The 144,179-nt window shown below is 44.3% G+C and overlaps 3 protein-coding genes across 4 annotated transcripts in view; 1 reads left to right on the top strand and 2 right to left on the bottom strand.

The window, feature by feature from the left end:
* The window catches only part of tmem39b (transmembrane protein 39B), a 73,477-nt gene extending 22,164 nt beyond the window's left edge, over positions 1-51,313 (bottom strand). Inside the window, exons 1-6 of the mRNA XM_072246585.1 lie at positions 51,178-51,313; positions 36,836-37,021; positions 32,815-33,034; positions 20,198-20,281; positions 15,892-16,046; positions 13,367-13,700 (exon numbers count right to left, since the gene is read on the bottom strand). Coding sequence (XP_072102686.1) covers positions 13,367-13,700; positions 15,892-16,046; positions 20,198-20,281; positions 32,815-33,034; positions 36,836-36,963 — 921 coding nt within the window. The 5' untranslated portion in view covers positions 36,964-37,021; positions 51,178-51,313. The remainder of the gene's footprint in view (positions 1-13,366; positions 13,701-15,891; positions 16,047-20,197; positions 20,282-32,814; positions 33,035-36,835; positions 37,022-51,177) is intronic.
* Positions 51,314-62,780: 11,467 nt separating this feature from the next.
* On the bottom strand, positions 62,781-120,512 carry LOC140190124 (uncharacterized). Its single transcript, XM_072246623.1, is given in 3 exon segments — positions 62,781-66,555; positions 76,461-77,489; positions 119,599-120,512. Coding segments are annotated over 3 exon segments (2,991 nt in total). The 5' UTR covers positions 120,078-120,512; the 3' UTR covers positions 62,781-65,072.
* On the top strand, positions 70,197-104,912 carry LOC140190123 (uncharacterized). 2 transcript variants are annotated; one of them, XM_072246621.1, is made up of 3 exons: positions 70,197-70,244; positions 92,349-92,636; positions 102,362-104,912. In XM_072246621.1, exon 3 carries the CDS (start codon positions 103,179-103,181, stop codon positions 103,899-103,901), a length of 723 nt encoding a protein of 240 aa, XP_072102722.1. In that variant the 5' UTR covers positions 70,197-70,244; positions 92,349-92,636; positions 102,362-103,178; the 3' UTR covers positions 103,902-104,912. The 2 variants fall into 2 exon arrangements, with proteins under 2 accessions (XP_072102722.1, XP_072102723.1); XM_072246622.1 differs by lacking the exon at positions 70,197-70,244 and adding an exon at positions 84,920-85,386 and having other exon boundaries at positions 92,352-92,636.
* Positions 120,513-144,179: the final 23,667 nt, after the last annotated feature.

Here is a 144,179-nt window from a genome sequence, read left to right as displayed (position 1 = left end):
AGGGCAGGAATGGATTCTCAATATTCCTGGATTTCAGTGCTTTGAAAGGGATAGAGAGGGCAGAAAAAGGGGAGGAGGGGTGGTATTACTGGTCAGGGATACTATTACGGCTACAGAAAGGGTGGGTAATGTAGCAGGATCCTCTTTTGAGTCACTATGGGTGGAAGTCAGGAACAGGAAGGGAGCAGTTACTCTATTGGGGGTATCCTATAGGACCCCTGGTAGCAGCAGAGATACAGAGGAGCAGATTTTGGAAAGGTGCAAAAATAACAGAGTTGTTATCATGGGTGACTTTAACTTCCCTAATATTGATTGGCACCTGATTAGTTCCAAGGGTTTAGATGGAGCAGAGTTTGTTAAGTGTGTCCAGGACGGATTCCTGTCACAGTATATGGACAGGCCGACCAGGGGGAATGCCAAACTAGATCTAGTACTAGGTAATGAACCGGGTCAGGTCACAGATCTCTCAGTGGGTGAGCGTCTGGGGGACAGTGACCACCGCTCCCTGGCCTTTAGCATTATCATGGAAAAGGATAGAACCAGAGAGGACAGGAAAATTTTTAATTGGAGAAGGGCAAATTATGAGACTATAAGGCTAGAACTTGCGGGTGTGAATTGGGATGATGTTTTTGCAGGGAAATGTACTATGGACATGTGCTTGATGTTTAGAGATCTCTTGCGGGATGTTAGGGATAAATTTGTCCCAGTGGGGAAGATAAAGAATGGTAGGGTGAAGGAACCATGGGTGACATGTGAGGTGGAAAATCTAGTCAGGTGGAAGAAGGCAGCATAATTGAGGTTTAGGAAGCAAGGATCAGATGGGTCTATTGAGGAATATAGGGAAGCATTAAAGGAGCTTAAGAAGGGGCTGAGAAGAGCAAGAAGGGGGCATGAGAAGGCCTTGGCGACTAGGGTAAAGGAAAACCCCAAGGCATTCTTCAATTATGTGAAGAACAAAAGGATGACAGGAGTGAAGGTAGGACCGATTAGAGATAAAGGTAGGAAGATGTGCCTGGAGGCTGTGGAAGTGAGCGAGGTCCTCAATGAATACTTCTCTTCGGTATTCACCAATGAGAGAGAACTTGATGATGGTGAGGACAATATGAGTGAGGTTGATGTTCTGGAGCATGTTGATATTAAGGGAGAGGGGGTGTTGGAGTTGTTAAAATACATTAGGACAGATAAGTCCCCGGGGCCTGACAGAATATTCCCCAGGCTGCTCCACAAGGCAAGAGAAAAGATTGCTGAGCTTCTGGCTAGGATCTTTATGTCCTCGTTGTCCACGGGAATGGTACCGGAGGATTGGAGGGAGGCGAATGTTGTCCCCTTGTTCAAAAAAGGTAGTAGGGATAGTCCGGGTAATTATAGACCAGTGAGCCTTACGCCTGTGGTGGGAAAGCTGTTGGAAAAGATTCTTAGAGATAGGATCTATGGACATTTAGAGAATTATGGTCTGATCAGGGACAGTTAGCATGGCTTTGTGAAGGGCAGATCGTGTCTAACAAGCCTGATAGAGTTCTTTGAGGAGGTGACCGGGCATATAGATGAGGGCAGTGCAGTGGATGTGATCTATATGGATTTTAGTAAGGCATTTGACAAGGTTCCACACGGTAGGCTTATTCAGAAAGTTAGAAGGCATGGGATCCAGGGAAGTTTGGCCAGGTGGATTCAGAATTCAGAATTGGCTTGCCTGCAGAAGGCAGAGGGTGGTGGTGGAGGGAGTACATTCAGATTGGAGGATTGTGACTAGTGGTGTCCCACAAGGATCTGTTCTGGGACTTCTACTTTTCGTGATTTTTATTAACAACCTGGATGTGGGGGTAGAAGGGTGGGTTGGCAAGTTTGCAGATGACACAAAGGTTGGTGGTGCTGTAGATAGTGTAGAGGATTGTCAAAGATTGCAGAGAGACATTGATAGGATACAGAAGTGGGCTGAGAAGTGGCAGATGGAGTTCAACCCGGAGAAGTGTGAGGTGGTACACTTTGGAAGGACAAACTCCAAGGTAGAGTACAAAGTAAATGGCAGGATACTTGGTAGTGTGGAGGAGCAGAGGGATCTGGGGGTACATGTACACAGATCCCTGAAAGTTGCCTCACAGGTGGATTGGGTAGTTAAGGAAGCTTATGGGGTGTTAGCTTTCATAAATCGAGGGATAGAGTTTAAGAGTCGCAATGTAATGATGCAGCTCTATAAAACTCTGGTTAGGCCACACTTGAAGTACCGTGTCCAGTTCTGGTCACCTCACTATAGGATGGATGTGGAAGCATTGGAAAGGGTACAAAGGAGATTTATCAGGATGCTGCATGGTTTAGAAAGTATGCATTATGATCAGAGATTAAGGGAGCTAGGGCCTTACTCTTTGGAAAGAAGGAGGATGAGAGGAGACATGATAGAGGTGTACAAGATAATAAGAGGAATAGATAGAGTGGATAGCCAGCGCCTCTTCCCCAGGGCACCACTGCTCAATACAAGAGGACATGGCTTTAAGGTAAGGGGTGGGAAGTTCAAGGGGGATATTAGAGGAAGGTTTTTTACTCAGAGAGTGGTTGGTGCGTGGAATGCACTGCCTGAGTCAGTGGTGGAGGCAGATACAGTAGTGAAGTTTAAGAGACTATTAGACAGGTATATGGAGGAATTTAAGGTGGGGGCTTATATGGGAGGCAGGGTTTGAGGGTCGGCACAACGTTGTGGGCTGAAGGGCCTGTACTGTGCTGTACTATTCTATGTTCTATGATTTGGCCTCCCAGTCATCTGTGGCAATGAATTCCAGAGATTCACCATCTTCTGGTTAAGTAAATTCCTACCCAGCTCTTTTCTAAAGGGACATCCTTGAAGCTGTGCTCTCTGGTCCTAGACCCTTCCACTACTGGAAACATCCCATTCCCATCCACTATCTAACCTTTCAATATTTGCTGTTTCGATGAGATTTCTCCCCCCACCCCATTCTTCTGAACTCCAGTGAGTACAGATCCAGATCAATCAAACATTCCTCATTTTTTAACCCTTCATTTCTAGGATCATTCTCGTAAACCTCCTCTGGACCATCCCCTCTCCAATGGCAGCATATCCTTTCTTGGATATGGGGTTCAAAACTGTTCACAATACCTCAAATATAGTCTGACCAATGCCAAAGAAAACTTCAGCATTACATCCTTGCTTTTATACTCTAGTCCTGTTGAAATGAATGCTAACATTGCATTTGCCTTCCTTATCACTGACTCAACTTGCAAATTAACCTTTAGGTAAATCCTGACGAGGACTCTATAGTTCCATTGGCACCTCTTATTTCTTAACTTGCTCCCTATTTAGAAAATAGTCTACACCTTTCTTTCTTCTAACAATGTGTTTGACCATACACTTCCCTACACTGTGTACCATTTGCCACTTTGCTCATTCTCCTAAATTGTCCATGTCCATCTACAGATTCCCTGCTTCCACAATACAGCCTCCCCTTCCACTTATAAATTTGTCTCGTCCACAAATTTCGGCACAAAGTTACCAATTGCATCATCCAGATACAACGTGAAAAGCAGAAGACCCAACAAAGTCTCCTGTGACACACCACCAGTCACTGACAGCCAACCAAAAAAGGCTTCCTTTATTTTCACTTGTCTCCTGCCAGACAGCCAATCTTCTGTCCACACTACTCTTTCCTGTGATACCATAGTTCTTATCTTCTTTCAAAGGTCACCATTTCCTACCCTGAGATTCATTTCAGAAACATAGAAAACCTACAGCACAATACAGGCCCTTCGGCCCACAAAGTTGTGCCGAGCATGTCCCTACCTTAGAAATTACTGGGTTTACCCTATAGCCCTCTATTTTTCTAAGCTCCATGTACCTATCCAACAGTCTCTTAAAAGACCCTATTGTATCCACCTCCATCACTGTTGCCAGCAGCCCATTCCATGCACTCAGCACTCTCTGAGTAAAAGATTTACCCCTGACGTCTCTGTTTCTACTTCCCAGTGTCCTCTTGTGGCAACCATTTCAGCCCTGGGAAAAAGCCTCTGACTATCCACACTATCAATGCCTCTCATCATTTTATACACCTCTATCAGGTCACCTCTCATCCTCCGTCGCTCCAAGGAGAAAAGGCAGAGTTCACTCAACCTATTCTCATAAGGCATGCTCCCCAATCCAGGCAACATCCTTGTAAATCTCCTCTGCACCCTTTCTATGGCTTCCGCATCCTTCCTGTAGTGAGGTGACCAGAACTGAGCACAGTACTCCAAGTGGGGTCTGACCGGGGTCCTATATAGTTGCAACATTACCTCTCGGCTCCTACATTCAATTCCATGATTGATAGCCAATACACCATACGCCTTCTTAACCACAGAGTCAACCTGCGCAGCTGTTTCGAGCGTCCTATGGACTTGGACCCCAAGATCCCTCTGATTCACCACACTGCCAAGAGTCTTACCATTAATACTATATTCTGTCATCATATTTGACCTACCAAAATGAACCACTTCACACTTATCTGGGTTGAACTCCACCTGCCACTTCTCAGCCCAGTTTTGCACCCTATCGATGTCCTGCTGTAACACTGACAGCCCTCCGCACGATCCACAACACCTCCAACCTTTGTGTCATCAGCAAATTTACTAACCCATCCCTCCACTTCCTCATCCAGGTCACTTATAAAAATCACGAAGAGTGAGGGTCCCAGAACAGAACCCTGAGGCACACCACTGGTCACTGACCTCCATGCAGAATATGACACGTCTACAACCACTCTTTGCCTTCTGTGGGCAAGTCAGTTCTGGATCCACAAAGTAATGTCCCCTTGGATCCCATGCCTCCTTACTTTCTCAATAAGCCTTGCATGGGGTACCTTATCAAATGCCTTGCTGAAATCCATATACACTACATCTACTGCTCTTCCTTCATCAATGTGCTAAGTCACATCATCAAAAAATTCAATCAGGCTCATAAGGCACAACCTGCCCTTGACAAAGCCGTGCTCACTATTCCTAATATTATTATAACTCTCCAAATGATGTGAGGGTCATGTTTTTTGACTTCTCCAGTGCATTCAACACCATCCGCCCTGCTCTGCTGGGGGAGAAGCTGACAGCGATGCAGGTGGATGCTTCCCTGGTGTCATGGATTCTTGATTACCTGACTGGCAGACCACAGTACGTGTGCTTGCAACACTCTGTGTCCGACAGAGTGATCAGCAGCACTGGGGCTCCACAGGGGACTGTCTTGTCTCTCTTTCTCTTCACCATTTACACCTCGGACTTCAACTACTGCACAGAGTCTTGTCATCTTCAGCAGATTTCGGATGACTCTGCCATAGTTGGATGCATCAGCAAGGGAGATGAGGTGGAGTACAGGGCTATGGTAGGAAACTTTGTCACATGGTGTGAGCAGAATTATCTGCAGCTTAATGTGAAAAAGACTAAGGAGCTGGTGGTAGACCTGAGAAGAGCTAAGGTACCGGTGACCCCTGTTTCCATCCGGGGGGTCAGTGTGGACATGGTGGAGGATTATAAATACCTGGGGATACAAATTGACAATAAACTGGATTGGTCAAAGAACACTGAGGCTGTCTACAAGAAGGGTTAGAGCCGTCTCTATTTCCTGAGCAGACTGAGGTCCTTTAACATCTGCCGGACGATGTTGAGGATGTTCTACCAGTCTGTGGTGGCCAGTGCTATCATGTTTGCTGTTGTGTGCTGGGGCAGCAGGCTGAGGGTGGCAGACACCAACAGAATCAACAAACTTATTCGTAAGGCCAGTGATGTTGTGGGGATGGAACTGGACTCGCTCACGGTGGTGTCTGAAAAGAGGATGCTGTTTAAGTTGCATGCCATCTTGGTCAATGTCTCCCATCCACTACATAATGTACTGGGTGGGCACAGGAGTACATTCAGCCAGAGACTCATTCCACCGAGGTGCAGCACTGAGCGTCATAGGAAGTCATTCCTGCCTGTGGCCATCAAACTTTACAACTCCTCCCTTGGAGGGTCAGACATCCTGAGCCAATAGGCTGGTCCTGGACTTATTTCATAATTTACTGGCATAATTTACATATTACTATTTAACTATTTATGGTTCTATTACTATTATTTATGGAGCAACTGTAACGAAAACCAATTTCCCCCAGGATTAATAAAGTATGACTATGACTAAATCCTGCCTCTCAGGATATTGTCCATCAACTTACCAACCACTGAGGTAAGACTCTCTGGTCTATAACTTCCTGGGCTATCTCTACTCCCTTTTTTGAATAAAGGAACAACATCTGCAACCCTCCAATCCTCCGGAACCTCTCCCGTCCCCCAATGATGATGCAAAGATCATCACCAGAGGCTCAGCAATCTCCTCCCTCGCCTCCCACAGTGGCCTGGGGTACATCTTATCCGGTCCCGATGACTTATCCAACTTGATGCTTTCCAAAATCTCCAGCACATCCTCTTTCTTAATATCTACATGCTCAAGTTTTGCAGTCTGCTGCAAATCATCACTACAATCACCAAGATCCTTTTCCATAGTGAATACTGAAGTAAAGTATTCATTAAGTACCTCTGCTATTTCCTCCGGTTCCATACATACTTTCTCACTGTCATACTTGATAAGTCCGATTCTTTCATGTCTTACCTTCTTGCTCTTCACATACTTGCAGAATGCCTTGGGGTTTTCCTTAATCCTGCCTGCCAAGGCCTTCTCATGACCCCTTCTGGCTCTCCTAATTTCCTTCTTGAGCTCCTTCCTATTAGCCTTATAATCTTCTAGATCTCTAACATTACCTAGCTCTCTGAACCTTTTGTAAGCTTTTCTTTTCTTCTTGACTAGATTTATTACAGCCTTTGTATACCACGGTTCCTGTACTCTACCATGACTTCCCTGTCTCATTGGAAAGGTACTTTGGATCTGTCTTCACTAGGGAAGACACAAACAATCTCCCAGATGTAATAGTGGCCAAAGGACCTAGGGTAATGGAGGAATTGAAGGAAATTTATATTAGGCAGGAAATGGTGTTGGATAGGCTGTTGGGTCTGAAGGCTGGTAAGTCCCCGGGACCTGATGGTCTGCATCCCAGGGTACTTAAGGAGGTGGCTTTAGAAATTGTGGACGCATTGGTAATCATTTTCCAATGTTCTATAGATTCAGGATCAGTTCCTGTGGATTGGAGGGTGGCTAATGTTGTCCCTCTATTCAAGAAGGGAGGAAGAGAGAAAACAGGGAATTATAGACCGGTTAGTCCGAGCTCGGTGGTGGGAAAGATGCTGGAGTCAATTATAAAAGATGAAATTACGACACATCTGGATAGTAGTAACAGGATTGGTCCAAGTCAGCATGGATTTACGAAGGGGAAATCGTGCTTGACTAACCTTCTGAAATTTTTTGAGGATGTAACTATGAAAATGGACAAGGGAGAGCCCATGGATGTAGTGTACCTGGACTTTCAGAAAGCCTTTGATAAAGTCCCACATAGGAGATTAGTGGGCAAAGTTAGGGCACATGGTATTGGGGGCAGAGTACTGACATGGATTGAAAATTGGCTGGCTGACAGAAAACAAACAGTAGCGATTAACGGGTTCCTTTCGGAATGGCAGGCGGTGACCAGTGGGGTACCACAGGGTTCAGTGCTGGGACCGCAGCTGTTTACAATATACATTAATGATTTAGATGAGGGAATTAAAAGTAACATTAGCAAATTTGCCGATGACACAAAGCTGGGTGGCAGTGTGAAATGTGAGGAGGATGTTATGAGAATGCAGGGTGACTTGGACAGGCTGGGTGAGTGGGCAGATGCAGTTTAGTGTGGATAAATGTGAGGTTATCCACTTTGGTGGTAAGAACGGGAAGGCAGGTTATTATCTAAATGGAGTCAAGTTAGGAAAAGGGGAAGCACAACGAGACCTAGGTGTTCTTGTACATCAGTCACTGAAAACAAGCATGCAAGTACAGCAGGCAGTGAAGAAAGCTAATGGCATGCTGGCCTTCATAACAAGGGGAATTGAGTATAAGAGCAAAGTCCTTCTGCAGTTGTACAGGGCCCTGGTGAGATCACACCTGGAGTACTGTGTGCAGTTTTGGTCTCCAAATTTGAGGAAGGACATTCTTGCTATTGAGGGAGTGCAGCGTAGGTTCACAAGGTTAATTCCCGGGATGGCGGGACTGTCATATGTCGAAAGATTGGAGCGACTGGGCTTGTATACTCTGGAATTTAGAAGGCTGAGTGGGGATCTTATTGAAACATATAAGATTATTAAGGGATTGGACATGCTGCAGGCAGGATGCATGTTCCCGCTGATGGGCGAGTCCAGAGCCAGAGGCTAGTTTAAGAATTAGGTGTAGGCCATTTAGAATGGAGTTGAGGAAAAACTTTTTCACCCAGAGAGTGGGGGATATATGGAATGTTCTGCCCCAGAAGGCTGTAGAGGCCAAGTCTCTGGATGCTTTCAAAAAAGAGATGGATAGAGCTCTTAAAGACAGTGGAATCAAAGGTTATGGGGATAAGGCAGGAACTGGATACTGATAGTGGATGATCAGCCATGATCACAGTGAATGGCGGTGCTGGCTCGAAGGGCCAAATGGCCTAGTCCTGCACCTATTGTCTATTGAAAGTACTTATGCAGAACTCCACACAAATATCCCCTGAACATTTGCCACATTCCTTCCGTACTTTTCCCTGAGAACATCTGTTTCCAATTTAAGCTTCCAGTTTCCTGCCTGACAGCCTCACAATTCCCCTTACTCCAATTAACCGCTTTTCTAACTTGTCTGTTCCTATCTCTCTCCAATGCTATTGTAAAGGAGATGGAATTATGATTACTATCTCCAAAATGCTTTCCCACTGAGAGATCTGACACCTGATCAGGTTCATTTCCCAATACCAAATCATGTACAGCCTCTCCTCTTGTGGGCTTATCTACATATTATGTCAAGAAACCTTCCTGAACGCACCTAACAAACTCCACTCCATCTAAACCCCTTGCTCTAGGGAGATGCCACATGATATTTGGGAAATTAAAATCTCCCATCACGACAACTCTATTATTATTACACCTTTCCAGGATCTGTTTCCCTATCTGCTCCTCGATATCCCTGTTACTATTGGGCGGCCTATACAAGACACACAGTAACGTTATTGTCGCCTTCCTGTTCCTAACCTCCACTCACAGAGACTCCGTAGACAATCCCACCATGGCGTCCACCTTTTCTGCAGCCATGACACTACCTCTGGTCAACAGTGCCACAGCCCCACCTCTTTTGCCTCCCTCCCTGTCCCTTCTGAAACATCTAAAACCCAGCACTTGAAGTAACCATTCCTGTCCCTGAGCCATCCAAGTCTCTGTAATGGCCACAACATCATATCTCCAAGTATTGATCCACGCTCTAAGCTCATCCGCTTTGTTTACAACACTCCTTACGTTAAAATAGACACAACTCAAACCTTCGGTCTGAGCACGTCCCTTCTCTATCACCTGCCTATCCTCTCTCTTGCACTGTCTACAAGCTTTCTCTATTTGTGAGCCAACCTCCTCTTCCCCAGTCTCTTCAGTTTGGTTCCCATCCCCCAACAATTCTAGTTTAAACTCTCCCCAGTAGCCTTAGCAAACCTCCTCGCCAGGATATTGGACCCCTGGGATTCAAGTGCAACCCATCCTTTTTGTACAGGTCACACCTGCCCCAAAAGTGGTCCCAATGATCCAGAAATCTGAATCCCTGCCCCCGCTCCAATCTCTCAGCCACGCATTTATCCTCCACCTCATTCTATTCCTATTCTCACTGTCGCGTGGCACAGGCAGTAATTCCGAGATTACTACCTTTGCGGTCCTGTTTCTCAACATCCTTCCTAACTCCCTGTATACTTTTTTCAGGACCTCTTCCCTTTTCCTACCTATATCATTGGTAGCAATATGTACCACGACCTCTGGCTATTCTCCCTCCCATTGCAGGATATCTTGGACGTGATCTGAAACATCCTAGACCCTGGCACCTGGGAGGCAAACCACCATCCACGTTTCTTTCCTGCTTCCACAGAATCGCCCGTCTGACCCCCTACTGCCTTCTTCTTCCTTTCCCTACCCTTCTGAGCGACAGGGCCAGACTCTGTGCCAGAGGCATGGCCACTGTCGCTTCCCCCAGGCAGGCCGTCCCCCCAACAATACTCAAACAGGAGTACTTACTTTCAAGGGGTACAGCCACAGGAGTACTCTCTAGTACCTGACTCTTCCCCTTCCCCATCCTGACTGTGACCCACTTGTCCATCTCCCATGGCCCCGGTGTGACCACCTGCCTATAACTCCTTTCTATCACCTCCTTGCACTCCCTGAACAGGCGAAGGTCTTCGAGCTGCATCACCAGTTTCCTAACTTGGTCCCTTAGGAGCTGCAGCTCAACACATCTGGTGCAGATATGACTGTCTGGGAGGCTAGGAGACTCCAGACCTCCCACATCTGACACCGAGCACAGAAACACTCACAACACGCTGGAGGAACTCAGCAGGTCGGGCAGCATCCGTGGTAACGATGAGTCAATGTTTCGGGTCGGAACCCTTCGCCAGGACTGCAGAGGGAAGGGGCAGAGGCCCTATAAAGAAGGTGGGCTCCCCGAGCACAGAAAACTGGCCTCACACACATACTTCCTCTTTTCCGCAAGTAACACCGGTAAACCTACCTTGCCTCGCCTTGTCCCATTACCGCCTAAGCCCATTGAGCCAAAGCCCTATCACTCTGCTGCCTCTCACTCCACTGCCTGCTCCGAACGCTGCCCACTGGATATGGTGGTCTTCTTTTTAAACCTTTCGCACTCTACTGGCTGACATCACGCGCCTGCACAGTATTGCCTCTCTTTTACCCCGAGTGGTAAAAACTGCCTTCGCACCAAAAAATCAGCCGTTCACTTGCAGCCTTCTTGCTCCAAATCTGCAGTCATTCTTGCAGTCATTCACAGTAAATACAAAGAAACAATAAGATCAATGGGAAAAGAAATGCACACGAATAAAGACGGGCAGACAATCAAAGTGCAAAAATTGCAAATACAAAAATGAAAATAATAATAATAATAAGTAAGTAAGTAATAAATACTGAGAACATAAGCAGCAGAGTCCTTAAAAATGAATCCATAGGTTGTGGAATCAGTTCATTACTGGGGTGAGTAAAGTTCAGGAACCTGATGGTTCAGGGGTAATAATTGTTCCTGAACCCAGTGGTGTGTGACCTATGATTCCTGTACTTCCTGATGGCAACAGCAAGAGGAGAGCATGGTTATTTAGTAGCCTCATGTGCAGCATCCTGTCTAAAGCCTTCTGAAAATCCAAGTAATCAACATACACTGATTCTCCTTTGTCCATCCTGACTGTTATTCCCACTTTAAGGAAACCATGCTGACTACAGCCTGTTTTATTGTATGCCCTCAAGTACTCCAAGGCCTCATCCTTAATAATTGATTCTAACATCTTGCCAACCAATGAAGTTAGGCCTATAATATCCCGTCTTTTGCCCCCCTCCTTCTTAAACAGTGGTATGATATTTGCAATTTTCCAGTCCTCTGGAATGATTCCAGAATTCTTGAAATATCACTACTAACCCTCCACAATTGCTTCAACTCCCTCTTTCAGAACCCTAGGGTGTAAACCATCTGGTCCAGATACTATCTACCATCAGATCTTTCAGCTTCCCAAGCACTTTCCCCTCAGTAATAGTGACTACACTCACTCCTGCCCCTGACAATCTCAATTTCTGGCATTCTCCTGGCTTTTTCCACAATGACGTTAGATACTTATCCAGTTCATTGCTATCTCTCCAGTATCATTTTCCAACTGTCTGATGGCCCCCCCTTGCTTTTACTCTTCATATAACTTACCTTCACATTTCATCTTTCCTATCCATATTGCTATTTTAATTGCCTTCTGTAAGTTTTTAAGCTTCCCAGTCCTCTAGTTTCCCACTAATTTTTGCTATATTGTACATCCTCTTTTGCTTTTATGCTGTCTTTGACATACCTTGTCAGCTACGGTTGCCTCATCCTCCCTTTAGAATTCTTCTTTCTCTGGGATGAACTATTTCTGCGTCTTACAAATTATCCCCAGAAACTCCAGCCACTGCTGCCCTACCATCATCCATACTAGTGTCCAATTCCAATCATCTTTGGCCAGCACATCTCTCGTGACTCCATAGTTCCCTTTACTGCATAGTAATATCAATACATCCAATTTTAGCTTCTCCCTCTCAAAATTCAAGGTGGTTTCTATCATATTATGATCACTGCCTCTTAAGAGTTCCTTTACCTTGAATTCCCTAATCAAATCTGGTTCATTACAAATCCAGTCCAGAAATGCCTTTCCCCTAATGGAATCAATCACAAGCTGTCCTAAAAAGCCATCTTATAGACATTCTACAAATTCCCTCCCTTGGGATCGAGCACCGGCCTAATTTTCCCAATCAACCTGCATATGGAAACCCCCTATGTTCATTGTAACAGTGATCTTATTACATGTCTTTCTATTTCCGGTTGAAACTTATATCCCACATGCTGGCTACTGTTCGGTGGTCAGTATATACTTCCCATTAGTCTTTTTACCCCAGCAGTTCGACATGTACTGATTCTATACCACTTCTTTCTAAGGATTTGGTTTCATTTTTTAAAAAAAACTAACCCAGCCCAGCTGCCTGTCCTTTCAATACAATGTACTCTAGAATGTTAAGCACCTAGCTGTGATTATCTTTCAGCCACCACTCAGTGATGTCTGCAACGTCACATAAGCCAATTTGTAATTCGCTACAAGATCATCTATCAAATATAACGCCTTAAGTCCTGTATTCACCACCCTTATTAATTTTGTCTTCACATTACCGTAAGTTAAAATTGGGATCCCTTTCCAAACTTTTTGATGGAGTCTCTGTTCCGGAGACTTTCACGACTTCTCCTGCATTCTCCTTCCCTTTTACTTCTCCAAGCTGTTGAACTCACTCCTACAGCTCTCTAAGGAACAAAATCCTGGCCTGTCTAACCTCTTCTTATAACTCAATACCTCAGCAATGGAAAATAGAACTTTAATGCAGAAAAGTAGGAGGCGATATATTAAGGAAGTTCAGGAAGAACATCACCACTCCCAGCTGACTGCCAATAGTCATTGCCTGTGCTCATAGCAAGAAAAATCACTTTTAGTTTCACTCCCTTACTGTCAAGCTATTTGGACTTGTGCATCACAATGCAGTTTAACTTGTTAACAAAAATTTAAGCCATTTGTAATTTGATCCGAAAGTTTGGTATTCATCAACTTTAAATTTGTTTTGCTCTTAGGAAGACTTGCACACCATTCCTCACATCTGCTGTGAGCAAAGGTGTATTGGTTAGCTTAGCAAACATTTTAGACGATGCATTTGACATTGCATTACTTACTTTTATAAACCAAACAGGCACAAAGGCTATGTAATAGGCACTCAACATTGCATTAACCAGAACTTCCTTCATACGCCAGTTGAAGTCCATTTTGAGGTGTTCCACTTCATTTCTTATCAAGTCTGGAGACAAGCAGCATGCATGCGTTGGCATAGAGTTTAAACTCTGCATCTGATTTGTATGATTTTTCAAGGTCTCCTTTAAAACTGTTAAATAGTCTTTACTTCTTTCAACTGCTGTTATTGTTTCATTGGGGCCTATGTTGGCCACAGATGAGAGGTGGGACTTCTTGGTATCATATTTTAACCGAAAAAAAGGGATGTACATTCCAAACCTGTAAAACCAATAAAAACAAAAAGCAAATATCATAATTCCTTGCTGCATTCTTACTGGCAAATATTCACTAAGTTTTACAAGTCAGTAGATCACTCAATACATACTCAGGGTAAGAAAACAGGCAAGGAAAACAAGAGTCTGCTAGGAAACTACAGAGCATATGTAGTTGGGGAACTCTGAAAGTAAAGGAAATTCCACTGCAAATCTCCATAATTAAAAAGGACATACTGGATGCTCTAGCAAGCTTCAAAGGCGAATAAAACCCCAGGGCAAGATGAAATTTATCTTGGGCTGTCATGACATGCAAAGGAAGAGATTACTTTGGCTTTCACCCCAAGACATAAGTGCAGAATTAGGCCATTCAGCCCAAAGAGTCTACTTCTCCATTCAATCATGGCTGATTTATGATCCCTTTCAACTCCATTCTCTTATCTTCTCCCCATAACCTTTGAAGCCCTTAGTAATCAAGAACCTATCCAACTCGGCTTTAAATATACCCAATGACTTGGCCTCCACAGACGTCAGTGGCAATAAATTCTACAGATTCACCAGCCTCTGGCTAAAGAAATCCTCATTTTGTTTCTGAATGCAGACAAGTGTGAGGTATTGCACTTTGGTACGACAAACCAGGGCAGGATTTAAAGAGTGAATGGTAGGGCATTGAGGTGTGCTGTAGAACAAAAAGATCTGACGATGCAGATCCATAATTACTTGAAAGTTTTATCAGAAGTAGATAGGGTTGTAAAGAGAGCTTTAAGCACAATGGCCTTTATAAATTAAAGTACTGAGTACAGGAGTTGAGATGGTATGTTGAAGTTGTACAAGGCATAGGTGAGGCCTAATTTGGAGTATTGTCTGCAAATCTGGTCACCAACCTAAAACAATCAATAAGCTTGAAAGAGTACAAGGAAAATGTATAATGATGTCACCAGGACTTGGGGAGCTGAGTTTTAGGGAAAGGTTGAATAGGTTAGGACTTTACCCCCCAGTACATTGGACAATAAGGAGATTTCATATACTGAAGAGGAACACAAATTATAAGGGGTATAGATAAGGTAAATACATGCAGGCTTTTTTCCCCTCAGGTTTAGTGAGAATAGAACTGGAGTTCATAGGTTTTGGCTGAGATCTTTAAATCTTCGGGGCCACAACTAAGGTACCACATGACCGTGACAGGGACAGGAATATTGATCACTTTGAAATGCAGGGACTGATCTCAGAAATGCAGCATGCCTTTGTCAAGGCTAGATCAACAACTTACAGCTTGTTCTTGCAGCCCTTCTTAGATAAAAGTAGGTACTTAGCTACCCTTTAGTCCTTGGGTACCTTACCCTTGGTTAAATCTGATGTAATTTTTTCATTACTAAAGATAGAATTATTTTCATAGTATGTATATTTGCTCTAGTACAAATTATAACTTGATAGGTATTCCTCATTTCTAGAGGAATTAATACAAACACAAGTTTTAACCAGTTAAACCTGACTTTTGAAACAGAGGAATAAAATTCCAGAACAGAATTGAACATTGACAGGATTTTGATACATTTATAAATCACCATTTTTAATGTGGTTACTGTTATGCGGCTTCTCCCACAGAATTCCAACAATCCACATGTTGGAGGCACCAATGCCTTTTAATTGGATTGGATCAGTCACACACAACTATGGCTGCAAAAACAAGTTGGAATCTGGTATTCTGCTATCAAACATTTCCCTCCTAATTCCTCAAATTATTTGCAGAATCTTCGAGAAGCAACTCAAAAATGCAAGGAAATGTTTTCCTGGATAAATGCAGCCTTAACTCAAAGGTTTGACACAGCAGCTGAGAACTACTCAGGACATCAGCAACGGACTAACTATGGCATTGTACAGCTGTAACATAATCCTTATATCCTTACACTTCAGTTCTTGTGTCAAAGGATTGCATTCCATTTGTCTTTTGTTCATTTCTATCCAGTAGCCATCAATCAAAAGAAACCTTGGGACAACTAGTCTTTTCCACCCCACTTCAGTTTGATACAACTTCAGTGTCTGCTCTTGACCTACACTATTACCTTGCTGTCCCCACTTTCTAATTGGTTTTATACAATAACATCTTCAAACACAAGAAATTCAACAAGAATTCAAATTACACCAAATAAAGTCACTTTTCAGAAATAATAGCAAGTCTTTGAAAGTCAGGAACTTACGGATAACATAAGAACAATAAATTCAAAAAAGAATATGTTCGAAAGAGGTAAATGAGCGATCGGCACAGGCTCCATCCTGTTCCAGTCAAGACAGCGAATCGAGTGGTCACAAAAATGACTGACTGAGGTACTGAGATTTTACCTCCATAAGAGGCCTGAAAAATAACAAAAAGAAATAAGACATTGCAACCAATACATAACAGGAAAGTAACACATTGAAAACTAGTCTAATATAAAACAAACACATTGTTCTTCCTCATTGTTAAAATGCTATCAATCTTAACTTAATCTATTTTCAGAATATCCACATTTTACATTCTCATAGCCAAATGAAGATTCCATCTTAGAACAGACAGTTCCAACTGCATTCTGTAGTTCTAGGTAGTTACTAGGCATTATGGAAACACGCCTCATTCATTATATGGACCTGAAAGAATTTCCTTTGAATTGTACCTATTGAACCACATTGCATGGTGATGGTGACTCAGAACAGTTAAGGTATCAAAGATGGCAGTCAGTAAGGTCCATACTTCATGCAAGAGCCAATCAGCGAGTTCTCTTGCCATTTCCCACAGCCTTGCAACTTGAAACGTGGCACGGAGACAGATTCAAACATGGCATTTAAAAGGAAGCAGATAAACTGTCATGAGCTTGTTCTGCTCCCTTTTAAGTGCTACATTTGTATTTCTCTCCACCACTACTCCTGAAATACAATATAGAGATCAATCATCACACAAAACTTTCAGACACTTTTCATTCACTCTACTCTTCTGCCACAGGGAATAGTTTCTTTCTTTCAACTCTGTGTAGTTTTAAAAATTATTTTAGATCTTTCTATCAATCCCACTTAAAATTTTTTTAAATCCAGGAACAACATGATCCTTCATTTGTTCTGTTGATCATATTTTAAAAAGTTGTATATTTTGCAGTATAAAGTGTACTTGATAATGTATAAAACATCTCGCTGGTACAACTGCAGAATTTCTGTGTGCTACACCCATGCAACAAAAATCTCATGTCCTTGATCCCTTCCAGAAAATCTCTTCTACACATCTTCTAAGTTCTTCACATCTTCCCTAAAATTCAATCTATGGAAATGGACAATTTCACAGTTGTATCAACCTATCTTTAAATAGACAGTTGCAAGAAAAAAAAATGTGAACCCTGCAATTACCTAGGTTTCTGCATTAATTACTCATAAAATGTGGTCTGATCTTCATCCAAGTCACAATATTCAGGGATTCACCTTCAGATCTGAATGAATATGCCAGTTGTCACTAACTTTATCAAGACGTGAGTGGATGAGTGCATGCCTTCGAAAACATACCAGTCATATCCAAACCAAAATCCATGGATGAACCAGAAGATTCATAGTCGGCTAAGGGCTAGCTCCATGCAATCAAGACCAGTGATCCAGAACTTCACAAGAAGTCCAGGTATGACCTACAGAGGTTACTTTAAGTGCAAATAAAACTATTCTGATTGAAGAGACAGAAATGGGTGCATATCAGCTCTGGCAAGGTTTGTAGGCTATTACTTTCTACAAAGCAAAAGCTAACATCATGAATGGCAGTGATGCTTCACTCCCAGATTAGCTCAAGGCCTATTATGCTCGTTTCAAAAGGGAGAATAAAGTGACAGCTGTATGAATCCCTGCAGCATCTGGTGACCCTGTGATCTCCGTCTTGGAGGCCGATGTCAAAACATCTTTCTTGAGAGTGAACTCTCCCAAAACATCAGGCCCTGAAAAGCTGTGTCAACCAATAGGCAGGAGTGTTCATGGATATCTTCACTACTGCAGTAAGAAGTTTGCAACTGCTTCAAAAGGGCGACAATCATACTAGTGCCCAAGAAGAGCAGGGTGACCTGCCTCAAAGACAATCACCCAGATGCACTCACATCTGCTGTGATGAAGTGATTTGAGAGGTTGGTCAGAATCATCTCCTGCCTAAGCAAGGATCTGGTGCCTGTCGCCACAATAGGTCTATCAGTGATGCAGTCTCCCTGGTTCTTCAGTCGGCCGTGAATCACCTAGACAATTGCAATACGTGCATCACGCTGCTGTTTATTGATTATAGTTCAGCATTCAACATCATCATACCCTCACTACTAATCAACAAGCTTCAAAACCTGGGCTCTGTATCTCCCTCTGCTAATGGATCCTTGATTGTGGGACGCCACAGTCAGAGCAGATCAGAAATAACATCTCGCTGACAATCAACACTGATGTACCTCAATGATGTGTGCTTAGCCCACTGTTCTACTCTCTCTACACCCACAACTGTGTGGATAAGCACAGCTCAAACGTCATCTACAAATTTGCCAAAGATATAACTATTGCCGGCAGAATTTCAGATGGTGACGAGGAGGCTTACAGGAGTGAGATAGATCAGCTGAGTGGTATTGAAATAACAACCTTGCATTCAACATCATAAGAGTAAGGAATTGACTGTGGAGTTTAGGAAGAGGAAGTCGAGGAAACATACTCCAGTCCTTATCGAGGGATCAACAGTGGAAAGGTGAGCAGTTTCAAGTTTCTGATGCAATTACAAGGAAGGTTCAACAGCTATATTTCATTCAGGATTCAAGGAGACTTGGTACGTCACCAAAACCTCTCACCAATTTCTACAGATATACCATGGCGAGCATTCCAACTGGTTGCATCACCGTCTGGTATGGAAGAGCCACTGCACAGGATTGGAAAAAGCTGCAGAAAGTTGGAAGCTCAGCCAGTGCTATGGGCACCAGCCTTCCCACCATTGAGGACATCTTCAAAAGGCAATGTCTCACAAAGGCAGCATTTGTCATTAGGACCCCAATCACCCAGGACATGCGCTCTTCGCATTCTTACCATTGAGGTGGTGGTACAAGATCCTCAAGAGGCACATTCAACAGTTTCTTCCCCTCTGCCATCAGATTTCTGAACAGACATTGAACCCATATACACTATTTCATTATTTTTTCTTTCTTTGCTCTGTTTTTGCATTACTTATTTAATTTTAACATCTATTTTACTGTAATTTAGTTTTTTTTATGTATTGCACCGTACTATTGGTGAAAAACAATATCACATGACATACAGTATTCGTGATATTAAATCTGATTCTGATCCTAACAGTCATATTTCATTGCCTCTCTTTGTGCCATCTTAATTCATTTCAGCAACTCCTCATACTTTCTCTTCACACATAATAGCTGCTCCCAAACCATTTTCAAATGCAGACTTGCAATTTGAAAGTTGGCTTTTCCGCATTTCAAGCACTTAATTTCTGGCCAACTATAAATTTTGACAACTACTTTGAAACTTACTGAGTTATGGTCACCATTCTCAAAATTTCACTCTCTAACACTTCATCCACCTTCTGGGCTTCATTTCTGAATAGGTCTAGCATAGTAGCACTATCTACGTATTGGCATAACAAGCTCTCACAAACACTTAAAAAATTCCACCCCATTTAAACCTTTCATTCTCGGGTAATCCTAATTAATATTTTGAAAATTGATATCCATTCTTACTATAACCCTGTTCCACTTACAGCTTTATGTGATTTGCCTACATAGTAATATTCCGTCTCCTTCTAACTATGTCATTGCCCCTTTATTATTCTGAAATTCAACTCACATGACCTGATTTGAAGAACCTGCAGTGATTATCCCTTTGACCAACAATAAATCTTTTTCATTACCCTACTCTGGCTAAAACTTATATACCTGCGCATGTTCTAAAATCTCACCACCCACTTCTCTGAATTTTCTAATTAGTGTCTTGTTAAGGAATGCAAATATAAAGTATTCATTTAAAATATCATCAGCACACACAGATTGCTCATTTGGTTTCTAATCAGCCCCATTCTTTCCCTGCTTACCTTCTTGCCCTTAATATATTTATAAAATGCTTAGAATTTTTGTTAATCTTGCCCACAGTGGTTTTTGCCCTGCCTTTTTCAAGTACCCTCTCCTATACTTTGTGTTTCACTTCCCAACCTGCCATGCGCTCTTTATTTCTTCTTCATCCAAACCTAAATCTTGCTTGACATCTAGTGTGCCTAGAACTTGCTATTCTGACCTTCCTCCATTTTGAGATCAAGTTCACCCCAGAATCTATTTCACTTTTCAATAATTTTATTTTTGCCATATTCATATGCTGAAATGGGGTTTCTCCAAAATTTCTGGACTATCTCATCTCTTCCTGTAACTATCTTGAAACTTTCAGAGTTATGATCAGGATAAAATGCTCTCCCATTGATATTCCCACATGGCCTCATTCCCAGTCCTGCCCGTCAATTAAGCACTGCATGCAATTTACCTCTTTGACAACTGCAATAATAAGACGACGGGCCAACACAATAGTAATGAGGATTAGTAAGTTGTAATCAATCAGATGGAAGTTCTGTAACAGAAAGAAAAAAAGTTCAATCAAGGCTAAAATACTGATGCAGTAACATGATAATTCAGATCATTAAATTAACCAAACAGAATTATAATCAAATCTTAAATACCACTTCATTTGATTGTCTTCTAATTACTTACACCATTAGCAAAATGTCTAAGAAGGCAATAATGTTTTAACAACCAAAGAATTACACACACTTTACAGTGATAAGCTTTCCTACTAAAAGATCATATAAACTTTTTCTTAAAAACCTTTTTCAGTTAAATATTTTGGACAATATTCTTAAGTAATCAACAATCTACTGCCCAAACATCTATAGAAACTTAAAACTATTGATATTGTTCTTTTCATGATCCTTAACCTTATTTTTTCTTCATTCTACTACAGAAACAAATACAAATCCTATTATAATCCTGTAATATCTCATTCAGCTATGACTAAACAGACAGACATTACTAGATCTTAACTAAAAGTTCAACATCAAAAATTATTAATAAATACAGTACTGTGCAAAAGCCTTAGGCACGTGTAAAACAATGCTGTAAAGCGAAGATGCTTCCAAGAATAATGAAACAAAGTGTTTCTAAATATCAAAAAATTTAAATAAAGAGCAGTAAACAGTAAAAAAACTAAATCACATCAATATCTCATGTAATGCACACACCAGTCCTGATGAAGGGTCTAGGCCTGAAACATTGACTGTTTACTCCTTTCCATAGATACTACCTGGCCTGCTCAGTTCCTCCAGTATTTTGTGTGTATTACTTTGAATTCAGGCATTTGCAGATCTTCTCTGGTTTGTGATTCAGTATTTAATGTGACCGCCCTTGCCTTTAAAACTGCATCAGTTCTCTTAGGTATACTATTTTGCAGTGTTGTGAGAAAATCTCTGGTAGGTTCTCCATGCATCTTGCCACTGTTCTACTGAAGACTTTGGCTGTCTCGCTTGCTTCTGTCTCTCTCAGTAATCCTAGCCAACTTCTATGATGTTGAGACCAGGGCTCTGGGAGGCCATACCATCTGAAACCACATAAGAAATCTAGGGTGCCTAAGACTTTTGCACAGTATTGTAGTTCTATTGAGGAAACATTTGAGAGCCTTTACCTGGAAGTAACTGGTCTCTAAGCAAGATGGCGCCAGTGAACCACAGACAATACTTCTAAATATACCCCTTTCAAATTATTCTCACTGCAGTCTGCAGCAAATAATTTCCATTTAAGTAACGCAAACACGAGGAAATCTGCATTTGCTGGAAATTCAAGCAACACACACACACAAAGTGCTGGTGGAACGCAGCAGGACAGGCAGCATCTATAGGAGGAAGCACAGTTGGCATTTCAGGCCAAGATGCATAGGCCTGAAATGTCGACTGTGCTTCTTCCTAAGGATGCTGCCTGGCCTGCTGTGTTCCACCAGCATTTTGTGTGTGTTGCTTCCATTTAAGTAATATACTTTTAAATCAACATAAAGATCTCCAGATTTCATGATCTTCTGAAAGGTATGGCACCTTTAAGCAGAAGGTTCATCGCCGGATGCTAGAGAGGTCTCTAAGCCAAACAATGAGGGAGTTGGGAGAGAGAGTACAAAAGGAACAGATTCAGGTAAGGCCAGTCTTTTTGGGCTGCACAGGTGTGGAAAGTGTTGACATCAGAGGCCTACTGAAGTTTGGAGTATGAATATAAACTAACGGGGAAATCCGGACTTTTTTTTCGGTGGCTCAGATGCGGGTAGCATGAGTGTCAGTATCAGAGCCCTATGGAAATTGGGAGAGGAGCATAAAAGGATCAGATCTGGGCAAGGCTGTTTTTTTTCGAGCTGTGCAGGTGCAATAAGTGTTGGCATCAGAGGCCTAAATTCAGCTGCAAATGAAAGGAAGGTAGGGTCGAGTGGACCAGCCAAAGTCGGAGTGTGCAGGCTTCAGCGTGGAGACACAGTTAAGAAGCAGCAAACCTCTTTTTGGGCACAGAGTAGTCAGAATGGAATGCTCCTCCTGTCAGATGCGGGAATTCAGAATATCTGAAGCTTTCTCTGATGACTACATCTGTAGGAAGTGCACCCAACTTCAGTGCCTGACTGACATGGTCAAGGAGTTGGAGTTGGATGTACCCAGGATCATTCAGGATGCTGAAGGTATTATAGGTGAAGAGGTGGTCGCACCCAGAGTACAGTACATGGGTGATCACTAGGGGAAGTAGGGGGTTAAGAAGTCAGAGCAGGGTTCCCATGTGGCCATTCCCCTCAGAAACAAGTACACTTCTTTGGACACTGTTGGGGAGGGGGGAGGGGGAAGGGGGAGAAGGGGGGAAGGGGGGAAGGGGGAGAAGGGGGGAAGGGGGGAAGGGGGGAAGGGGGGGGGGAGGGGGGAAGGGGGGGGAGGGGGGAAGGGGGGGGAAGGGGGGAAGGGGGGAAGGGGGGAGGGGGGAAGGGGGAAGGGGGAGGGGGGAGGGGGGAAGAGGGGAATGACTCTGATCAGAGCACAGCAGCAGCAACCAGGCTGGTGGCGCTCTGGCTGGCTCTGAGGCTCGCCAGTAAAGTTAAAGTCAGGCAGTGCGGTAGTTATAGGGTACTCCATAGTTAGGGAGACAGAAGGCAAATTCTGTGGTGCAAAAGAAACACCAGGATGGTGTGTTGCCTCCCAGTGCTAGGGTCCATGATGTATTGGAGCAGCTGCAGGATATTCTCAAGGGGGAGGAGGCACAGCCAAAGGTTGTGGTACATATTCATACCAATAACATGTGCATTGGTATGAGGGGAGGAGAAGATGGCGATGTGACGCAGTGCGTGCGGCTGCTCCAAAATGATATCGTATCTGTAAGTAGGGGCCGTGTACAATCCTGATTTGGTGGAGACAGCCGTGAGAAGCACGGAGGAACATCTGGAGAAACTTCTGAAATGCCTGCTTCGCTGTCGTTGCTACTGTGCGATCGAGAATCTCCGGATGGGAAGGCCCCAAATCCTCGGCTTTGCCTATTGCCTGTTGCCGGGGCCAGGGTCGAAGCGCTCGGCAGAGATGGTGCTTGGTGTCAGAGGGCTGGTCGGAGGCTCGAAGTTTTTGGATGGACTCAAGAGCCAGCTGTGGTCAGGTGTTTCCAGGGTGCTGCATCAGCAAGTTTGTGGCGCTGGAAGTTCATGGCAGGAAGAGAGTTTCTCTTTCTTCTGTCGTCTGTGTGAGATGATGCTACTTTCGAGAGACTTGGAGACTTTTTTTTACCGTGCCCATGGTCTGTTCTTTATCAAATTAAGGTATTGCTTTGCACTGTTGTAACTATATGTTATAATTATGTGGTTTTTGTCAGTCTTTTTTGGTCTTGGTTTGTCTTGTGTTTCTGTGATATCATTCCGGAGGAACATTGTATCATTTCTTAATGCATGCATTACTAAATGACAATAAAAGAGGACTGCGTGTCCTCATAATCTAAATCTAAATCTAAAAGGAGGACAGGTCCTAAGCAGTGAGTATATAGAGTTAGGAAAGAGGCTGAAGAGAAGGACCTCCAAGGTAGTAATTTCCCAATTACTCCCGGTGCCATGGACTATTGCAGGTAGGAATGGGAGGATAGCACAGAAGAATGAGTGGCTGAGGAGACGGCATAGGGGACGGGGTTTCAAGTTCTTGGATCATTGAAACCATTTCTGGGGTGACCTGTACAAGAGGTACGGGTGGCACTTGAACTGGAGGGGAACCAATATCCTGGCTGGGAGGTTGCTGATGCAATTAGGAAAGCTTGAACTAGTTTTGCAGCGGCCTGGGAACCGGAATGCCAGGTCAGTAAGGGAAGGATTGTACCAGAAGGTAGATGTCAGGGAAAGTATTGAAAGGCAAAGTTGAACTGACAGGTACAATGGGTTGGATAGTTTGAAGTGTTTATATTTTAATGCTAGGAGTTTATAGGTAAGGGTGATGAACTTAGAGTATGGATCAGTACATGGAAATACAATGTTGTAGCCATTACTGAAACTTGGTTGAGGAAGAGGACAGGAATGGGTGATTAATGTACCAGGTTTTCAAAGTTTTAGAAAAGATAGGGGATGAGGTGCAGGGATGGGAGTTGCACTACTAATCAGGAACAATATCAGAACTGCACTCACTCAGCAGAGACATAATGGAGGGGTCAGACACTGAGTCTATTTGGGTAGAACTCAGGAATAGGAAGGATGAAAACACTGATGGGATTGTACTACAGACCCCCTAATAGCCACCGGGACATGGAGGAACAGATATATAATCAGATTAAAGAAATGTGTAAGAATAATAGGATTGTTGTCATGGGGGGATTTCAACTTCCCTAATCTAGGACCTTCTTAATGCAAGGAGCTTAAATGGGGAATAATTTGTTAAATGTATCCAGGAGGGTTTCTTGTGGATGGTCTAATGAGAGGAGGGGCCGTACTTGTCCTGATGCTGGGTAATGAGCCTGGCCAGGTGACTGATCTCTCAGTGGGTGAGCAGTTAGGGAAGTGACCACAACTCCTCAACTTTCAGTATAGCTATAGATAAGGACAGGTATGGTCCTTGCAGGAGAGTTTAGAATTGGAGTAAGGCAAATTACGAGGGCATTAGACAGGAACTAAGAAGAGTTAATTAGGAACACTTCTTTTCTGGCAAGTCCACATCAGACACATGGAGGGTGCTTAAAGATCAATTGCGCAGAGTACAGGAAAGGCATGTTCCTGTTAGTATGAAGGACAGGAATGGAAAGTTAAGAGAACCTTGGATGTCCAGAGAGGTGATGAATATAGTCAAGAAGGAAAAAGGAAAAGTATGTAAGTTTTGGAAGACAGGATCTAACAGAGCACGTGAGTAGTACAAAGAAGCCAGAGAAGAACTAAAGAAGGGAATTTAGGAAAGCCAGGAGTGACCATGGGAAGTCCTTGGCAAGTAGGATTAAGGTGAATCCCAGGACATTCTCTGTATACATCAAATCAAGAAGATAATTAGGGAGAGGGTGGGACCACTCAAGCATAAAGGGGACATTTGTTTCGATGCAGAGAATGTGAGGTACTTAATGAGTACTCTGCTTCAGTATTTACCAAGGAAAAGGACATGGAGGACCCGGACATCAGTGCTGTGTATAAATATGTTAGGGAGTTTAGAGTTCAAGGAAGAAGAAGTGTTGGGCCTCCCAAGGTGTATTAAGGTGAATAAGTCTCCAGGGCCTGATGGGATTTACCCAATGTTCCCTCTAAAGGCTGATTTATACTTCTGCGTAGTAGCCTACGCTGTTGTGAGCATTTATACATGTGCGTTGGTGTGTCTGCCTTGCTCTGCAATTCACCACCAAAACGCTAGTTGGCGGTGGGGTTTCTGTGCCACTGTATTGAGTTTCTTCGTATTGAAACTCAACACGAAGAAACTCAAACTTCAAACAATGGCCACTGAAACTGAAGGAGGGTGAATTTTCTGTGCTTGTCCGGCCACTGAGAGACATGGAGGAGGAAACGCATTTCAAATATTCTCGGATGTCGGCAGGTAGATTTTACAATTTGGTTCATCGTCTCCAACCATTTATTTCGCATCAGTGTTCGCACAGTATACTCAGAGACTGGCAATCACCATTCGAGTTTTAGCTTCAGGTGGAAGTCAGCAGGCTGTAGCAGCTAGCTACAAACTGGCGTCAAGCACAGGGTCCTCCATAATTTCGGAGGTCTGTAAAGCTTTATGGAAAGTATTGCAGCCAAAGTTCCTTCCCCGCCCTTCAGTCGCCCAATGGGAAGCTATTGCAGCGTAGGAGGAAATGCGGTGCTACCAAGCGGACCAATCACAGTTGTTGTGGTCTGCGTCACTGTGACACGTAGTTACATTTTTGGGGAGGTGCGCATCAGGCTATGGCGTAGGGTATGTGGCTACACCACACCTACGGCGTAGATTTGACGCAGAAGTAAAAACTGACCTTAAGGTGTGCGTGCACACATTTTTTGCTGCTAGTGCACAAAGGAATTTAAATCCTCCACCTCGTTGGCATGTTAAGTATATTTCACAATCGTATACAACCACATTTCCTTTTCCAGTTTTTGATGTGGACAGTGTTGACAACGTGCAGTTTGCAATGATTTTCTGCAGATTTTAGAACTGGCTTATTTATACTGTTTTAATTGAAGAAATTATTCAGAGTGCACATTGTTACTGGGCAAAAAATTGCACCAAGATTTCTGCGCACACTGGTCATTACAAATCGGAGGGAACACTGGATTTACCCAGGTTATTGAAGGAGGCAAGAGACAAGATTGCTGGGCCCTTGACCAGTATCTTCATGTCCTCTCTAGCCACAGGTATAGTCTCGGAGGACAGGAAGTGGTTAATGCTGTACCTCTATTTAAGGAACAAATAAAAGTCCTGCGAACTTTTGACAGGCAAGTCTCAAGTCAGTTGTAGGGAAATTGCTGCAGAAAGTTCTTAGGGACAGGACATGAGAGCTTTTGGAAACCCATTAGCTTAATTAGGAAGAGTCAGTATAGCTTTTTCAGGGCAGGTCGTATCTTATCAACTCGAATGAATTTTTGGCAAGGTAACAAGAGAGATTGATGAGGGTAGGGCAGTGGATGTTGTCCGCAAGGATTTTAGTAAGGCAATTGTCAAAGTCCCTTATGGGAGGCTAATCCAGAAGATTAAGATGCATGGGGTCAGCGGCGAATTGGCTGTTTGGATTTAGAACTGGCTTGCGCAAAGAAGACAGAGGGTAGTGGTTGAAGAGACTTACTCGTGCTGGAGGTCTGTAATTAGTGGTGTCTGCAGGGATCTGTGCAGGGACCTCTGCTGTTTGTAATGTATATAAATGACCTGGATGAAAATGTAGATGGGTAGCTTAGTAAATTTGCAGATGATACCAAGATTGGTAGAGTTGTATATAGTGTGGAAGACTGGCAAAGAATACAGCATGATACAGATCAGTTGCAGATATGGGCAGAGAAATTACAGATGGCATTTAACACAGGGAAATGTGAGGTGTTGCATCTTGTGGGCAAATGCCAGGAGGCTGTACACTGTTAAGGACCCTTAACAATGTGGCTGAGTAGAAGGATCTTGAGATCCAAGTTCATAGCTCCTTGAAAGTAGCTACACAGGTCAATAAGATGGTTAAGGCAGCTCATGGAATGCTCGCTTTTATTAGTTGAGGCACTGAATTCAAAAGTCAACAGGTTATGTTGCAACTTTATAGAACTCTGGTTAGGCCACACCTGGAGTACTGCATACAATTCTGGGGTTGCCCCACTACAGGAAGGATGTTGAGGTTTTGGAGAGGGTGCAGAAGAGGTTTACCAGAATGCTGCCTGATTTTAAGGGCATATGCTACCACGAGAGAGCGGACAAACTTGGGTTGTTTTCTCTGCGGTGGCGAAGACTGAGGGAATATCTGATAGAGGTTTACAAGAGTATGAGAGGCATAGATTGGGTGGACAGAGTATCTGTTTCCCAGGGCTGAAACATCTAATAGAATGAAGGTGAGAGGGGGTAGATTCAAAGGGGATGTGAGAGGCAAGTTTTTTTACTCAGAGAGTTGTGGATGCCTGGAACGCGCTGCCTGGTATGGTGGGAGAGACAAATACATTAGAGTCTTTTTACAGACACTTAGATAAGCACATGGATGGAGGGAGGACAGAGGGATATGGACATGGTGTAGGTAGGAGGGATTAGTGCTTGGGTGTTGGTGATTTGCTTTTAGCTGATTTGGCACAATATTGTGGGCTGAATAGCCTGCTCCTGAGTTGTACTGTTCTAAGTTCTATGTTAAATTCAAAAGGACAAGGCCCCCTCTAACCAGCATCTTGTTAGCAAATCTGCAGTCGCTGAAGAACCAAATTGAGGTCCTGAGGGCAAAATTGCTATATTTTGGAGGGAAATGAGAGATTGTTGCATTCTATGCCTGAGCAAGGCATGGCTTTCTCTGTGCATGCCAGATACAGTAATAAAACCAGGAGGCTTTTGGATTTACCATATGGACCGAACTGCTGATTCAGAGAAAGCAAAATGTGGAGGTATGTGTTTCATGACAAACCCTGAGTGTCACTCCAATGTGGCAGTTCTGTCGAACTCATGTGCCCCCGACATTGAACAGCTGATGATCAAATGCTGTCCATTCTATTTACCATGAGAGTTCTCCTCCACAATCCTGACCATAGTTTACATTCCACCAGTGGCAGACTATAATCAAGTGCTTGAGATACTACATAATGCCGCTCCAAACAAGAAACAGTTCATTCCGACACATTTCAAATCATAGTCAGGGACTACAACCAGGCTTGTTTGATGAAAATCCTGCCCACTTACCAACCATACATAATATGTTGCCCCAGAGGTCCCAACACATTAGACCACTGTAATACGAAGATAAGGAATGCCTACTGTTCTATGCCCAGTCCACATTTCAGTAAATTGGAACATTTGGCTGTCCTTCTCCTACCTGTATACAGGCAGAGACAGAGATTAGGACAACAAAGAGGTAGTCACGTGATGCAAAGGAGCGGCTACAGAATTGCTTCAAGTCAGAGGACTGAGACATGTTCAAGGACTCATCTGTGGATCTGAATGAATACACCATGGCTGTCACAGACTTTTTAAAAACAGTTGTAGTCAAGAGTGCCCCCACAAAATCATTCAGTGTCTTCCCCAATCAAGAGCCCTGGATGAAGCATGAAATCCGCAATCTACTGAGGGCCACATCAGAGGCATTCAAGTCTGGTGACTAAGAAAGTTACAAGAGGTCCAGGTATGAACTCTGGGATGACACCTCATGGGCAAAGTGGCAATTCTGGACTAAACTTGAATTAACATAGGACGCTCGACAGTTATGCACAGCTTGAATACTATCACCTCTTACAAAGTTAAATCAAGCAACATATGCGATGAAAAGGCTTCACTTCCAGAGGAGCTCAATGCCTTCTATGCTCGCTTTAACCATCTAAGCATGGAGGAACCATCACGAACTCCCACAGCCCACGATGATCCTGTGATTTCAGTCGCTGAGGCTGATGTGAGAGCAGTGTTCAGGAGGGGGAATCCACAGGAAGCATCGGGTCCAGATGGGATACTTGGCCAAGTACTAGAGACCTGCCCTGATCAACTGGCTAGGGTGTTCACTGAGATCTTTAACCTCTAGCTTCAGCAGTATGAGGTACCCAGTTACTTCAAGCAGGCTTCAACTATACCGGTGCCTAAGAAGAATGTGGTAACCTGCCTCAAAGAGTATCATACAGTAGAACTTACATCCACTATAAAGAGCTTTGAGAGGTTTATGATGAAACATGTCAACTCCTGCCTGATAAACGACTTGTGTCCACTCTAATTTGCCTGTATCAGCACAACAGGTCCACAGCAGATGCTATCTCATTGGTTGTTCACTCAATCCTGGAAGATCTAGACAGCAAAGGTGCATACATCAGCATACTCTTTATTGACTACAGAGCAGTATTCAAAGCCATCATCACCTCAGAACTAATTAATAAGCTTCAAGATCTTGGCCTCAATATCTCCGTGTGCAATTGTACCCTCTATTTCTTCACTTGCAGATCTGTCAGTTCAGATTGGCAACAACATCTCCTCCACAATTTCAATCAGCACAGTGCACCACAAGGTTGCGTGCTTAGTGTCCTGCTCTACTCACTTTACACTTATGACTATGAGCACAGCTCCAATGCCACATTCAAGTTTGTTGACAACACCACTGCCGTAAGCCGAATCAAAAGGGGGTGATGAGTAAGCATACAGGAGGGAGATAGAAAATCTGCCTGTGGTGCCATAACAACAAACTCTTACTCAATGTCAACAAGACCAGGGAGCCGATTAATGACTTTAGGAGAAGAAAACCAGAGGTCCATGAGCCAGTCTGCAATGGAGAATCAAAGGTGGAGAGGGTCAGCAACTTTAAATTCCTCGCTGTTATTGGTTCATATGACCTGTCCTGGGACCAGCATGTAGGGCAATTACAAATAAACATGGCAGCACAATTACTTCCTTAGGAGTTTGCAAAGATTCAGCACGACATCTAAAACTTTGGCAAACTTCTATAGATGTGTAGTGGAGAGCATATTGACTGGCTGCATCACAGCCTGATATGGAAACATGGAACATCCTACAAAAAGTAGTGGATATTGCCCAATCCATCATGGGTAAAACACTCTCCACCATTAAGCACATCTACATGAAATGCTGTTGCAGGGAAAGCAGCATCCATCATCAGGAACTTCCACCAGCCAGGATTTGCTCTCTTCACTGCCATTAGAAAGAAAGTACAGGAGCCTTAGGACTCACACCACCAGATTCAGGAACAGTTATTACCCCTTAACCATCAGGCTCTTGAACCAGAGGGATACCTTCACTCTACTTCACTTGTCCCATCACTGAATTGTTCCCACAACCTATGGACTCACTTTTAAGGACACTTCACCTCATATTCTCGATATTTATTGTTAATTTATTTATTTTTGTATTTGCACACTGATTGAACACACACATTGGTGTGGTCTTTCATTGATTCTGTTATGGTTATTTATTCTATGATGTATTAACTGAGTATGCCCACAAGAAAATTAATCGCAGGGTTGTATACGGGACATACATATACTCTGATGATAAATTTACTAAATTTACTTTGAATTTTGAATTGTTCCTATGGTCACCATGTTACCCAAGCCCTTCACAAATCAAATGCCAAAATGTTGTCTCACCATGAAACACAAAAACTAACATCAACTGACTGCAAATGAATGATAAGCAGTAGCAATGGACTTCCCAGTTACAACAGAGGGAAAGAGAAACGTATCTAAATCAAATTTACTAATAATGTTGAATAAAATTACTGAATTCACCCCTTAATTACCCAAACCCAACATGGGATGACCATGTACGCCAAAGACCACTGGATTTAGTAAGATTTCAAAATTTGTAGTCAAAGCACACCCATTAAGTCAGTAGATTTTTTTTTTTAGATTATGAGGACACACAGTACTCTTTTATTGTCATTTAGTAATGCATGCATTAAGAAATGATACAATGTTCCTCCAGTATGGTATCACAGAAACACGAGACAAACCAAGACTAAAAAACTGATAAAAACCACATAATTATAACATATAGTTACAACAGTGCAAATCAATACCGTAATTTGATAAAGAACAGACCATGGGCACGGTAAAAAAAAAAGTCTCCAAGTCTCTCGAAAGTCCCATCACCTCATGCAGACGGTAGAAGGAAGAAAAACTCTCCCTGTCATGAACCTCCAGCACCGCAAACTTGCCAATGCAGCACCCTGGAAGCACCCGACCACAGCCGACTCTTGAGTTCGTCCGAAAACTTCGCATCTCCGATCAACCCTCCGACACCGAGCACCATCTCTGTCGAGCGCTTCCACCCCGGCCCCGGCAACAGGCAATAGGCAAAGCCGAGGATTTGAGAATCCCCTCCGGAGATTCTCAATCGCACAGTAGCAGTGGCAGCTAAACAGGCATTTCAGAAGTTTCTTCATACGTTCCTCCGTGCTTCTCACGTCTGTCTCCATCAAATCAGGATTGTGCACGGTACCTACTTAACAAATACCGATATCATTTCGGAGCAGTTGCATGTGCTGCATCGCGCCACCATCTTCTCCTCCAGTAACAATAAAAGATTAAAACAGAAGGACGAGTAGAGCACCTGACCCCTCACACCTAATCTGCCCTAGAGTCAACTCCTCGTGTCAATTCCCTTATCACTCGATTCCCTGATCTTTCAGTACCTACTTTAAATGCCTAACCCTCCACAACCCTCCAGAATGCACCACAGTTTTAAATGACCCCCCCCACGAATCTCTATGTCTCATTTGAGAATTTTCCACTTGTGTAAACATCTCAACATCTACTCCTTCATGCCCTCTGAAGATCTTATATTTTCCAATGAGATCACCACTCATTCTTCTAAATTCAAAAGAAGACAGATTCAGCATTGAATGCTGGAAAACATTACTGTCTACCATCCTCCAGTATGAAAAAACAATGTTTACTATTACTGTCCACTTTCTACCTTTAAACCAATTTCCAATCAATATGGCTAGCAGCCTTTAATTCTAAGACCATCAATGACTAACCACTTTTTGTGGGATTTTTATCAAATACCTTCTAATAGTACATTCAAAATTTACTACATTGCCTTCAGTAATCTCTTGATCCTACAGCAAATAACTTAATTCCATTAATACAAAAGGATTTGCCTTCAAAAAATCCATTGTGTCTCCTCCTTCTCAATTCAAGTTCCTTCAAAAGCTACTAACATTTTCCCTCATGTCCTTTTCACTAGGCTCAGCGTTGCGGCCAACAGAAAATAACAGGAGCAGTCGAGATTATGGCAACACTGTGGTATTCTAGATACAGGGAAAACTGTACAATTAAAGATCTGACCAATACAATGCTATAAATGTCAGTGTTAAATACAATTAACAGAATTACATTCCCTTTACTCAGAGCTAAAACTTGAATGCACCAATGCCTTCAGGATTCATCAAAACATTTGACATAAAGAACTTGTACATAAATCATCACAGAACAAAAAAACTGATACCCACCAGTGACGTAAATGAGGGTGGATGAGCAGGAGGATACCACCATACTGTTTTATAGATGTTGATATAATGAACAAACAAAGCTATGAGGTGGCAGAAGAGAAGATGAAGTTCAAACAGAACACTTTTCTCAAGAGGTAATTCAGGAATCTTTCTGTGTTTTAAAGGAATCACAGTCTGGGTTGCAAGGGGAGGACTTGTCAAGCCAGTTCCTGACCCACTCCTAAAATAAAAAAAATTAAAATCGGTTGATAACATTATGATAATGCTGTTATCAGTGACATTATCTGTTTACAAGAAATGAAAGGAATCACACAATTACTGATCAAAGCATGATACTTTTTAATCAATGATTAGATTTCATGTATTTTCTCTCCTCTCCCAAGCGCAAAAAAAAACAATAGCTGGAAAAACTCAGCAATTCAGTCAGCACCTGTAGAGGGAGAGGAATGTTCAACTTTTACAATTGTGACCGCACATAAAATCTCACCACAGGAAATCACTAAAACACAATATAGGTACAGGCCTCCTTCAGTCAGGGAAGAGTAGACCGTAGAAGTTGGGTGGTACTTTGCAGTTATACAAGACATTGATAAGACTGCATTTGGATATCGTGATCAGTTTTGGTCACACTACTATAGAAAAGATGCTATTAAGCTGGAAATAGTGAAGGGAAGATTTGCAAGGATGTTACCAGTCTCCAGTCACTGAGTTATGTAGAGAAGTTGAACTGGTTTGAGAACAGTAGTAGACTGAGGGGTGATCTTATAAAATCATGAGAGATATAGATAGGGTGAAAATGCACAGTCTTTTTCCCCAGCAACACAGACAAAATGCTGGAGGAACTCAGCAGGCCAGGCAACATCTATGAAAAAGAATACAGTCGATGTTTTGGGCCAAAATGTCAACCGTACTCTTTTCCATAGATGCAGCTTGGCCTGCTGAGTTCCTCCAGCATTTTGTGTGTGGTACTTGGATTTTCAGCATCTGCAGATTTTCTCTTGTTTGAGAGTCTTTCTTCCAAGGTTGGGGAATCAAGAACTGGAGGGCATAGGTTTAAAGTGAGAGGGGTGAGTTTTAATAGGAACCCAAGGGTCTGTTCTTGTGCTGTTCTTTGTTCTATTTAAATACTTAAAATTTTTGCAGGTGTTGAGATTGCAAATTCAGGGATACAAGTCTCAAATTAAGGGGCTGTCCATTCAGGGAAAATGATGCAGGGGCAGTAAATCTTTGGTATTGTCTACACAAGGGTTGCAAATATTGATAGGTTAAATACTTGGGAATTAGTGGGATGAAAACATTGCAAGAAGTGGCAGTCAAGTAAAAGAATCAAAGGTAAGAGTGCTACCAATTGAAAACATTCTCCAATGAAAACAGCCGTGAAGAAATTTTAGTCGAGTTCAATTTCCTATATTCAATGATAATTTTGGAAATTAAATTGTAAATGCACTAAGACATAGAAGTTTTGATGACCAAGGTTTAGCAGATGGTCCTGCTATAGGAAGGATGTCATTAAACTAGGCAGAGGGCACAGCATCAGAACAGAGGGACATCGATCCCTTTTGAACAAAGATGAGGAGGAATTTCTTTAGCCAGAGGGTAGTGGATCTGTGGAATTCATTGCCACAGATGGCTGTGGAAGTCAAGTCAGTGGGTATATTTAAAGCAGAGGTTGAGATTTCTTCATTACTAAGGGTGTCAAAGGTTACATGGAGAAGAGTGTAGAATAGGGTTGAGGAGGATAATAAATCATCTATAATGGAATGGTGGAGCTTACTTTGGCCAAATTGCCTAAATATTCCCCTACGTCATGGTCTAAGACCATAATTTGAGAGGATGCAATGCCCTTAAATGGAAAACCCTATAAAAAGTAGTGGATACAGTCCAGTTCATCACGAGTAAAGTCTTCCCCACCGTCGAGAACATAGACACGGAGCATTCTCGCAGGAAAACAGCATCTATCAGTGGGGACTCCCACTTGCCCAGTCATGCTCTTTCCTCACGGCTGCCATCAGGAAGGTGGTACAGGAACCTCAGGAATCACACTCTCAGGGTCAGGAACAGTTACTGCCCCTCAACCATCAGGCTCTTGAACCAGAGGGGATAATTTCACTCAACTTTACTTTCTCCAACACTGAATTGTTCCCTCAACTTATAAACTCACTTTCAAGGACTCTTCACTTCATATTCGAGATATTTATTGTTTATTTATTATTATATTTTTCTTTTGTATTTGCAGTTTGTCGTCTTTTGTGTGCCAGCTGTCTGCCCTGTTGGGTGCAGTCTTTCATTGATTCTATTATGGTTATTGGATTTACTGAGTATGCCCACAAGAAAATAAATCTCAGGATTGTACGTGACATTTACGTATGTACTTTGATAATAAATTTCCTTTGAACTTTCTCCTCTCCCCATCAGCTGGAAGATACAAAAGTTGAAAGCACTTATCAGAAGACTTTTTTTTTTACCTTTTCCATTTTTTTATATGTATAAAACTATAATTATTTATACATTCCTAAGTACACATTGAGATGACATACAAGGAAATTAGACACTTAAATAGATAATTATGTACAGTGGTAATTCTAATCTATTAGGCTAAGTAATGGTATTAGTTGTTAAGAAAAATAGTAATAATAGTTTCCATGTATCTCTTCTGAACCATTTCTTTCTGGTCCAAAATGTTGTATGTAAGCCTATGTAGCAACCATTGTAGGTGTTTATATCCTAACTTGTTCATGCTTGCTCCTGCCCCCAGACACAATTATCCAATCTCTATGTTCTTATTTACTTAATTTTATCATTTTTTATCCCTTTCCTAAATCTTTTCCTTTACTTGTATTAATTCTCTATTTTCCAAAAGTAAACAAAAACAGTAAACATTTAGATTAAGGGTGCTTACGTTAGCAATATTACTGTGTTGTTGAGAAGAGCAGTATAAATCATTAGGAGAGTCATCTAAAGTCTGCTCGCATTGGGGTTGTATATTCAATCCATTTATTCCAGATTTGATAAAATTTTTCTTTTTGAATTCTCCGGGAGTAAGTCAACTTTTCCATTTTAAATATTTCCAAGATAATTTCGTGCCAATCTTCTAATGTAGGTGGTATTGGATTTAGCCACTTTCTAGTGATTGATTTCTTACTTGCAGCTAAGAGGGCCTGCAGCAACTTTATATCTTCCTTCTGTTCAAGAAACAATACATGACCCAAATAGAGCGTCTCAAAGTTCAGAGGTATCTGGGACCTAAGTACCTTAACTAATGTTCTATGAATACCTTCCCAATATATACTTAATTTAGGGCAAGAAAATATGAAAATGTTTTGCCTCCTTGGAGCCGCACCTTCTCCAACATGTCACGTTTGTATCTTTATATTTTTCCTGATATGGGGTCTTGAAGTATCTTATAATATTTTTCCAACAATATTCTCTCCAAGTCAAATAATTAGTTGAGGACCACTGAAAGCTGCATATTTTCCTCCAAGCCTCCTCTGAAAGTACCAACCCCGCTTATCAGAAGACTCAATGATAGATTACATTGCGTTGTTACAAGCTACTGAACAGCCCCCAGTACAATGAATTGGGCTCTTGACCTCACAATCTATCTTGTTATGGCACTGTTTACTTACACTGCATTTTCTCTGTAACTAGAACAATTTATTCTGCTTTCTGTTATTGTTTTTCCTTGTACTATCTCAACGCACTGTTGTAATGAAATGACCTGTATGGACAGCATGCAAAACAGTTTTTCACTGCACCTTGGTACATGTGACAATAATAAAATCATTCACTCATTACATAGATAGGCAAGGTTCAGAGGAATAGGGACCAATAAAGACAAATTTAGCTCAGTTAGACAACTTGATCAGCCTGTTTTCATGTTGTATGACTAATACTCTACAAGTCAAGCACATGCATGGTACTTCCAAAATTTTAATATCCAAATATAAAAAATTTGACATGTCAATTATGTTAGACAGAAAGACACAGGAGTGATTTTCATCTGCACAAGGAGTTCCTTTACCTGGTTCTTGAACGTACTCCCGTAATAGGTGAGCTGGTAGAATAACCAGAACCTCCTAATGATCCAGATTCATTGAGTGGTGTCCTGCAATAGGATGTCCTACTTGGCCCTCTTCTGCCCCCTGCCATGCCAAAGTGTGGCACGTTACTTTTCACTCTTGATGACTTATATTTAGTCAAGAGCTTGCTGTAATAGAATAGAACAAAATGCATTTCACATCACCAATATTTCTGCAAAGATTTCAGAGAATGGCTTTTCAATTTGACGAGAAAATTCTAAGACAACTGCAGGTTCAGCAGCCCTTATCCGAAATGCTTGGGGTTGCAAGTGTTTCATATTCAGGATTTTTTTGTATTTTAGAATATTTCCATTTATGGGGATGGAACCCAAATCTAAACATGAAATCCATTTACATTACATATACAGCTAGTGCAAAGTACACAGAATTTTCCATCTGTGATGTCAACGCTCAAAAAAATCTCAGATTTCGGAGGTTTTTGGACTTTGGAATTTCGGATTAGGGGTCTTCAACCTGTATCATCTGTACCGTGAAGTGACAGATCTCTCAGTGGGTGAGCATTTTGGAGACAGTGACAACTCCCTGATCTTTAGCAGAGATAGACAATATGGGGAAGTATTTAACTAGGTATAAGGCTGAATGATGATGCCATTAGGCAGGAACTTGTGAATGTAAATTGGGAACAGATGTACACTGAGAAATGCAAAACAGAAATTGGGAGGTTTATAAGGGAGCATTTGCATGGGATTCTGGATGGCTTTCTCCCGTTTAAACAGGGAAATGATGGTAGGGTGAAGGAACCATGGTTGACCAGGGATATGGCACATTTAGTCAAAAGGAAGTGCACTTAAAAGTTTAGGGAGCAAAGATAAAACAAGACACCTAAGAGTTACAAGGTAGCGAGGAAGGAGCTTACGAAGGGACTAAGGAGAGCTAGAAGGGGACACGAGAAGACCTTGGTGAGTAGGATTAATGAAAACTTCAAGACATTCTACATGAATGTGAAGAATAAGAGGATGACTATGAAGGTAGGATGCTTCAGGGATAAAAGAGGAAGCATGTGCCTGGAGTCGGAAGATGTAGGGAGGCCTTTAATGAATACTTTGCTTCAGTATTCACCAGTGAGAAAGAACTTGATAAATACAAAATCAATGTAGAACTGGCTAATTTGCTGGAACATGTCACAGTCAAGAAAGAGGAATAGTTGAAGGAACATTTGAAAAAACATTCGAATAAATAACAAACACACGAGATTCTGCAGATGCTGAAAATCCAGAGGAACACACACAAAATACTGGAGGAACTTCAGGACCTGAAGTAGGGACTCAGCCTGAAAGTTGACTGTTTATTCATTTCCGTAGATGCTGCCTGACCTGCTGAGTTCCTCTAGCATTTTGTGATTAGGATAAATAAGGTGTTTGATAAGGTTTCTCATGGTAGGCTCATTCAGAAAGTTGGGTAACATGGGATCCAGGGCAACTTGGCTGCATGGATTCAGAACTGGTTTTCTGACAGACACAGAAGGTGATTGCAAATGGATCCCATTGTATCTAGAGGTGCATACTAGTGGTATTCCATAGGAATCTGTTCTGGGACCCCTTCTCTTTGTGATTTTTATAAATGATTTAGATGAAGAAGTGGAAGGGTGGGTTGTAAATGACATGAAGGTTGGTGGTGTTGTGAATAGTGTATAAGGTTGTTTTAGGTTACAAAGGGACATTGATAGGATGCAGAGTTGGGTTAAGAAGTGGCAGATGGAGTTCAGTCTGGAGAAGTGTGATGTGACACACATCGGAAGGTTGAAATTGAAGGCAAGTATCAGAATCAGCTTTATTATCACGAGCATGTGTCGTAAAATTTGTTAACAGCAGCAGCTGTACAATGCAATACATGATAATATAGGAAAAAGCACATCAGTAAGTCAATTATCATAAATAGATATGCATATTAAACAATTAAAATAGCACAAAACTGAAATAATACATTAAAAAAAAGTGAGGTAGTGTTCATGGGTTCAATGTCCGTTTAGAAATCGTATGATAGAGGGGAAGAAGCTATTCCTGAATCTCTGAGTGTGTGCCTTCAGGCTTCTGTACCTCCTTTCTGAGGCACTGCTCCTTGAAGATGTCTTTGACACTATGGAGGCATGCTGAAGCTGACTAATTTTACAATTTTCTGTAGATTCTGTGCAGTACTCCCCATACCAGACAGTGATGCTGCCCGTTAGAATGTTCTCCACGGTACATCGGTAGAAGTTTTTGAGTGTTTTACGTGACAAACCAAATCTCCTCATACTCCTAATAAAATATTGCTGCTGCCTTGCCTTCTTTATAGCTGCATCAATATGTTGGGACCAGGTTAGACCCTCAGAGATCTTGACACCCAGGAACTTGAAATGGCTCACTCTCTCCCCTTCCAATCCCTCTATGAGGATTGGTTCGTGTTACCTCATCTTAGCCTTTCTGCAGCCCACAATCAGGTCTTTCATCTTCCTGACATTGAGTGCAAGGTAGTTACTGCGACATCACTCAACTAGCTGGTATAGCTCGCTCCAGTACGCCCTCTCATCTCCATCTGAGATTCTGCCAACAATGGCTGTATCATCAGCAAATTTATAGATGACATTTAAGTTATACCTAGCCACACCATCATGGGTATAGAGTGAGTACAGCACTCGCCCAAGCTTATCGATCAGGACTGTGGGAATGATGGTATTAAACGCTGAGCTATAGAGAACAAACAGCATGCTGACATACCGTAGGTGTTTGTATTAGGTTACAAGGTTAATGTTAGGATTCACAGCTTTACGGAGGAACAGAGTGATCTTGGGGTACATGTCCATGGCTCCCTCAAAGTTGCTGCACAAGTTGAAAGGTTGGTTAAGAAAGTGTATGGTGCTTTTGCCTTCATTAATCGGGGGATTGAGTTAAGAGCCGCAAGGTAAGGTTGCAGCTCTATAAAACCCTGGTTAGACCACACTTGGGAGTGTTGTTTTCAGCCTCATCATAGGAAGGATGTGGAAGCTTTAGAGAGTTCGCAGAGGAGAGTTACCAGGAAGCTGCCTGGATTAGACAGCATGCCTTAAGAGGAAAGATTGAGCAAGCTAGGGCACTTTCTCTTTGGAGTGAAGGAGGCTGTCAAGTGACTTGATAGAGGTGTATATGATAAGAGGCATAGATAGAGTGGACAGCCAGCACATTTTCCCCAGAGTAACAATGGTTAATATGAGTTTTTCTTTTTAAAAACACAGAGAGTGGTAAGTGCACGGAACACATTGCCAGAGTGGTGGTAAAGACAGATATATTACGGACATTTAAAAGATATATTAACGATGTTTGAAAAATAGTTAAAGATAGTCACAAGTATGAAAGAAAGGTGGAAGGCTATGTGGGACGACTTAGATTTATCTTGGAGTAGATTAGAAGGTCAGCACAGCATCATGGGCCAAACGGCCTGTACTGCTCTATATTCTACAGATATTGATGCATCTCCTAATCTTAAAATTACTATCATTTCTGCCCTTAGCTTCCACCTCTCTGAAGAAATAAACCCAAGTGTACCAACTTTATCAATGCTCTGGTAAAACTTTTTTGTACCCTCTCCAAACCCGATACATTCATGCTAACCAGTATTGGACACAATACACCAACCATAGCCTAACCAAACTTCCAGACACCTACAACTATATTGATAATTTTTTATACTTGATGGCCCGACTGATGAAGGCAAGCATATGCCCTCTTCACCAACCAATCTACTTCTGTTGCCACTTTCAGCGAGCTAGAGGCTTGCAATCCAAGATTCCTAAGGATCCCACCATCCACTGCTTACTTTTCTCTGGCAGTTGACCTCTCAAAGTGCATGACCTTATCCCTGTCTGGATTAAACTCCATCTGCCAGTTTTCTATCCACATCTGCAACAGATCTATATAATGCTGTATCCTTTGACATTTTCCCGATTATCCAAAATTCCACTAATATTTTTGAGTCATCTGCAAACTTACGGATTTGACCTTTTACATCCAAATCATTTAAATCTATTACAAACAGAGGTCCCAGCTTTGAGACTCACAGGAATGGGCAATTTCCTCTGTTCTTACTGTGGAGAAAGATGCAAAGACTTCAGACCTTGAGATAATTAATGCAGTGACCTTAGGGATAGTCTGCCTGACAGCAGAGGAGGTAGTGGATGTTTTTAAATATACAAAGAGAAATAAATCCCCAAGACCTGATCAGTTATGTCAAAGAACACTGAGAAGCTAGAGAAGAAACTGCAGGAACCCTGGCTGATATATATACATCATTAGAACTGCAGCACAGTACACTCACAATGTTGTGCAACTTTTTAAACCTACTCCATGATAAATCCAACCCTTCCCTCCTACATAGCCCTCTATTTTTCTATCATCCAGGTTCCAATCTAAGAATTTCTTAAATATTCCTAATGACAAGTTCAAGTTTATTGTCATTCAACCATATACATGCATACAGCTAAACAAAACATCGTGCTTCTATATCAAGGTGCAAAACACAATACATATAGTTATGATTCAGTATATAAAGACAATAATATTAGCACAAGTTACTAAGTGGCATGGCCTGAAGACTGACAGGCTGACATGAACTGCGAGGTGCATGTTTATATAAGACAGTATAATGTGACTGACACTATTATAAAGGGTGGAAGATGAAAAGTGACCAGTACAGAATGAGAGTGCACCTGTGAGTTGGGGAGTTGGGGATGGGTGGGGTGGGGGGGGGGAGGGCGTACAGAAAAGGTGTACATGTGAGCTGGGTGGCAGAAGGGTATTTAGAAGTCTAAGAGCCTAAGGGAAGAAGCTGTTACCTAGCCTGATTGCTCTGGTTCTTATACTGTGCTCAGAAAGATGGAAGGGGTCTTTGATAACATGGAGGCACTGCATATGCAGCACCTCTGACATACACTCAGTGGCCATTTTTTTAGATACACCTACCCGTTAATGCAAATATCTAGTCAGCCAATCATGTATCAGAAACTCCATGCATAAAAGCATGCAGACATGGTCAAGAGGTTTAGTTGTTGTTCAGACCAAACATCAGAATGGGGAAAGAGATGTGATCTAGAACATAATTCAAGATTCAAGAGTTTAAAAACTTTATTGTCATTCTAACTGTACATCAGCTCTGCAGGGCAGAATGAGACAGCGTTTCCCAGGAGCAGTGCAATCATAACATAACAAACGCAACACTAAATAATAAACATAACAATAAATAGTAAAACACAACAGCCACATGTCAGTTAAAATCAGATATAAGTGTCCAGTGCAAATTAAAAGTGTCCAAAGCAGAGTCAGGTGGAGCAGCTATTTAGCAGTCTAACTGCCTGTGGGAGGAAGCTGTTTAGTAGCCTTGTGGTTTTAGTTTTGATGCTCCTGTAACGTTTGCCTGATGGCAGAAGAACAAACAGTTCATGGAGAGGGTGTGAGGGGTCTTTAATGATGTACCGTGTCTTCTGGAGGCATTGACTCTTAAAGAGGTCTTGGACAGAAGGTAGGGAGACCCCAATAACCTTCTCTGCTCCCCTAACCACCCTCTGCAAGGCTTTTTTGTCGACAGCACTGCAGCTGGAGTACCAGGTTGTGATGCAAAAGGTCAGCACACTCTCAACCAGGCCTCTGTAGAATGTAGTTAAGATGTTAGTGGGGAGTGATGCTCGTTTAAGCTTCCTCAGAAAGTGCAATCTCTGCTGGGCCCATTTCACAATCCCACTGGTGTTCCTGGACCAGGTGAGATTGTCCGAGATCTGCACCCAAAGGAACTTGATGTTTTCCACTCTCCACTGTGGAGCCACTGATGCTGAGGGGTGTGTGCTCAGGCTGAGATCGTCTGAAATCGACGATCATCTCCTTGGATTTGGTGACATTAAGCATCAAGCTGTTATCACTGCACCAGCTCTATATAAGATATAGGAGCAGAATTAGGCTATTGGGCCCATCAGGTCTGCTCCATCATTTCATCATGGCTGATCTATTTCCCACTCAGCTCCAATCTCCTGCCTTCTCTCTGTAACCTTCATGCCTTGACTAATCAAGAATCAATCAACCTCTGTTTCAAAGATATCCAATGACTTGGCCTCCACAGCCGCCTGTGGCAACAAATTCCACAGGTTCACCGCTCTCTGGCTAAAGAAATTCCACTTCATCTCCATTGCAAATGAAGCTCCTTTATTCTGAGCCATGTCCTCTGGTCTTAAGATTCCCCCACCTTGGGAAAAATCCTCTCCATTGAGGCCTTTCAACATTTGATAGGTTTCATGAGAACACCTCTCATTCTTCCGAATTCCAGTGAATACAGGCCCAAAGCTATCAACGTCCATCATATGATAAAATTTTGATCCCAGAATTATTCTCATGAACCTCCTTTGAACCCTCTCCAATGTCAGCACATTCTTTCTTAGATGAGGGGCCCAAAATTGCTCAGAATACTCCAAGTTAGGCCTCACCAGTACCCTATAAAGCCTCAAAATTGCATTCTTGCTTTTATATTGTAGTCCTCTCAAAGTGAATGCCGATATCGCATTTGCCTTCCTCACCATCAGCTCAACCTGTAAGCTAACTTTAGGGAACTCTGCACGAGGACTTCCAAGTCCCTTTGCACGTCCAATTTTTGAACTTTCTCTCCATTTAGCAACTATTTTTATGTTTTTATTTCTTCTAACGAAGTGCATGACCATACACTTCTGGACACTGTATTCTCTCACTTCTTGGCCCAATCTTCTAATCTAAGTCCTTCTACAGCCTCCCTGCCTCTCCACCTATTTTCAAACGGTCTGCTAACTTGGCCACAAAGCCATCAGCTCCATCATCCAAATCACTGGGATAACATAAAAAGCAGTCCCAACAGACCCCTGTGGAACACAACTAGTCACCAGCTGCAAACCAGAAAAGGCTCCCTTTATTTCCACTTTTAGCCTCCTGTCAATCAGCCAATGCTCTACTCATACTAGTGTCTTTCCCGTAATATCATATCATGCAGAGTTCCCTAAAGTTAGTTATTAAGCAGCCTTACGTGTGGCACCTTGTCAAAGCCCTTCTGAAAATCCAAGTTCAAAACATTCACTGATTCTCCTTTGTATATCCTGCTTGTTATTTCTTCAAAGAATGCCAACAGATTTGTCAGGTAAGACTTTCTCTCAAGGAAACCATGTTGACTTTGGTCTATTTTATGGTGTACCTCTAAGTACCCTGAAACTACATCCTAATCAATAGACCCCAACATATTCCCAACCACTGAGGTCAGACTAATTGTCGGAAGAGGAACTTCTTCACTCAGAGGGTGAAATGAGATGCAAGTTAAAGCTGTAGACGTGGGTTCAATTATAACATCTTTGAGAAGTTTGGATAGGTACATGGATGAGGGATATGGAGGGCTACTATCTGGATGCAGTTAAATGGGACTAGACAGAAGACCAGGTTGGCACAAACTAGATAGGCCAAATGGCCTGTTTTTGTGCTGTAGTGTTTTATGACTCCAAGATCATAGAAATTATGGAACTGATCCAAGTGCGCTGTGATGTGCTAGGCCATTTAAAGATTACCACAGAGCAGGGCACCACACATAAAATGCTGGAGGAACTCAGCAAGTCTAGCAGCATCTACACGCTAGCTTCGGCCCTTGTGTAAGCTAGGAAAGAAAATGATGCAGATTTTGCAGAGATATTGCATCTCTGCAAGTATCAAGATGTCTTGTGGGATATTGGGCGATATCTGACTGGTTTTTAGTTAAATTAAGGGGGTAACCCTTTTAACATTAGCATAATCCAAGCCTATGCGCCAACAAATGATGCAGATGAAGAGGATATCAACAAGTTTTATGGAGATCTCAACAGTGCTTATGTGCAATGTAAATCTCAGGATATAAAACTAGTCATGGGAGATTTTAACTCCAAAGTTGGACAGGAAAGGGTTGGTAACATCATAGGACATTTTGGATTAGGGGAGAAAAATGAAATGGAGAAAGGTTTACTGATTGGTGTGTCAGAAACAACCAAGTGATCACCAATATTTGGTATAAAAACCATCCACGTAGATTGTGTACTTGGATTAGATCTGGAGATAGAAAAAGGAATCAAATAGATTTCATTACCATCAATGAACGCTTTAGAAATAATATCACAAATTCTAAAGCCTACCTAGGAGCAGACTGTGGTTCAGATCACCATCCAGTAATAGCTACCATCAAAACAAAATTAAAGAAACTGAAACGTGGAAAAAAGAGAAAAAAGTATTTGTTGGGAGAACTTAAAAATGATAGCATACTTAAACAACAATTCAAAACAGCTGTAGAAGAACACCAACGAAAATGAAACAATGCCTATTTGGGATAGATTTAAATATCAGCAATCAGCAGAGGAGATAATCCCAGTACAAGAAATCCAAAACACCAAGCGGAGGATAACCCAAGAAATTCTAGATCTGATGGAACAAAGAAAGTTATTGAATAATAATGAAGTGCAATACAGAGAGCTAGACAGACAGACCAATTGTGCAATATTGCAAAGGAAGAATGGCAATGAAGTAGGAGGCCATATTAACGACAGCAAAGAAATGCACAAGAAAATTAAGGAAATTACTAGAATTAAGAAAACCTCCTCTACAGGACGCATAAAATCAGCAGACAGATCCATACTAACAGATCCAGATAAAGTATGTGAGAGGTGGATTCAGTATTTAGAGCAGCTTTTTTGAAGATAATAGAGGGGAACCCCCAGATATTAAACACCCTAATTCTGGCCCACCTATTACTAAAGAAGAAATAACTAAAGCAATGAAAAGCATGAAACATGGTAAAGCCACTGGACCTGATGAAATTTCAGTGGAAATGATACAGGCCCTAGAAGATCTGGGCACAGATATTCTTTCTGAACTGTTTAATGGCATATATGAGTCTGGTGTACTGCCTGACGATCTCTTGAAATCAGTACTTATAACCCTGCCAAAAATTCCTGGAACTATTGACTGTGAAAATTATAGAACAATCAGTCTTATGAGTCACATAATAAAGATTTTGTTGAGAATTGTTCTGAGTCGAAATAAAAACAAGACCAGAAACTTCTAAACTGCAATAAGGGTTTATTGAGGATAGAGGAACTAGGAACGCAATTTTCATACTTTATACTTTATTGTCACCAAACAATTGGTACTAGAACGTACAATCATCACAGCGATATTTGATTCTGCGCTTCCCACTCCCTGGATTACAAATATTAAATATTAAAAATAGTAAAAATTAATAAATATTAAAATTTTAAATTATAAATCATAAATAGAAAATAGAAAAATGGAAAGTAAGGTAGTGCAAAAAAAAACCCAGAGGCAGGTCCGGATATTTGGATGGTACGGCCCAGATCCAGGTCAGGATCTGTTCAGCAGTCCTATTACAGTTGGAAAGAAGCTGTTCCCAAATCTGGCCGTACGAGTCTTCAGGCTCCTGAGCCTTCTCCCGGAGGGAAGAGGGACGGAAAGTGTGTTGGCTGGGTGGGTCATGTCCATACTACGAATACTTTCAGAAAGGGTAATTGAATATCAAAATGATGTCTTTTTATATTTTATTGATTTCACTACAGCATTTGACAAAGTGCACCATGAAAAATTATTTCAAATTCGCGCTAAACATTGACGGGAGGGACCAACAACTGCTTCAAAATTTATATTGGAATCAAACGGCGGCGGTAAAAATTGATGATAATATAAGCAGTTGGACTAAAATTCAAAGGGGAGTTAGGGATGTGTTGCCTCACCGTAATTATTTAATATCTATAGCGAAATGATTCTCGGAGAAATAGAAGAACTAGATGGGATAAAAATTGGAGGCATTAACATCAACGATATATGGCATGCAGACGATACCACCCTAGTAGCAAGCGCTGCAGAAGACCTACAAATCCTCCTAGACAAAGTGGTACAAACAAGTGCAGATTTTGGTCTAACCATCAACTGTAAAAAAAACCAAATGTATGGTAATATCAAAATAGCAGGATACTCCTAACTGCCAACTGTACATCGGTAACCAAGAGATTGAACAAAAGACCAGCTTTAATTACCTTGGTAGCTTTATATCACAAGATGCTAAAGTAAAGTAGAAATAAAAAGAAGAATTGCCATTGCCAAAACCAACTTCCAAAAAATGAAACCCATTTTTACCAAGACACATTTCTATGACAACAAGGCTTAGGCTACTAAAATGTTACATCTGGTCAATTTTGCTGTATGCTTCCGAAACATGGACTATAACACCAGATCTTCAAAGAAACTTAGAAGCAACAGAAATGTGGTTTCTTAGAAGAATGCTTAAAATATCATACAGAGATAGGGTAACTAATGAGACAGTACTCCAACGTGCCCATACAAAAAGATCTTTAATGAGAACATTAAATAAGAGGAAACTTAATTTCCTGGGCCATGTCATCAGAAAAGGAGAAATAGAATGCCTTACAAGGTCGTATGCCTGGGAAACGCAGAAGAGGAAGGCAAGGAACAAAATATATGGACAGAAAGAACTAACAAATCTAAATGTGTGAGATATCACTGACGCTGCAAGGAATTATTCGATGTGGAGAGCCATGATCGCCCAAGCGTGTAACGTGCAAGGCACGTGAAGAAGAAGACTGCATCATCTTTAGCCACAGTTGAAATTCTGGAGGATTGGATGGTAGCTGATGTTATATTGTTATTTAAGGGCATCAAAGACAAGCCAGGAAACTACAGGCTGACATCGGTGGTGGATAAGTTATGGGAGGGGGGAAAATTTTGAGCGACAGAATCTATCAGGATTTGGAAAGAAGTTTCACTTTAGAGTAGCGAAAGCAAGATCTATGCAAAAGCGGGAACCACTGAAAAGAGCAAGCCTTGTTACGTGTGAGTTTCACTTAGCCCAATAAAAATAACTGAGGTTTAAGTAAGAGGCCATTGTACGACGGATCAGGGTTTGAGTGGGGAAACTGAGGCTTAGATGAGAAGAGGCAGAAGCCAAGGTCCTGGAGGCCATTTTAGATCAGCCACTGTGAGTGGGCCAGTGAAGACATCAAGGATCTGGGGCTTTGGATTGAAAGGCTTTGGCAAGGAGGCACAGGTAAGAACAGGTAAGGTTTTCTTTAATATAGTTAATTAAAAATACACCAAATTACATAAAATATGGATGCAAGATCAGGTAATGTATGGTAGCTGCATGATGTGAGAGTTGGTGGATCCCATTGGGGTTCCCGGTGACCATAACTGTAGCCAAGTGTTGGTTGCTCAAGGAACTCAGGCTCAAAGATCTGCAATCTGACCTGGAATATAAAACCCTCCCTCCCCCTCCCCAGTCAAAGCTATACTTATTAATATATAATTTTCCTGATGCAAATAGATCCTATCCTAACTACCTTCTCCAATAATTTCCTTACTACTTAGTTCCTGGAATTCCCATTCATTCACACCAAATCAATCTTAGCATTTTCCCGTAAAGCCAAGAGGAACAACATCATTCTTTCTGGTCCTCCAATAAATAGTAAATGCTGATGGAATAATTCACTGGAATCATTTAAGATTGATATTTGTCTTGTAGCAGCATTCCTAATGCAAACAATTTACAATCAGGATGACACATGACAAACAGAAGGCGATGAACCAAAGCATTTGTTCAGACTTATCACGACACAAGTGAAGCAAACATCCTCGTGTGTAACTACTATGCCGTAGCAAACTTCAAGAGCCTAATATGCTATTCACTTTAGCTAATATAACCGATCATCTCCAAACTCCTAAGCCTCCCTTTGGAACTAGTTCCTTAACTTCCTAACCACAGACCAATCTGTAAGGATAAGAAGGCACTACACCTCAATCATTCTCAACACTGGCTGGATTGTCAGCATCCCACTCTACTCCCTATACACGCAGAAGAATCAGAATCTGAATCAGGTTTATTATCACCGGCATGTGACATGAAATTTGTTAACTTAGCAGCAGCAGTTCAATGTAATACATAATCTAGCAGAGAGAAAAAAAAATAAAACATAATAATAAATAAACAAATCAATTACGTATATTGAATAGATTTTTTAAAATGTGCAAAGACAGAAATACTGTGTATTAAAAGAAGTGAGGTAGTGTCCAAAGCTTCAAAGTCTATTCAGGAATCGGATGGCAGAGGGGAAGAAGCTGTTCCTGAATCGCTGAGTGTGTGCCTTCAGGCTTCTGTTATCTCCTACCTGATGGTAACAGTGAGAAAAGGCCATGCCTGGGTGCTGGAGGTCCTTAATAATGTCTTTCTGAGACACTGCTCCCTAAAGATGTCCTGGGTACTTTGTAGGCTCGTGCCCAAGATGGAGCTGACAAGATTTACAACCTTCTGCAGCTTCTTTCGGTCCTGTGCAGTAGCCCCTCCATACCAGACAGTGATGCAGCCTGTCAGAATGTTCTCCATGGTACAACTATAGAAGTTTTTGAGTGTATTTGTTGACATGCCAAATCTCTTCAAACTCCCAAGTATATCTGCTGTCTTGCCTTCTTTATGACTACATCAATATGCTGGGACCAGGTTAGATCCTCAGAGATCTTGACACCCAAGAACTTGAAGCTACTCACTCTCTCCACTTCTGATCCCTCTATGAGGTTTGGTATGTTTTCCTTTGTCTTACCCTTCCTGAAGTCCACAATCAGCTCTTTCATCTTACTGGCGTTGATTGCCAGATTGTTGCTGCTGCACCATTCCACTAGTTGGCATATCTCACTCCTGTACGTCCTCCCGTCACCAGCTGAGATTCTTCCAACAATGGTTGTATCATGAGCAAACTTGTATATGGTATTTGAGTTATGCCTAGCCACACAGTCATGCATGTACAGAGAGTAGAGTAGTGGGCTAAGTACACATCCTTGAGGTGCGCCAGTGTTGATTGTCAACGAGGAGGAGATGTTACCACCAATCTGCACTGACTGTGGTCTTCGAGGATCCAATTGCAGAGGGAGGTAGAGGCCCAGGTTCTGCAACTTCTCAATCAGGATTGCAGCCTAGTGCATCTGCAAGCTTGCAGATGACACCACCTTAAGTGGGCCAAATTGTAAATAGTGATAAATTGGAGGACAGGAAAGGGATAGAGGGCTTAGTAGCATGGTGTCATGACGAGCTTTCCATAAACGTCAGCAATACAAGAGTATGTTATTGACTTCAGGAAGGGAGATGGTGTACATACTGCAGATTATGTCAAGGGTGATGAGGTTTGAGTTTGAGAACTTTTAAATTTCTAGGAGCAAACATCACTAGTAGCCTGTCATAGTCCAAGTCAGGCCACTGTCAGCAAATCTCACCAGTGCACTACTTCCTCAGTAGGTGAAAATAATTCGACATGTGTCCCCTTTGATCCTCACCAGTTTATATTGATGTACCATAGAAAGTATCCTATCGGGTATATTAACAACTCTGCCTGTGACAGCAAGTAACTACAGAGAATTGAGCACATCACATAAGGCAGCTTCACCTCCATGGACTCTGCCTATACTCCTCACACAGCCATGGTAAAGGAACCAAGATAATCAATTTCGCTTCTCCTCCTTTCATCGGGTAAACGAAACAGAAGTCTGAAAGCTGTACCACCAGGCTCAAGGACAGCTTCTACCCAGCTGTTTTCAGATGATAGTCCAATAGGATGGACTTGTCTTCACAGTACATGTTGTCATGGCCTTGCACCTTATTGCCTGCCCACACTGTGTACTTTCTCTGTTGTATATTCTGTTACTGTTTTCTCTGGTAGAACGTCAATGTAATGTTGTAATGAAGTGACCTGCACGGACAGAATTTTTCACTGTACATTGGTGTACATGACGGTAATAAATCAATTTACCAACATATCTGCGTGAGTAAAATAAAAACAAATCAAATATGTCAAAATAACGCGGAGCTGAATCTTTCAGGGTGAATACCAACAGAGGAATTACTGAGCAGAGCGGTGAGACGGCACTGAGGCATTTACAATGTACTTGCAGGTCCCTTTGTCTTATTCTCTACAACTGATGGTATTGGTGAGGAAACGGGAGGCTTGCATGAGGGCTCAAAGTGCGGTGGGCTACACTGCGAAAAGGACAAGGTTAGTTAACTGCGTCAGGGAGTCAGTAGGGGAGATTACGGTGAAGATTGTGGACCGGGGTGTGTCGAGAGGAGAGAGAGAGAGACCGGTCGCTTCTCAGTCACTTCCATTAGGGGCCTCCTGAATCACAGCCGAGACCAAAGAGCGAGTATGCCATTTCCCAGTCCGCGCCACGCCGAGGCCTCAACCCCACTGTCCGCGGCTAATAGGTTTTCAACAACTCACCAGACGCGCCAAACAACCAGCTCCACGCCGCAGCTTAACGAACAACAAATAAGCCGCAAACAACTGCGCCCATCGCCGCCGTCTCACACTGCAAACGGCCGGAGCCGAGCGAATACGTGCGCAGGCACGGCCAGAAACGCACCGCCGCTGCGGGCGTGACTACGTCAGCCGAGGAGCGGGAGCGGGGGCGCGGGCGCGAGCGCGAGCGCGAGCGGGGGTTTTCCCACGGGCATCGCGGCCGTCTTGTCCTTGCAGAATAAACTGCAGTGTTTCACACCTCCAGCCTCATTGCAATGTCTGAGGGCTCCCATTCTTCTTTTGATTTGAACAAGGACATGTCCGGCACAGCTGCGTGGGCCGAAGGGCCTGTATTATGCTGTAGGTTTTCTGTCTTTCTAGATGTCTGCCACCCCTCGCCACGAACACATCGGCTGAATTCAGAGTGCACAGCTTTCTCTCTGCACCAAACTTCAGATCAAAGATCTTTCTGGCCCTCTCATGGACCCGACATTTGTGATACAACTTTGTTTCACTCCCGGCCGCTTCGACTCTTTCTCTGGTATATTAATCAAATCCTGGAGAAATGAAGGTGCAAAAACTGCAGGCACTGGAATATGAGCCAAACCACAACTTGCTGGATGAAATCGGCGGCCAGTCAGCACCAGCGGAGGGAAATGGGCCGTCAAACGTTTGGTCTCAGAGAAACGAAAGCGGGATACTCAATTATAACAACGCAAACACGAGGAAATCTGCAGATGCTGGGATTTCAAGCAATCAGCAACTTTTATGTGTGTTGTCCGATTTTAACAAAGTGGGTTGTGGAGGATAGAGGTTGAGGAAGGGGATGAGCTACTTAGAAGCAGCAGTGATAAGTGCACATAGTGAGAAACTTAGAAAAGCGTATGGAGATAGGAATGTGGGGAAATAATCATCAGGAAACAGAGTAACATTTTTCCTTGCACCCAAAAGAAGTGGGTAAACCTTAATTGATTATTTTTCATCCGTATTCACCAAGGAGAAAGATATTGAGGGTGGTAATTTCATGTAATTTGCTAAAATTCTGGAGATGGACAAAGTCATAAGAAATAGAATAATTTAGTTCTTTCCATCTGTACTCATGAAGAAGTAAAACATCGTAGTTGAAGATTTCCAGGTGACGTTTCAGAACATGGGAAGATGAAGAAGATGTTAAGTGCTTTGGTGGGGACAAAAGTAGATAAAAGCTCATGATATAAATTCCAGGCAGCAATGGTAAAAATTAAAGATTAGTTTTATTTGTCACATGTACATCAAGATATCAAAACAGAAGGTGAAATGCGTCACTTGCGTCAACGACCAATATAGTCTGAGGATGTGCTGGTGGCAGCCTGAAAGTGTCACCACGCACACAACCTTTCTCTGATAGGGGCCCAAAACTGCTCAGATTACTCCAAGTGAGGCTTCACTAATGCTTTTAAAGCCTCAACATTACATCTTTCTTTTATATTCTAGCCCTCTCGAAATGAATGTTAGCATTGCATTTGCCTTCCTTGCCACTGACTCAAGCTGCAATTTAACCTTTAGGAAATTCTGCATGAGGAATCCCTTTGCGCCTCAGATTTTTGAATTTTTCTCTCCATTTAGAAAATAGTATACCCTTTTAGTTCTTCTACAAAGTGCATGACTATACACTTTACAACATTGTAATCTATCTGGTACTTCCTTGCCCATCTTCCTAAACCGTCGAAATAATTTTGTAGCCTCTTTGATTCCTCAAAACTACCTGTCCATAAACTTGACCAGAAGCCATCAATTCCTTCAAGTATTGATCTATAATGTAAAATGAAGTGGCCCAAACACAGACCCCTGTGGAACACCACCGAACTTTTATGTTCCTGTCAGGATTACAGGCAAAGTGAATAGGAATAAGGAACCTTGGTTCTCAAGGGATATTGCAACTCTGATAAAGAAGAAGAGGGAGTTGTATGACATGTATAGGAAGCAGGGAGTAAATAAGGTGCTTGAGGAGTATAAGAAGTGCAAGAAAATACTTAAGAAAGAAATCAGGAGGGCTAAAAGAAGACATGAGGTTGCATTGGCAGTCAAGGTGAAGGATAATCCAAAGAGCTTTTACAGGTATATTAAGAGCAAAAGGATTGTAAGGGATAAAATTGGTCCTCTTGAAGATCAGAGTGGTCGGCTATGTGCGGAACCAAAGGAAATGGGGGAGATCTTAAATAGGTCTTTTGCGTCTGTACTTACTAAGGAAACTGGCATGAAGTCTATGGAATTAAGGGAAACAAGTAGTGAGATCATGGAAACTGTACAGATCGAAAAGGAGGAGGTCCTTGCTGTCTTGAGGAAAATTAAAGTGGATAAATTCCCGGGACCTGACAGGGTGTTCCCTTGGACCTTGAAGGAGACTAGTGTTGAAATTGCAGGGGCCCTGGCAGAAATATTTAAAATGTCACTGTCTATAGGTGAGGTGCCGGAGGATTGGAGAGTGGCTCATGTTGTTCCGTTGTTTAAAAAAGTATCGAAAAGTAATCCGGGAAATTATAGGCTAGTAAGTTTAACGTCGGTAGTAGGTAAGTTATTGGAGGGAGTACTAAGAGACAGAATCTACAAGCATTTGGATAGACAGGGACTTATTAGGGAGAGTCAACATGGCTTTGTGCGTGGTAGGTCATGTTTGACCAATCTATTGGAGTTTTTCGAGGAGGTTACCAGGAAAGTGGATGAAGGGAAGGCAGTGGATATTGTCTACATGGACTTCAGTAAGGCCTTTGACAAGGTCCCGCATGGGAGGTTAGTTAGGAAAATTCAGTCGCTAGGTATACATGGCGAGGTGGTAAATTGGATTAGACATTGGCTCAACGGAAGAAGCCAAAGAGTGGTAGTAGAGAATTGCTTCTCCGAGTGGAGGCCAGTGACTAGTGGTGTGCCACAGGGATCAGTGCTGGATCCATTGTTATTTGTCATCTATATCAATGATCTGGATGATAATGTGGTAAATTGGATCAGCAAATTTGCTGATGATACAAAGATTGGAGGTGTAGTAGACAGTGAGGAAGGCTTTCAGAGCCTGCAGAGGGACTTGGACCAGCTGGAAAAATGGGCTGAAAAATGGCAGATGGAGTTTAATACAGACAAGTATGAGGTATTGCATGTTGGAAGGACAGACCAAGGTAGAACATACAGGGTTAATGGTAAGGCACTGAGGAGTGCAGTGGAACAGAGGGATCTGGGAATACAGATACAAAATTCCCTAAACGTGGTGTCACTGGTAGATAAGGTCGTAAAGAGAGCTTTTGGTCCATTGGCCTTTATTAACCAAAGGATTGAGTATAAGAGCTGGAATGTTATGATGAGGTTGTATAAGGCATTGGTGAGGCCGAATCTGGAGTATTGTGTTCAGTTTTGGTCACCAAATTACAGGAAGGATATAAATAAGGTTGAAAGAGTGCAGAGAAGGTTTACAAGGATGTTGCCGGGACTTGAGAAACTCAGTTACAGAGAAAGGTTGAATAGGTTAGGACTTTATTCCCTGGAGCGTAGAAGAATGAGGGGAGATTTGATAGAGGTATATAAAATTATGATGGGTATAGATAGAGTGAATGCAAGCAGGCTTTTTCCACTGAGGCAAGGGGAGAAAAAAACCAGAGGACATGGGTTAAGGGTGAGGGGGAAAAAGTTTAAAGGGAACATTGTGGGGGGGGGCTTCTTCACACAGAGAGTGGTGGGAGTATGGAATGAGCTGCCAGACGAGGTGGTAAATGCGGGTTCTTTTTTAACATTTAAGAATAAATTGGACAGATACATGGATGGGAGGTGTATGGAGGGATATGGTCCGTGTGCAGGTCAGTGGGACTAGGCAGAAAATGGTTCGGCACAGCCGAGAAGGGCCAAAAGGCCTGTTTCTGTGCTGTAGTTTCTATGGTTTCTATAGTCACCGGTAGCCAGCCTGGAAAGGTTCCCTTTATTCCCACTCTCTCTCCTGCGAATTGGCCACTGCTTTATCCATGCCAGTATCTTTCCTTTCACACTATGGACTCATAGGTTGTCAAGCAGCCTCTTGTGTAGTATCTTGTCAAAAGCCTTCTGAAAATCCAAGTGCACAACATCCACCATCTCCTTTGTCCATTCTGCTTGTTATTTCTTCAAATAATTCCAACAGATTAGTCAGGCAAGATCTTCCCTTCAGGAAACCATGCTGACTATGGCCTAGTTAGCATGTTGCTTCAAGTACCCCGAAGCCACATCCTTAACAATTGGCTCCAACATCGTTCCAATGTCGAGTATCTCTCCGCTAAGTCACACAAAACACAATACCAACACTGAGTGCATCTCTATCAAACACCTTTATTACTTGCAAGTGGTAATTCACCCACCACTCCTACCAGGGATGGTTGTACCTCATGGGAGTCAGCGTATTGTTTGCCAATTTCGCAAGGCCAGAAGCCAAATTAATCAATTCCTGACAGCTTTTCCCATCCCATATTGAGGGAATGCTATCATCCAGAACCTTCTGGCTTCAGTAATGTGCCATTTCCTCCTTTGTATATGATGCTATTGGTGTCCCAAAATACATATGATGCAGGAAGGGTACCACATACCCCGAATAACAGCAGCCCATCCAACTCCGAGGGAGCCTCAGATACACTCAGTCACCACATATCCAGTATTGGTCATTTAATGCTCAAGGCACCCCCTGCGAAGCACTTTTACCAGCTGTCCATTCAGTACTTTGGTTATCACGTTCACTCTGGCCCATGAACTGACTCCCATTTTCTTACAGCAGCACTGAGAAACTGGCAGCAGGAAAACACGCAATTCAGGGGTCTTACTTTAGTCAGATTATATTTGGGGACCACCAACACTTGGAACACTTTTTCCACGTAGAGATAGGCCCCTCAATATCATTCAGCAATCTGTTCACTTGGTTTAATTTCCCTCATTACCTCTTAAAGAGTCTGGTGATATTGGGGCCTCTGAACAATTCCACTGTTTTCCAAAGAATGAGGGGCTGAATGATGGCAGCATTAAGGAGTTATAAGCTTCTGTTCCTCCTTATTAAGTGATACCAGTAGAAAGGGTACACCCATTTCTGCATGTACTGGGACCGCCAGCAGCTTCATACATTAGTTCTGATGATATATTCATATGCCTTGCACAATACGGTATTCCAGGTGTATCCCTCTGTCAGGTAGCGGATAACCACCATTGCCAATAACATAGTTAACTGCCTCATTGTGATATTACATCATCAGGCATCTTCTTACAATGAGAGGCATAGATCCAGGTCAGTCTCCCTCTTACCCGCATGGCCGTATTGGTGACAAACAGCACCTGAACCGGCCCCTCAAAGCAAGGATCCAGGCAGCTCTTTCTTTTAAATGTCTGTACCACTACATGGCCTCCAGACTCACTATTGTGCCATTTAATGTCTGCTGTAGGCTGCTAGGCTTCTTTCACCTGCTGATGATATTTAGTAAGGCTCTTTGTTAAGGCTATACAATAATTCAGCATATTCTCATCCAGATTATGTACACCCAATTGCTTCATTGCCAGGGGTGCATTAGATGGCAAGTGCAAAGATCAGCTCATTATAATTTCATGTAGGGATAGACAGAATTTTCTCAGTTTGTTCTTAATTGTTCAAGCCACTTTTCTACTAAACCTGCTGACTGAGGATTGCAGTTGCAATGAATAAGCTTCACATTCTTCCTTACAAAACACATCAAAGTTGCTGGTGAATGCAGCAGGCCAGACAGCATCTATGGGAAGAGGTACAGTTGACGTTTCGGGCCGAGACCTTTCTTGGCCCAAAACGTCGACTGTACCTCTTCCTATAGATGCTGCTTGGCCTGCTGCGTTCACCAGCAACTTTGATGTGTGTTGCTTGAATTTCCAGCATCTGCAGAATTCCTCGTGTTTACATTGTTCCTTAATTACCTTACCAGTAAAATGGGTACCATTGTAACTGGATAGTTTCCAAGGAATCCCAAATTTTAAGATTATTTCCTTTAGCAAACATTGGCCATTGTAACTGCATCATTTTTCCTAGAAGGAAATGCTTCAACCCACCACAAAAATACAACAGTAGTAACAAATATATACTTATATCCTTCACATAGCGATAGTTCAATAAAGTCCATTGGTAAATGCACAAACAGCCCATCTGCCATCGGGGTGCAGGCTCCTGTAACCTGTACCAACTTTCCAGGATTTTGTAAGACACATATCATACATTCCTTACATATTTATCCTGCTGTTGGGAAATGCCTGGAGCATACCAGGTCTGATCTACTTGATCAAGTCAAGTCACTTTTTATTGTCATTTCAACCATAACTGCTAGTACAGTACACAGTAAAAATGAGACAATGTTTTTCAGGACCATGGTGCTACATGAACAATACAAAAACTACACTGAACTATGTAAAACAACACAAAGCTACACTAGACTACAGACCTACCCAAGACTGCATAAAGTGCACAAAACAGTGCAGGCGTTACAATAAATAATAAACAAGACAATAGGCACAGTAGAGGGCAGTAGGTTGGTGTCAGTCCAGCCTCTGGGTATTGAGGAGTCTGATGACTTGGGGGAAGAAACTGTTACATGGTCTGGTTGTGACAGCCCGAATGCTTCGGTGCCTTTTGCCAGATGGCAGGAGGGGGAAGAGTTTGTATGAGGGGTGCGTGGGGTCCTTTATAATGCTGTTTGCTTTATGGATGCAGCGTGTGGTGTAAATCAATCATCCCCCTTTTTCCCGTATGTGTGAACTTGTGAACACAGTTGTGGAATCTATGGTATCAATTCTCCTGGGGTAACCACACGTCCATCCAGGTGCAGCCACAAGCCTTTATGTTGCTGGCAACCCATCTTTTCCCATTTTCATTTCTCACTCGTACCAGCCTCCAACTGGTACTTTTGCGCATTTTCTGATGGCACAAATTGCAACTTTTATTTTGAGACTTATGTCCTTTTGCAGCTAATTTGTGCAGTAAATAAAGGGAGCCCTGCTCACAGGTTTCCTTGCTTGAGAAGGTCAACAGGATGTCATCCACGTGCAGTATTAGAGTCGAGCCCTAGAGAAATCCCTTACCTTCTCCCATATGCAATTTGCATGATAAAACACTTTGCATCAAAACTATTTTCCAAGGAATCTCAAACTCAAAATCAATATGTCGAAGGTCTCAGGCAACATCTTTTATGTTCTATAAAATAAATCAGCCTTATTAGTAAAGCAACTTTTAAAATTGCTCTCAAAAATATTTGAATCTTTCAAATTCCCAATTTGATTGTCTACCAATGAGTAATTTCCCTCAATTGCCCATTTCCCTCAGAAATGTGGGCGTATCATATCTGGAATACAGGTGCATAAATTTCCAGTTTACTTAACCCAGATTTCACTTGGCTAATTTCAAGAAAAAAAATAAAGAAACACAAACTAAAAACACAGACAAGACAAAACAAAAATCCATACTTGTACTGTTCTTCCTTGTAAGTAACTGCTAAACTTAGAATAAACAACTAATTCTCACCATAAAAACATTCACACATCCTGCAAAGTACCAAAGAAGGGGGAAAGTTGCTACATGGGGATCTGACAAATGAACACTGTCTAAAACACAAAAGTGAATTTACTCCAGAGTAAAACATTTCACTTTTGTCTAAAGCACAAGAAATTTGAAATTCCCAGTATCAATTGAGCAAACACAAAACAATATTTGCTCTCTCCCTCTCTCACACACACACTCTCTACCTCTCCAGTGAACTCACATGTGGCCACACTTAACACAAACTATACAAACCATTCACACTTTAAACCATTTCAGAAAATCTCTTGTTCTGAAGGGTTAAATTGTTAACAAAATACTCGGAATCAGAAAAAATGAGGAAAATATGTTAATACTGTACTTTGAAGCAAAGAAGTGTTGTAAGTTATTCCTCATACACAAGTAAACACTGAGCGCTGTGTTACTTCCCTTCTATAATCTTTTTGCTGACTTCTACCCTGACCTGCATTTCCCACATGAAATCGCGTATATTTTATCAGAGGGAAATCACTTTAGCTGCCTGTGAGTTAAAACCCAACTCCTGCACTTACTTTGCCCATGCTCTAATCACAATATGATCGAGTTCAGGTTGAAATACGAGAGGAAAAAATAAAATCCAATGTGTTGGTATTTCAGTATTTCAGAATAAAGGAAATTACAATGGCATGAGAGGGGAACTGGCTGAAGTTGACTGGAAAGGGACATTTGCAGGAAGGACAGCAGAGCATCAATGGCTGGAGTTCCTGTGAAAAACAAGGGAAGTGCCAGACAGATATATTCCAAATAGGAAGAAATTTTCAAAGGGAAGAAGGACACTACCATGGCTGACAAGTGAAGTCAGAGCCAAAGTAAAAGGAAAAGAGAGGGCATACAAGGAAACCAGAGCTATTGGGAAGATTGGGAAGCTTTTAAAGACTTGCAGAAGGAAACTAATTAGGTCATTAGGAAGGAAAAGATGAATTATGAGAGGAAGCTGGTGACCAATATCAAAGAAGATACTAAAAGCTTTTTTAAGTATATAAACAGTAAAATAGAGTCGAGAGTAGATATAGGACCAATACAAAATGATGCTGGAGATATTGTAATGAGAGATGCAGAGATGGCAGAGGAACTGAATGCGTATTTTGCATCAGTCTTCACAGTGGAAGACATCTGCAGTATACAGACATTCAAGAGTGTCAGGGAAGTGAAGTTTGTGCAGTGAAAATTATGACTGAAAAGGTGCTCAGGAAGCTTAATGGTCTGAGGGTGGATAAATCTCCTGGACCTGATGGAATGCACCCTCGGGTTCTGAAGGAAGTAGCTGAAGAGATTGTGGAGGCATTAAGAATGATCTTTCAAGAATCGATAGATTCTGGCATTGTACCAGATGACTGGAAAATTGCAAATGGGCTAGATGGCCTAATTCTGTCCTATGTCTTATAATATCGGGACATATGTGACACAGATGATTCTAGAGAGTTGTTCCAAGTAATTAGTTACCAGAGAGCAATACACAGTTTAAATGATAAATGAGGAAAGGAGATTGATTATAATATGGTTGTATCGGAACATACACTCCACTTTGCCAGAAGCACCAACATATTTGGGGAATAAATGAGGAATTAAAGAATGCAATATTGAAGGTTATGGGTATTAACAGAGAGGACCTGGTAGACACACTAGCCAAATGTTATCAGAGAAGAGGAGAACAACCTGCTGCATTTGTGTTCTATTTGTGGATGGTGTTCCAAGGGGTGTATGGATCAACATTAGATTGCAATCATTTAGAGCCAGAACTCACAAATAGATGGTTAAGAACATTAGTGTCTCATAGCAGCGACAAATCTGGAAAGATGTTGGAACTGTTTGAGCTTAGTAACCCTACACATACTGAGGCATGGGTACTTAGGAAAATGATTAGACTGTAAGATATAGGAGCAAAAGTAGGCCATTCGGCCTATCAGGTCTGCTCTGCCATTCAATCATGGGCTGATCCAATTCTTCCAGTCATCCCCATACCCTTTGATGCCATGTCCAATCAAGAACCTATCAATCTCTGCCTTAAATACACCCAATGACCTGGCCTCCACAGCTGCATGTGGTAACAAATTCACGACCATTTGGCTGAAGAAATTTCTCTGCATCGCCGTTTTGAAAGGGTGCCCCTCTATCCTGAGGCTCATTTCAATCCATGTTCATTCTCTTCCCCTCTCTCAGATCTAAAAACACATCTTATTCCTCTCTGTGCAGCAAGTTGTCTCTGCAGCTTTTCTGTATGATTTAAACACATTGTATGATTTCCAGTGTTACTTTTCTTTACATGTGGTGATTTCTCTTTCTGGATCAGGAAAAGACGTACCTTGCTCTGTCTTGTTTTGTTCTGTTTACGTTTACTAACATTTTATCAACCTACCAGTTTTCACTACAGCATCCTGTAGGTTTAATTGGCCACACTATTACCTTACCTGTTTCTTTAGTCTAATTTCTCCTGTTTTAACTATCAGCATTTTATGCGCCCAGACCTACAGTGGCATGCAAAAGTTTGGGCACCCCCGGTCAAAATTTCTGTTACTGTGAATAAGTAGGCGAGTAAAAGATGAACTGATTTCCAAAAGGCATAAAGTTAAAGATGACACATTTCTTTAATATTTTAAGCTAGAAAACTTTTTTATTTCCATCTTTTACAGTTTCAAAATAACAAAAAAGGAAAAGGGCCCGAAGCAAAAGTTTGGGCACCCTGCATGGCAGTACTTAGTAACACCCCCTTTGGCAAGTATCACAGCTTGTAAACGCTTTTTGTAGCAGGCTAAGAGTCTTTCAATTCTTGTTTGGGGGATTTTTGCCCATTCTTCCTTGCAAAAGGCTTCTAGTTCTGTGAGATTCTTGGGCCGTCTTGCATTCACCGCTCTTTTGAGGTCTAGCCACAGATTCTTGATGATGTTTAGGTCGGGGGACTGTGAGGGCCATGGCAAAACCTTTAGCTTGCGCCTCTTGAGGTAGTCCATTGTGGATTTTGAGGTGTGTTTAGGATCATTATCCTGTTGTAGAAGCCATCCTCTTTTCATCTTTGGCTTTTTTACAGACGGTGTGATGTTTGCTTCCAGAATTTGTTGGTATTTAATTGAATTCATTCTTCCTTCTACCAGTAAATATTCCCTGTGCCACTGGCTGCAACACAAGCCCAAAGCATGATCGGTCCACCCCTGTGCTTAACAGTTGGAGAGGGGTTCTTTTCATGAAATTCTGCACCCTTTTTTCTCCAAACATACCTTTTCTCATTGCAGCCAAAAAGTTCTATTTTAATTTCATCAGTCCATAGGACTTGTTTCCAAAATGCATCAGACTTGTTTAGATGCTCCTTTGAACTTTTCAGATAGACTCTTATCTGGCTACAGACAGCTGTAATACTTGCCAAAGGGGGTGTTACTAAGTGCTGGCCATGCACGGTGCCCAAACGTTTGCTTCGGGGCCTTTTCCTTTTTTGTTATTTTGAAACTGTTAAAAGATGGAAATAAAAAAGTAATTTTGCTTAAAATATTAAAGAAATGTGTTATCTCTAACTTTATGCCTTTTGGAAATCAGTTCATATTTTACTCACTTATCTATTCACAGTAACAGAAATTTTGACCGGGGTGCCCAAACTCTTGCATGCCGCTGTATAAGTGTCACTTACTTCATTAGTACATGGTTCCCTGAACCCTAGCTTCCCAGACGCTGGTCCGATCCTTTTCATGTATTCTGGCTCTTACACCTTGTCTTATTAGTCAGTTTCAGTCAGCACTCTGAAAGCGTCAGAACGCCGAGGAAACAATCTGATCCAGTATCAACTGCAGTGCATCGGACAGCAGCGAAACAGAAACCCCCAAGTCCGGCTCCAGGAGGGAAAGTTCAAAGGAGCAAGGAGAAACTTACTTGATGTTGATCGCTACTCCCAGGGAATTTCCATATAGCAGTTCAGCCATATGGAATTCCAAACATCGCTACCACACCTCAACCAAAAATCTTGGTGGAACCTCAAAAATCTGTTATCTCTCTACTAAGTTTCACAAAACACAATACCAATTCAATGAATGTTTGTCAAGCGCCTTTATTCCTTGCAAAAGGAAGTTTACATTCACTCTCGCCAAGGATGGTGGGAGACATCCAATACGCTATTTACAAAGCGTTCTTTTTGTACATAAAGAACAGGGCAAGTTTACTATTTCCAGCGAACTCAGTCCTTCCAATCATCAACCGACTCGTTTGTTGCAGTCTGCCGTCTGTGATCGACTCATCTCCGCTACATCGTTATTCTTGTACGATGTTCAGTACAACGGGTGCTGGCAGTCACGTATTCCTTTGGTAAGCACATTTCTTACAGTTTCTTCTTGATAGTTATTCTATGGTGATGAAATGCTTTGACAGGTTGGTCATGGCTAGAATCACCGGTCATGCCCTCTGTACCAGTTCCTCAGCCACGTATTCAATGACCAAATCATCTTATTATCCTTAATAATACAACATAAGCTCTCACAAGCAATATACTTAATGTTAGCAGTCAAAATCAAACTTTTTTTCTCTGTCAATCAGCTTCCAAATGTTGCTACTCTGTCATTCGTTACTACATCCCTGTTGTTTCCCTGCTCATCATCATCCGTTCTTACCCCTACCTCGATGCAGAGCCCCAAACTCTGCCCATGCTGACCTGTCTCTGGTTTCTGACTCTGCTCCATTGAACATCCAACTAATTGTTCTTCATTATGTGAGGATGTTACTTGTGGACTTCAGTTCTGCATTTAACACAGTCACCCCCCATAAACTGGTCAGCAAACTGAACACTCTTGGCCTTGGTTCCTCCCTGTGCTCATGGGTCATGAATTTTCTCACAGACCGACCACACCAAGTCAGAATTGGTAAGTACACCTCCACCACTCTCATCTTAAAAATAGGCACCCCGCAGGGCTGTGTGCTGAGCCTTATGCTCTACACACTCTTTACACATGACTGCACCCCCAACTCCATAATTAAATTTGTGGACGATACCACAGTGGTCGGCCTGATCTTGGACGAGGATGAATCAGCCTACAGGCTTGAGGTGGATCATCGAACGGAGTGGTGCAAGGACAATGACCTGGTCCTTAACACTTCTAAAACAGAAGAGATTATCATTGACTTCAGGAGATCAAAGGACAGAGTACACACACCCCTCCATATACATGGAGAGGTAGTGGAAAATGTGGAAAACCTAAAGTTCCTTGGAGTTATGTTGTCAAAACAGCTGACATGGACCACCAACGCCTCGCTGCTAGTAAAAAAGGCACAACAAATACTCTTTTTCCTCAGAAAGCTGAAACAGGCCAAACTCCCACAAAAGCTGTTGCTTAACTTCTCCAGAAGCACAACTGAAACCACCCTGACCAGCAGCACCACGGTGTGGTATGCCGGCTGCACAGCCGCTGAGCGACAAGACCTGCATCGCGTGGTGAAGGCGGCCCAGCGAATTGTCAGGACAGAACACCATCTATTCCAGCAGAGTCAGGAGGAAAGCAATCAGCATAACCAGAGACACCACACACCCCGGCCGCTCCCTGTTTGACCCGCTGCCTTCCAGCAAAAGGTTCAGGACACTAAAAGCCAGAACAAATAGACTGAGGAACAGCTTCTATCCCAGAGCTGTGGCATCCATCACACCACTCCACAGAACAATGACTGAAATTGTCAGCACACACAAGGACTCAGATACTTGCACTAACGGCACTTTGTGCATTACTGTTATATTCTGGTGCTGCTACAAATTATTGTCTGCTACTTATCTATTTAATACTGTTTTTCTATTACTGTCTTGTTTTTATCTACTGCTTTATTTAATTGCCTGAGAGGAAGCCAAACAGAGTTTCATTGTACCTATGTATAATGACAATAAAGATCATTCAATTCAATTCAATTCTGCTTTCATACTTTGGTATATTCTATTAGTCCAGCTGGAGTGTACGTTTGACTCTCTACTGTACACTGGGTGTGTTGTAGATTCACTAAACATCTGAGACAAAATTTAAAATAGAACCGATTTATTAGTCACAGATCCAGATATTAAACTCCGGTCCCACTAAAGGTGAACACCAGCAGAAGAAACTCCTCCCATGCCCAGTGACCAGGGGGCAGAACCAGGTTTGATGAACAGCAGCAATAATTGCAGAGTTCGACACCAACAGTTTTGAACTTAACTCTGGATTCAGCAAATGTGATGGTTAAATATCCAGCATGCATCTTATTTAAACTTTTTGCTAGTGTGATCTCGGTAGTTTCACGAAGTGGGATGAGTGAGTGAATCCCTTCCCACATTCAGAGCAGGTAAATGGCCTCTCTCCAGTGCAAACTCACTGATGTAGCTTCAGTTCAAATGACTGAGTGAATCCCTTTTGACAAGCAGAACAGGTGAACAGCCTCTCCCCAGTATGAACTCACTGGTGTCTCTGTAGGTTGAATGAGTAAATCCCTTCCCACAGTCTGAGCAGGTGAACACACATTCCCCAGTGTGAATTCATTGATGTGCCTGTAGTTGAGATGTCTGAGTAAATCCTTTCCCTCACTCAAAGCTAGTAAATGGCCTCTCCCCAGAGTGAACTGACTGGTGTCTTTGTAGACTGGATGACTGAGTGAATCCCTTCCCACACACAGAACAGGTGAACGGTCGCTCCCCAGTGTGAACTCGCTGGTGTCTCTGTATGGTGGATAATTGAGTGAATCCCTTCCCACAGTCTGAGCAGGTGAAAGGCTTCTCCCCAGTGTGAATTCGCTGATGTACCTTCAGTTGAGATGACTGAGTGAATCCCTTCCCACAGTCTGAACACATGAATGGCCTCTCCCCAGTGTGAACTGACTGGTGTGCCAGAAGTTGAGTTGACTGAATAAATCCCTTCCCACAGTGTGGGCAGGTGAATGGCCTCTCCCCAGTGTGAACTCGTTGGTGTCTGTGTAGGTTGGATAACTGAGTGAATCCCTTCCCACATTGTGAACAGATAAATGGTCTCTCCCCAGTGTGAACTCGCTGGTGCGCCAGCAGGTCAGATGAATGAGTGAATCCTTTCCCACAGTCTGAGCAGATGAACGGCTTCTCTCCAGTGTGAATTCGCTGATGTGCCTTCAGTAGAGATGACCAAGTGAATCCCTTCCCACAGTCTGAACAGGTGAAAGGCCTTTCCCCAGTGTGAACTCGCTGGTGTGTCTGTAGGCTGGACGAATGACTGAATCCCTTCCCACAGTCTGAGCAGGTGAATGGCCTCTCTCCAGTGTGAACTCGCTGGTGTCTCTGTAGGCTGGATGAGTGAGTGAATCCCTTCCCACATTCAGAGCAAGTGAATGGCCTCTCTCCAGTGTGAACCCGCTGGTGTGCCAGGAGGTCAGATGTCTGAGTGAATCCCTTCCTACAGTCTGAGCAGGTGAATGGTCTCTTCCCAGTGTGAGCTGACTGGTGTCTCTGTAGTTGGGATGACTGAGTGAATCCCTTCCCACAGTCTAAGCAGGTGAATGGCTTCTCCCCGGTGTGAATTCGTTGATGTACCTTCAGTAGAAATGACCGAGTGAATCCCTTCCCACAGTCTGAACAGGTGAATGGTGTCTCACCATTGTGAACTGACTGGTGAGCTAGTAGTTGAGATGACTGAGTGAATCCCTTCCCACAGTCTGAGCAGGTGAACGGCCTCTCCCCAGTGTGAACTCGCTGATGTACCTTCAGTTGAGACAACCGAGTGAATCCCTTCCCACAGTCTGAACAGGTGAACGGCCTCTCCCCAGTGTGAACTGACTGGTGTGCCAGTAGTTGAGATGAGTGAGTGAATCCCTTCCCACACACAGAACAGGTGAATGGCCTCTCCTCAGTGTGAACTTGTTGTTGTCTCTGTACTTTGGATGAGTGAGTGAATCCCATCCCACAATCAGAACAGGTGAAAGGCCTCTCCTCAGTGTGATCTTGCTGGTGTGTTTGCAGGTGGGATGAGTGGGTGAATCCTTTCTCACAGTTCTCTATCAATTCTCTGGCAATTCATTGTCAGGTACAGTGAATCCCTCACACAGTCAATGCAGTTGATCTCCGGTGAACAATGCTGGTGTGTTCTCAGCACCCCAGTTCCAGTGGATTTCACTGAATTACAACAGAAAACTTCATTTCAGGGACAAAGCCCGTTTCCGGCTGGGATGAGATACTTCCTCACCTCAAGGATCAACAACTGATATATTGGTGTCACAAAGGAAATATCTGGTCACTCCTTAAATATCTGGACAGAGACAGCAAACCTCTGACATCACACTGTTACAGCAAGGTTCAGCTCAAGTTGGGGGAAGAAGTCATCTTCTAACTGAGCACAAATCAGGCATCTGGACTGACCATCAAATGCTCTGACAGTCTTCCTGTCTGCATCACGACAGACAACTTCAGCCTATCTTCAACCTGTGACTTGGCTCAGTTCGACTCTCTCCATTAGTATTATTCACTGTTGCCTCTAAGCTGCACGGGTGTGAGACCACACAGTAACTGAAATGTTCCCACGCACATAGGTTTTGTTGCTGCGAGCTGGATGTTTTTTTCAAATATAATATTAATTTAAAATGCTGCACAGTTTTCAGGCCGTGTAAAAATTTCCTGCTCAGGCCAATGGTTGGTTTGTACCACTCTGAAAAAAATAGAGGAAACAGTGGTATTATTTTAAATTCTGGTCATGTTCCACAGCGCTACAAAAGGCACTTGATATTGCATGGCTGATCCTAGATCCTAGACACTACCTAATTCCTCTGACCACTCCCCTACCCCCAGTGATTGATGGTGGTGAACTTATTGATGGCAATGCCAATGAATATGAAGGGGAGGGCAGAAGTCTTTCTCATTGGAGTGTGGCACTTTTGTGCTTGAAAGCTACAGGTTACTTGTTACCGAGGGCAACTGTGTTCAATATGTTCCTGTAACCAGACAGAATGGTACAAAATAATAACAGGGAACAAGGAAGTGGCAGATGAACTAAATGAATATTTTGCATCAGTCTTCACTGTGGAAGACACTAGCAATGTGCCAAATGTTGTAGTGTGGAAGGAAGAGAAGTGAGTGCAGTTACTATTACAAGGGACAAGGTGCTCAAAAAGCTGTAAGACCCAAGGATGCACAAGTCACCCAGATCAGATGAACTTCACCCTAGGTTTCTGAAAAAGGTAGTGTTAGAGATTGTGCATGCATTAGCAATTATTTTTCAAAAATCATTGAACTCTGGCATGGTGCCAGAGGACTGCAAAATTGCAAATGTCACTCCACTCTTCAAGAAAGGAGGAAGGCAGCAGGAGGGAAATTATAGACCAATTAGCCTGACCTCAGTGGTTGGGAAGATGTTGGAGTCAATTGTTAAGGATGAGGTTATGGAACTCTTGGCGACACAGGACAAGATAAGACAAAGTCAGCATAGTTTCCTTAGAGGAAAATCTTGCCTGACAAACCTGTTGGAATTCTTTGAGATTACAAATAGGAAAGATAAAAGGGGATGCAGTGGATGTTGTTTATTCTGACTTGCAGAAGGCCTTTGACAAGGTGCCACACATGAGGCTGCTTACCAAGAGCCCAAGGTATTACAGGAAATTTACTAACATGGTTAGAGCATTGGCTGATTGGTAGGAGGCAGCAAGTGGGAATAAAAGAATCTTTGTCTGGTTGTCTGCCAGTGAATAGTGGTGTTCCGCAGGGGTTGGTGTTGGGATTGCTTTTTATAATGTATATCAATGATTTAGATGATGGAATAGATGGGTTTGTTGCCAAGTTTGCAGATGATACGAAGATTGGTGGGGGGTAGCTAGTGTTGAGGAAACAGGAAGGCTGCAGAAAGACTTAATACAGATTAAAAGAATGGGCGAGAATGTGGCAAATAAAATACAATGTTGGGAAGTGCACGGTTATGCACTTTGGTAGTAGAAATAAATGTGCCGACTATTTTCCAAACGGGGAGAAAATCCAAAAATCTGAGATGCAAAGGGACTTGGAACTTCTTGTGCAGAACACCCTAAAGGTTAACTTGCAGGATGAATCAGTGGTGAGGAAAGCAAATCCAACGTTAGCATTCATTTCAAGAGGCCTAGAATATAAGAGTAGGGGTGTGATGCTGAGGCTTTATAAGACACTGGTGAGACCTCACATTCAGTATTGTGAGCAGTTTGGGCTCCTTATCTGAGAAAAGATATGCTGGCATTGGAGAAGGTCCAGAGGCAATTGTTAAGGATGATTCCAGGAATGAAAGGGTTATCATAAGAGAAATGTTTGATGGCTCTGCGTCTGTACTCGCTGGAATTCAGAATGATGAGGTGGGATCTCAATGAAACCTTTTGAACGTTGAAAGCCCTAGACAGAGTAGATGTCAAAAGGACGTTTCCCGTGGTGGGAGAGTCTAGGACAAGAGGGCACAGCCTCGGGATAGAGGCTCATCTTTTTAAAACAGAGATGCAGAGAAATTTATTTCGCCAGAGGGTGATGAATTTGTGGAATTTGTTACCACAGGCAGTTGTGAAGGCCAGGTCATTGGGTGTACTTAAGGCAGAAATTGAAATGTTCTTGATTGGACACGGCATCAAAAGTTACGGGGAAAAGGCCGGGGAATGGGGTTGAGGAAGGTAAAAAAGCATCAGCCATGATTGAATGGCAGAGCAGACATGATGAGCCAGTTGGCTTAATTCTGCTCTTACATTCTCACGGGTAGAAAGGTCCCGAACAAGAGGAGATAGAAGAGAAGTGATTTTCTTAAGAATTAAAGCTAATGGAAGGATTTTGTTCTTCTTTTCCATGCAGCACTAAGCGACATTTTCATCGACTGTAAGGTACTCTTCATCCGAGATAAACTCGGAACTATATTTTTGGATTAAGATAGCTGGAGCACGACAGTGTCTGGGCGATTCATCCGCTCCGATTCCCTCCGTCCGCGCTTCCAAACATCCCTATGGACCACGGGGAAAGTGGTTTAAATGTCACCCATGGCTGCCTCTTTACCCAGAAACCCCTACGATCGAGACACCTCTGCACCACAGTCCCCACGATGCGCATGCGCCACAGAAACGGCGCCAGTACGTTCACTAATCAGCAGCAAGCTCCCCGGGGCCCGGATCCAAACCATGGGGCTGACAGAGGGAATGGACCGGTACTATCCGGTTTTGCGAGCCCACAGTGTGTCCGGGATCACAGTAATTGTCCCTCTGTCGAGGTGCGAACGCGGGTACCGATGAAACGCCCACCTAGCGACCCGCTCCTACCTGTTACCAGCTCTCCCGAGCCTTTCGCCCATGGAGCGCATGCGCGATGTTCTACCCTTACGCCTGCGCACTTGATCTAAGAAATATTTAATTTGGTTAGGACTTTATTCCGTGGAACGTAGAATATTGAGGGGAGAGTTGATGGAAGTATACAAAATGATGAGGAGTATAGACAGGGTAAATGCAAGCAGGCTTTTTTTCTGGTGAGATTGGGTGAGTCTACAACTAGAGGTTATGGGTTAACGGTGAAAGGTGAAATGTTAACTCTCCCCCCCACACTCTTTCAGTTTCGGTAAGTCTTAAAATCGACATTCTAGTAGTTGGTCAGATTGGTTGCTACATGCTCATCATATTTGCAGTATTGGTTTGTATGCCTGTTTCGTATGGGTTCCTGCGCATAGAGGTGTTGATGGGAATGAGCAGGTTGATGGTATAGCTAAAAAAAAACTAGATACAACCCTTCCACTTAGCAAATCAGAAGCCAAGAGGTTTGCAGGGTTAAGAATTGGGGGCTTATAGCAAGACTTGTGGGATAATGGGCATAAGGGGAGGCAGCTTTATAAAATACATAAAACTGCTGGGTTTATGGGAGAAAGGTGAAACAAGAAGGGAAGGAATTTTATTGACGCGATTTAGAATTGGGCATACTATGCTTAATTATTTTTTATGTATTGTTGGAAAACATAATTCTGGATTGAGTAGGTCTGTCATCATTATGAAACAGTTGAGCATATACTATTACAGTGTGAAGCATACTAGTTGAAACAATCAAATGCAGGCTTCATTACATTCTTTGGGGTTGATAGTTTTAAAAAATATTAAGTGACAGGAGTGACGTTAATTTAATTTACAGTGTTGTCTTTTATTACTTTAGGACTTTTGGGGTAATTTAACTTTCATTTGGAAAAAAAGTAGTCATACAGGTTTTAGTTCCCAAATCACTACACCACACTCCAATCCAGTTGGTGACGGTAATGCACCTTTAAGTTGGACTGCCAGCCACCATTAAAAGTCAATAAGACAAACTTATTCAATCAGAGGGTGGGGAGAATGTGGTGCATGCAAGCTCAATCACAATGTTTTAAGAGAAGTTTGGATAGGTGCATGGTTGGTAGGGATAGGAATGTAGGGTCCGTGTGCAAATCAATGGGTCTATTCATTTTAAATGGCTTGGCACAGACTAGATGTTCTTGTTTCTGTGCTGTATTTTTCTGTGACTCCAGCAGCCACTTTGTGTGCCAAATGTCAAAGTCCAACCCATTTAAAAAATACAGATATAACACACAAGAGATTCTGCAGATGCTGGAAATATAGAGCAACACACACAAAGTGCTGGAGGAACTCAGGAGGTCAGGCAGCATCTAACCAGAGGAATAAACAGACTGGAAAAAGTATGTGAACCCTTATATTTAATAACTGGTAGAACCTCCTTTAGTAGCCATATCCTCCATCAAACATTTCCTGTAGCTGCTGATCAGATGACATGTTGAAGTTGTATAAGACTTCAGAGTATTGTGTGCAGTTTTAGTCACCTACCTACTGGAAAGATGTAAACACATTTGAAAGAGTGCAGAGAAAGGTTACAAGGATCTGGTGGACCTGAGTTAAAAGGAAAGATTGAATAGGTTGGGATTGTATTCTTTAGAATGTAGAAGATCGTGAGAAGATTTGATAGAGGCATACAAAATTATGAGGAGTATAGATAGGGTAAATGCAAGCATTCCACTCCCTCAAGTTCCTAAGACATAGGAGAAGAATTAGGCTATTCAGCCCATTGAGTCTGCTCCACCACTTCCCAACACTGTATTCCATATGCCATTTATCTGCCCATTCTCCAAATCTGTCTAAGTCCTTCTGTAGCCTACTTCCTCAAAACTACCTGCCCATCCACCTATCTTCATATTGTCAGCAAACCTTTCAACAAAACCACCAATTCCATCATCCAAATTAATTGACATATAACGTAAAAAGAACCGAGCCCAACACAGACCCCTGTGGAACACCACTAGTCACTAGCGGCCAACCAGAAAAGGCTCCCTTTATTCACACTCTCTGCCTCCTATCAATCAGCCACTGCTTTATCCATGCTAAAATCTTTACTGTAATACCATGGGCTTGTGGCTTGGGTAACCTTGTTAAAGGCCTTCCAAATATCTAAGTACACAACATCAACTGATTCTCCTTTGTATATCCTGCCTGTTATTTCCTTAAAGAATTCCAACAGATTTGTCAGGCAAGATTTTCCCTTGAGGAAACCATGCTGACTACAGCCTATTTTATCATGCACCTCCAAGTACCCTGAGACCTCATCCTTAATAATCAACTCCAACATCTTCCCAACCATTGAGGTCAGACTAACTGGCCTATAGTTTCCTTTCTTCTGCCTCTCTCCCTTCTTGAACAGTGAAGAGATATTTGCAGTTCCCAGTCTTCCAGAACCTAGTGATTGTGAAAGATCATTACTAATGCCTCCATGATCTCTTCAGCCACCTCTTTCAGGACTCTCGGCTGTACACCATCTGGTCTAGGTGACCTATCTACCTTCAGACCATTCAGTTTCCGAAGAACCTCCTTTTTAGTTATGGTAACTTCACACAGTTCATGCCCCCTGACATCACACTGCTAGTGTTTTCCACAGAGAAGACTGATGCAAGATGTTTATTCAGTTCGTCCACTATTTTGTTGCTCCCCCATTGCTGCCTCTCCAGCATCGGCTTCCAGCAGTCTTGGCCACTCTTGCCTCTCTTTTACACTTTATGTATCTGAAGAAATTTTTGATATCCTCTTTAATATTATTGACAGGCTTACTCTTGTATGCCATCTTTACCTTCTAGATTGCTTTTTCAAATTGCCTTATGTTGGTTTTTAAAAGCTTCCAAGCCTCTAACTTCCCACTAATTCTTGCTATATTAAATGCCCTCTCTTAGGCTTTTACATTGGCTTTGGCTTCTCTTGTTAGCCACAGTTGTGTCATCTTTCCTCTAGAACACTTCTTCCACTTTGGGATGTATATATCCTGTACCTTCCAAATTGCTTCCAGAAATGCCAACCGTTGCTGCTCTGCCGTCATCCCTGCCAGTGTTCTTTTCCAATCAATTATGGCCAGCTACTCTCACATGCATCTGTAATTCCTTTTACCAGACTGTGATACTGATACATCTGATTTAGCTTCTCCTTTTCAAATTTCAGGATGAATTCGATCATATTATGGTAACTTTCCCCTAGGAGTTCTTTTACCTTAAGCTCTAATCGGTTCTGGTTCATTGCACAGCATGCAACCCAGAATAGCTGGTCCCCCAGTGGGCTCATCCACAAGCTGCTCTAAAAAGGCATCACATAGGCACTCTAGAAATTCCCCCTCCTGTAATCCAGCAGTAACCTGATTTTCCCAATCTACTTGCGTTATGAAGGCCCCCATGACCATTGTAACATTGCCCTTTTGGCATGCATTTTCTATCTTGCGTTGTAATTTGTAGTCCACATCCTTACTACTATTTTGAATGGGGGGGGTCTTTTTACCCTTGCAGTTCCTTTGCTCCATCCACAATGATTCAACACCTTCTAACCCCATGTCACCTCCTTCTAATGATTTGATTTTGTTTTTTAACCAACAGAGCAATGCCACTCCTCTGTCTTTTTGTCTGTCCATTCAATATAATGTGTCCTTGGACATTAAACTCCCAACTGTAATCTTTCAGCCATGATTCAGTGATGCCTACAACATTATATCTGCCAGTTTGCAACTGTGCTGCAAGTTCATCTACCTTATTCTGTATTCTGCACACATTCAGATACACCACCTTCAGTCCTGTATTTACCCTTTTTGATTTTGTCTGCCTTTTACATTGCAACTTGTCCTGTCGTCTGCACTTTTGTCCTACATCAGCCTCTCCTGACTACACATTGCCTCTGTTTGTAAACCAGCTACCTCATCTTCAGCACTATTATCCATCTTTCCTCTGATACTTATTGCATTGAAATAAAGGCAGCTCTGGACTTTAGTCACACCGTGTTCAACCTTTTGATTCTTAACTTTGTCTGAGGTCTTGGCAACATCTGCCTCCATAACCTCTTCACTAACAGTTTTGGCACTCTGGTTCCCATCCCCCTGCATCTCTAGTTTAAAACCGACCATGCAGAGTTAACAAGTCTTCCTGCTAGGATATTGGTCTCTCCCTAGTTCAGGTGTAAACCACCCCTTTCTGTACAGGTCCCACCTTCTGTGGAAGAGAGCCCCATGATCCAAAAATCTTATGCTCTCCCTCCTATACCAACTCTTTGGCCACGTACCAAACTGTATAATCTTCCTAGTTCTAGCTTTAATAGCACATGGTACAGGTAGCAATCCTGAGATAACAACCCTGGAGGTCCTAACTTAGCACCCAATTCTTTGAACTCCCTTAACAGAACATGGTAACTCATCCCACCCATGTCACTGGTACCTAGATGGACCGCAACTTCTGGCTGTTCACCCTCCCAATGCTGAGGACTCGATCCAAGATATCCTGGACCCTGGCACCTGGGAATCTTGTTCTCACCCACAGAACCACCTGTCCATTCCCCGAACTAATGAATCCCCTCTCACCACAGCGTGCCTCTTCTTCCCCCTCCTCTTCCCTGCACAGAGGCAGACACAGTGCCAGAGACTCACCCACTGCAACTTTCCTCTGTAAGGTCATACTTCCCAACAGTATCTAAAGTGATGTACCTGTTGTTGAGGGGGATGGCCACAGGGGTGCTCTGCACTGGCCCCTTAACCCCGTTCCCCTTCCTGTCACCCAGTTTCCCGTGTTCTGCACCTTGGGTGTAACTACCTCTCTATATGTCCTATCTGTCACCTCTTTCAGCCTCCCAAATGATCTGGAGTTCATCCAACCTTGTTCTTCTTCCTCTCCTCCCTCCACCTTCCACCCTGACTTCTAATCTCTTTGTTTCAGTCCTGATGTAGGGTCTTGGCCTGAAATGTTGGCTGTTTACTCTTTTCCATAGCAGCTGAGCTCCTCCAGCATTTGCATTACTTGATTTCCAGAATCTGCAGATTTCCTCTTGTCCTGAATTCATCTCTCTTTTTTTTGGGGGGGGGAGGGGGGACCCTCATGACCCAACATTTTATATGTTAGAGAACAAAGGTTCTCTAACTTCTATAGTTACAATGCCCTCATAATGCTTATTTCGAGGTACATGTAGTTTTCAAATGCCTGGATCTTTCCACCAACACACCCAAAATAAGTGTTAGTTGCATGAAAACAACAGTAATGGGGTGTCGATTGCACTCATACATATGCAGACATATATCAATGAAGTGGCTGTTTCTGAATCTGCAATTTACTCTGAGTGCTGTCGTCTGAGTCCTATTCATGCAATTTACTGGTCCGAGATGTATCTTAAATTCAATCTACAATCCATATTCAGATCTGAAGGTTGGTTGCTGAAGTTATTGTTTGCTATGTACACTAATTCCAGAATATGCCCTCACAGTCCCTCTTCTTTGCTGTTCTGAACATAAAAATATTGTCTTTTCCTGGAAAGGCCAAACATAAAGGAGGATATAATCAAATAGGTAGGCAGAGGGTGTGGTGTGGGTCTGTTGGTAAAGAATGGTATCAAATCATTAGAAAGATGTGACATAGGATCAGAAGATGGTTGAAACCTTGTGGGTTGAGTTAAGAAACCGCAAGGATGAAAGGACCCTGATTGCAGTTATATACAGACCTCCAAACAGTAACTGGGATGTGGACTACAGATTACAACAGGAAATAGAAAAGATGTGTCAAAAGGGCAATGTTATGATAGTCATGGGAGATTTTAATATGCAACTAGATTGGAAAAATCAGGTTGGCAATGGATCTCAAGAGAGTAAATTTGTTATATGCCCATGAGATGACTTTTTAGAGCAGTTTGTCATTGAGCCTACTAGAGGATCAGCTATACTGGATCGGGTGTTAAGTAATGAACTGGAGGCGATTAGGAAGCTTAAGATAAAGAAACTCTTAGGAGGCAGTGATTGCAATATGGTTGCATCACTGCAGTCAGCTTGTCTTCTTCAGTCTGCAGAATGACATGCAGAAAATTCAAAGGGAAACTCTTCACCCACATTGCAGTGAATGTTTGGAATCCATCACCGCAGAGAGTGTGATCGATTGACAGCAAGGATGGATTTAAAAGGATAGTTGTGGAATAGAAAAACTGGCAGGAACCAGGGGGACTGAGAGGACTTTTTCCTGTACACTGGGTGTGTGTTGTAAATTAACCAAGTACCCGATACAGAGCTTAAAATAGAACTGATTTATTAGTCACAGATCCAGAATATTAAACTCCAGTCCCATTAAAGGTGAACACCAGCAGAAGAAACTCCTCCCATGCCCAGTGACCAGGGTGCAGAACTGGGTTTGAAGAACAGCAGCAATAATTGCAGAGTTCGACACCAACAGTCAGTTTGGAACTTAACTCTGGATTCAGCAAATGTGATAGTTAAATATCCAGCATGCAGCTTATTTAAATTTCCTCCCCAGTGTGAAACCGGAAGTGCGCCAAAAGGTTGGATGCCTGACTGAATCTTTTCCCACAGTCTGAACAAATGAACGGTCTCTCCCCAGTGTGAACTTGCTGGTGTCTCTGTAGGGTAGATGACTGAGTGAATCTCTTCCCACATTCAGAGCAGGAGAATGGCCTTTCCCCAGTGTGAACCCGCTGGTGAGTCTGTAGGCTGGATGTGTGAATGAATCCCTTCCCACAGTCTGAGCAGGTGAATGGCCTCTCCCCTGTGTGAATTCGCTGATGAGCCTTCAGTTCAAATGACCGAGTAAACCCCTTCTCACAGTATGAGCAGGTAAATGGCCTCTCCCCAGTGTGAATTCGCTGATGTATCTTCAGTTCAGACGACCGAGTAAACCCCTTCCCACAGTCTGAGCAGGTGAATGGCCATTCCCCAGTGTGAACTGGCTGGTGTGTCAGTAGGTCGGATGACTGACTGAACCCTTTCCCACAGTCTGAGCAGGTGAACGGCCACTCCCCAGTGTGAATTCGCTGATGTAAATTCAGTTCAAATGACAAAGTGAATCCCTTTCCACAGTGTGAGCAGGTGAATGGTCTCTCCCCAGTGTGAACTCGTTGGTGTTTCCGTAGGTTGGATGACTGACTGAATCCCTTCCCACAGTCTGAGCAGGTGAATGGTCTCTCCCCAGTGTGAACTCGTTGGTGTGCTATTAGTTCAGATGACCGAGTAAATCCCTTCCCACAGTATGAGCAGGTAAACGGCCTCTCCCCAGTGTGAATTCGCTGATGTACTTTAAGTTCCGATGACTGAGTAAACCTCTTCCCACAGTCTGAGCAGGTGAATGGCCTCTCCCCAGTGTGAACTCGCTGATGTACCTTCAGTTCAGATGACCGAGTACACCTCTTCCCACAATCTGAGCAGGTGAATAATCTCTCCCCAGTGTGAATTCGCTGATGTACCTTCAGTTCAGATGACCAAGTAAACCCCTTCCCACAGTCTGAGCAGGTGAACGGCCACTCCCCAGTGTGAACATATTGGTGGCTCCGTAGGTATGATGACCGAGTGAATCCCTTCCCACAATCAGAGCACAAGAATGGCCTTGCCCCAGTGTGAACTGACTGGTGAGTCAGTAGGCTGGACGACTGAGTGAATCCTTTCCCACAGTCTGAACAGATGAATGGCCTCTCCCCAGTGTGAACTCGTTGGTGTCTCCGTAGGTGGCATGAGTGGGTGAATCCCTTCCCACAATCACAGCAGATAAATGGCATCTCCCTTGTGTGAACTCGCTGGTGTACCTTCAGTTCAGATGACCAAACAAACCCCTATCCTAGTCTGAGCAAGTAAGCAGCCTCTCCCCAGTGTGAATTTGCTGATGTACCTTCAGTTCACGTGACCGAGTGAATTTCTTCCCACAGTCTTAGCAGGTGAGCAGCATTTCCCTGATGTGAACTGACTGATGTGTTTGTAGGCTGAATGAATGAGTGAATACCTTCCCATAGTCTGAGCAGGTGAACGGCATCTCCACAGGGTGGACTCGCTGTTGTGGCTACAGGTGAGATGAGTGAGTGAATCCCTTCCCACAATTCTCTATCAATCGTCTGTCAATTCATCAAGTCAGATGGCAGATGTAGTGAATCCCTCGCAAAATCAATGCAGCTGAAGAACTGATCTCCAGTGAACAAACGGTGGTGTGTTCTCAGCACCCCGGTTCCAGTGAATTTCACAGAGTTACTACAGAAAACTTCATTTCAGAGACAAAGCATGTTTCCAGTTGGGATGAGATACTTCTTCATTGCCAAGGATCAACAACTGATGTATTGGTGTTACAAAGGAAGTAGCAGGTCACTCCTTAAATACCTGGACAGAGACAGCAAAACTGACGTGTTATTGTGTTTGAGATTCCCAAACACAAATGCTTTGCTGTTTCTAACCTGTAAAAAGATTTACAAAAGGCATCAATAGGTGAAGGACAGCATTTCAGGAAGTGTATGATCATGCACTTTGGTAGAAGAAATAAAAGCATAGAGTATTTTCTAAGTGGAGAGAAAATTCAAAGATCTGAGGTGCAAAGAGACTTGTGAGTCCTCATGTAGGATTTCCTGAAGGTTAATTTGAAGTTTGAGGTGGTGGCGAGGAAGCCAAAGGCAATATTAGCATTCAATCTGAGAGGACTAAAATAAAAAAGCAAGTGATGTATTGTTGAGGATTTACAAAGCACTGCTGAGGCCTCACTTGGAGTATTGTGAGCAGTTTTTGGCCCCTTATCTAAGAAAGGATGTGCTGACACCGAAGAGGGTTCAAAGGAAGTTCATGAAAATGATTCCAGGATGCAAAGGCTTGTCATATGTGGAATGTTTGATGGCTCTGGGTCTCTACTCACTTGAATTCAGAAGAATGAGAGGGAACCTCATTGAAACCTATCAAATGTTGCAAGGTCTCAATACAGTGGATATTTCCCGTGGTGGGGCAGTCCAAGATATCAGAGGACATAGCCTCAAAATAGAGGGATGTCCTTTTAGAATGGGGATGAGGAGGAATTTCCTTAGCCAGAGAGTGGTGAATCTGCGTAATTTATTGCCACAGGCGGTTGTGGAGGACAAGTCTTTGGGATTTTTAAGTCAGAGGTTAATGGATACTTTATCAATCAGGGTATGAGGGGATATGGGGAGAAGGCAGGAGATAAACCAGGAAATTATAGGCTGGTGAGTCTGACATCCATTGTGGGAAGGCTATTGGAATATATTTTTAGAGACTGGATATATAACTGTCTGCATAGACAAGGCTTTGTGCGTGGTAGGTCATGTCTAACCAATCTTATAGCGTTCTTTGTGGAAGTTGCCAGGAAAGTCGATGAAGCTTTTGATGAAAGTCGATGTTGCCTACGTGGATTTTAGTAAGCCATTTGACAATGTCCTGCATGGGAGGCTGGTCGAGAAGCTTCAGTTGCTTCGCATTCAGGATAAAATTAGATGTTGGGTTTGTGGGAAAAGCCAGAGATGGCAGTAGAGATTTGCCTATTTGAATGGAGGCCTTTCACTAGTGATGTGCCGCAGGGATTGGTGCTGGTTCCTTTGTCATCTATGTCAATGATCTGGATGATAACGTGGTTCACTGCATCAGCAAATTTGCCGATGGCACCAAGATGAAGTTGTAGTGGACAGTGAGGAATGTTATCATGGCTCTGCATGGCAGATTGAACTTAATGCAGGCAACTGCAAATTTTTTGCACCAGTAGGACCAACCAAAGTAGGTCTTACACAAGGAGATAGGGTTATTAAGAAAGCTTTTGGCAGATTTCCCTTCACAAATCAATGTATTGAGTACAGGAGATGGGATGATATATTGAAGTGTAAAACATTGGTGAGGCCTAATTTGGAGTATTGTGTGCAGTTTTGGTCACCGACTTACAGGAAAGATGTAAACAAAGTTGAAAGAGTACAGAGAAAATTTACAAGGATGTTGCCAGATCTGGAGGACCTGAGTTATAAGGAAAGATTGAATAGGTTATGACTGTATTCTTTAGAATATAGAAGACTGAGAGGAGATTTGAAAGAGGTGTGAAATGCTCTGGTTAGGATTTTTACTGCTATGCGGTAGCTATTTCATTTTAGCAGTTCAGTAAGAGCAGTCTGTTCTGCTTTCAGCCTGTTTGGGTTTGATCTGAGATAAACGGCTTTGTTGTTCAATTTAGGAATGTGGTGTCAGCCAATCAGGATGGTGGAATTGGGGGAAGCTGCTGGAGAGTACTGAGTGGAGAAGTTTTTGTGAGGGAGACTGATCTAGGTCAAGGTCTTCTTTAGAGGAAGCTGGAAGAAGACAGGAGGGAAGATGGCTGAGGATGCCATCCCTGATGCACAAGGTGCTTCTTACAGGTGAATGTCTTCAAGGAGGAAGGACCAATATTCCTGTAGGAGACCTGTTTGTTCAAGATGGATTTCAAGCGGCATTTGAAAGATGGTGTGGGCTTTCATGCAGACCGACGGTCCAGCATATGAGGGACAGACAAGTTCAAGCGAGGTCCAACTTAAGTGCACATTTTACTGTTTAAGGATAATGGACCCTTTTTGGTTTTTTTTCTTTCTTTCCTTTAATTACTGTTTGATTAAGTTAGCATTCTTAAGCATATTTCTTTATAATTCTGTGCAGTGTACGATCTGTTATGTATGCAGTGCAGACGTGTGATTGCTGGGGGGTAGTAAATTACACAGCATTCACACAAACCGGGGTTTGGGTGTGCGAGACATCCCAATCTCAGGGGTTTGGCGGGATCAAAGTTGTATATATCCTAGACGTATGAAGCCTGAGAAGGGTGGTTTCTCGCCTCAGAGTACAGTGGCAGTTAGCAAGGGGCTAACAAGCTGCATTTCCAGAGACGCCCAATAAAAACGGGGTTTCAGGTGTACAAAATTATGAGGGCTTTTGCCATTCAGGGTGGGTGGGACTAAAACCAGAGGTCATACGTTAAGGGAGAAAGGTGCGAGGTTTAAGAGGAGCATGAAAGGAAACTTCTTGCCTCAGAGGGTCACCAGAGTGTGGAAAGAACCACCAACTCAAGTGGTGCATATGAGCTTAATTTCAAGGTTTCAGAGAAGTTTGGATAGTAAGGGTGTGGAGGGCTACGGTCCTGGGCCAGGTTCCTTGGAATAAGCAGTTTAAATTGCTTTGGTATGGACTAGATGGGCTGAAGGGCCTGTTTCTGTGCAATATTAGAGGGTACTGATAGTGCTGAGGGAAAATGGATCAGCTATGGTGAAATGACAGAGCTGACTCGATGGGCCAAATGGCCTCATTTTGCTCCTCTACCCAATGGCCTTATGAGATAATTTTCTCATTCTGTATGAGATAATTTTCTATGCTGAACTCCGACATCACTGTTACAGCAAGGTTCAAAGCAAGTTGGAGATGAGAAACATAGAAAACCTACAGCACAATACAGGCCCTTTGGCCCACAAAGCTGTGCCGAACATGTCCTTACTTTAGAACTACCTAGGCTTACCCATAGCCCTCTATTTTTCTAAGCTCCATGTATCCGTCCAAGGGTCTCTTAAAAGACCCTATCGTTTCCGCCTCCACCACTGCCACTGGCAGCCCATTCCACACACTCACCACTCTCTGCGTAAAAAACTTACCTCTGACATCTCCTCTGTACCTACTTCCAAGCACCCTAAAACTATGCCCTCTCGTGCTAGCCATTTCAGCCCTGGGAAAAAGCCTCTGACTATCCACACGATCAATGCCTCTCATTATCTTGTACACCTCTATCAGGTCACCTCTCATCATCTGTCGCTCCAAGGAAAAAAGGCCGAGTTCACTCAACTTTCTTATAAGGCATGCTCCCCAATCCAGGCAACATCCTTGTAAATCTCCTCTGCACCCTTTCTATGGTTTCCACATCCTTCCTGTAGTGAGGCGACCACAACTGAGCACAGTACGCCAAGTGGGGTCTGACCAGGGTCCTGTGTAGCTGCAACATTACCTCTCGGCTCTTAAACTCAGTCCGATTGATGGCCAATGCACTGTATGCCTTCTTAACCACAGAGTCAACCTGCATAGCAGCTTTGAGTGTCCTATGAACACGGACCCCCAAGATCCCTCTGATCCTCCACACCGCCAAGAGTCTTGCCATTAATGCTATAGTCTGTCTTCAATTTTGACCTACCAAAATTGACCACCTCACACTTATCTGGGTTGAACTCCATCTGCCACTTCACAGGCCAGTTTTGCATCCTATCAATGTCCCGCTGTAACCTCTGACAGCCCTCCACACTATCCATAACACCCCCAACCTTTGTGTCATCAGAAAACTTACTAACCCATCCCTCCACTTCCTCATCCAGGTCATTTATAGAAACCATGAAGAGTAGGTCTCCCAGAACAGATCCCTGAGGCACACCACTGGTCACCAGCCTTCTAACTGGTTATTGGGCTGGATCCTGGATTGACCATCAAATTTTCTGACAGAATTCCTGTCTGTATAAAATGAGACATTTCTGTCCATCTTCAGTCTGTGACTTGGCTCAGTTTGATTCCCCAGTATTGGTAACCCTAGGTAATTTCTAAGGTCAGGACATGTTTGGCACAGCTTTATGGACTGAAGGGCCTGTATTGTGCTGTAGGTTTCCTATGTTTTTATTATTCACTGTTCCCTCTAAGCTTCGCAGCCACATGGTAACTGAGGCTTTGTTGGTGCGTGGCTGGAATTCTCTTTCATATCATGCTAACTTAAAGTGCTGTGCAGTTTTCAGGCTGTGTGAAAAGTTACTGTTCAGACCAACGGTTGATCCATGCAGCTTTTTTTTAAAAAGGAGGGAACATCAGTATTATTTCAAGTTCTGGTCATGTCCCACAGCGCTACAAAGAGCATGTGATATTACATGGCTAATCCTGGAAATTGTCCAATTACTCTGACCCTTCAACACAGGTGACTGACAGTGGTGAACTCACTAATGACAATGCCATGAATATGAAGGGCAGGGCAGTAGTCTTTCTCATTGGAGTGTGACATATTTGTGATGTGAAATCTACAGGTCAGTTGTTACCCCGGACAAAGGTGCTTGAGTTTATTATGTACCCAAAGAGAATGGTACTAAACATGTTCTCATGAGTAAAAAAGTCCAAAACAACCGGAGATAGAATAAAGGATATTTTCTCCAAGAACTAAAGCAGATGGAAGGATTTTGTTCTTTTTTTCCTTGCAGCACTAATTCACATTTTCAGTGACCGGAAGGATAAAGCAGTGGCTGATTGGCAGGAGGCAAAGAGTGGGAATAAAGGGAGCCTCTTTTGGTTGGCTGCCACTCACTAGTGGTTTTCCACAAGGGTCTGTGTTGAGACTAATTCTTTTTACATTACATCTCAATGATTTAGATGATGGAATTGATGGCTTTGTTGTAAAGTTTGCAGATGATACAAAGATAGGTGAAGGGACAGGTAGTTTTAAGGAAATGGGGAGGCTACAGAAGGACTGACTCAGACAGATTAGGAGAATGGCCAAAGTAGCAGCTGGAATACAGTGTTGGGAAGTGTACAGTCATGCACTTTGCTTGTAGAAATGAAAGGACTGACTGGGAAGAAAATACAAAGTGCTGATAGGCAAAGAGATTTGAGAGGACTCGTGCAGGATTCCATAAAAAATAATTTGCAGCTTGAGTCTGTGGTGAGGAAGGCAAATGCATTCATTTCAAGAGGACAAAGTTAAAAAACAAGTGATGTATTGTTGAGGATTTACAAAGCACTGGTGAGGCCTCACTTGGAGGATTTTGTGCTGCTTTGGGCCCCTTATCTTAGAAAGAATGTGCTGAAACTGAAGAGGGTTCAAAGGAGGTTCACAAAAATGATTCCAGGATTGAATAGCTTGTCATATGAAGAGTATCTGGTGGCTCTGGGCCCGTATTCACTGGAATTCAGAAGAATGAGGGGTGATCTAATTGAAACCTATTGAATGGTGAAAGGCCTTGATAGAGTGGATGTGGAGAGGATGATTCCTATAGTGGGAGAGTCTATGACCAGAAGGCACAGTTTCAGAATAGAGGGGTATCCTTTTAGAACAGAGATGAGAAGGAATGAATGGATGGGGGGGGGGAGGGGGAGGAGGGAGAGAGAGAGAAAAGGAGCTGAGAGGGAAAATGGATCAGCCATGATGAAATGGTGGCGCAGACTCGACGGGCCAAATTCTGCTCCTACATGTCATGGTCTTATGGAAGGTCTTTTCTTCATCAGAGATTCAGTTAGAACTATATATTTGTTCCGAGTTCCCAATCCATGGATTTAGATATCTGGAGTTCGGCAGTGTCTGAGAGATCCAACTGCTCTCATTCCCTCCCCTGTACTGGCGGAAAAAATTACGCTGGTAATGACACCCATGGGTGCCCCTTTACCCAGAAATCCCCGCGAATGAGACACCCATCTACCCGCCACGGTCCCAGCGATGCGCATACGCTACTGAAATGGGCCCGGGGACGGATCGGATGGGGGCAGACAGAGAGGGAAAGGCCCTGGCCTGTCCCCGGGGTCGGAGGCACGGTGTGGCCGGAGCTCACAGTCACTGTCCCTCAGTCGCGGCTCTGACGCCGGTACCGATGAACCCCCGCCCAAAGACTCACTGCCGATTCTCCAGTCACAAACTAGAGAAGATCTGCGGATGAAACGTCGACTCTCTGCTCTGTCTGACCTGCTAAGTTCCTCCAGCATTTCGCGCGCGTCGCCGATTCACCGAGCCCTTTGTTCGCTGAACGCATGCGCGATTTCCCGGAACACGGCCATCCCAATGTGCGCGCATGCGAGGAAATCACGCAGGAACTCGGCAGCACCTATGGTGAAGAATAAACAGTCTACATTTCGGACCGATACCCTTCATCAGGACTAAGCAGGAAGGGGGAAAGTGCCAGAATAAAAACATAAGAGGGGGGAAGAGAGAAAGAAGCTAGGTGGAGCCAGGTGGGTGGGAAAGAAAGACCATAGGAGAGAGGGAAGGAGGAGGGGACTCGGGGAAAGTAATAGGCAGGTGAGAAGAAGTCAAAGCTCAGAGTGGGGAATAGAGGAAGGACGCAAACACGAGGAATTCTGCAGATGCTGGAATCAAGCAAAACACATCAAAGTTGCTGGTGAACGCAGCAGGCCAGGCAGCATCTCTAGGAAGAGGTACAGTCGACGTTTCAGGCCGAGACTCTTCGTCAGGACAGAGGAAGGACTGTGGGATTTGTTTTCCGGAAGGAGAAATCAATATTCATGCCATCAGGGTGGAGGGTACCTAGACAGAATGTAAAGTGTTGCTCCTCCACCCTGAGTGTGGGCTCGTCTTGGCACAAGAGGAGGCTGTGGATTGCCTTGTCGGAACATGAGTGGGTATCGGAATTAAAATGCTTGGCCACCGGGAAGTCCCGCTTGTGGAGGATGGTGCAAAGGTGTTCAACGCAGCGATCCCCTAATTCAGAATCGGGTTTGTTATCACCGGCATGTGACGTGAAATTTGTTAAGTTAGCAGCAGCAGTTCAATGTAATACATAATCTAGCAGAGAGAGAAAAAATAATAAATAAAAATAATAAATAAACAAGTAAATAAATTATGTATATTGAATAGATTTTTAAAAACATGCAAAAACAGAAATACTGTATATTTTAAAAAAGTGAGGTAGTGTCCAAAGATTCAATATCCATTTAGGAATTGGATGCCAGAGGGGAAGAAGCTGTTCCTGAATCACCAAGTGTGTGCCTTCAGGCTTCTGTACCTCCTACCTGATAGTAACAGTGAGAAAAGGGCATGCCCTGGGTACTGAGGGCCTTAATAATGGACACTGCCTTTCTGAGATACCGCTCCCTAAAGATAGAAACATAGAGGCCCTTCGGCCCACAAAGCTGAGCCAAACATGTCCTTACCTTAGAAATTACCTAGGGTTACCCATAGCCCTCTATTTTTCTAAGCTCCATGTACCTATCCAGGAGTCTCTTAAAAGACGCTTATATATCTGCCTCCACCACCGTCACCGGCAGCCCATTCCAGGCACTCACCACTCTCTGCGTAAAAAACTTACCCCTGACATCTCCTCTGTAGCTACTTCCAAGCACCTTAAAACTGTGCTCTCTTATGCTAGCCACTTCAGCCCTGGGAAAAAGCCTCTGACTATCCACACGATGACCAGGGTACTTTGTAGGCTAGTGCCCAAGATGGAGCTGACTAGATTTACAACCTTCTGCAGCTTCTTTCGGTCCTGTGCAGTAGCCCCTCCATACCAGACAGTGATGCAGCCTGTCAGAATGCTCTCCATAGTACAACTATAGAAGTTTTTGAGTGTATTTGTTGACATGCCAAATCTTTTCAAACTCCTAATAAAGTATAGCCACTGTCTTGCCTTCTTTATAACTACATCGGTATGTTGGGACCAGGTTAGATCCTCAGAGATCTTGACACCCAGGAAGCTGCTCACTAACTCCACTTCTGATCCCTCTATGAGGATTGGTGTGTGTTCCATCAGCCTAATCTATTTGAATCTAGAGCCTCAAGGAAAGCTCTCTCTTTATCTGAATCATGGTCTTCTTTGGCCTCCTAAAGAACTGTTTCTTGAGTGACACTAGCTTTTTGATGGCCAACTCTATTGCATTTGTGGATTTTCACTTATTTTGCTGGTGAAAGGGGTTTCTTCTTTTATGTTACTGTGAAGGCTAACAAAATGGCTTCTTTGTTATGTTATAATTAAAACGGCTTTTCTGTAATAATAACTGTGATGTAAGGAGTTCTCTCTCTCTCTCTGCTTGTTTGGGTTATATTATTGATAAGAGGAACAACGAACCAATTGGGATAGATGTTATTCTTTTTTGTGTGTCTGTAAGCTATTGTGTTTTGCGGTCTTTGGAGCAGAAGGCGGATGGGGACAGTGAGACGTGATGCTATAAGCTGGGCGACGGGACGGACCCCGAGTGGGAGTCCGAGGCCCAGGGTTTTGGGGAGGAGAACCGAAGAGAACTGGACACACTCTGGTCGACCACTGTGGTTGGTCCCAGGCAGCGGGTCGAGGGGGTCGGAAGGGATCGAATGGTGGAAAGAGGACTCCGTTACTTGAGCTGCAACTGTGTGCACGAAGTGGTTGAACTTTGATAAGTTTGGCACCTTTTACTTTCCTTTTATATTTTATCTCTATTAATTACGTAGTTCTAGTAAGATCTATAAAGTGTAATCATTCAATCGCATATGGTGCATTGTCTGTTATTTGGAGGGGAGGGGTACATCACACAGCACCCACACAAACTTGATTACCCAGTTTGACAGGGCCGAAGGCTGCTCCCCCTAGACGAAAGCGAGCTGAGCGAGCCTGAGGCTCACCAGGGGACTACACTGGACAGAGCTCTTTGATGGGGAATGGAAACTTGCCGCATCTCCTGCGTTTGAACATTTTACCTGCTCTTTGTTTCGCTTGTCTGTTTTGTTTGAGCTGAGCTCCACTGTCATTTCTTTCTGTAGTCTTTCTGACTGCACCTCGTTTACCTCAACATCATTGTCGTGCTTCAGATCTGCCTGTTGCTGACAAGCACCCTCACTCTGCCTGACCATAACAATAGCTTTCTCGATGTAAGATTTGCCTTCAACAAAAGTCTCTCTGACAGTTTGGTGTATAGTAGCCCAAGAACAATCTTGTCTCTAATGAACTCATCTCTCATCCCTGAGAGCGGGTCCCATTCCCGCTAAGAACCGAAGTCAATGTGTAACTCCAGGTCAGGGTCTTCAAAAGAACCCTGAAAAGGAAAAGAAAGAGAGATATTAAAGATAGAAATAGAGCTGTTTCCAAAGATGCAAGCAAAAGAGTCGTCATTAGGCGCCGTCATCCTAAGCTCTGCCCTCTGGAATGGATACCTATGCCATTGATGCCAATATGTACCAAGACTTCTGGCTGCTCACCCTCTTTCTTTAGAACGCTGTGAACCCCATCCGAGACGTCCCTGACACTGGCACCAGGGAGGCAACATACCATCTGGGTGTCTCTTTCATGCCACAGAATCTGCTTTCTGCTCCTCTAATCATGGAATTCCCTATCACTACTGCACCCCTCTTCTCCCTAATTCCCTCTGAGCTACAGAGCCAGACGGTGCCAGAGACCTGGTTGCTATGGCTTCCCCCGGTGCGTCATTCCCCACACCAGTATCCATTATATTTCATATTGAGGGGTACAGCCACGGGGTATTCTGCACTGTCAGAGTCGAGACGGATTCCGGGCCCGAGAGCAAGGGAGGAGCCCCAGTTTGATTGATTTAAGCACTGGGCCAAATGGAAAAGGTTGTGTACGGACTGAATCGAGCAAGGAACAGTTGATGTTTGGATGACTTAAGCACCAGGCCTGATTGAAAAGGTCGGGGTGTCAGAGGTGGAGGCGATGGACAGGCCAGTGTTTGGCTCACTGCTCCGTGAGGTCTGCTTGTCTCTGTGCTGAATGGAGGCTGTGGTCTGCAAATGACAGGCTCCTAAATCACTTGCTGGCTTCACGTCTGTGGACTCACTTTCGTGAACTTCAGTTATGAATGTTATTTGCTTACTGTTATTGTTTGTGAGATTTGTTTCTGCACATTGGGTGTTTGATTTTTTTTTACTGGGTTCTATTGGGTTTCTTTGTTTTGTAGCTGGCTGTAAGGAGACGAATCTCAAGGTTGTATATAGTATACATACTTTGATAATAAATGTTCTTTGATCTTTGGTAGACTGCTCTGGAAGTCCAGATCACAAGGAATCCGGGGATAGCTGACTAATCTGTTAGTCAATTGGCTTGATGGTGAAAAGCAGGTGTTCAAGTTGGAAGGTTAGTTCTCTGACTGGAGACCTGTAACTAGCGCTGTGTCATGGAAATTGGTGCAGAACACATTATTGTTTGTCATCAATATCAGTGATTTGGATGAGAACGTACAGGGCAAGGTTAGTAAATTTGCAGATGACACTGAAATGGGTGGCATAGTGGCCAGTGAAAAAGGTGACCAAAAATTACAGAGCAATCTTGGTCAGTTGAGTACATAGGCTGAGGAATGGCAAGCGGAGTTTACTTCAGATAAGTCTGGGATGTTGCATTTTGGAAAGTCAAATTTGGGTTGGACTTTCATAATGAATGGTAAGGCCTTGGGGTGCAGGACAGAAATCTTGGAGTACACATGCATGGCTTACTGAAGCAAGAGTCGAAGGTTGACAGGGTGCTAAAGAAGGCTTTTGGCACACTCACCTGCATAAATCAGGGCATTGAGTACAAAGGTTTGGTAGTTATAGTGCAGTTGTTTAGGGCACTGGCGAAGCCACACTTGGAGAATTATAAACACAAGAGATTCTGCAGATGCTGCAAATCCAGAGCAACACACACAAAATGTCGGAGCTCAGCAGGTCAGGCAACATCTATGGAGGGGAATAAATGGTTGATGCTTTGAGTCGAGACCCTTCATCAGGACTGGGAAGGAAGGGGGAAGAAGCCAGAACATGGATAATCAGATTCCAAATGTTGATACCATGTCATTCATTGCTTCTCCCCCCATTTGCTGTTTCCCTACTCTTTGTCATGAGCTCTTAGCCCCTACCACTGTCCAGAGCCCAAAACTCTGCCCTGTACTGATTCACCTCTGGTTTCTAGCCCTGCTCACCTGAACATCCAACTTATGGTTCCCCATTCTGCTTTCAGACTTTGGAGGACAGTGTTGTAGTTTAGCAGCACAGCAGTGTGGAACACAGCCCTTTAGAAGAATAGAAAAGGGCCATAACATTGAAATGAGCAGGGAATAGGGTAGTTAACTAATAGTGTCATTCGTTCCTGATGCAGAGTTTAAAAATTATTAGTCACAGATCCAGAATATTAAACTCCAGTCCCATTACAAGTGAACATCAGCAGAAAAAACTCCTCCCATGCCCAGTGATCAGGGTGCAGAACTGGGTTTGCTGAACAGCAACGTTACTTGCAGAGTCCAACACTAACAGTAGTGATTTGTTACAGAAAGCAGTGGGAATTGAACCCTGATCTTAGCTGCCATGTTGTTAAGCATGGTGTGAACCTCCTATCATATCTATTACCCCTTCAACTTCCCAAATGATCCAGAGTTCATCCGGTTCCAACTTCAACTCCTTAACACGGATTGTTAGAAGCTGCAGTGGGTTACACTTCTTGCAGCTGTAGGCTAGAGGTCTCCCTGCCTTCCCACATCTCACAAGTGGAACATTCCACTCTCCTGCCTAGCATCACTACTAAGCAAATATAAAAGATAAACTGTGGCAGGAAAAAAAACTCTACCCACGCTTTTTGTTGGCTTCTCTGACTGAAACCTCTCCTCGTTGAAGCCTTAAAGAGCTAAGGCCTCTAACTCTGACAATTGCTGTTTTACTTGCCCCTGCCTTACTTTAATTTGTTCTTGCCAATCAGTCATGCATGCTGATTGTCCACTGCTCAAAACATCAAACTGACATGAGTTGATGCCTTTTCTACTCAATCGGCAACCCTGAGTTAGCTGTGTCTTCTTACACTTCTTCCAATCTCCAATTGGCGGCTGCACCACAACTCACTGCAAAGAGTGCATGGTATCACACGGCTGCTCCCTGAGATGTTCTAACTACTCTGACCCCCCCCCCCCCAAGTGATTGACAGTGTTGAACTATCAATGGCAATTCCAATGGGAGGACAGCATCATTAGAGTTAGGCACTTTTGTGATGTCAGAGCTGCAGGTTACTTGCTGCCTAGGACGAAGGTACTTGATATCATAATGTACCCAGAGAGAATGAGGAATAATGCGGGTAGATGATCCAGAACAAGAGGAGATGGAACAAAGGTGATTTTCCCAAGAACTGAAGCTGAACCGACAGGCAAGGCTTTGGGCCTACTCCAAGGTTCAGATCTGAAGACTCAATTCGGTTCGGAATGTTTCTGTTTGCCTCAATTGTGTGCATGATCTGTGCTTCCCCCCCACTTTCCCTTGTGCATCGAGTGTTGGACTTTTATTTTTTCTAAATTGGTTCTTTCGGGTTTCTTGCTTTGCGACTGCCTGTAAGCAAACAAATCTCAAGGTTGCATAATTTATATATTCTTTGACAATAAATGTACTTTGAATCTTGAAGGAAGGATTTGTTATACTTTTTTCATGCAGCACTAATTAACATGGAACTATATTTTTGTTCCGTGTTCCCAATCCTTGGATTTAGATAGCTAGAGCTCGGCAGTATCTGGGAGGTCCATCTGCTACAGACCTTTGCTTACAGACCAGTGGACAATGTCATGGAAGTGTCACACCCGTGGCTGCCTCTATACCTAGAAACCCCCACGAACAATAGAGCTGTCTATCCGTTATGGTTTCAGGGATGCACATGCGCCGCAGAAATGGCGCCAGCGTCTTCACTCATCAGCAAAAAGCTTCTCAGGGCCTGAGATAGATGGGGAGGATTGGGATTATCCCGGGTTTGGGAGGCCACGGTGGGTCTGGGTTGAGCTCACAGCAATTGTCCCTTAGTTGGGGTGAGGACTTCGGTACTGATGAAGTCCCCACTTCTACTCCCTGCCATTTCTCCACTGAGCACATACGCGATATTCAGGCCCATCAGTGACCCTGACGCCTGTGCATTTATCATCACCCTGCCACAGTGGTGTCAAGAAAACCTCTCCCTCAATGTTGCAAAAACAAAGGAGACTGGTTGTGGATTATAGGAGGAATGGAGGCGGGCTAATCCATATTGACATCAATGGATCTGGGGTTGAGAGGGTGAACAGCTTTAAGTTCCTTGGCATAAACATCACAGAGGACCTCACATGATCTGTACACACCAGCTGTGTGGTGAAAAAAGCACAGCAGCGCCTCTTTCATTTCAGACGGTTGAAGGAGTTTGGCATGAGTCCCCAAATCCTAAGGACTTTCTACAGGGGCATAACTGAGAGCATCCTGACTGGCTGCATCACCGCCTGGTAAGGGAACTGTACTTCCCTCAACCACAGGACTCTACAGAGAGTGGTGCAGACAGCCCAGCACATCTGTAGATGTGAACTTCCCACTATTCAGGACATTTACAAAGACAGGTGTGTGAAAAGGGCCCGAAGGATCATTAGGGACCCGAGTCACCCCAACCACAAACTGTTCCAGCTGCTTCCTTCCGGGAAACGGTACCACAGCATAAAAGCCAGGACCAACAGGCTCCGGGACAGCTTCTTCCACCAGGCCATCAGACTGATTAATTCACGTTGATACTATTTAGTACAAATTACTATAAATTGCACATTTAGACGGAGACGTAACGTAAAGATTTTCACTCCTCATGTATGTATAGGATGTAAGTAATAAAGTCAATTCAATCCATTTGATCGCTGGGTCACTGACGGCGATTTCTGATGCTCCTAACCCTCTTGAACCTAAATAACGAGAAGATGAGATACTGTAATAAGAGTCAATGATTGTGGCTGTGTTCCCAGCAGGCAATGCGAGGCCCTGGCCCGGAACCGGAAGCTACCATTGGGATCGGGTTGTGCGCCTAGTTTATCTTTATTAGGACAAACATCAGATGGTGAGGACAGTGTCAGGTCTAAACGGAGAGTGAGTGAATACCGTGCACGTTTGAGAAAGAGACTGTGTGAGTACGAAAGGTACGAGCAGCAAGTGAGGTTCGGACACTCGCCACGACGGAGAGAAGCTGGCCAGCGAGACGAGAGAGTACGTTGTTGCCCAAGTTCAACAGTCGCTGGATTCACCAAGAGATTCAGGTGAGTTCCCCTCATCGGAAAGCTGAGAAGCTGCAAGGATAAAAGCATCCCGATGGGAATTGTCTATAGGCCTCCAAGCGGTACCCCAGATGTTAACTGCAATTTAAAACAGGAGATCGAAAAAACATGTAAAAGGGAAAATGTGGTGTAGATACATCCCAGGGGGAGAATTAGGCAACCGTGACTGACAAGAGAAGTCAATGACAACATTAAAACAGAAGAACAGTGTATTGGAGGGGTCGTGACTGTCACATGACAGCACTGCCCATTTACCTGGTCGAAAGACGCCACCTGCCAATCAAGGTTTGCCCCCTCCTCGCCCATCAATGCATACCGAACCATTGACCCCTTTAATTAGCCTTGTACTTGACCTCGAGCAATTGGCCTTGGTAATTAGCGAGCTATTGGCTTCTCCGTGAATCACCTGGGCTGGATTCATCATTCCTGCTGCACTATAAAGGAAGCCACGTGTGCTTGACCCTTTCTCTTTTTTTGTTAACTCTGAGGGACCGCCCTGCCGTTGGTGAGTTGTGCATTGAATAGGATTAGGGCTGTGGGTATCGTCCCTAATGTCTTAAGAGCCGTGCCCGCACAGAGTCAAGGGTGTCGGGTATCGTATTGACTTTTCCCTTGGTTGTATGTGTGTGCGTGTACTTTGTTCCCTTGGCCTTTTCTCCTTGGAGCGATGGAGAATGAGGTGATCTGATAGAGGCGTATAAGATGATGAGAGACTTCGATTGTGTGGATAGCCAGAGGGGTTTTCCCAGCTAAAATGGCTAACACGAGGGGGTATAGTTTTAAGGTGCTTGAAAGTAGATACAAGGGGAATGTCAGCAACAGTAGTAGAGGCAGATAAAGTGGGGTCTTCTTAAATAGGTACATAGAGCTATGCAGTAGGGTAATTCTAGGCAGTTTCTAGAGTAGGTTACATGGTCAGCACAGCATTGTGGGCTGAAGGGCTTGTAATGTGCTGTAGATTTCTATGATTCTATGGGATAACAGCTGAAATTAGTGGGAAGTTAAAGGATTGGAAAGCTTTCAAAAGCAGCAAAAAATGCTATAAAGGGAGAAAAGAGGAAATAAAAAGATAAGGGTGCCAATATCAGAATCAGATTTAATATCATTGGCATGTGTTGTGAAATTTGTTAATTTTACAGCAGCAGTACAATGAAATATGTGATAAATATAGAGGAAAAAGCTGAGTTGCATTCTGTGTGTGTATGTATCGCCATTAAATAGTTAAGTTAAAATAAGTAGTGCAGTATAACAAATAATAAAGTGGTGAGATGGTGTTTATGGGTTTAATGTCCATTTAGAAATCAGATGGCAGAGGGGAAGAAGCTGTTCCTAAATTGTTGTGTGTGTGCCTTTGGGCTTCTGTACCTCCTTCCTGATGGTAAGTGGGAAGAGGGCATGTACTGGGAGGTGGGGGTCTTTAATGATGGACACAGCCTTCCTACAGCTTCACTCCTGGATACCATGGAGGCTGATGCCCATAATGGAGCTGACTGATTTTGTTTCTGCAACTTATTTTGATCTTGGGCAGTAGCCCCCTCTTCCCCCCCCCCCCCCCCCGCCCCAATACAAGACAGTGGCACAGTCAGAATGCTCTACATGGTACATTTGTAGAAGTTTTTCGGTGTTTTAGTTGACAAAGCAGATCGTCTCAAACTCCTCATGAAATGTAGCTGCTGTCTTGCCTCCTTTATAGCAACATATCCCATAGCCCCTTAGAAATATTGACACCCAGGGACTTGAAATTGCTCACTTCTGATCCCTCTGAGGTTTAGTTTGTATTCTCTTGTTTTACCCTTCCTCAAGTCCACAAACAGCTCTTTGGTCTTCCTGATGCTGAGTGCAAGCTTATTGCTGTGACACCACTCAACTAGCTGGTATCTCTTGCTCCTGTATGCCCTTTCCTCACCATCTGAAATTCTATCTTCAGCAAATTTATGGATGGCATTTAAGCTATGCCTAGCCACAGAGTCCTGGGTGTAGGGAGAGTGGAGCACTAGGCTAAGCACACATCCCTGTGAAACACCATTGTCAATTGTCAGTGAGGTGAGGATGTAATTTCCAATCTGCACAGATTGTGGTCTCCCGGTTAGGAAATTGAGGATCCGGTTGCAGAAGAAGGTACAGATGCCTAGGTTCTGTGGCTTTTCAATCAGGACTGTAGGAATGGTGGTGTTAAATGCTGAGCGATAGTCAATAAACTACATTCTGACATAAGTATTGCATTGTCTGGGTGAGCCAAGGCTTCATGAAGAGCTATTGAGGTCTGCTGCAGACCTATTGAGGTGATAGGCAAATTATAATGGGTGCAGGTGCTTTCTGAGGCAGGAGTTGATTCTTATCCATGATCAACTTCTCAAAGCGTTACATCACTGGATTTGAGTGCCACTGGACAATAGTTGTTGAGGCAGCTCACACTGCTCTTGGGCACTGGCGTAAGTGTTGCCCTTTTGAAGCAGGTGGGAACTTCTGACTGTAGCAGCGAGAGATTGAAAATGTCTTTGACTACTCCTAGCTGGCTGGCACAGGTTTTCAGAGCCTAACCGTATACTTCATTGGGCCCTGCTGCCTTGTGAGGGTTCACCCTCTTGAAAGACAGTCAGATGTTGGCCTCCAAGACAGATCACAGGGTCATCGGATGCTGCAGGGATCTTTGTACAGTGGTGCTAGGAAGTTTGTGAACTCTGTAGAATTTCTTCTATTTCTGCATAAATATGACCTAAAATGTGATCAGATCTTCATGCGTCCTAAAGCTAGATAGGGAATCCAATAAATTAAGTAACCCCAAAACGTTATGCTTGTTCATTTATTTACTGAGAAAAATGATCCAATATTACATATATTTGTTAGGAGAAGTATGTGAACCTGGGGTAATGCTTTCCACAAAAGCTATTTGGAGTCAAGTGTTTTAATCAATGAGATGAGATTGGAGGTTTAGATTGTAGAAGTGTCCTGCCCTATAAAAACAAAATACACAAAGATCTGTTATGTGCACCATACCTCGATCAAAACAACTTTCAGAGCACCTTAGAAGAATTGTAGAGATGCATGCAGCTGGAAGAGGCTACAAAAGCATTTCTAAAGACTTGAGTGTTCATTAGTCCACCATTGTCTGCAAATGGTGGAAACTCAGTACTGTTGCTACTCTCCCGAGGAGTGGGTATCCTGCAAAGATCACACCAAGAGCACAACATGCAATGCTAAAGGAAGTGAAAAAGAACTGCAAAAGATAACAGCAAAAGATCAGCAGCGATCTCTAGAACTTGCTAAAGTCTCTGTTCAATTGTTAGTGTCCACCATAAGAAAAACACTAAACAAGAATGAAGCCACACTCTGGTTGGAGGAACAACACCTTATATTCTGTCTGGGTGTGGCATGAACATTGACTTCTCTAACTTCCGTTAATGCCCCACCTCCCCCTTGTACCCCATCCGTTATTTATTTATTATTTTATATATATTCTTTTTCTCCCTCTGTCCCTCTCACTATGACTCCTTGCCCATCCTCTAGGCTCCCCCCCCCCCCCATCCCCCTTTCTTTCTCCCTAGGCTTCCCATCCCATGATCCTCTCATATCCCTTTTGCCAATCAACTGTCCAGCTCTTGGCTTCATCCCTCCCCCTCCTGTCTTCTATCATTTCAGATCTCCACCTCCCACTTCCAAATCTCTTACTAGCTCTTCTTTCAGTTAGTCCTGACGAAGGGTCTCGGCTGGAAACGTTGACTATACCTCTTCCTAGAGATGCTGCCTGGCCTGCTGTGTTCACCAACAACTTTTATGTGTGTTGCTTGAAATTCCAGCATCTGCAGATTTCCTCGTGTTTGCATTTTTAAAAACAAGAATGGTGTTCATGGAAGGACACCACAGAGGAAACCACTGCTCTCCCAAAACAAAATTGTTGAATGTCTCATGATTGCAAAAGACCACCTGAATGTTCTACAGCGCCTCTGGGACAATGTTCTGTGAACACATGAGACAGAAGTTGAACTTTTTGGCAGAAATGCACACTGCTTTGTTTGGAGGAAATAGGGCACTGCCCACCAAGACCAGAGAGTGGAAGGAGCATCATGGTTTGGGGCTACTTTGCTGCCTCAGTGCCTAGACAGTTTGCAATTGTTGAGGGAACAATGAATTTAAAATTGTTTCAAGATTCATTTATTACCACAAATGTATACATTATACAGCCTTGATTTGCTTGCTCACAGGTGGTCACAAAGCAAGAAATCTGAAAGAAAACAATAAAAAAAAATAAGAATAAAAATAAAACACCACGACTCGGTGCAAGAGAAAGATAAAAAGTACAAATCATGTGAACAACTGAAGCAAACCACAGCATTACAAACCAAAATTCAGTTCTGGTGTCTGAACCCTAGAGTAGGCCAAAGCCTCGCTTATCAGTTCATCATATTAGCGGGCACTGAGCATAGCAGCTGGGGCTGTCTTCATAGCCTCAGTGCCAGGAAGATTTCCATAGCAGAGAATGAGTGAAATCTGCTCTCGTCCTGCCTGACATCCTGTGTTTTCAGTCTATCTAGGCCAGTGTTTAAACTGACCCAACAGCGAAAGGCTCTGCACCCTAGAGAGAGGAGCCAACATTGTGGAGAGTGAGTGAAATTGGCTCACTTCCAATCTGGGCTGGCACTTAAATTATCTAAACGGAAACGCACCTTGCACTGGGCCCAGACCACGCTGCCCAGAGACTTGCTCCAGGCTCAGATTCCGTTGTCCAGCCTGAAGCCACTCTTAAGCTCTTCAAATCAGCTCGGCACCCAGGGTGATCCAACCTCACATTCAGGCCAGTTGAATGTGCTTCGGAACTTCTCTGACCGGGCTCCGACTTCTCCTTTCGACGCCTAGAGCGATCCAATCTTGCTCCTGGGCCGCTGTGAGGGCATTGGAACTCCAGTTGCAACAGTCGTGCAATAAACCATCTTGGCTCATCCTCTGAACTTGCCTTGCCTCCTTCGCTGTTTACAGCCATAATTTAATGTAATTTACCAGAGACCAGGTATTTTTAGTGATTCACCATCTTAACTGGATTTTACAGGAGAATTTCAGGGTAGCGGTCTGTCACCTGAAGATTAATAGTTGGATAATGCAACAAGACAATGATCCAAAATACAAGAGTAAATCAACAACAGAATGGCTTAAAAAGATAATTCATGTTCTTGAATGGCTAAGTCAGAGTCCAGACCTTAATCCAATTGAGGTGCTGTGGCGTGGCCTGAAGAGGGCTGTTCATGCAAGGTATCCCAGAAACATTGATGAACTGAAAAGTTTTGTATGGAGGGATGGACTAAAATTCCTCCACTTTGTTGTGCAAGTCTGATCAGCAGCTATAGCAAGTGTTTGGTGGAGGTTATTGCTGCTATTAAATACAAGGGTTCACATACTTTTTTCACCCTGGACCCATAAATGAATAAACAACCTCATCCTTAATAGTTGGCTGCAACTACTGAGGTCAGACTAACTGGCCTATAGTCTCCTTTCTTCCGCCCCTCCCTTCTTGAAGAGTGGAGTGACATTTGCAATTTTCCAGTCTTCTGGAACCATTCCAGAATATAGTGATTCTTGAAAAATCATTACTAAACCCTCCGCAATCTTGTCAGACAACTTTCAGAACTCTGGGTCATATACCATCTGGTCCAGGTGACTTATCTACCTTCTGACCTTTCAGCTTCCCAAGAACCTTCTCTTTAGTAATGGTAACTTCACACAGTTCATGACCCCTGTCACCTGGAACTTCCACCATACTGCGAGAGCCTTCCACAGTGAAGACGGATGCAAAATACTCATTCAGTTTGTCTGCCAATTCCTTGTTCCCCATTTCTACCTCAATAGCATCGTTTTCCAGTGGTCTGATATCCACTCTCGCCTCTCTCTTACATTTTGTGTATCTGAAGAGACTTTTGGTATCTTCTACTATTATTGATTTGCTTACTTTCATATTCAATGACTTTTTTAATTGTCTCCTGTTGGTTCTTAACTTTCTCAATATTCTAACTTGCCACTAATGTTTGCTCTATTATATGCTCTCATTGGCTTTGACTTCTCTTGTTGTCAGTGACTCAACAGCCACTGTTGTGTCATCTTCCCTTTAGAATGATATCAAACACCTTTGTCCTGGGCAACAAGTGACCTGTTGCTTTCACGACACAAGTCCCACACTCCAATGAGAGAGACTACTAGCCTCCACTTCATTTTCATTGGAATTGCCATCAATGAATTAACCATCAATCACCTGGTGGAAGTGGGGTCAGAGTACTGAGAAAGGCTCCAGGAGCAGCCATGTGATGACGTGTGCTCTTTGTAGAACAACGGCCAGTTGGAGATTAAAAGCGTAAGAAGGTGTCGCTCACTCGAGTTCGCTGATGAGAGTAGAAAAGGCATCGACTCGCATCAGTTAGGTGTTTTGAGCAGTGGACAATCGGCATTCGGGACAGGTAGGCAATAACAAATTAAAATGAGGCAGGGTCAAGTGGAACAGCAATTGTTGCAGTAGTTAAGTGTGGATTTTGAGACTGCACCTAACCTTAACCCTTGTATATGCTCAGTTAGAACCATAGACATGCCAGGCAGGATAGTGAATACCCCTCTTGTAGGGTGTGGAATGCAGGGAGACCTCCAGCTTTCCTGACAACTACACCTGTTAGTGCATCCGGCTGCAGTTTGTAACGCTGTGCTAAGGAGCTGGAGCTGGAACTGGATGAACTCTGGATCATTCAAGAAGCTGAGTGTGTGATACATAGGACATATAGAGGTAGTTATAAGCATGCAGACACAGGAAACTTGGTGACAGTCAGGAAGGAAAAAGGGGTTAAAGTGCCAGTGCAGAGTACCCCTGTGGCCACCCCCCTCAATGGGTATATCACTTTGGATACTGTTGGGAGTGGGTTGGTGAAGGGGAGAGCTGACCTGGCAAAGGAAAGTCACAGTGGTCAGGACTGTGACTCTGAGGGGATGGTGTGAGAAGATGCAAACTGTGGTGATAGGAGCTTCATTACTTGGGGGGAACAGAACAAGGGTTCTGTGGGCAAGAGTGAGATTCCCAGATAGTTATAGTCATGGTCATACTTTATTGATCCCGAGGGAAATTGGTTTGCGTTACAGTTGCACCATAAATAAATAGTAATAAAAACTATTTAAATAATTAAATAGTAATATGTAAGTTATGCCAGGAAATAAGTCCAGGACCGGCCTATTGGCTCAGGGTGTCTGACCCTCCAAGGGAGGAGTTGTAAAGTTTGATGGCCATAGGCAGGAATGACTTCTCAGCTGGGATGAGATATTTCTTCATTTCCAAGAATCAACAACAGATATATTGGTGGTATGTTGCCTCCTGGGTGCTAGGGTCCAGGACATCTCTGATCAAGTCCTCAGCATTCTTGAGTGGGGGAGGGAACACCTAGAAGTCATGGTACATGCATGTACCACTGACACGGGTAGGTAGAGTGCCAAGGTTTTGCAAAGTGAGTTCGGGGAGTTAGATGCTAAGTTAAAGGGAAGGACCTCCAGGGTTGTGATTTCAGGATTGCTAACCGTGCCACTTGCTAATGAGGTCAGAAATAGGAAGATTATACAATTTACACATGGCTAAGGAGTTGGTGTAGGAGGGAGGAATTAATGATTCAAAAATCTTAGGCTCTCTTCCAGGGAAGATGGGACCTGTACGGAAGGGACTGTTTGCACCTGAACTGGAAGGGATCTAATATCCTAGTGGGAAGGTTTGCTCATGCTGCATTGTGGGGTTTGAACTAGAGTTGCAAGGCTATCGTGGCTTGGAGTGGGATCAGCATTGCCTGGAAAATAGATGGAATTATAAGCAGACAAGTGCAAGGTTTTGCACTTTGGTAGGACCAGCCAGGGTAGGGCACTGGGGAGTGTGGTAGAACAAAGGGATCTGGGGATACAGGTCCATAATTCATTGAAAGTGGCTTCACTGATAAATGGGGTTGTAAAGAAAGCTTTTTAGCACTTGGGTCTTCATAAATCAAAGTATTGAATACAGGAGATGAGATGTTATTTTGAAGTTGTATAAGACATTGGTAAGGTCTAGTTTGGAGTATTGTGTGTATATTTGGTTATCTACCTACAAGAAAGATGTAAATAAGGTTGAAATAGTGTAGAGGTGAATTCCAAGGACATTGCCAGGTCTGGAGGACCTGAGTTGCAAGGAAAGGATGAATAGTTTAGGACTTCAATCCTTGGAAGGTAGAAAATTGAGGGGTATAGATAGGGTAAGTGCAAGCAGGCATTTCCCACTGTGGGTGGTTGGGTGGAACTACAACCAGAGGTCATGGGTTAAGGGTGAAAGGTGAAAAGTTTGAGGGGAAATGTCTTCACTCAGGGTCTTGAGTGTGGAATGAGCTGCCAGTGGAAGTGTTACATGCAAACCCGATTTCAAAGTTTGAAGTGAAGTTTGGATAGACACATGGATGGTAGGGATATGGAGGACTATGGTCCTGATGTAAGTCAATGGGGGTAGGCAGTTTAATGGAGTAGATGGGCCAGAGGGACTTTCTGTGCTGTACTTTTCTATGACTCTATTCCTAACCTAGAGATTCTGCCTTTCTAGCTAGATCCCTAAAATCTCTTCAGGATTTCCTCACCTTGAAACTCCATGTTTTTGGTGCCAATATGTACCAAGACTTCTGGCTAATCACCCTCTCCCATGGACCTAGTTCAAGACATCCCTCACCTTGGCACTTGGGAAGTAATATACCATCTGGGTGCCTCTATCATGCCCACAGAATTGTTTCTGTTCTTCTGACTAAGGAGTCTCCTGTCACCTCTGCAGTTACCTTCACCTCTCTGCTCTAAATAGCCATGGTACCAGACTCAGTACCAGTGACCCAGTCACTGTGGCTCCCTCCGGGCAGGTCATTCCCTTCAATAAAATCAAAAATTGTGTATTTATTATCGAGGGGAACGGCCATAGATGTACTGAGCACTGGCTGTGCATTTCCCTTCCTTCGCCTGTAACCTAGGGTGACTACCCACCCTGGTTGCTCAAACTGCCACCTCATTCTCCCATATGAGTAGAAGGTCATTGAGCTGCAGCTCAGTGCATCTGGTGCATGCACATGTGTTTATCTGGGAGACTGGAGGTCTCCCAGGATTCCCACATCCCACACACACAGTACAAAACACAGCCACTGCACTACTGTACCCTATCAGCCAAGGAATGAAGAAGCAAGAACAAAAGGATACACTTACTGGATACTTTACCTCACCCAAGCTAGATGAGGCAAAGCCACTCTAAACACTGGCACACTCAAAAGAATAGCTGCTCTGCTTGCATTTGTTTTTTTTTCATTTGCCCTTTCTAATGAATCCTGCTCGGTGATTATCTGGAGTCCAACTCCAAGAAACTGCCGCAAATCTTTGTCTTTTATATCTTGATCGTGGACCTGATCGAAAAGATAGTATCATGTGCTCTTTGTCGTGCTGTGGGACATGAGCCGAACTTAAAATAATACTAATTGTCAGAGATAAACTGAGCTAAATCACAGATTGAAGACGGGCAGAAATGGTCCATCCTGATACAGACAGTAAAACAGTTGGTGAACAGTTTAGTCAGTCCGGATGCCCAGGTAGATGATGAAGGGTCGTTCCTCCAACTTGGGTTGAACCTCACTGTAACATTGTGATGTCAGAGCTCACCTGAAATGTCCTTCACCCATTCATGTCTTTTGTAAATCTTTTTACAGGTTTGAAACGGCAAAGAATTTGTGTACTGGAATCTCAAACACAACAAAGCATCAGTTTTGCTGTCTCTATCTGATATTTAAGGAGTGACCAGATATTTCCTTTGTAACACCAATATATCTGTTGTTGATTCTTGGAGATGAAGAAATATCTCATCCCGGCTGAGAATGTTCTTTGTATCTGAAATGTTTTTTGTTGTAACTCAGTGAAATTTACTGGAACCAGGGTGCTGAGAAAACACCATTTGTTCACTAGGGATAAGTTCTTGAACTGTATTGACTCTGTGAGGGATTCACTATATTTGACATCTGGTTTAATGAATTGCTAACAAGGAGATTTAATTCATCAGCTCTATTTGTGTGAGGGTGGGCACTCACTCAGCCAACCTGCAGATACACAGTGAGTTTACTGGTGAGACATGCCATACACCTGCTGTGTGTCGAATGGTTATCCATCCTGAAGATACATCAGCAAGTTCACACCATAGTGAGAGGGTTCTTTCTGCCATTCAAGTTAAATATATCTCAGAAAATTCTCATCAGTGAGAGGCCTGTTGCATGTCTAGGAAGATATTCACTCACTCAGCCCACCGAAAACGCACCCAGTGAGTTCACAAGGGAGAGAGACCATTCAACTTTTCTCGGTGTGGGAGGAGATTCACTCAGTTAAGCAACATCCAGACACACCAATCACTTCATATTGGGGAGAGGCCATTCATCTACTCAGACTGTGGGAAGGAATTTGCTCTTTCATCTCAACTGAAGGGATTACAGTGCGTTCACACCGGGGAGAGACTGCTCACCTGCTCAGGCTCTGGGGATGGGATTCACTCGGTCATCTCAACTGAAGGTACGTAAGCGATTTCACACTGGGGAGAGGCCATTCACCTGCTCAGACTGTGGGATGGGATTCACTTGGTCAAGTCAACTGAAGGTACACAAGCGAGTTCACACTGGGGAGAGGCCGTTCACCTGCTCAGACTGTGGGAAAGGTTTCTCTCGGTCTTGTCAACTGAAGGTCCATCAGCAAATTCACACTGGGGAGAGGCCATTCAACTGTTCAGACTGTGGGAAGGGATTCATTCGGTCATCTGAACTGAAGCTACATCAGCGAATTCACACTGGGGAGAGGCCATTCACCTGCTCAGACTGTGGGAAGGGATTCACTCGATCATATCACCTACTGGCACACCAGTTAGTTCACACTGAAGGGAAACCATTCCCCTGCTCAGAATGTGGGAAGAGATTCACTCGGTCTTTTCAACTGAAGGTACATTACCGGGTTCACACTGGGGAGAGGCCATTTGCCTGCTCAGACTGTGGGAAGGAATTCACTCGGTCATCTGATCGACAGAGACATCAGCGAATTCACACTGGGGAGAAACCATTCACGTGCTCACACTGCGGGAAGGGCTTCTCTCGACCATATCTACTGAAGTTGCATCAGCGATTTCACACTGGAGAGAGACCGTTCACCTGTTCCCAATGTGGTAAGGGATTCACTCAGTATTCCATCCTTCTGGCACACTACCGAGTTAAATAGGCTGCATGCTGTATATTTAACCATCAGTGTTGAATACAGAGGCAAGTTCAAACGTGACTGTAGGTGTTGAACTCTGCAATTATTCCAAACAGTCACCCCAATGGTGAAGTTGTTTCCCTTGAATTCCTTGCATGACTTTCTGCAGACTGAAGACAACGGGATGACGAGGAGCTGAAAGCTCTGGTGTCTGACTTGTTCTTCATCCCTCAAATCTCTGGGCTGATGAATACTGGCACTGGTAGTTAACCACCTCATTCCCTGTTCATTTCAACATTATGGGTCATTTCACTGCTTCTAAAGAGCTGTGACTCACAGAGCTTGGAGCTACAATACACCATTGTCTTCAAGTCTTTAAAAAAATAGAGAAACATTAGTTGGATGTTCAATGGAGCTGGTTGAGAAATCATAGATGGGTCAGCATAGGGCACAGTTTGGTGCTCTGCACAGAGGTAGGGGTAAGAGCAGATAATGAGCAGAAAAACAGCAGTGGGGGTGGCAATGAATGACAGCAGCAACATTTGGTAGCTGTTTGACAGGAAAAAAATAATGCTGGTGAGAGCTTGCTGTGTTAAACTGGCTACTGAGTTCTAAAAATATTGACTGGATTGTGACACGCTTACCCAGAAATTATATTCAGAATGTACCATCACTGCAAATTGAGTGTGTAGGTACTGAGAGACTTGGATCTAATTGTAATTGTCATTTTCCTTACAGCTGAACAATAGTATTTTAAGTAGCCTTTGTATACATCACAGTTTAATATGCCTGTACTGGCAATACAAAATATAAATCTGGAGGTACCTTTGTACTTTAAGCGTTTTCTCATTGGTTAACTTTTTTACTGCAATATTGACTAAGTACTTTACAATTGGTTTATTGTTATCTATAGATCTGAGTGGAATTTTTCTTACCTTGGTGTACAACGTGTCATCTTTGGTTTCTCTCTTTAAGTAGTAAGACCCTGTCAATTTTGTGTTCCTGTTCTATCAACTTTTAATAAAATGACTGCAAAGCAACAAGTTGTATGCCTCATTCATGGCTTCCAAAAGAACTTTGGATTTAAACATTAAAATCTGTCAATTAGCATAGTCAGCAGGATTTGGAGCTCAGAACAATCCAGGATAAAGGGAATTTTCAGGTTCTAAACAACAGGTAAGAACTTCCTTTGATGTTCCAAATTGTTTGAGGAAATATCTAGTTCTAGCTATTATATCATTGGATGGAAATCAGGTTTGAAGACTGCTGCGTTGCTCTTTCAGAAACATCTGGGGGGTGGGGGAAGAAACTAAAACCGGTAGGACGCTATTTAAATATGCAAGCTAGCAGAGCATCAAAAATAAATTCATACAAGCAGTAGAGCACAGATTTTTAAAAAAAAAAAAAAGAATTTGTGCAAACTAGCAGACCATGTGGGGATGGGGAACAAGTTCTGGTTGCAGGACAACCTGTCAAAATTTCAAGATCATGGTTAAAGTAAAATATATGTACGTATTTAAAATTGGATCAAAACCATGGCTGAAGTTGTGAAATATACTAAGAGCTCTTAAATGAGATGTTTAATTTTGATATGATTATGATATAGTTTTGATATGACTGACCAGAGGTGAGCCACGGTGGCAGGGCCTCCAGCACTGAGTCTGACCCTGTGATGCAAAAGGGTGGGATGGAGAAGAAGAGAGCTGTCGTCATTGGAGACTCTATAGTCAGGGGAGCAGACAGGAGATTTTGTGGACGTGAGAAGGACACCCGCATGGTTTGTTGCCTCCCGGGTGTCAGGGTCCAGGATGTCTCTGACCGGGTGCACGACATCCTGCTACGAGAGGGAAAGCAACCAGAAGTCATGATACATGTTGGCACCAACGACATGGGCAGGAAGAGGGATGAGGTCCTGAAGTGTGAGTTTCGGAAACTAGGCAGAAGGCTGAAGAACAGGACCTCAAGGGTGGTGTTCTCAGGATTGCTGCCAGTGCTACGTGATAGTGATGGTAAGAATTGGAGGAGATGGCAGTTGAATGTGTGGCTGAGGAGTTGGTGCGGGGGGCAGGGTTTTAGATTTTTGGATCATTGGGATCTCTTCTGGGGAAGGTGGGTTGCACCTGAACTCGAGGGGGAGCAATATCCTTGCAGGTAGGTTTGCTAGCATGGTACGGGAGGGTTTAACCTAATTTGCAAGGGGGATGGGACTCGGAGCGATAGAGCAGTGGAAGAAATGCATGGAGTAAAGCCAGATCAAACATATAGAGAGGCTTTGAGGAAAGAGAAGCAGAATAAAGGGTGTAAAGGTAGAAGGGCTAAAGTGCGTGTACTTCAATGCAAGAAGCATCAGGAACAAAGGTGATGAACTGAGAGCTTGGATACCTACATGGAATTATGATGTAGTGACCATTACAGAGACTTGGCTGGCACCAGGGCAGGAATGGATTCTCAATATTCCTGGATTTCAGTGCTTTAAAAGGGATGGGGGGGAGGGGAGGAGAGGAGGGGTGGCGTTACTGGTCAGGGATACTATTACAGCTACAGAAAGGGTGGGTAATGTAGCAGGATCCCCTTGAGTCAGTATGGGTGGAAGTCAGGAACAGGAAGGGAGCAGTTACTCTATTGGGAGTACTCTGTCGGCCCCTGGTAGCAACAGAGATACCGAGGAGCAGATTGGGACGCAGATTTTGGAAGGGTGCAAAAATAACAAGGTTGTTATCATGGGTGACTTTAACTTCCCTAATATTGATTGGCACCTGATTAGTTCCAATGGTTTAGACGGGGCAGGGTTTGTTAAGTGTGTCCAGAACGGATTCCTGTCACAGTATGTTGACAGGCCGACGAGGGGCAATGCCATACTAGATCTAGTATTAGGTAACAAACTGGGTCAGGTCACAGATCTCTCGGTGGGTGAGCATCTGGGGGACAGTGACCACTGCTCCCTGGCCTTTAGCATTATCATGGAAAAGGATAGAATCAGAGATGACAGGAAAATTATTAATTGGGGAAGGGCAAATTATGAGGCTATAAGGCTAGAACTTGCGGGTGTGAATTGGGATGATGTTTTTGCAGCGAAATGTACTATGGACATGTGGTTGATGTTTAGGGATCTGTCGCAGGATGTTAGGGATAAATTTGTCCCGGTGAGGAAGATAAAGAATGGTAGGGTGAAGGAACCATGGGTGACAAGTGAGGTGGAAAATCTAGTCAGGTGGAAGAAGGCAGCATAATTGAGGTTTAGGAAGCAAGGATCAGATGGGTCTATTGAGGAATATAGGGAAGCAAGAAAGGAGCTTAAGAAGGGGCTGAGGAGAGCAAGAAGGGGCATGAGAAGGCCTTGGCGAGTAGGGTAAAGGAAAATCCCAAGGCATTCTTCAATTATGTGAAGAACAAAAGGATGACAGGAGTGAAGGTAGGAATGATTAGAGATAAAGGTGGGAGGATGTGCCTGGAGGCTGTGGAAATGAGCGAGGCCCTCAATGAATACTTCTCCTCGGTATTCACAAATGAGAGGGAACTTGATGGTGAGGACAATATGAGTGAGGTTGATGTTCTGGAGCCTGTTGATATTAAGGGAGAGGAGGTGTTGGAGTTAAAATACATTGGGACGGATAAGTTCCCGGGGCCTGATGGAATATTCCCCAGGCTGCTCCATGAGGTGAGGGAAGAGATTGCTGAGCCTCTGGCTGGGATCTTTATGTCCTCGTTGTCCACGGGAATGGAGGATTGGAGGGAGGAGAATGTTGTCCCCTTGTTCAAAAAAGATAGTAGGGATAGTCCGGGTAATTATAGATCAGTAAGCCTTACATCTGTGGTGGGAAAGCTGTTGGAAAAGATTCTTAGAGATAGGACCTATGGGCATTTAGAGAATCATGGTCTGATCAGGAACAATCAGTGTGGCTTTGTGAAGGGCAGATCATGTCTAACAAGCCTGATAGAGTTCTTTGAGGAGGTGACCAGGTATATAGATGAGGGTAGTGCAGTGGATGTGATCTACATGGATTTTAGTAAGACATTTGACAAGGTTCCACACGGTAGGCTTATTCAGAAAGTCAGAAGGCATGGGATCCAGCGAAGTTTGGCCAGGTGGATTCAGAATTGGCTTGCCTGCAGAAAGTAGAGGGTCGTGGTGGAGTGAGTACGTTTGGATTGGAAGGTTGTGACTAGTGGTGTCCCATAAGGATCTGTTCTGGGACCTCTACTTTTCATGATTTTTATTAACGACCTGGATGTGGGGGTAGAAGGGTGGGTTGGCAAGTTTACAGATGACACAAAGGATGGTGGTGTTGTGGTGTCACATACCCCGTAACAGGGGTTAAAGAAACCAGCAGAGATGGAAAACACTTTGGAGTCTCGTATTGCTATAAACTAATAATATTTATTAATAACTACGCAATACAGTAATATAAATGTATATAAATCAAACAGGTTAGCAATGATTATATATAAAAGTAAGTGTGGAATATATATGTATGAAAAAACAAAGCTTCTTTAAGTTTAGGGGTAAAAAGATACAGTCTTACGATGTTGGGTAAAGTTCAGTTCAGTTCAGTTTGTGGTATTTAGTTGAGTAGTGATGGAGAGAGTGAGGTAGTGAGTTGAGTTGATGCTGTCGATCTTCTCGTCGTCCTCCGAAATCCTTTACAAGTCACCGACTGTGACTTTAACCGGGGGACCAGTCTTCTGTGGTGGAGCTATCACCCAGGCGAGGGTGGACACATGGATAACTCTCCACCAGTCAACCCCTTCTCCTCAAACTGGAATAGCAACTTGGATCGATCCACCTGATTGATCCTCCAAAACCCACTTTTCCAGCGGGCACAACAATGCTCATTCAGTGTCCAGATCATGTGTCCTGAGGTCTGTATCATCTGACCTCGCATTTATTTCACCAGGCTGAGCATCACCTGTCATTCAAAGAGTCCCTCCCTCCTTTGTCTGTAAAGGAGTGCACAAGCAGGCAACCAGTCCTTGAAGAAATATCAACAATCTGCCTTTGGTCACCATAGCAACCTTCGAGCTGCTCGGTGCTGTCTCCAACACCAAACTCAGTAAAAATCCAAAGTTACTTCCAATGCCTTGAAGTGACAGTCCAACCGTTAATCTTCATCTCTCACTCTCTTTTCAAAAGCAACATATCGGTGGTAAAAAACTCTGTCTCTCTCTCCTTTCCAAACAAACCATCAATGATAAATGTCTCTCTCCAAACAGTTAATAGGGGCACTCCAGGATCCCCTCACAGTGGATAGTGTAGAGGATTGTCGAAGATTGCAGAGAGACATTGATAGGATGCAGAAGTGGGCTGAGAAGTAGCAGATGGAGTTCAACCCGGAGAAATGTGAGGTGGTACACTTTGGAAGGACAAACTCCAAGGCAGCGTAAAAAGTAAATGTTAGGTTGCTTGGTAGTGTGGAGGAGCAGAGGGATCTGGGGGTACATGTCCACAGATCCCTGAAAATTGCCTCACAGGTAGATAGGGTAGTTAAGAAAGCTTATGGGGTGTTAGCCTTCATAAGTCGAGGGATAGAGCTTAAGAGTCATGAGGTAATGATGCGGCTCTATAAAACTCTGGTTAGGCCCCACTTGGAGTACTGTGTCCAGTTCTGGTCGCCTCACTATAGGAAGGACGTGGAAGCATTGGAAAGAGTACAGAGGAGATTTACCAGGATGCTGCCTGGTTTAGAGAGTATGCATTATGATCAGAGATTAAGGGAGCTAGGGCTTTACTCTTCAGAGAGAAGGATAATGAGAGGAGGCATGATAGAGGTATACAAGATATTAAGGGGAATAGATAGCTGGCAGGGGAATAGATTAGCTGACAGCGATGCAGGTGGATGCTTCCCTGGTATCATGGATTCTTACTACCTGACTGGCAGACCACAGTACGTGTGCTTGCAACACTGTGTGTCCGACAGAGTGATCAGCAGCACTGGGGATCCACAGGGGACTGTCTTGTCTCCCTTTCTCTTCACCATTTACACCTCGGACTTCAACTACTGCACAGAGTCTTGTCATCTTCAGCAGATTTCAGATGACTCTGCCATAGTTGGATGCATCAGCAAGGGAGATGAGGTTGAGTACAGGTCTATGGTAGGAAACTTTGTCACATGGTGTGAGCAGAATTATCTGCAGCTTAATGTGAAAAAGACTAAGGAGCTGGTGGTAGATCTGAGGAGAGCTAAGGTACCGGTGACCCCTGTTTCCATTCAGGGGGTCAGTATGGACATGGTGGAGGATTACAAATACCTGGGGATACGAATTGACAATAAATTGGACTGGTCTAAGAACACTGAGGCTGTCTACAAGAAGGGTCAGAGCCGTCTCCATTTCTTGAGGAGACTGAGGTCCTTTAACATCTGCCGGATGATGCTGAGGTTGTTCTATGAGTCTGTGGTGGCCAGTGCTAACATGTTTGCTGTTGTGTGCTGGGGCAGCAGGCTGAGGGTAACAGACACCAACAGAATCAACAAGCTCATTCGTAAGGCCAGTGATGTTGTGGGGATGGAACTGGACTCTCTCACAGTGGTGTCTGAAAAGAGGATGCTGTCCAAGTTGCATGCCATCTTGGTCAATGTCTCCCATCCACTACATAGTGTACTGGGTGGGCACAGGAGTACATTCAGCCAGAGACTCACTCCTCCGAGATGCAGCACAGAGCGTCATAGGAAGTCATTCCTGCCTGTGGCCATCAAACTTTACAACTCCTCCCTTGGAGGGTCAGACACCCTGAGCCGATAGGCTGGTCCTGGACTTATTTCATAATTTACTGGCATAATTTACATATTACTATTGAACTATTTATGGTTCTATTACTATTTATTATTTATGGTGCAACTGTAACGAAAACCAATTTCCCCCGGGATCGATAAAGTATGACTATGACTATGACTATAACTATAGAGTGGACAGCCAACGCCTCTTCTCCAGGGCACCACTGCTCAATACAAGAGGACATGGTTTTGAGGTAAGAGGTGGGAAGTTCAAGAGGGATATTAGAGGAAGGTTTTTTTACTCAGAGTGGTTGGTGCGTGGAATGCACTGCCTGAGTCAGTGGTGGAGGCAGATACACTAGTGAAATTTAAGAGACTACTAGACAGGTATATGGAGGAATTTAAGGTGGGAGGTTATATGGGAGGCAGGGTTTAAGGGTCGGCACAACATTGTGGGCCGAAGGACCCGTACTGTGCTGTACTATTCTACGTATTATTGAAATGTGGCTCCTGATGTGAAAGTATGGGATAAGACTCAGAAAATGGCTCTTATTGATTTAGAAATAAGACCATGTGGTGGATTTGACAGAAATGAATGATTAGAGTTAATGAGATGAGTGAAACCTTTTACTAATCAAAAGAATCACAAAATTTGTGATTAAACTACAAAAACAGCACGACAGATGCAGTTAGAAGTCTAAAAAGCAAATCTTTGCCTCTGGATAGCCAACACCTCTGCCAATTTGCCTCACTCTATAGATTTTGTGTCCATCTCCTGCATAAATACAGATGCAAATTAATGAATCCTTTGTTTATAATATCATGCACTTTACACACTGACTTTGATCTTAAACAGCAGAAAGTTTTCATATGCTGGAAATCCAGAGCAACATACATAAAATGCTGGAGGAACTCAGCAGGTCAGGCAGTCTCTGTGGAAATGAATAAACAGGCTTGTTTCAGGATGAGACCCTTCAGGACTGGAAAGGAAGGGGAGAGATGCCAGAATAAAAAGGTTGAGGAGTGAGGAGAAGGCGATAGGTGAAGCTAAGTGGGTGGAAAAGGTCGAGAGCTGGCAAAAAAGGAATCTGATAGGAGAGAAGAGTGGATCATAGGAGAAAGGGAAGGAGGAAGGGACTCAGATGGGAGGTGATAGGCAGGTGAGAAGAGGTAAGAGGCTGGAGTTGGGGAATAGGGGAGGGAAAAATTGATATTCATGCTATCAAGTTGGAGGTTATCCAGGCAGAATATAAAAGTGTTGCTTTATATTCTAAGGTTGTTGCTCTATTCTGGATAGGTCCCAACTGACATTGTCTTCTGCACTTCCTGTAGAGCCTCTGTGTATGATACGCCATTTCTACCTGAACACACTGTGCTTCTACAACTTTCTTATGTACAGGACCCCATGCATATGCAAATCTATGTCCCCTCCACAATTACTACATTTTGGCCTAAAACCTTCTCCACACTGTGTTTTACTCCTCCATACAGCTGCTACATGACTGAACTTCTGGCACTGAAAACATATGAATGAACAGCACATAGATTTGAACCATATGACTCATATCACTTAAATTAACACTATCCAGCAACTTTTTTCTCCCCATCAAATATGTCTGTTATCTGTCAAGTAGGGTGCTGTGCACAATCCTGATTTGATGGAGACAGACGTGACAGTATGAAGGAACATCTGGAGAAACTCCTGAAATACCTTCTTTGCTGCCGCTGTTGTGTGATCCAGAATCTCTGGAGGAGAAGGCCCCGAGTCCTCGGCTTTGCTTGTTGCTCGGCGGCCAGGATGGGGTTGAAGCGCTCGGCAGAGATGGTGCTTGGTGTCGGAGGCTCGAAGTTTTCGGACGGACTCAGAGTCGGCTGTGGTCGGGTGCTTCCAATGCATTGGCAGTTGTCCGTGCCTGGAGGTTTTTATGGCAGGGAGAGTTTCTCCCTTTTGCCCTGCTATCGGGACTATCGGGCATCGATCGGAATTTTGAGACTTTTTTTTACCGTGCCCATGGTCTGCTCTTTATCAAATTATGGTATTGCCTTTCACTGCTGTAACTATATGTTATAATTACTGTATGTGGTCTTGTCAGTGTTAGTCTTTGGTTTGTCCTGTTTTGTGATATCACTCTGGAGGAACATTGTATCATTTCTTAATACATGCATTTCTAAATGACAATAAACGAGGACTAAGTGTCCTCATAATCTAATCTAAATACAATCAACACCGATAAGCTATCTGTTCTTACATGGCCATGAAACCATTTTAAACATTTAGCATCCATAACTTTTCCCCCCAACTAACTGATTTTTAATTTGGTCAATGGATAGGTATAGAGCTACTCATGTGATTATTCCCCAAAGCCACTGTCACTCAATATGATTACTTGGTGTTACCTTGCTTCCACTCACAGCTTTTAACCCCTAATCTTCCTCACATTGCTATCTTTACAAAACACGAATACTGCCTTGTTTCTTAAAGGTTTTGCATCCACAGTATCTCTTTCTGTTTCTCACTTCATCCCCCACTCACCTATCTATCACCTTCTAGCTTCTCTTCCTCCCCCACCTTTTTATTCTGGCATCTTTCCCCTTCCTTTCCAGTCTTGAAGAAGGGTCTCAGCTCGAAAAGTTGACTGTTTATTCCTGTCCGTATGTGCTGCCTGACCTGCTGAGTTCCTCTAGCATTTTGTGCATGTTTCTCTGGATTTCCAGCATCTGTAGAATTTATTGTGTTTAGGATCTGCAGAACTTCTTGTGTTTTAAAACTCTCTCTTCCTTCCTTCTTTGGCACTCATTTCAAAAGGACTAGAATACAAAAAGCAAGGATGTTATATTGAGGCTTTATAAAACATTGGTGAGGTCTCACTTGGAGTATTGTGAGCAGTTTTGGTCCCCTTATCTCAGAAAGGATGTGCTGATATTGGAGAGTATTTAAAGGGGGTTCAAGAAAATGGGATTGAAAAGCTTGTAATACGAAGAGCATTTGATGGCTCTAGGCCTCCACTCACTGGAATTCAGAAGAATGAGGGGTGACCTATTCAATGTTAAAAGATGTCAATAGAGTAGATGTAGAGAGCGTATTTCCTATTATGGGGGAGTCTTAAGACCAGAGGGCACAACCTCAGAATAGAGAGGTATCCTTTTAGAATGGAGAAGAGGAGGGATTTCTTTCACCAGAGAGTGGTGAATCTGTGGAATTCATTGGCACAAGCGGCTGTGAAGACCAAGTCATTTGGTATAGTTAAGACAGAGGTTGATTAGTCATGGCATGAAGGGATATGGGGAGAAGGCAAGAGATTGGCCTGGGGCTGAGAGGGAAAATGCATCAGCCATGATAAAAAGACAGCAGGCTTGATGAGCCAAATGCCTAATTCTGCTCATATGTCTTATGTTCTTATATTTAAATCCTGTCTGTTGCCTTCAACTCTAATATTTTTTTAAAGATTATAGTTATTTGTCACTTGCAAAAAAAAAGCACACATTTTAATTCCACGTCCCGTTCCCATTCTGATATGTCTATCCACGGCCTGCTCTACTGCCAAGATGAAGCCATGCTCAGGTTGGAGGAACAACACCTTATATTCCGTCTGGGTAGCCTCCAACCTGATGGCATGAACGTTGACTTCTCCAACTTACGTTAATGCCCCTCCTCCCCCTCGTATCCCATCCCTTATTTATTTATTTATTCATTCTTCCCCAGTCCCTCTCACTATAACTCCTTACCCATCCTCTGGGCTCCCCTCCCCTTTTCTTTCTCCCTAGGCCTCCTATCCCATGATCCTCTCCCTTCTCCAGCCTCGTATCCCTTTTGCCAATCAACTTTCCAGCTCATAGCTCCATCCCTCCCCCTCCTGTCTTCTCCTATCATTTCTGATCTCCCCCTTTCGAATCTCTTACTATCTTTTCTTTGTTAGTCCTGACAAAGGGTCTCGGCCCAAAACGTCGACTGTACCTCCTCCTGATGCTGCTTGGCCTGCTGTGTTCACCAGCATTTTTTGTGTGTCTTCCTAATTAGGCATGGGTTTCCAAATGCTATTATCCTATCCCTATGATGTTTTTCCTTTTTCCTACTTTCTCCTTTTCTATTTCCTGCTGAAATGTATATTACACATCCTGGCTACTGTTAGGGGGCCTGTATGTAACTCACTACCCACAAGGTTCTACATGTTCCAATCCTATGTCACCTGTTTCTGAGGATTTGATTTCATTTTTACCAGCAGAGCCACTCTTCCCCCTCTGCCTCCTTGTATATCCTTGTGCATACAATGTGCATTCTTGGATGTTAAGTTCCAACTGTGATCTTCTTTCGGGAATGACTCAGTGATGCCCACAATGACATACCTGCCAAATTCTAACTGCGCTGTAAGATCATCTATCCTATTCCGTATACTTTGTGTATTCAAATATAATACCTTCAGTCCTGTATTAATCACCCTTTTCGATTTTGTCCCCATTTTACACTGTATCTCATCCCACTGACAGCAGCTTTGCCCTATCATCTCTGCCTGTCCTTCCTCAGTCTCACTGCACACTGCAGCTAGTTGTATACCAGCTGCCCCATCCTCAGCACTACCACTCCGGTCCCCATTCCCCGGAGGAGACCTGAAGTGACTTTGGGTGGATAGGATGAGAGCTCTTGCTCCTTCATTGAGGTTCCCAGTGGGAACTCCGGGAAGTTGGTTCTCACACTGGTAGCGGTTATTGTTTCAATTTACCTGCACGACCTGATCTGCTGAAGGGCGCAGATCGGGGCAGAGCATTGAGAGAATGAACACTCAGTTCCAGATTCAGATCACCCTTGTGTTCAGTACATCGGCCAAATCAACAGGAGGTTGTGACCGACTCAGGCTCCCACTGGGCTTCAAAATGCGAGGGGCACTCGGGAAGCTTCCTTGGTGTGAACTGGTAGGGAAGTTTGAAAGAGAATTCCTAGGAATAGGAATGAGAGCTGAATATTACAGGGGCCGAAGGAATTCAAACTTTGCCATGAGCCCTTGCCACTCGGGGGAGGTGCTGTTGTAATATGAACAAAGTCACCAGAGACGCAGCCTGCAGATATAAAGAAGTCTTTTATTTGATACACACAAATGTAAACTGACAGCCTTTTGGAATGATGAGAGTCAGAGATAGAGAGAGAGAGAGAGAGAGAGAGATGCAGTCATATATAAACCAGGCTGTTTCCTGGTCTACAATTGACTCTTGAGTTCTGCCTTCTCAGTCCTACTCATGCAATTTACTGATCCAGGCTGCATTTTAAATTTAATCTACAATTCATATTCAGATCTGAATGTTGGTTGCTGTAAATGTTTGCTATATATCCTAACTCCAGAATATGCCACTGGGTCCCATATACCTTACCTAGGTGTGCCAGACACAGAAACACAGATAGCCCCATGGGAATTGTGGAGAGAGGCCGTGAATAGGTCCACATCGAAGATTGGGGAATCATATAAAGGCACAATCAAGATTTGTGACTGCACTCCCTAAAGCTTAACCCCCCCCCCCCTACACCACCAGTGCCCCTGAATAGGTCCAAAAGGGTGATTCCCCCAAATGAGCTTATGCCAACCAGAGGCCAGGGTCCTAGAGCTGGGTTGGTGCCACCACAGAGCATGATGTGTGTACATATTAACAACAGCTGTTGGCGCTTGGGGGAATCAGCCTGATTCTGGCATGGGAGGGCAGGGATGTCTCAGAGCCAGCTGGTGCTAGACAAGGACCCTTCTGCTATTCTGGAAGGTCTCAGTGCCAGTGTGTACTGGGGTTTACCTGACTGTGTGGCCTGGGAGGTCAGTGACTGGGCCCTCTCCAGTGCCAGAACAGTATCTCCGAACAATGCCAAGCTGAGGCCGAAGCTGGAGCTGGAGCTGGGTCGGTTCCTACTGCTGACGTGGACCTGAAGGCCCAACCCAGAGGAGAACCCATTGTCAAATTTCACCAAGAAACAATTAGACCAAACAACTTCAGGCAGAACTGGTCAGGATGATAAACACCCATCGACACAGAAATGGTAACTTTTAAAATTAGAAATGAATCAAGTTTAGAGGTGGAAGGGTCAACTCTCTGGCTGCAGGATAGTTGAGATGAAAATGGCCCTGAGGCAAGAGAGGTGGTTACACAACTCTTCCTGGGCCCTCTCGTTCACTCTGTATGTTCTGCTCAGGTTTAACTTCATAGATAGACAATAGTAGACGAAGGAAAGGCTGTGGATGTTGTCTACATGGACCTGAATAAGGCCTTTGACAGGGTCCCACATGGGAGGTTAGTTCAGAAGGTTCAGACACTAAGTATCCATGGAGAGGCTGTAAACTGGATTTGAAACTGGCTGTGTGGGGGAAGACAGAGAGTGGTAGTGGATGATTGCTTATCAGACTGGAGGCCTGTGACCAGTGGTGTGCCTCAAGGATCTGTGCTGGGACCATTGTTGTTTGTTGTCTATATCAATGATCTAGCTAATAATGTGGTAAATTGGATCAGCAAGTTTGCTGATGACACTAAGATTGGAGGCGTTGTGGACAGCGAGGAAGGCTTTCAAAGCTTGCAGAGGGATCTGGACCAACTGGAAAAATGGGCCAGAAAATGGCAGATGGAATTTAATGCAGACAAGTGTGAGGTGTTGCATTTTGGAAGGACAAATCAAGGTAGGACATACACAGTAAATGGCTGGGCACTGAGGAGTGCGGAGGAACAAAGAAATCTGGGAGATCAGATACATAATTCCCTGAAAGTGGCGTCACAGGTAGACAGGGTTGTAAGGAAGGCTTTTGGCATCCTGGCATTCATAAATCAAAGTATTGAGTATAGGAGTTGGGATGTTATGATGTGGTTATATAAGACATTGGTGAGGCCAAATTTGGAGTATTGTGTACAGTTCTGGTCACCTAATTATAGGAAGGATATCAGTAAGGTTGAAAGAGTGCAGAGAAGATTTACTAGGATGTTGCTGGGTCTTCAGGAGTTGAGTTACAGGGAAAGACTGAACAGGTTAGGACTTTATTCCTTGGAGCGTAGAAGAATGAGGGGAGATTTGATAGAGGTTTACAAAATTATGAGGAGTATAGACAGAATAGATGTGAATAGGCTCTTTCCACTTAGATTGGAAATACGAGAGGACATGGCTTTAGGGTGAAAGGGGAAAGGTTTTGGGGGAACATCTTCACTCAGAGAGTGGTGGGAGTGTGGAACAAGCTACCATCTGATGTGGTAAATGCGGGCTCACTCTTAAGTTTTAAGAATAAATTGGATAGGTACATGGATGGGAGAGGACTGGAAGGTTATGGACTGGATGCAGGTCAATGGGACTAGCGGAATAATGCTTTGGCACAGACTAGAAGGGCTGAATGGCCTGTTTTCTGTGCTGTAGTGTTCTATGGTTTTATATTGTACTTGTCCTGTTAAGTTCCACCTGCCATTCCTTGGTTCACTTTCACAGCTGGTCTCCATCCCATTGTAACCTTAGATAACTCTCACTTTCACCACACACCAGTTTTGGTGTCATCCATAACCTCACTAATTGTTCAATATTCTCTTCCAAATCAAACGTGACAAACATCAGATTAGTACAGGATGACAAGACCGTTTGTACTTCCAGATTTGGATGGATTCAGACACTGCCTGAGTATTAAAGGCATCAAGTTTCCTGGTCTGCATTTGGACACTGGGCACCATCTTCAGACAGACCCAAGGGGTCACTAAACGAACTTTGTTGACATCACCCTGTGAGCAGCTCCTTAGCAAAGACCCAGGATCAATAAAGACAGTTGGCCCAAGCAGTAATTACATATATTTATCCAGAGTTGTACCCCCATCAAATCCCAACAACTAATCTATCATTCCTCCTTAAGACAATCCTAAACATTGCCTCCTAAATGAATAGAAGGAACTGGTACATTGCTTCACAGTTGCTGAAATTCTCTCCATCTTGTGCTGGTTTCCTCCTTTCCCTTCAGACAGAAGATCCAGTTCATGAAAAGAATTTGAGGCCACAAATAAAACCCAACAAGGGGAACAATTCCCGAGTACACGATCAGCCTTTTCGGCACACTGAGGTTCTAGATCCAAATTGGCTAGGTCTTGGTTCGATTGGTGAGCAGGAAGACCCAAGGACCGGATTTGTCACCTTGGGACTGGGAAAATCTCAATATCACCAACCAAGGATCAGCTAAATCTGTAGTTATTAATGAGGCATTCCAACACATCTTGTCTCCACCAACCTCCTCCAAACGCAGAGAATAGTTGTTCTGCCTCTGGTCTACAGGTGCCCAAAGTTTAAATCCTATTGTGATGTTGCATCTCAATGTGATCTGTCCAACACCAGCAGAAGAAACTCCTCCCATGCTCAGTGACCAGGATGCAGAATTGCATGTGATGAGCAACAGCAATAATTGCAGAGTTCGACACCAGCAGTCACTTTTGAACTTTATTCTGGATTCAGCGACCATGATGGTTAAATATCCAGCGTGCAGTTTCTTTAAACTTTCTCACCAGCGTGAACTCGGTAGTGCGCCACAAGGTTGGTTGACTGAGTGAATCTCTTCCCACAGTCCGAGCAGGTATATGGCCTCTCCCCAGTGTGAACTCGCTGGTGTACGAGCAGGTCAGATGATTGAGTGAATCCCTTACCACATACAGAACAAGTGAATGGCCTCTCTCCAGTATGAACTCGTTGGTGTCTCTGTAGGCTGGATGAGTGACTGAATCCCTTTCCACAGACTGAACAGTTGAATGGCCTCTCCCCAGTGTGAACTGACTGGTGTGTCTGTAGGTGAGATGACCGACTGAATCTCTTCCCACATGCCGAACAGATGAACGGCCTCACCCCAGTGTGAACTCGTTGATGCATCTGTAGGAGCGATGACTGAGTGAATCCCTTCCCACAGTCTGAGCAGACAAATGGCCACGCCCCAAAGTGATCTCGTTGATGTGTCTGTAAGTGGGATGACTGACTGAATCCCTTCCCACAGTCCGAGCAGATGAATGGCCTCTCCCCAGTGTGAACTCGCTGGTGCCTCTGTAGGCTAAATAAGTGAGTGAATCCCTTCCCACAATCTGAACAGGTGAATGGCCTTTCCCCAGTGTGAACTCGTTGGTGCATCTGCAGGTTGGACGACTGACTGAATCCCTTCCCACAGTCTGAGCAGGTGAATGGCCTCTCCCCAGTGTGAATTCGCTGATGTACCTTCAGTTCAGATGACCGATTGAATCGCTTCCCACATTCAGGGCATGTGAATGGCCTCTCTCCAGTATGAATTCGCTGGTGTACCAGTAGGGCAGATGACTGAGTGAATCCCTTTCCACATACTGAACAGGTGAATGGCCTCTCCCCAGTGTGAATTTGTTGGTGTGCCAGTAGGGCAGATGATTGAGTGAATCCCTTCCCACAGTCTGAACAAGTGAATGGCCTCTTCCCAGTATGAATTCGTTTGTGTCTCTGTAGGTTGGATGACCGAGTAAATCCCTTCCCACAATCAGAGCAGGTGAACGGCATCTCCTCAGTGTGAAATCGTTGGTGTGTCTGTAGATGGGATGAGTGAATGAATCCCTTTCACAGTTTAATATCAATTCTCCGTCAATTCGCTAAATCAGTCAGACTTATTAAATCCCTCACACAATCAATTAATGCAGTTGAAGAACTGATCTCTAGTGAACAAATGCTGCTATCTTCTCAGCTCCCTGGTTCCAGTGGATTTCACTGAGTTACAACAGAAAATTTCATTTCAGATTCAAAACATATTTCCAGCTGAGATGACACACTTCTTTGTCTCCAAGGATCAACAACTGATATATAAGTGTCACAAAGTAAGTATCTGGTCACTCTTTAAAAACCTGGACAGAGACAGTAAAACTGACATGTCACTGAGTTTGAGACTCCAAATCACCAATTTTTGTCATTTCCAACCTGCAAAAAGATTTACAAAAGACATCAATGGGTAAAGGACATTATTTTGGTAAGTGTACGGTCATGAACATTGGTAGAAGAAATAAAAGTTCAGACTACTTTTCAAATGGAACGAAATTTCTAAGATCTAAGGCACAAAGAGTTCACACCTGGGAGTCCTCATGTAGGATTCGCTAAAGGTTAACTTGCAGGTTAAGTCTGTGGTGAGGAAGACAAATGCGATGGTAGCATTCATTTTGCGAGGCTGAGAATATAAAAGCAAGGATATATTGCTGAAGCTTTATAAAGCACTAGTAAGGCCTTACTTGGAGAACTGTGAGAAATTTTGGGCCCCTTATCTAGAAAGGATGTGCTAACATTAAGTTCAAAGGAGCACACAAAATGACTCTGGGTCTGAAAGGCATGTCATATGAGGAGTGTTTGATGGCTCTGGGCCTCTACTCACTGAAATTCAGAAGAGGGACTTCATTGAAACTGTTGGAATATTGAAAGATCTTGATAGAATGGATGTGGAAAGCATGTTTTCTATGGGGGCGGGGGCAAGCAAGACCAGAGGACACAGCCTCAAAATAAAGGGATGTCCTTTTAGAATGGAGGTGAGGAAAAATTTCTTGAGCCAGAGAGTGGTGAATCTGTGGAATTCATTGTCACAGGCTGCTGTGGAGGCCAAGTCATTAAGTATATTTAGCAGAGGTTGTTAGATTTTTTGGTTAGCCAGGGCATGAAGGGATACAGGGAGAAGGCAGAAGGCTGGTGCTGAGAGGGAAAATGAATCACCCACGATGAAATGGCAAAGCAGACTTCACAGACCAAATGGCCTAATTCTGCTCTTATATCTTAGTCTTATGTGATAATTTTCTATCATGAGGAAAATTTTAGTTTTTATGCTGAGCTCTAACATCACACTATTACAGCAAGGTTCAACCCGAGTTGAGGGAGGAAGTCATCTTGTAACTGGGCCAGTGCCAGTATCTGGACTGACCATCAAATTCTCTGACAGTCTTCCTTTCTGTCCATCTTCAATCTGTGACTTGGCTCAGTTTGATTCTCTCCACTAGTATTATTAGTTCCCTCTAAGCTGCACAGGTGTGCAGCCACAAAGTAACTGAAATGCTGCTGCGTACATAGCCTTTGTTACCATGCAGTAGACATTTTTTTTCATATACTGATCATTTAAAGTGATGCAGTTTTCAGGCCAAGTAAAAATTTCCTGCTCAGCCAATTATTGGTACACACAACTGGGGAAAAAAAAATAAATGGCAGAGTAAACTCAATGAGCTAAATAACCTAATTCTGCTCCCACATCCTACAGTCTCAAAGGCGCTTGATATCACTATGTACCTAAAGAGAATGGTATAAAACAAGTTCTACTGGGTAGAAAGGTCCAAAACAAAAGAGGTAGAATAAAGGACTAAAGGTGATAGCACAACTTTGTTCTATTTTTCCTATGCAGCACTGATTAACACTTTCACTGACTGGGAGGTAGACTCCTCATCTGAGATTAACTATAATTTTGTTCCTAGTTCCTATTTCTTGAATTTAGATATTTGGAGCTCGGCAGTGTTTGTGAGATCTACCCGCTCTCATTCTCTCTCTCTCTCTCCACGCACCCACCCCCACCACGCCCAATGAACTGGCTGGGAAATCGCTGGAAGAGGAACCCAGGACGGCCTCTTTACCCAGAAACATCGGCGAACGAGAAACTCATTTATACCCCAAGGTCCCAGCGATACGCTCATCAGCCGAAAGCTCCCCAGGGCCCGGGTATCGATCTGGGGTTGAGAGAGAGGGCAAGGACCGGGACTGTCCCGGGATGCGGAGCTACGGTGTGTCCGGAGCTCACAGCAATGGTACCTCAGCCAGAGCCCAAGAAATCTGCCGCTCAGAACTCCGCTCCTACCTGCTGCCCCTTCTCCAAGAGCCTTTTGTCACGGAGCGCATGCGTGAATTCCGGAACTCCACGACCCTTACGCATGCGCATCTGGTTGCTTGGTCATCGATGGCGAATTCTGGAAGTTTCGAAGTAAAATATATTATCAGAGTACATTAGGGTTGCCAACTTTCTCACTCCCAAATAAGGGACAAAAGTAGCGGTCAAATAAGGGACACTTGCGTTTACCCTGAAAAGACTACTATGACCATGAAGCCTTGCTCGGGCAGATACGTGCGCATGCGTGTACGTACCGATTTTTTTCCCCCCTCTCTACAAATCGGTTGCGGCTTTATCTTCCCGATCTGAAACTACACTGTACATACATTATTTCTACTTTATATAGACTGTGTATTTATCATATCATTCCTACTTTTGCTATATGTTAGTGTTATTTTAGGTTTTATGTGTTATTTGGTATCTTGTCTCCCTTTCGCTTCACCATTTACACCTCGAACTTCAACTACTGCACAGAGTCTTGTCATCTTCAGAAGTTTTCGAATGACTCTGCCATAGTTGGATGCATCAGCAAGGGAGATGAGGCCGAGTACAGGGCTACGGGAGGAAACTTTGTCACGTGGAGTGAACAGAATTATCTGCAGCTTAATGTGAAAAAGACTAAGGAGCTGGTGGTAGACCTGAGGAGAGCTAAGGTACCGGTGACCCCTGTTTCCATCCAGGGGGTCACTGTGGACATGGTGGAGGATTACAAATACCTGGGGATACGAATTGACAATAAACTGGACTGGTCAAAGAACACTGAGGCTGTCTACAAGAAGGGTCAGAGCCGTCTCTATTTCCTGAGGAGACTGAGGTCCTTTAACCTCTGTCGGACGATGCTGAGGATGTTCTACGAGTCTGTGGCGGCCAGTGCTATCATGTTTGCTGTTGTGTACTGAGGCAGCAGGCTGAGGGTATAAGACACCAACAGAATCAACAAACTCATTCGTAAGGCCAGTGATGTTGTGGGTATGGAACTGGACTCTCTCACAGTGGTGTCTGAAAAGAGGATGCTGTCTAAGTTGCATGCCACCTTGGACAATGTCTCCCATCCACTACATAATGCACTGGGTGGGCACAGGAGTGCATTCAGCCAGAGATTCATTCCACCGAGATGCAACACAGAGCGTCATAGGAAGTCATTCCTGCCTGTGGCCATCAAACTTTACAACTCCTCCCTTGGAGGGTCAGACACCCTGAGCCAATAGGCTGGTCTTGGACTTATTTCATAATTTACTGGCATAATTTACATATCACTATTGAACTATTTATGGTTTTATTACTATTTCTTATTTATGGTGCAACTGTAACAAAAACCAATTTCCCCAGGATTAATGAAGTATGACTATGACTATGGTATGATTTGGTAGGTTATTGTTTGGGTCTGGGAACCGCTTAAAAATTTTTCCCATATAAGTTAATGGTAATTGCTTCTTTGGCTTACGAACAGTTTCATAGGAACGCTCTACTTTAGCGGGGGAAATACGGGACAAGGGCGGTCCCGTATGGGACAAACCAATTTAGCCCAATATAATACGGGACAGTTGGCAACCCTAGAGTACATACATGTCACCACATACAACCCTGGATTCTTTTACTGCGGGAATACTTAACAAATATATAGAACAGTTACTGTAAATGGATCAATGGACAACAAAACTTGCAAATGCAAATAAATAGCAATAAATAGCGAACAAGGTCATCATCATCATCAGGTGCCGTGCCCAGTCTGAGCTTTGACTGCCATAGCCCACACACTCCTGTTTTGGGTCAAGTGCGAATGAACAAGCAAGGTAGAGAGTCCTTAGAGTGAGACCATAGGCTGTAAGAACACCAGAAAGAGAGTGAGTGTAGTTATCTCCTTTTGTTCAAGAGCCTGATGGTTGAGGGGTAGTAAATGTTCTTGAACCTGGTGGTGCGAGTCCTGAGGCCCTTGTACCTCAGAAAAGATCATGGCCTGGGTGGTGAGGATCTTTGATGACGTTTGCTGCTTTTCCACAGCAAGGTTTCATGTAGACGTGCTCAATGGTTGGGAGGGGTTTACCTGTAATGTACTAAGCCAAATCCACTACCTTTTGTAAGATTTTCTGCTCAAAGGTATTGGTGTTCCACAAACCAGGCCGTAATGCAGTCACTTGGCATACTTTCCACCACGTATCTATAGAAGTTTGCCAAGATTTCTGATGACATGCTGAATCGCCGCAGACTCCTGAAGAAGTGTAGGCGCTGTCTGAAGAAAGTCTTCAGATGCTGGAAATCCAAAGCAACTCACACAAAACGCTGGAAGAACTCAGTAGCTCAGGCAGCATCCATGGAAAAGAATAAACAGTCGACATTTCAGTCCAAGACCCTTCTTCAGGACTCAGAAAGAATGAGGAAGATGCCAGAAGAAAAAAAGTGGAGGGCTGGAAGGTGATAGTGGAAACCAAGTGGGTGAGAAAGGTTAATGGCTGGAGAAGAAGGAATCTTCCAACCTGGTGAACAAAACCACAGTACACCAACCTTGTCTATGTACACCAGAAGGCCACAAGACATAGGAGCAGAACTAGGCCATTTGTCCCATCGAGTCTGCTCCAGCATATCTTTCAGGACTGATAATTTTCTCCCTTCCTCAAACCCACTCCCCGGCCTTCTCCCCATAACCTTTGATGACGTGGCCAATCAAGAACCTATCAATTTCTCCCTAAATACACCTAATGACCTGGACTCCACAGCTGCCTGTGGGAACAAATTCCACAAATTCCCCAACCTCTGGCTAAAGAAAATTTTCTGCATCTGTTTTAAATGGATGCCCCTCTTTCCTGGGGCTATGCCCTATTGTCCTACATTCTGCGCCATGGGAAACATACTTTCCACATCTATTGTCTAGGACTTTCAACTTAAAAAAGGTTTCAATGAGATCCCCCCTCAGCCTAAATTCCAGTGAGTACAGGCCCAGAACCATCAAATGTTCCTCACAGGATAACGCTTTCATTCCTGGAATCATACTTGTGAGCCTCTTCTGAACCATCACCAATGCCAGCACATCTTTTCGAAAGCAAGGAGTACAAAACTGTTCACAATGCACACAGAGAGGCCTCACTGGTTCCTTACAATGCCTCAACATCATATCTCAGCTGTTATATTCTGGACCTCTTGAACTAATTTCAGGGGTCGACTTTCAGGGCAGGAGTTTCAGGGGTGAGGTTTCTGGGCAGGAGATTCAGGGCAGGAGTATCAGAATTGAAGTTTCAGGGTTCGAGTTTCAGGGCAGCAGTTTCAGGGGTGGAATTTCAGGGCAGGAGATTCAGGGCAGGATTTTCAGGGTAGGATTTTCAGTGGTCGAGTCTCAGGGGAGAAGATTCAGGGGTCGAGTTTCAGAGCATGTGATTCAGGGCATGAGTTTCAGGGCAGGAGATTCAAGACATGAGATTCAAGGCATGAGTTTCAGGGCAGGAGATTCAGGGCAGGAGTTTTAGGGCATGAGATTCAGGGCAGGAGTTTTAGGGCATGAGATTGAGGGCATGAGTTTCAGGGCAGGAGTTTCAGGGGAGGAGTTTCAGGGCATGAGATTAAGGCCATGATATTCAGGGCATGAGATTCACGGCAGGAGATTCAGGGCATGAGATTCAGGGCATGAGTTTCAAGGCATTAGATTCAGGATATGAATTTCAGGGCATGAGATTTAGGGCATGAGTTTCAGGGCATGTGATTCAGGGCATGAGTTTCAGGGCAGGAGATTCAGGACAGGAGTTTCAGGGCAGGAGTTTCAGGGCATGTGATTCAGGGCATTAGTTTCAGGGCAGGAGATTCAGGGTAGGAGTTTCAGAGCATGAGATTCAGGGCAGGAGTTTCAGGGCATGAGATTCAGGGCTGTGGTTTCAGGGCATGAGATTCAGGGCAGGTGTTTCAGGGCATGAGATTCAGGGCATGAGATCAAGGGCATAAAATTCAGGGCATGAGTTTCAGGACAGGAGATTCAGGGCAGGAGATTCAGGGCATGAGATTCAGGACTTCAGATTCAGGGCTGGAGTTTCAGGGCAAAAATTTCAGGGCATGAGTTTCAGGGCATTTGATTCAGAGCATGAGTTTCAGAACAGGAGGTTCAGGGCAGGAGGTTCAGGGCAGGACTTTCAGGGCATGTAATTCAGGGCATTAGTTTCAGGGTAGGAGATTCAGGGCTGGAGTTTCAGTGCAGGAGATTCAGGGCTGGAGTTTCAGGGCATGAGATTCAGGGATTTTGTTTCAGGGCATGAGATTCAGGGCTGTGGTTTCAAAGCTTGACATTCAAGGCTGCAGTTGCAGGGCAGGAGATTCAGGGCATGAGTTTCAGGGCAGGAGATTCAAAGCATGAGATTCAGGGCATGAGTTTCAGGGCAGGAGATTCAGGACAGGAGTTTCAGGGCATGAGATTCAGAGCAGGAGTTTCAGGGCATGAGATTCAGGGCTGTGGTTTCAGGGCATGAGATTCAGGGCAGGTGTTTCAGGGCATGAGATTCAGGGCATATGATTCAGGGCATTAGTTTCAGGGCAGGACGTTCAGGACTGGAGTTTCAGGGCAGGAGTTTCAGGGCATGAGATTCACGGCTTTAGTTTCAGTGCATGAGATTCAGGGCTGTGGTTTCAGGGCTTGACATTCCGGGCTGCAATTGGAGGGCAGGAGATTCAGGGCATGAGTTTCAGGGCAGGAGATTCAAGGCATGACATTCAGGGCATGAGTTTCAGGGCAGGAGATTCAGGGCATTAGTTTCAGGGTAGGAGATTCAGGGCATTAGTTTCAGGGTAGGAGATTCAGGGCTGGAGTTTCAGGTCAGGAGATTTAGGGCAGGAGTTTCAGGGCATGTGATTCAGGGCATTAGTTTCAGGGTAGGAGATTCAGGGCAGGAGTTTCAGGGCATCAGACTCAGGGCATGAGTTTCAGGGCAGGAGATTCAGGGCAGGAGTTTCAGGGCATGAGATTCAGGGCTGTGGTTTCAGGGCTTGAGATTCAGGACATGAGTTTCAGGGCACGAGTTTCAGGGCATGAGATTCAGGGCAGGAGTTTCAGGGCAGGAGATTCAGGGCATTAGATTCAGGGCAGGAGATTCAGGACAGGAGTTTCAGGGCACGAGTTTCAGAGCAGGAGATTCAGGGCAGGAGTTACAGGGCATGAGATTCAGGGCATGAGTTTCAGGGCAGGAGATTCAGGGCAGGTGTTTCAGGGCATGAGATTCAGGGCTGTGGTTTCAGGACCTAAGATTCAGGGCATGAGTTTTATGGCAGGATATTCAGGGCAGGAGATTCAGGTTTTGAGATTCAGGGCAGGAAATTCAGGGTGTGAGATTCAGTGCAGTAGTTTCTGGGCTTGAGATTCAGGACAGGAGATTCAGGGCATGAGATCAAGGGCATAAAATTCAGTGCAGTAGTTTCTGGGCTTGAGATTCAGGGCAGGAGATTCAGGGCATGAGATTCAGGACTTCAGATTCAGGGCTGGAGTTTCAGGGCAAAAATTTCAGGGCATGAGTTTCAGGGCATTTGATTCAGGGCATGAGTTTCAGAACAGGAGGTTCAGGGCAGGACTTTCAGGGCATGTGATTCAGGGCATAAGTTTCAGGGCAGGAGATTCAGGGCATTAGATTCAGGGCAGGAGATTCAGGACAGGAGTTTCAGGGCATGAGTTTCAGGGCAGGAGATTCAGGGCAGGTGTTTCAGGGCATGAGATTCAGGGCTGTGGTTTCAGGACCTAAGATTCAGGGCATGAGTTTTATGGCAGGATATTCAGGGCAGGAGATTCAGGTTTTGAGATTCAGGGCAGGAAATTCAGGGTGTGAGATTCAGTGCAGTAGTTTCTGGGCTTGAGATTCAGGACAGGAGATTCAGGGCATGAGATCAAGGGCATAAAATTCAGTGCAGTAGTTTCTGGGCTTGAGATTCAGGGCAGGAGATTCAGGGCATGAGATTCAGGACTTCAGATTCAGGGCTGGAGTTTCAGGGCAAAAATTTCAGGGCATGAGTTTCAGGGCATTTGATTCAGGGCATGAGTTTCAGAACAGGAGGTTCAGGGCAGGACTTTCAGGGCATGTGATTCAGGGCATAAGTTTCAGGGTAGGAGATTCAGGGCTGCAGTTGCAGGTCATGAGATTCATGGCATGAGTTTCAGGGCAGGAGATTCAGGGCAGGAGTTTTAGGGCATGAGATTCAGGGCATGAGTATCAGGGCAGGAGTTTCAGGGGAGGAGTTTAGGGCATGAGATTCAGGCCATGAGATTCAGGACATGAGTTTCAGGGCAGGAGATTCAGGGCATGAGATTCAGGGCATGAGTTTCAAGGCATGATATTCAGGACATGAGTTTCAGGGCATGAGATTCAGGGCTGGAGTTTCAGGGCATGTGATTCAGGGCATGAGTTTCAGGGCAGGAGATTCAGGACAGGAGTTTCAGGGCATGTGATTCAGGGAATTAGTTTTGTGGCAGGAGATTCAGGGCAGGAGTTTCATGGCATGAAATTCAGAGCTGTGGTTTCAGGGCTTGAGATTCCGGACAGGTATTTCAGGGCATGAGATTCCGGGCATCTGATTCAGGGCATTAGTTTCAGGGCAGGAGATTCAGGGCTGGAGTTTCAGGGCATGAGATTCAGGGCAAAAGTTTCAGGGCAGGAGATTCTGGGCAGGAGTTTCAGGGCATGTTATTCAGGGCATGAGTTTCAGGTCAGGAGATTCAGGGCTGGAGTTTCAGGGCATGTGATTCAGAGCATGAGTTTCAGGGCAGAAGATTCAGGGCGGGAGTTTCAGGGCAGGAGTTTCAGGGCATGTGATTCAAGGCATTAGTTTCAGGGCATGAAATTCAGGGCTGTGGTTTCAGGGTTTGACATTCCGTGCTGCAGTTGCAGGGCAGGCGATTCAGGGCATGAGTTTCAGGGCAGGAGATTCAAGGCATGAGATTCAGGACATGAGTTTCAGGGCAGGAGATTCAGGGCATTAGTTTGAGGGTAGGAGATTCAGGGCTGGAGTTTCAGGGCAGGAGATTCAGGGCAGGAGTTTCAGGGCATGAGATTCAGGGCAGGAGTTTCAGGGCAGGAGATTCAGGGCAGGAGTTTCAGGGCATGAGATTCAGGGCTGTGGTTTCAGGGCTTGAGATTCAGGGCAGGTGTTCCCGGCATGAGATTCAGGGCATGAGATTCCGGGCATTAGTTTCAGGGCAGGAGATTCAGGTCAGGAGTTTCAGGGCATGAGATTCAGGGCTTCAGTTTCAGGGCATGTGATTCAGGGCTGCGGTTTCAGAGCTTGACATTCCGGGCTGCAGTTGGAGGGCAGGAGATTCAGGGCATGAGTTTCAGGGCAGGAGGTTTAAGGCATGAGATTCAGGGCATGAGTTTCAGGGCAGGAGATTCAGGGCATGAGTTTCAGGGCAGGAGGTTTAAGGCATGAGATTCAGGGCATGAGTTTCAGGGCAGGAGATTCAGGGCATTAGTTTCAGGGTAGGAGATTCAGGGCTGTAGGTTCAGGGCAGGAGATTCAGGGCTGGAGTTTCAGGGCATGAGATTCAGGGCTCTAGTTGCAGGGCATGAGATTCAGGGCTGTGGTTTCAGGGCTTGACATTCAGGGCTGCAGTTTCAGGGCAGGAGATTCATGGCATGAGTTTCAGGGCAGGAGATTCAAGGCATGAGATTCAGAGCATGAGTATCAGGGCAGGAGTTTCAGGGGAGGAGTTTCAGGGGAGGCGTTTAGGGCATGAGATTCAGGACATGAGTTTCAGGGCAGGAGATTCAGGGCATGAGATTCAGGGCATGTGTTTAAAGGCATGATATTCAGGGCATGAGTTTCAGGGCATGAGATTCAGGGCTGGAGTTTCAGGGCATGTGATTCAGGGCATGAGTTTCAGCGCAGGAGATTCAGGACAGGAGTTTCAGGGCAGGAGTTTCAGGGCATGTGATTCAGCGCATTAGTTTCGTGGCAGGAGATTCAGGGCCGGAGTTTCACGGCATGAAATTCAGAGCTGTGGTTTCAGGGCTTGAGATTCAGGGCAGGTGTTTCAGGGCATGAGATTCAGGGCATCTGATTCAGGGCATTAGTTTCAGGGCAGGAAGTTCAGGGCTGGAGTTACAGGGCATGAGATTCAGGGCAAGAGAATCAGGGCAGGAGTTTCAGAGCAGTTGTTTCAGGGCAGGAGTTTCAGGGCTGCAGTTGCAGGGCCGGAGTTTCAGGGCATGAGTTTCAGGGCAGGAGATTCAAGGCATGAGATTCAAGGCATGAGTTTCAGGGCAGGAGATTCAGGGCAGGAGATTTAGGGCATGAGATTCAGGGCAGGAGTTTTAGGGCATGAGATTGAGGGCATGAGTTTCAGGGCAGGAGTTTCAGGGGAGGAGTTTCAGGGCATGAGATTCAGGCCATGATATTCAGGGCATGAGATTCAAGGCAGGAGATTCAGGGCATGAGATTCAGGGCATGAGTTTCAAGGCATTAGATTCAGGACATGAATTTCAGGGCATGAGATTTAGGGCATGAGATTGAGGGCATGAGTTTCAGGGCAGGAGTTACAGGGGAGGAGTTTCAGGGCATGAGATTCAGGCCATGATATTCAGGGCATGAGATTCAGGGCAGGAGATTCAGGGCATGAGATTCAGGGCACGAGTTTCAAGGCATTAGATTCAGGACATGAATTTCAGGGCATGAGATTTAGGGCATGAGTTTCAGGGCATTTGATTCAGGGCATGAGTTTCAGGGCAGGAGTTTCAGGGGAGGAGTTTCAGGGCATGAGATTCAGGCCATGATATTCAGGGCATGAGATTCAAGGCAGGAGATTCAGGGCATGAGATTCAGGGCATGAGTTTCAAGGCATTAGATTCAGGACATGAATTTCAGGGCATGAGATTTAGGGCATGAGATTGAGGGCATGAGTTTCAGGGCAGGAGTTACAGGGGAGGAGTTTCAGGGCATGAGATTCAGGCCATGATATTCAGGGCATGAGATTCAGGGCAGGAGTTTCAGGGCATGAGATTCAGGGCAGGAGTTTCAGGGCATGAGATTCAGGGCATGAGATTCCGGGCATTAGTTTCCGGGCAGGAGATTCAGGTCAGGAGTTTCAGGGCTTGAGATTCAGGGCAGGAGTTTCAGGGCATGAGATTCAGGGCATGAGATTCAGGGCTCTAGTTGCAGGGCATGAGATTCAGAGCTGTGGTTTCAGGGCTTGAGATTCAGGGCAGGTGTTTCAGGGCATGAGATTCAGGGCATCTGATTCAGGGCATTAGTTTCAGGGCAGGAAGTTCAGGGCTGGAGTTTCAGGGCATGAGATTCAGGGCAAGAGAATCAGGGCAGGAGTTTCAGAGCAGTTGTTTCAGGGCAGGAGTTTCAGGGCTGCAGTTGCAGGGCCGGAGTTTCAGGGCATGAGTTTCAGGGCAGGAGATTCAAGGCATGAGATTCAAGGCATGAGTTTCAGGGCAGGAGATTCAGGGCAGGAGATTTAGGGCATGAGATTCAGGGCAGGAGTTTTAGGGCATGAGATTGAGGGCATGAGTTTCAGGGCAGGAGTTTCAGGGGTGGAGTTTCAGGGCATGAGATTCAGGCCATGATATTCAGGGCATGAGATTCAGGGCAGGAGATTCAGGGCATGAGATTCAGGGCATGAGTTTCAAGGCATTAGATTCAGGACATGAATTTCAGGGCATGAGATTTAGGGCATGAGATTGAGGGCATGAGTTTCAGGGCAGGAGTTACAGGGGAGGAGTTTCAGGGCATGAGATTCTGGCCATGATATTCAGGGCATGAGATTCAGGGCAGGAGATTCAGGGCATGAGATTCAGGGCATGAGTTTCAAGGCATTAGATTCAGGACATGAATTTCAGGGCATGAGATTTAGGGCATGAGTTTCAGGGCATTTGATTCAGGGCATGAGTTTCAGGGCAGGAGATTCAGGACAGGAGTTTCAGGGCATGAGTTTCAGGGCATGTGATTCAGGGTAGGAGTTTCAAAGCAGGAGATTCAGGGCAGGAGTTTCAGGGCATGAGATTCAGGGCTGTGGTTTCAGGGCTTGAGATTCAGGGCAGGTGTTTCAGGGCATGAGATTCAGGGCATGAGATTCCGGGCATTAGTTTCAGGGCAGGAGATTCAGGTCAGGAGTTTCAGGGCATGAGATTCAGGGCAGGAGTTTCAGGGCATGAGATTCAGGGCATGAGATTCCGGGCATTAGTTTCCGGGCAGGAGATTCAGGTCAGGAGTTTCAGGGCATGAGATTCAGGGCAGGAGTTTCAGGGCATGAGATTCAGGGCATGAGATTCAGGCCATGATATTCAGGGCATGAGATTCAGGGCAGGAGATTCAGGGATGAGATTCAGGGCATGAGTTTTCAAGGCATCAGATTCAGGACATGAATTTCAGGGCATGAGATTTAGGGCATGAGATTGAAGGCATGAGTTTCAGGGCAGGAGATTCAAGGCATGAGATTCAAGGCATGAGTTTCAGGGCAGGAGATTCAGGGCAGGAGTTTTAGGGCATGAGATTCAGGGCAGGAGTTTTAAGGCATGAGATTGAGGGCATGAGTTTCAGGGCAGGAGTTTCAGGGGAGGAGTTTCAGGGCATGAGATTCAGGCCATGATATTCAGGGCATGAGATTCAGGGCAGGAGATTCAGGGCATGAGATTCAGGGCATGAGTTTCAAGGCATTAGATTCAGGACATGAATTTCAAGGCATGAGATTTAGGGCATGAGTTTCAGGGCATTTGATTCAGGGCATGAGTTTCAGGGCAGGAGATTCAGGACAGGAGTTTCAGGGCATGAGTTTCAGGGCATGTGATTCAGGGTAGGAGTTTCAAAGCAGGAGATTCAGGGCAGGAGTTTCAGGGCATGAGATTCAGGGCTGTGGTTTCAGGGCTTGAGATGCAGGGCAGGTGTTTCAGGGCATGAGATTCAGGGCATGAGATTCAGGGCATTAGTTTCAGGGCAGGAGATTCAGGGCAGGAGTTTCAGGGCATGAGATTCAGGGCTTCAGTTTCAGGGTATGGGATTCAGGGCTGTGGTTTCAGGGCAGGAGATTCAGGGCAGGAGTTTCAGGGCATGAGATTCAGGGCTATGGTTTCAGGGCTTGAGATTCAGGGCAGGTGTTTCAGGGCATGGGATTCAGGGCATGAGATTCCGGGCATTAGTTTCAGGGCAGGAGATTCAGGTCAGGAGTTTCAGGGCATGAGATTCAGGGCTTCAGTTTCAGGGCATGGGATTCAGGGCTGTGGTTTCAGGGCTTGACATTCCGGGCTGCAGTTGGAGGGCAGGAGATTCAGGGCATGAGTTTCAGGGCAGGAGGTTTAAGGCATGAAATTCAGGGCATGAGTTTCAGGGCAGGAGATTCAGGGCATTAATTTCAGGGTAGGAGATTCAGGGTAGGAGATTCAGGGCTGTAGGTTCAGGGCAGGAGATTCAGGGCATGAGATTGAGGGCATGAGTTTCAGGGCAGGAGTTTCAGGGGAGGAGTTTCAGGGCATGAGATTCAGGCCATGATATTCAGGGCATGAGATTCAGGGCAGGAGATTCAGGGCATGAGATTCAGGGCATGAGTTTCAAGGCATTAGATTCAGGACATGAATTTCAGGGCATGAGATTTAGGGCATGAGATTGAGGGCATGAGTTTCAGGGCAGGAGTTACAGGGGAGGAGTTTCAGGGCATGAGATTCAGGCCATGATACTCAGGGCATGAGATTCAGGGCAGGAGATTCAGGGCATGAGATTCAGGGCATGAGTTTCAAGGCATTAGATTCAGGACATGAATTTCAGGGCATGAGATTTAGGGCATGAGTTTCAGGGCATTTGATTCAGGGCATGAGTTTCAGGGCAGGAGATTCAGGACAGGAGTTTCAGGGCATGAGTTTCAGGGCTGTGGTTTCAGGGCTTGAGATTCAGGCATGTGTTTCAGGGCATGAGATTCAGGGCATGAGATTCCGGGCATAGTTTCAGGGCAGGAGATTCAGGACAGGAGTTTCAGGGCATGAGATTCAGGGCTTCAGTTTCAGGTCATGTGATTCAGGGCTGTGGTTTCAGGGCTTGACATTTCGGGCTGCAGTTGGAGGGCAGGAGATTCAGGGCATGAGTTTCAGGGCAGGAGGTTTAAGGCATGAGATTCAGGGCATGAGTTTCAGGCAGGAGATTCAGGGCATGAGTTTCAGGGCAGGAGGTTTAAGGCATGAGATTCAGGGCATGAGTTTCAAGGCATGAGATTCAGGGCATGTGTTTAAAGGCATGATATTCAGGGCATGAATTTTAGGGCAGGAGATTCAAGGCATGAGATTCAAGGCATGAGTTTCAGGGCAGGAGATTCAGGGCAGGAGTTTTAGGGCATGAGATTCAGGGCAGGAGTTTTAGGGTATGAGATTGAGGGCATGAGTTTCAGGGCAGGAGTTTCAGGGGAGGAGTTTCAGGGTATGAGATTCAGGCCATGATATTCAGGGCATGAGATTCAGGGCAGGAGATTCAGGGCATGAGATTCAGGGCATGAGTTTCAAGGCATTAGATTCAGGACATGAATTTCAGGGTATGAGATTTAGGGCATGAGATTGAGGGCATGAGTTTCAGGGCAGGAGTTACAGGTGAGGAGTTTCAGGGCATGAGATTCAGGCCATGATATTCAGGGCATGAGATTCAGGGCATGAGATTCAGGGCATGAGTTTCAAGGCATTAGATTCAGGACATGAATTTCAGGGCATGAGATTTAGGGCATGAGTTTCAGGGCATTTGATTCAGGGCATGAGTTTCAGGCAGGAGATTCAGGACAGGAGTTTCAGGGCATGAGTTTCAGGGCATGTGATTCAGGGTAGGAGTTTCAAAGCAGGAGATTCAGGGCAGGAGTTTCAGGGCATGAGATTCAGGGCTGTGGTTTCAGGGCTTGAGATTCAGGGCAGGTGTTTCAGGGCATGAGATTCAGGGCATGAGATTCCGGGCATTAGTTTCAGGGCAGGAGATTCAGGTCAGGAGTTTCAGGGCATGAGATTCAGGGCTTCAGTTGCAGGGCATGTGATTCAGGGCTGTGGTTTCAGGGCTTGACATTTCGGCTGCAGTTGGAGGGCAGGAGATTCAGGGCATGAGTTTCAGGGCAGGAGGTTTAAGGCATGAGATTCAGGGCATGAGTTTCAGGGCAGGAGATTCAGGGCATGAGTTTCAAGGCATTAGATTCAGGACATGAATTTCAGGGCATGAGATTTAGGGCTTGAGTTTCAGGGCATTTGGTTCAGGGCATGAGTTTCAGGGCAGGAGATTCAGGACAGGAGTTTCAGGGCATGAGTTTCAGGGCATGTGATTCAGGGTAGGAGTTTCAGAGCAGGAGATTCAGGGCAGGAGTTTCAGGGCATGAGATTCCGGACATTAGTTTCAGGGTAGGAGATTCAGGTCAGGAGTTTCAGGGCATGAGATTCAGGGCTTCAGTTTCAGGGCATGTGATTCAGGGCTGTGGTTTCAGGGCTTGACATGTCGGGCTGCAGTTGGAGGGCAGGAGATTCAGGGCATGAGTTTCAGGGCAGGAGGTTTAAGGCATGAGATTCAGGCATGAGTTTCAGGGCGGGAGATTCAGGCAGGAGTTTTAGGGCATGAGATTCAGCGCAGGAGTTTTAGGACATGAGATTGAGGGCATGAGTTTCAGGGCAGGAGTTTCAGGGGAGGAGCTTCAGGGCACGAGATTCAGGCCATGATATTCAGGGCATGAGATTCAGGGCAGGAGATTCAGGGCATGAGATTCAGGGCATGAGTTTCAAGGCTTTAGATTCAGGACATGAATTTCAGGGCATGAGATTTAGGGCATGAGTTTCAGGGCATTGATTCAGGGCATGAGTTTCAGGGTAGGAGGTTTAAGGCATGAGATTCAGGGCATGAGTTTCAGGGTAGGAGATTCAGGGCATTAGTTTCAGGGTAGGAGATTCAGGGCTGTAGGTTCAGGGCAGGAGATTCAGGGCTGGAGTTTCAGCGCATGAGATTCAGGACTCTAGTTGCAGGGCATGAGATTCAGGGCATGAGTTTCAAGGCTTTAGATTCAGGACATGAATTTCAGGGCATGAGATTTAGGGCATGAGTTTCAGGGCAGTTGATTCAGGGCATGAGTTTCAGGGCAGGAGATTCAAGGCATGAGATTCAGGACATGAGTATCAGGGCAGGAGTTTCAGGGGAGGAGATTAGGGCATGAGATTCAGGCCATGAGATTCAGGACATGAGTTTCAGGGCAGGAGATTCAGGGCATGAGATTCAGGGCATGTGTTTAAAGGCATGATATTCAGGGCATGAGTTTCAGGGCATGAGATTCAGGGCTGGAGTTTCAGGGCATGTGATTCAGGGCATGAGTGTCAGGGCAGGAGATTCAGGAGAGGAGTTTCAGGGCAGGAGTTTCAGGGCATGTGATTCAGCGCATTAATTTGGTGGCAGGTGATTCAGGGCAGGAGTTTCACGGCATGAAATTCAGAGCTGTGTTTTCAGGGTTTGAGATTCAGGGCAGGTGATTCAGGGCATGAGATTCAGGGCATCTGATTCAGGGCATTAGTTTCAGGGCAGGAAATTCAGGGCTGGAGTTTCAGGGCATGAGATACAGGGGAAGAGAATCAGGGCAGGAGTTTCAGAGCAGTTGTTTCAGGGCAGGAGTTTCAGGGCTGCAGTTGCAGGGCAGGAGATTCAGGGCATGAGTTTCAGGGCAGGAGATTCAAGGCATGAGATTCAAGGCATGAGTTTCAGGGCAGGAGATTCAGGGCAGGAGTTTTAGGGCATGAGATTCAGGGCAGGAGTTTTAGGGCATGAGATTGAGGGCATGAGTTTCAGGGCAGGAGTTTCAGGGGAGGAGTTTCAGGGCATGAGATTCAGGCCATGATATTCAGGGCATGAGATTCAGGGCAGGAGATTCAGGGCATGAGATTCAGGACATGAGTTTTAGGGCAGGAGATTCAGGGCATGAGATTCAGGGCATGAGTTTAAAGGCATGATATTCAGGGCATGAGTTTCAGGGCATGAGATTCAGGGCTGGAGTTTCAGGGCATGTGATTCAGGGCATGAGTGTCAGGGCAGGAGATTCAAGGCATGAGATTCAAGGCATGAGTTTCAGGGTAGGAGATTCAGGGCAGGAGTTTTAGGGCATGAGATTCAGGGCAGGAGTTTTAGGGCATGAGATTGAGGGCATGAGTTTCAGGGCAGGAGTTTTCAGGGGAGGAGTTTCAGGGCATGAGATTCAGGCCATGATATTCAGGGCATGAGATTCAGGGCAGGAGATTCAGGGCATGAGATTCAGGACATGAGTTTTAGGGCAGGAGATTCAGGGCATGAGATTCAGGGCATGTGTTTAAAGTCATGATATTCAGGGCATGAGTTTCAGGGCATGAGATTCAGGGCTGGAGTTTCAGGGCATGTGATTCAGGGCATGAGTGTCAGGGCAGGAGATTCAGGAGAAGAGTTTCAGGGCAGGAGTTTCAGGGCATGTGATTCAGCGCATTAGTTTCGTGGCAGGTGATTCAGGGCAGGAGTTTCACGGCATGAAATTCAGAGCTGTGTTTTCAGGGCATGAGATTCAGGGTATCTGATTCAGGGCATTAGTTTCAGGGCAGGAAATTCAGGGCTGGAGTTTCAGGGCATGAGATTCAGGGCAAGAGAATCAGGGCAGGAGTTTCAGAGCAGTTGTTTCAGGGCAGGAGTTTCAGGGCTGCAGTTGCAGGGCAGGAGATTCAGGGCATGAGTTTCAGGGCAGGAGATTCAAGGAATGAGATTCAAGGCATGAGTTTCAGGGCAGGAGATTCAGGGCAGGAGTTTTAGGGCATGAGATTCAGGGCAGGAGTTTTAGGGCATGAGATTGAGGGCATGAGTTTCAGGGCAGGAGTTTCAGGGGAGGAGTTTCAGGGCAGGAGATTCAGGGCAGGAGTTTCAGTGCATGAGATTCAGGGCTTCAGTTTCAGAGTATGAGATTCAGGCCATGATATTCAGGGCGTGAGATTCAGGGCAGGAGATTCAGGGCATGAGATTCAGGGCATGAGTTTCAAGGCATTAGATTCAGGACATGAATTTCAGGGCATGAGATTTAGGGCATGAGATTGAGGGCATGAGTTTCAGGGCATGAGTTTCAGGGGAGGAGTTTCAGGGCATGAGATTCAGGCCATGATATTCAGGGCATGAGATTCAGGCAGGAGATTCAGGGCATGAGATTCAGGGCATTAGTTTCAGGGCAGGAGATTCAGGACATGAATTTCAGGGCATGAGATTTAGGGCATGAGATTGAGGGCATGAGTTTCAGGGCAGGAGTTACAGGGGAGGAGTTTCAGGGCATGAGATTCAGGCCATGATACTCAGGGCATGAGATTCAGGGCAGGAGATTCAGGGCATGAGATTCAGGGCATGAGTTTCAAGGCATTAGATTCAGGACATGAATTTCAGGGCATGAGATTTAGGGCATGAGTTTCAGGGCATTTGATTCAGGGCATGAGTTTCAGGGCAGGAGATTCAGGACAGGAGTTTCAGGGCATGAGTTTCAGGGCTGTGGTTTCAGGGCTTGAGATTCAGGGCAGGTGTTTCAGGGCATGAGATTCAGGGCATGAGATTCCGGGCATAGTTTCAGGGCAGGAGATTCAGGTCAGGAGTTTCAGGGCATGAGATTCAGGGCTTCAGTTTCAGGTCATGTGATTCAGGGCTGTGGTTTCAGGGCTTGACATTTCGGGCTGCAGTTGGAGGGCAGGAGATTCAGGGCATGAGTTTCAGGGCAGGAGGTTTAAGGCATGAGATTCAGGGCATGAGTTTCAGGGCAGGAGATTCAGGGCATGAGTTTCAGGGCAGGAGGTTTAAGGCATGAGATTCAGGGCATGAGTTTCAGGGCATGAGATTCAGGGCATGTGTTTAAAGGCATGATATTCAGGGCATGAATTTCAGGGCAGGAGATTCAAGGCATGAGATTCAAGGCATGAGTTTCAGGGCAGGAGATTCAGGGCAGGAGTTTTAGGGCATGAGATTCAGGGCAGGAGTTTTAGGGCATGAGATTGGGGGCATGAGTTTCAGGGCAGGAGTTTCAGGGGAGGAGTTTCAGGGTATGAGATTCAGGCCATGATATTCAGGGCATTAGATTCAGTGCAGGAGATTCAGGGCATGAGATTTAGGGTATGAGTTTCAGGGCATTTGATTCAGGGCATGAGTTTCAGGGCAGGAGATTCAGGACAGGAGTTTCAGGGCATGAGTTTCAGGGCATGTGATTCAGGGTAGGAGTTTCAAAGCAGGAGATTCAGGGCAGGAGTTTCAGGGCATGAGATTCAGGGCTGTGGTTTCAGGGCTTGAGATTCAGGGCAGGTGTTTCAGGGCATGAGATTCAGGGCATGAGATTCCGGGCATTAGTTTCAGGGCAGGAGATTCAGGTCAGGAGTTTCAGGGCATGAGATTCAGGGCTTCAGTTGCAGGGCATGTGATTCAGGGCTGTGGTTTCAGGGCTTGACATTTCGGGCTGCAGTTGGAGGGCAGGAGATTCAGGGCATGAGTTTCAGGGCAGGAGGTTTAAGGCATGAGATTCAGGGCATGAGTTTCAGGGCAGGAGATTCAGGGCATGAGTTTCAAGGCATTAGATTCAGGACATGAATTTCAGGGCATGAGATTTAGGGCTTGAGTTTCAGGGCATTTGGTTCAGGGCATGAGTTTCAGGGCAGGAGATTCAGGACAGGAGTTTCAGGGCATGAGTTTCAGGGCATGTGATTCAGGGTAGGAGTTTCAGAGCAGGAGATTCAGGGCAGGAGTTTCAGGGCATGAGATTCCGGACATTAGTTTCAGGGTAGGAGATTCAGGTCAGGAGTTTCAGGGCATGAGATTCAGGGCTTCAGTTTCAGGGCATGTGATTCAGGGCTGTGGTTTCAGGGCTTGACATGTCGGGCTGCAGTTGGAGGGCAGGAGATTCAGGGCATGAGTTTCAGGGCAGGAGGTTTAAGGCATGAGATTCAAGGCATGAGTTTCAGGGCGGGAGATTCAGGGCAGGAGTTTTAGGGCATGAGATTCAGCGCAGGAGTTTTAGGACATGAGATTGAGGGCATGAGTTTCAGGGCAGGAGTTTCAGGGGAGGAGCTTCAGGGCAGGAGATTCAGGGCATGAGATTCAGGGCATGAGTTTCAAGGCTTTAGATTCAGGACATGAATTTCAGGGCATGAGATTTAGGGCATGAGTTTCAGGGCATTTGATTCAGGGCATGAGTTTCAGGGTAGGAGGTTTAAGGCATGAGATTCAGGGCATGAGTTTCAGGGTAGGAGATTCAGGGCATTAGTTTCAGGGTAGGAGATTCAGGGCTGTAGGTTCAGGGCAGGAGATTCAGGGCTGGAGTTTCAGCGCATGAGATTCAGGACTCTAGTTGCAGGGCATGAGATTCAGGGCTGTGGTTTCAGGGCTTGACATTCAGGGCTGCAGTTGCAGGGCAGGAGATTCATGGCATGAGTTTCAGGGCAGGAGATTCAAGGCATGAGATTCAGGACATGAGTATCAGGGCAGGAGTTTCAGGGGAGGAGATTAGGGCATGAGATTCAGGCCATGAGATTCAGGACATGAGTTTCAGGGCAGGAGATTCAGGGCATGAGATTCAGGGCATGTGTTTAAAGGCATGATATTCAGGGCATGAGTTTCAGGGCATGAGATTCAGGGCTGGAGTTTCAGGGCATGTGATTCAGGGCATGAGTGTCAGGGCAGGAGATTCAGGAGAGGAGTTTCAGGGCAGGAGTTTCAGGGCATGTGATTCAGCGCATTAATTTGGTGGCAGGTGATTCAGGGCAGGAGTTTCACGGCATGAAATTCAGAGCTGTGTTTTCAGGGCTTGAGATTCAGGGCAGGTGATTCAGGGCATGAGATTCAGGGCATCTGATTCAGGGCATTAGTTTCAGGGCAGGAAATTCAGGGCTGGAGTTTCAGGGCATGAGATTCAGGGGAAGAGAATCAGGGCAGGAGTTTCAGAGCAGTTGTTTCAGGGCAGGAGTTTCAGGGCTGCAGTTGCAGGGCAGGAGATTCAGGGCATGAGTTTCAGGGCAGGAGATTCAAGGCATGAGATTCAAGGCATGAGTTTCAGGGCAGGAGATTCAGGGCAGGAGTTTTAGGGCATGAGATTCAGGGCAGGAGTTTTAGGGCATGAGATTGAGGGCGTGAGTTTCAGGGCAGGAGTTTCAGGGGAGGAGTTTCAGGGCATGAGATTCAGGCCATGATATTCAGGGCATGAGATTCAGGGCAGGAGATTCAGGGCATGAGATTCAGGACATGAGTTTTAGGGCAGGAGATTCAGGGCATGAGATTCAGGGCATGTGTTTAAAGGCATGATATTCAGGGCATGAGTTTCAGGGCATGAGATTCAGGGCTGGAGTTTCAGGGCATGTGATTCAGGGCATGAGTGTCAGGGCAGGAGATTCAGGAGAAGAGTTTCAGGGCAGGAGTTTCAGGGCATGTGATTCAGCGCATTAGTTTCGTGGCAGGTGATTCAGGGCAGGAGTTTCACGGCATGAAATTCAGAGCTGTGTTTTCAGGGCATGAGATTCAGGGTATCTGATTCAGGGCATTAGTTTCAGGGCAGGAAATTCAGGGCTGGAGTTTCAGGGCATGAGATTCAGGGCAAGAGAATCAGGGCAGGAGTTTCAGAGCAGTTGTTTCAGGGCAGGAGTTTCAGGGCTGCAGTTGCAGGGCAGGAGATTCAGGGCATGAGTTTCAGGGCAGGAGATTCAAGGAATGAGATTCAAGGCATGAGTTTCAGGGCAGGAGATTCAGGGCAGGAGTTTTAGGGCATGAGATTCAGGGCAGGAGTTTTAGGGCATGAGATTGAGGGCATGAGTTTCAGGGCAGGAGTTTCAGGGGAGGAGTTTCAGGGCATGAGATTTAGGGCATGATATTCAGGGCATGAGATTCAGGGCAGGAGATTCAGGGCATGAGATTCAGGGCATGAGTTTCAGGGGAGGAGTTTCAGGGCATGAGATTCAGGCCATGATATTCAGGGCATGAGATTCAGGGCAGAGATTCAGGGCATGAGATTCAGGGCATTAATTTCAGGGCAGGAGATTCAGGGCAGGAGTTTCAGTGCATGAGATTCAGGGCTTCAGTTTCAGGGTATGGGATTCAGGGCTGTGGTTTCAGGGCAGGAGATTCAGGGCAGGAGTTTCAGGGCATGAGATTCAGGGCTGTGGTTTCAGGGCTTGAGATTCAGGGCAGGTGTTTCAGGGCATGGGATTCAGGGCATGAGATTCAGGGCTGTGGTTTCAGGGCTTGTCATTCAGGGCTGCAGTTTCTGGGCAGGAGATTCATGGCATGAGTTTCAGGGCAGGAGATTCAAGGCATGAGATTCAGGACATGAGTATCAGGGCAGGAGTTTCAGGGGAGGAGTTTCAGGGGAGGCGTTTAGGGCATGAGATTCAGGACATGAGTTTCAGGGCAGGAGATTCAGGGCATGAGATTCAGGGCATGAGTATCAGGGCAGGAGTTTCAGGGGAGGAGATTAGGGCATGAGATTCAGGCCATGAGATTCAGGACATGAGTTTCAGGGCAGGAGATTCAGGGCATTAGATTCAGGGCATGTGTTTAAAGGCATGATATTCAGGGCATGAGTTTCAGGGCATGAGATTCAGGGCTGGAGTTTCAGGGCATGTGATTCAGGGCATGAGTGTCAGGGCAGGAGATTCAGGAGAGGAGTTTCAGGGCAGGAGTTTCAGGGCATGTGATTCAGCGCATTAATTTGGTGGCAGGTGATTCAGGGCAGGAGTTTCAAGCAAATTTCAAGCTTCACGGCATGAATTCAGAGCTGTGTTTTCAGGGCTTGAGATTCAGGGCAGGTGATTCAGGGCATGAGATTCAGGGCATCTGATTCAGGGCATTAGTTTCAGGGCAGGAAATTCAGGGCTGGAGTTTCAGGGCATGAGATTCAGGGGAAGAGAATCAGGGCAGGAGTTTCAGAGCAGTTGTTTCAGGGCAGGAGTTTCAGGGCTGCAGTTGCAGGGCAGGAGATTCAGGGCATGAGTTTCAGGGCAGGAGATTCAAGGCATGAGATTCAAGGCATGAGTTTCAGGGCAGGAGATTCAGGGCAGGAGTTTTAGGGCATGAGATTCAGGGCAGGAGTTTTTAGGGCATGAGATTGAGGGCATGAGTTTCAGGGCAGGAGTTTCAGGGGAGGAGTTTCAGGGCATGAGATTCAGGCCATGATATTCAGGGCATGAGATTCAGGGCAGGAGATTCAGGGCATGAGATTCAGGACATGAGTTTTAGGGCAGGAGATTCAGGGCATGAGATTCAGGGCATGTGTTTAAAGGCATGATATTCAGGGCATGAGTTTCAGGGCATGAGATTCAGGGCTGGAGTTTCAGGGCATGTGATTCAGGGCATGAGTGTCAGGGCAGGAGATTCAGGAGAAGAGTTTAAGGGCAGGAGTTTCAGGGCATGTGATTCAGCGCATTAGTTTCGTGGCAGGTGATTCAGGGCAGGAGTTTCACGGCATGAAATTCAGAGTTGTGTTTTCAGGGCATGAGATTCAGGGTATCTGATTCAGGGCATTAGTTTCAGGGCAGGAAATTCAGGGCTGAGTTTCAGGGCATGAGATTCAGGGCATGAGTTTCAAGGCATTAGATTCAGGACATGAATTTCAGGGCATGAGATTTAGGGCATGAGTTTCAGGGCATTTGATTCAGGGCATGAGTTTCAGGGTAGGAGGTTTAAGGCATGAGATTCAGGGCATGAGTTTCAGGGTAGGAGATTCAGGGCATTAGTTTCAGGGTAGGAGATTCAGGGCTGTAGGTTCAGGGCAGGAGATTCAGGGCTGGAGTTTCAGCGCATGAGATTCAGGACTCTAGTTGCAGGGCATGAGATTCAGGGCTGTGGTTTCAGGGCTT

The sequence above is a fragment of the Mobula birostris genome, chromosome 29 (genome assembly GCF_030028105.1).
Source record: "Mobula birostris isolate sMobBir1 chromosome 29, sMobBir1.hap1, whole genome shotgun sequence".
NCBI lineage: Eukaryota > Metazoa > Chordata > Chondrichthyes > Myliobatiformes > Myliobatidae > Mobula > Mobula birostris.
Note: the sequence above shows the minus strand (reverse complement) of the source record. Positions and strands in the feature narration are given on the sequence as shown.

What these genes read in the sequence shown, in the direction of transcription:
- LOC140190123 (XM_072246621.1), top strand. Translation starts at nt 103,179, where the DNA reads ATGGGATTCACTCGGTCATCTCAACTGAAGGTACGTAAGCGATTTCAC.